The sequence below is a fragment of the Ascaphus truei genome, chromosome 1, assembly GCF_040206685.1.
Source record: "Ascaphus truei isolate aAscTru1 chromosome 1, aAscTru1.hap1, whole genome shotgun sequence".
Classification (NCBI taxonomy): Eukaryota; Metazoa; Chordata; class Amphibia; order Anura; family Ascaphidae; genus Ascaphus; species Ascaphus truei.
Window position 1 is genome coordinate 126813249 of NC_134483.1, and position 128025 is coordinate 126941273.

General features: G+C 43.6%; 1 protein-coding gene across 5 annotated transcripts; it reads right to left on the reverse strand.

Annotated features, from left to right (window-relative positions):
- Positions 1-27860: 27860 nt before the first annotated feature.
- On the reverse strand, positions 27861-111288 carry FSD1L (fibronectin type III and SPRY domain containing 1 like). Of its 5 annotated transcripts, none has more exons than XM_075594591.1 (14): positions 111097-111288; positions 83593-83688; positions 82797-82928; positions 76188-76289; positions 70548-70570; positions 62397-62518; positions 54465-54674; positions 50872-50970; positions 47811-47940; positions 40639-40671; positions 36813-36910; positions 34802-35053; positions 32705-32793; positions 27861-30150 (listed from the first exon to the last, which is right to left on the reverse strand). In XM_075594591.1, the coding sequence occupies exons 1-14, from the start codon at positions 111109-111111 to the stop codon at positions 30028-30030; spliced, it is 1524 nt and encodes a 507-aa protein (XP_075450706.1). In that variant the 5' UTR covers positions 111112-111288; the 3' UTR covers positions 27861-30027. The 5 variants fall into 5 exon arrangements, with proteins under 5 accessions (XP_075450706.1, XP_075450741.1, XP_075450722.1 ...); XM_075594626.1 differs by having other exon boundaries at positions 36813-36913; positions 111097-111279; XM_075594607.1 differs by lacking the exon at positions 40639-40671.
- Between the last annotated feature and the right edge of the window lie 16737 nt (positions 111289-128025).

Sequence of the window (128025 nt, forward strand, 5' to 3'; positions counted from 1 at the left end):
TCTCAGGCTCTAACTCCAACCCCCTGGATATCACATGTGGTGTCCCGCAAGGCTCTGTTCTGGGGCCCCTACTCTTCTCAGTGTTCATTAATGATCTTCCCACAGCTTGTAAGGAAGCCTCAATACACATGTATGCAGATGACACAATCCTATATGCACACAGCCATAGCCTCTCTGACCTTCAGCACATACTTCAGTCTGACTTTTTGAGATTCGAAAATTGGATTTCCCAAAACAAACTGTTTTAAAACACTGACAAGGCTGTAACAATGGTATTTGGGACCAAGACTAAATTTGTAAAGCTTCCAGTGACTGAGCTCCTGATTAGAACCAACGCTAACACCACCCTAACCCCTGTCACTAGTTTTAAATACCTGGGCTTATGGTTTGACTCCCACTTAACATTCGGGATGCACATTGATACCCTGACAACCAAGACCTATGCCAAACTAGGGGTACTTTACAGGAACAAATCCTCCCTAAGTCTCCTGGTCAGAAAGCGTATTGCACAGCAGATGCTAATGCCAATTATTGACTATGGAGACATAGTATATGGCTCGGCTCCTCAAACCCACCTTGGCAAACTTGACACCCTCTACAATTCAATTTGTCGTTTTGTTCTCCAATGCAACAACTACACACCTCACTGCGAAATGCTCAAAGAACTAGATTGGTCATCACTAGAGTCTAGGCGCAAAGTTCACCTTTCCTGTCTCACCCTCAAATACTTTCTGGGCAAGCTACCCAGCTACCTGAACAAGCTCCTCACCCCTACCACATGCAGCACCTATCACCTGAGATCAGACTCCAAAAGACTATTCATGGTCCCAAGGCTCAACAAAGTATCCGGACGTTCCTCCTTCTCCTTCCGTGCACCCCAAAACTGGAACAACCTACCAGAGACTCTCATATCCACCACCAGCTTAAGTTCTTTCAAATCTAAGGCTGTCTCACACTTTAATCTGGTCTGTAACTGTTTCATACGCTCATAATATATATTTTCTTTAACTGTGCACGCAATGTCTTGTATATAATGTATACCTTGTTCATTTATGTAACTGTACTTGTAACCATGTATTATTTGTTTTACTCTGTGCCCAGGACATACTTGAAAACGAGAGTTAACCCTCAATGTATTACTTCCTGGTAAAATATTTTATAAATAAATAAAATAAACTAGGATCCATTCTAAGAAGACTGATAAAAACACACTCCTAGAAGCAACCAGCCATCATCCTTCACCCTTGAAAAGGGGATTTCCTTTCTCACAGATTCTGAGAGTGAGAAGAATCACCAGCAACCCTGTGGAACTTGAGGATGGGCTCCAGAAAATGGCAGAGCGCTTCCGAGAAAGGGGCTATGACCACAAGGAGATAGAGGAGGCACTTATTAAGGCCAGGTTGCCCACAAGGGAGGAACTCCTCGTATCTGCAATTAAAATACCAGACAGCAATCGCTTTCACGCGATTTCTACTTACAGCACGGCCTCTGGATATATTCAGCGATGCATTCGCAGAAACTGGCAGATCCTGGCCAACGAGAGAAGAATTGGCAAACATTTTGCTTTCCCCCCCCCTCTTCTGTTACCGAAGGGGTCGGAGCTTGGGGGATCCTCTCACCAATTCGGATCCGGTGGAGAAATATGCCACCAAACCTACCCGGCTCACCAAGGCTCCAGGTGTCCACAAGTGCAAAGGCGGCGTCAATTGTCAATTCCTTATGCTTGGTTCTTCTTTCACTCATCCACAAAATGGCAATCCCATTAAAATAGTTGACTTTTTGAATTGCCAGTCAAGATTCGTTGTCTACATTATTAAATGTCCATGTGGTCTGTACTATGTAGGGAAAACTTCAAGGATGTTGAAAGAAAGAATCGCGATACACAGATCCACCATCCGTAAGGCCCTCATGCATTCCACCAATAAGGATGATTTGCAACATCTCCCAGTGTATATAAAAAAACCCTCCCAAATAAATATTTTTTTAAAAGCCCAACCCCCCAAATATATTTATTTTCCAAGGCAAGTGTTTGGATATTCATGGCTGCGTCTGTGTGTGTGTGTATATATATACACATATATACACACATACACAGACAGATGCAGCCATGAGTATCCAAACACTTGCCTTAGAAAATATATGTACATACATATACTGTATATGTTTATATACACAGATGGGCCACCTGTGACTTCTAATTCTTATTCCATACTTACTACAGTGGTGATCCCACTCTGGATTATCAAGTACATCTTTGAAGTCTTCTCATAGAGACTCTTGTGGATAAATGTATTTGGGGGGTGTTTTTTTTTTTGTATGAGAAGACTTCAAAGATGTACTTGATAATCCAAATGTATTTGGGGGGTTGGGCTTTTAAAAAAATATTTATTTGGGAGGGGTTTTTTTTATATATGTTTTGGGGGGGGGTTGTACTGTATGTATTGGGGTGGGGGATTCTTTTATATGTAGTCGGTGGTTTGGGGCATGAGTCCCAATCACAGTGCTCAATCCAAATCTGAACCTTTAGACAATAATGAGTATGAGTCCACATATCATGGTAACAGGAAACTGTATCGGCCAGCAGGTAGAGTAATGAGACCCAGTGCTTTATAAATGCAGCAAAAAGACACTTAGTATAATGGCAATAGTCCATGTGTCATAATGAAATAAAGGTTAACATACCGTTGTTGTATGGAACTCGGCCATACCAAACCCTTATGCTGCAGCGCTATTCCAGGTCATCCAGTATCCCTGTGAGGGAGAAATATACTCACAGCAGGCTTGTTCCAATGTAGCGTGCAGCACGCTCACTATCCACATAGAAGTTGAAATCCAAAGATTCCTGCGGTGCACAGCAAAATAGGGTAGAGGACCAGCAAGGTGTAGTTTAAAAATATACTTTATTGAAACAGCATGGTACAGGGGACACACACTCTGACGCGTTTCGGACTGGTATAGTCCTTAGTCATAGAGCTGATCCGCGCCATTCATCCCCACTGATTTAAAGGGCTAAGCCCGCCCCCCTACGTCATCGCGCTCCCCGTTTTTGGCGCGAAAATCGCTGATATGTGATCTATTGGCTTGGACTCCCAGCGCATAGAATGACTACCTGCCGTATATATGTTTAAAGGGGAGTGATGTACATCCCCCTGCGTCATCGCGCTACTCATTTTGGCGCGAAAATCGCCACACTATAGCCTCATTGGCTGAGACTCCCAGCCAATAGGAACGCTGACTGCCCTAGGTATGCCTGAGGATAAGGGGAATGACGCGCATCTAGCTTCAGCGCCCAGACCCCTCTGCCGACACGTAACGCGTCGTTGCTAGGCAACGACTATAAACAATAACAAAAAAATCCTCAATCCTCTCAGAGCGATACCAGGCTATATTGTACTAATGGGGTTCCCAGGGAGGCGAGGAAGGAGAGGAGGGGAGGGGAAGGGGGGGGGAGGTGAAGGGGAAGGGAAGTGAGGGGGAGGGAAAGGGAAAGGAAGGGGGAAGGGGGGAAAGGAAGGGGGAAGGGGGGAAAGGGGAAGGGGGGGAAAGGGGAAGGGGGGGGGTAGACTTACAAGAAAATCATGTGGGGATGAACTAAACAGGTTAAAACTAACATAGTAAAAACATATTAAATCAAGTACAACAAAACATGAATAACATACAAATACATAATGTAGCGAATCTACAATCTGAAATGGAGGTTACATGTATAGATTGAGGAGAAAAGTTGTTCAACAATATTTATCATATTAATGTATTCAATTAATGTTATTGTTGATAATTAACTTTTAGTAATGCATAAGTTTTGATCTATGAATAAACATATGTAATAAAAACATATACAATATAATAAAGTATCCATTTGAGACAGTTATTTTTTAGCTGTGTAAACAATAGACCTGGTTTCTAACGCAAGGCGAGCAAAATTGTTATATGAGAATACAGTGGATATTAGATATTCATATTACATGTTATCCAATACATTTGAATAAACGAAAGCTACTCTAATTTTTGTGTTTTTATAAATTTTTGACCAAAAACTAGGGCAATTCAGTTAATAGAATGGGCTCATACATCCCTTTGAATCAAGTTAAAAAATGTTTGAGCTCCCAATCTTGGTTCATGCCCCTGGGTGCCAATGTCCCAAGGGCATAAATCCAGAACATCTCCCTGCGGTTTAGTGATGCTTCTCTATGTCCACCTCTAGGGTGTATAGAGATGTTCTCAATGGCACTATATGTAAGAGTTTTTATTGATCCTGAGGGACACGTGTTAAAATGACGTGCTACCGGGAAGCGTTCATCGCTGTTCTTTATACTCCGGATGTGTTCTGTAATTCTTACTTTCAAAGCCCTAATGGTCCTGCCTATATAGCCACTTCCACATGCACATTTAAGTAAGTAAATTACAAAGTTGGTGTTGCATGTCATAAATGACTACAACCGGTAAACTTGCCCTGTATGGACATCCCTTACTGATTTTAATGGTTCAGCATATCTGCAAAGATTACATAGGCCACATTTAAAGAACCCCTTAGGTAGAGGTTTTGTATTTTTAGCTTTTGACTCAAACAGACTAGGAGATACATAGTTGCCGATGGTCTTGGCTTTCTTGAATACCATTCTAGGTTTTTGTGTGGTATATGGATCCAGATCTGTATCTAATTTTAAGATTCCCCAATGTTTTTGGAGTATGTGTCTAATCTGTTCTGCTTGTTTTGAGAACGTGGTTATGAACAGTGGGCACTGGTTGTTAATATCATTATGTGATGTCTTTTTGGGGTTCCTCTTTTTTATGAGGTACTCCCGATCAGTTTCTAGGGCATACTTGTATGCACTCTCCAGATCTCTCTCTACATAACCACGATCTCTGAATCTTTTCTTTAGATCCTCTGCCTGTACCAAAAAGGATTCTCTTGTGGAACATAGGCGTCTTAACCTCAGAAATTGCCCTTTTGGTATTCCCTTTATGAGCGGTCTTGGGTGAGCACTATTTGATCTGAGCAGGGAATTTTTTGAGTTAGTCTTCCTGAAGATGTTAGTCTGTATTTTCTGACCAACATCAATGTACAAATGTAGGTCTAAAAAGTCAATCTGTGAGTCACTATAACAGTGTGTGAATCTTAAATTATACGTATTGGCCTCAAGATATTCAAAGAAAGCGTGTAAAGTGTCATCATCCCCATTCCAGATAAATAATAGGTCGTCAATAAAACGACGATAGAAAATAATATTATCTCTAAAAGGGTTAGTATCACCAAAAATGTAGATAGACTCCCAAAATCCCATATACAGATTTGCATATGATGGTTCAAATGACGTGCCCATTGCTGTGCCTTGTGACTGTAAATAAAATTGTGAATCAAACATAAAGTAATTGTGTTGTAACAGAAACATCACCGAATCTAACAAAAAAGTGTTTTGTGCCAAATTTAAATTAGAATAATTAAGAAAGTGACTGATTGCTCTCGTGCCCAAAGTGTGATCAATAATCGTGTATAAAGAGGTTACATCGAGTGTAACCCAAGTGTAACCATTAAGCCATTGAATTCTCTGAATATCCTGAAGCAAATCCGCAGAGTCCCTTAGATAAGCGGGTAATGTTTTTACCAGAGTTTGTAAAAAATAATCAACGTACCTAGATAGACCATCTCCCAAAGATCCAATACTAGATATAATTGGTCTGCCAGGAGGACAGACTAAGGTTTTGTGGATCTTTGGGAGATGGTGAAAAATAGGTACAGTTGGGAATGGATTATACAAGTAGGTTGACTCACGACTATTGAGTACTCCCAACTCCCTGCCCAGATCAAACAATTCGCGGATCTCTACTAGGTATGACCGTGTGGGATCTTTATCCAACTTACAATATGCCTGTGTGTTAGACAGCTGTCTCATGGCCTCTGTACGGTATGCTTCCGTATGCATAATAACCACTGCTCCCCCTTTGTCCGCATTTTTAATTATAATGTCAGACCTCTTTTTTAATGAATTCAGATTTATTCTATCTTCTTTGGATAAGTTGTCAAAGGAAGGGGCAGTGAATATATAGCCCTTGGCAAGATCCTGTAGATCCTTCTCCACTAGCCTCTCATAGGTCTGTAAATGAGGACCCTTGGAGAATGATGGACAGAAAATGGACTTACTCCTAAATTGTGTGTGTTTGGTACCACTCAGAAATGAAAACTGCTCCTCAGTACTCATGGAATCTGAAATATTGTCATCTCTTTCAAGATCTAACATGTCCTGAAGTACCCCATACTCTTTGAAAGAAAATCTCTCCACTTGAAGCCCATCGACTGTCTGAGAGGGGTCTATAAGATCCCTGTCAACCAGCGGAGGAGGTTCAGAGAGAGATTTATCTTTAGATGCAAAGCATTTTTTTAAAGACAATTTGCGGACATATTTTTGTAGGTCAATAACCGTGTTGAACAAGTTGAAGTCGTTCATAGGGGCGAAGTTAAGGCCCTTGTTCAACACGGCTATTTCACCCTCTGGAATGGTTATCCCTGAAATATTAATGACGTTATGGTCTTCCATCAAGGGTCGATTTTTCTTTTCTTTTGTGCCCCGTCTTTTGTTCGAGCGCCTTGTCCCTTTGTGGAGTTTTTTGACGCCTTTTGACTCCTCAAGTCATATGATGTGGATGCCTCGCCATGTTTTGTATTCCGGGTTTCATAATCAGTACTCTCGCCGTATCTATCTGTATCTTCATCCGTGGAGAAGGATACTGTATGTTGACGGCTTTCTCCAACCGAGATGTCCGATATGCTAGATGTTTCCGCAGATTTTTTTAGGATAGACCTTTTTGGTGTGGATCTTCTGGATCTATCTTTTTTGTTATTATTCTGGACTCCTTTTTGTCCAAATTCCTGGCGTGCAGTATTTCTTGATGGTGGAGGTCTCTGCCAAACGTAGACTTGGTGACGCTCGTAATCAATACGATCTCTTTCAAATTTTTGCTGTTTTTTTAGCATAATTTCACCTTCCACTTTCTCCACATTTTTTGACAACTTTTTATCCAAAGCTTGGAAATCTTCCATTTCTTTAAATGTGTTGAGTTTCTGCTGTAGATCTTTTATGTTCTTCTTCACAATTATTCTTTCTTGGATTTTTATTTTAATAATCAAGTCCATTAATTTCATGGAGCATTCGTCTAATGTACTAGTCCATTCTTGTTCGAAATCTTTAGATGGAAATCCAAAAGACGGCGTCTTTTTGACGCGAAGACCTCTGGGAATCCTTTTCGTAAGGACATAATTATCAAGTGTGGGGATGTCCCACCAGAGTCTTATGTTGGTTAACAGTGTTTTTTCCAATTTAGTGAAGTAAAGTTCCAAGTCAGCATTATCTTCAACCATATCAAGGGGGACATTATCAAATAAATATGCTGCCCTGCGCCTTCTCCCTGAGTTGTCCGCACATTTGTGTACAAAGGTCTCATTCACAGATCCCTCTGATTCAGAACCTTCCATGTTATCTTCCATTCACAGAACAAGTCACCCAAGTACCAATATTAAAAATAGAAAAATGAAAAATATACACCGTCAATTGACTTAAGCTGGTCCCTACATATATATGCTTATATAATTGCTTGTTGTCATCCTCAGATAAGCGACTGTGTAAGTAACGTAGTCGGTGGTTTGGGGCATGAGTCCCAATCACAGTGCTCAATCCAAATCTGAACCTTTAGACAATAATGAGTATGAGTCCACATATCATGGTAACAGGAAACTGTATCGGCCAGCAGGTAGAGTAATGAGACCCAGTGCTTTATAAATGCAGCAAAAAGACACTTAGTATAATGGCAATAGTCCATGTGTCATAATGAAATAAAGGTTAACATACCGTTGTTGTATGGAACTCGGCCATACCAAACCCTTATGCTGCAGCACTATTCCAGGTCATCCAGTATCCCTGTGAGGGAGAAATATACTCACAGCAGGCTTGTTCCAATGTAGCGTGCAGCACGCTCACTATCCACATAGAAGTTGAAATCCAAAGATTCCTGCGGTGCACAGCAAAATAGGGTAGAGGACCAGCAAGGTGTAGTTTAAAAATATACTTTATTGAAACAGCATGGTACAGGGGACACACACATCCTTTTTGGTACAGGCAGAGGATCTAAAGAAAAGGTTCAGAGATCGTGGTTATGTAGAGAGAGATCTGGAGAGTGCATACAAGTATGCCCTAGAAACTGATCGGGAGTACCTCATAAAAAAGAGGAACCCCAAAAAGACATCACATAATGATATTAACAACCAGTGCCCACTGTTCATAACCACGTTCTCAAAACAAGCAGAACAGATTAGACACATACTCCAAAAACATTGGGGAATCTTAAAATTAGATACAGATCTGGATCCATATACCACACAAAAACCTAGAATGGTATTCAAGAAAGCCAAGACCATCGGCAACTATGTATCTCCTAGTCTGTTTGAGTCAAAAGCTAAAAATACAAAACCTCTACCTAAGGGGTTCTTTAAATGTGGCCTATGTAATCTTTGCAGATATGCTGAACCATTAAAATCAGTAAGGGATGTCCATACAGGGCAAGTTTACCGGTTGGAGTCATTTATGACATGCAACACCAACTTTGTAATTTACTTACTTAAATGTGCATGTGGAAGTGGCTATATAGGCAGGACCATTAGGGCTTTGAAAGTAAGAATTACAGAACACATCCGGAGTATAAAGAACAGCGATGAACGCTTCCCGGTAGCACGTCATTTTAACACGTGTCCCTCAGGATCAATAAAAACTCTTACATATAGTGCCATTGAGAACATCTCTATACACCCTAGAGGTGGACATAGAGAAGCATCACTAAACCACAGGGAGATGTTCTGGATTTATGCCCTTGGGACATTGGCACCCAGGGGCATGAACCAAGATTGGGAGCTCAAACATTTTTTAACTTGATTCAAAGGGATGTATGAGCCCATTCTATTAACTGAATTGCCCTAGTTTTTGGTCAAAAATTTATAAAAACACAAAAATTAGAGTAGCTTTCGTTTATTCAAATGTATTGGATAACATGTAATATGAATATCTAATATCCACTGTATTCTCATATAACAATTTTGCTCGCCTTGCGTTAGAAACCAGGTCTATTGTTTACACAGCTAAAAAATAACTGTCTCAAATGGATACTTTATTATATTGTATATGTTTTTATTACATATGTTTATTCATAGATCAAAACTTATGCATTACTAAAAGTTAATTATCAACAATAACATTAATTGAATACATTAATATGATAAATATTGTTGAACAACTTTTCTCCTCAATCTATACATGTAACCTCCATTTCAGATTTTAGATTCGCTACATTATGTATTTGTATGTTATTCATGTTTTGTTGTACTTGATTTAATATGTTTTTACTATGTTAGTTTTAACCTGTTTAGTTCATCCCCACATGATTTTCTTGTAAGTCTACCCCCCCCTTCCCCTTTCCCCCCTTCCCCCCCTTCCCCCCCTTCCCCCTTCCTTTCCCCCCTTCCCCCTTCCTTTCCCCCCTTCCCCCTTCCTTTCCCTTTCCCTCCCCCTCACTTCCCTTCCCCTTCACCTCCCCCCCCTTCCCCTCCCCTCCTCTCCTTCCTCGCCTCCCTGGGTACCCCATTAGTACCATATAGCCTGGTATCGCTCTGAGAGGATTGAGGATTTTTTTGTTATTGTTTATAGTCGTTGCCTAGCAACGACGCGTTACGTGTCGGCAGAGGGGTCTGGGCGCTGAAGCTAGATGCGCGTCATTCCCCTTATCCTCAGGCATACCTAGGGCAGTCAGCGTTCCTATTGGCTGGGAGTCTCAGCCAATGAGGCTATAGTGTGGCGATTTTCGAGCCAAAATGAGTAGCGCGATGACGCAGGGGGATGTACATCACTCCCCTTTAAACATATATACGGCAGGTAGTCATTCTATGCGCTGGGAGTCCAAGCCAATAGATCACATATCAGCGATTTTCGCGCCAAAAACGGGGAGCGCGATGACGTAGGGGGGCGGGCTTAGCCCTTTAAATCAGTGGGGATGAATGGCGCGGATCAGCTCTATGACTAAGGACTATACCAGTCCGAAACGCGTCAGAGTGTGTGTCCCCTGTACCATGCTGTTTCAATAAAGTATATTTTTAAACTACACCTTGCTGGTCCTCTACCCTATTTTGCTGTGCACCGCAGGAATCTTTGGATTTCAACTTCTTTTATATGTATTTGGGGGGTGAGGGTTATTTTATATGTACTGTATTTCGGAGCTGGGGGGTGTCGTGGACAAAAACTCAGTCCACACTTATTTTTAGGCAAAAACAATCTGTTGAAAAACATTATTGCAGCGGCTGTTTAAAAAGTGCATTATATGTAAATCAAAACATGTCTGTCTTACTTAACACAAAGGCACTGGACTATAGGCTCTAAGTAAACTATCTTATACCAGAAGAAGGGAAAGGCATACTGTACGTAATTTTGCAATGTCTGTCCATATAACTTCATCGGGCATCCTACTTTTCTTTATCTTGTTTTTCTTGGAAGTTACTTGGCTATACATTTTACAATATATTTTAGCAGATTAAGCAAAAAGAAAATTCAGGTCCTAAACTAACTCATCCTTCTGAAGGCTGACAGGTGGTACATCTCTGACACTAAAAGGGGACGTTAGTAGATAAGACGAGGTGCCCAGCTAAACAATGAACTTACCGTTTACCGTAGGAAAGTTCGAAGGAAACATTTGTTTTACACACACACGCACACGCACACGCACACGCACACGCACACGCACACGCACACACTTTTTCACTTAACCCATAACACAATGAAATGCAAAACATGGCTCCTCTTATAGCTATGAAAAACAAAAACCTGGTTATAGCTATGCATAGGAATAATGTGAAAATATTATTCTTCCATAGGGGGGTTATATGTATTTGGGGATGGGGGGTTCTTTTATATTTGTTTTGTGGGGGGATTGTCTGTGTCGGGGGAGGAGGGAATGAGTGAGAGGAGGGGGGATTGAGTGAGAGTGGGGTATTGGAGGGGGGTTAGCGTGAGGAAAAGAGAGAGTAAGTATGAGATGGAGGGGAGAGAAATACATGCGGGGGGAAGGGATTGAGTGAGAGTGGGGCAATTGATGAAGTGAGTGGAATGAAAGGAGGGGTTGAGTGAGGGAGAGGGAGTGAGACGGAGGGGATAAAAATATATGGGAAGAGGGGGGGGGGAGAAATAGAGGTGGCTAGTGAGGTGTGAAATGGGGGGGCTTGCACGACCTTTGACATGGGGGGATGGGGGGGGGGAAACCCGTCGTAACTCTAGTCCTGGGCCCCAGGAAATCTGTCTGTGGCCCTGACAATAGGTCCACTCTAGTTCCTCTGTGGGATACAGGAGTTTTATGTAAAGAAGATTTCACCAATTCAGCACTCTGCTTCCCCAGAGTATTTTTGCCACAATTCTGGAAAAGGATGGAGCTGCGGACAACTGCGGGGGAGGAGAAATCTTCCCTACTGGCCACTCAGCTTTATTCAATGCTGCATGGGTTGTCATAGTCACACTTCCTACAGGTCTCCCTGGCATTTTTTGCAATCGCCCACTTCGTTGCTTATTGAAGAATTAAATATTTATAAATACAAGCAGTTTTATACATTTTTATCCATTTCCTTTTCTAATTTTCAATATTTTGCATTGTGTTTATATTTAAATTTTCATTGTTTTATTATTTCTATTTTACTATCATTTTTCAATTACGTGTGTGTGTGTGTGTATATATATATATATATGTATATATATATATATATATGGGAAGGGAAAAACATCGGCGCAAAGCTGCTAACTACACAATAAAAATTGAGCATAAATAGACTGAGGATAATTGGGAATTGCTGGTTGTTCTGAAATGAAACAAAATATAGTGAAGTACGTTTTAGTAAAAGAATATGCGCAAAGGTAGATCGCTACTTACAAAGTAGCAGATTTTAACAAGCATATAGGATATAATAATCCTCTCCGTCCTGCTGCCTGGAGTCACGATGTCTTTGCTGCCTGAAGTCACACTCTGTTTGTCCTCCACGTGGAACGCTGAGATCCTCCGTAGTGGCTCTCCTCCGGCTGCAGCTATTCTCCTGAGCTTCCTGGTTGTTCCTCCGATCTCGCGAGACTAGCCCGCTGACGTCACTCAACCGGGATAACGGCCGCAACTCGAGTGTACTGTCCAGGAGTGCTCGGGAGTTTTTGCTGAATGTAGAAACTGGATAGGGGAGCTAAGAATTGTCTTAGATAGAGCCTCCACCCTACGCGTTTCGTCCTGTAACTAGGACTTAATCTGGGGATGAAGTAGGGTGGAGTCTCTAAGACAATTCTTAGCTCCCCTATCCAGTTTCTATATTCAGCAAAAACTCCCGAGCACTCCTGGACAGTACACTCGAGTTGCGGACGTTATCCCGGTTGAGTGACGTAAGCGGGCTAGTATATATATATAAAAATTTACTCCCTATCGAGTACACTCTTTAGACATGGGTTTATTATATTTGATTGATATTTTTTTACCTCCTATAATCATTTTTACCAGTTACCAGGTTTATACCATATTGCTCAGTTTGCCCTCATAGCTCATGCCGCTCATTTTCATTCCACATACTCTCTTAACAACCAGAAGTCTTATACATGCAATAAACAACAGTTTAAAGGCTATGTCTAATCTCATCCCTTCTAGTTAACGATATAGTTGATTGATCATGTCAAACATGTCAAGATGATAGGTATGCAGTTACAGGTCTATAAATCTTAGCTCTGCTCCCATGAGCTTTTGTGTTGTATGACAAATCATGTAATATCTGTATATACAGTCATTTGTTTCAACAGCGGCTAGGAAGCCATGGCAAGTTCACAGAGATTGCACTTTAGTTCAGGCATTCCACACCACTGCCTTCCACACTAAACAGGGTTTTTTTTTTGTAATGTAGAAGCGTGATTTTTGAAGACAACAGTATACAGGCGGTCCTCGGTTATCCAACGGAATCTGTTCCACCAACTGCCATCGGATAGCAAAATTTGGGATTGTGAATCCAATGTTAATCTGTGGCAGTGAGCATCGGATAATCTGTTCCGACGTCATATGCAGATGCAGCGGGCGTTATTGAAACACTTTACGCGTTCTATACCTCGGAATACCCATGTGATGGCGCGCAATTTCTTCCAACCGTACCGCCTTTCGCCGCGAGTGCAGAAAATGGCATTTTAGTGTTCTGGCTTTTTAACACCTGAAATTGACACAGTAGCACAGTACTGTACACATTACAATTCATTCATTTCCTTACATTTAATTGCACACAATCCATGAAATTCAAACAAAGTAACCACGATAAAAACGACGCCATGATTTGTTCAAATAATGGCCACTGCATCTGTAATGTGTTCTGCGGAAATTCATTATGACGCGTCTGATAACCCGTTGAACGGATAACGGAACGACTGATAGTTAGGACCACCTGTATAGCAAATTCTGTAACCAAAGCAGCCAAGTCCCCCCCACATTGGCCAACCAGACGCACCTGCAAATCTTCTGACTCTTGGACATATCTTTTTCCTTCTCTATTGATTTGCTGTGTGCAGAGTGGTTCATTTTTTCTGCTTTCATTCTTGATGACAAAATCTAAAAGCAGGAGAAGACCTGGGAAAACAGGTTTTACTGTATCTTAATGTAGATTGAGCTACTGAAATGATGGAGTCCACTATGCCTGCACCCTAGGAAAGCCAATTAAGCCTTGTTGTCCTCTGCTCTATACTTTTTCTCAGAGAAGGGCTGAATGCAGCGAGCCAGCAATGTACCAATTACTTTGACCATATGAGTTTGAGTTGGTGGAAAGATCTCGGTTAACAATACTTGAATAACTCTGGCTAGAACAGCAGACCTGCTATGCTAACCATTCATTTAGCTCTTTGAGTGCACCATGATGTATCCTGAATGCCGGCTCTCTATGGGCCCAATCACGTACACTCGCGCTCTTCAACTGGTTGCCCACAGGCCAAATCCGGCCCACGGAGGGCCTTGATGTGGCCCTTTGATGCTGTCTCTGGTCATTTTATGACAGTTGCTTAAGCATGTAAGGGAAGTTTTTCCACACAAACGCCCTTTCAGAGAAGGTCATGCAAATGTATATGGTATAAATGCTTGCAAAATATTTTAATATAATCAGTTTGAATGCATCACAAATTAAATGACAATAACTTTGGGGCCCTTCTGCTCCAGCCCCTTTGGAATACTAGTTGAAGAGTCCTGACTTTCATGGTACTTCATGCTATAGATGCTCATTTTGTATGCTGAGATCACGTTTAAGGCTCCAATAGAGCTTCTACCGTGATGGGAACAGAAGTGCTGTATCCAGCACTTCCATTCACGTCCTCGGGGGGCCTTCCTACAACCACATGATTGCTACACCAAGCAATCTCATAGTTGAGATCTTGAAGATCGCTGGCACTCTGTAGCCGCTACACTCTACAGGGGTTCTATCTTCCAGAGGCTGTCCCTCCTAGGACCAGAGTGAACAAATGGCAGAAGCATGTTCAATAAGTAAAATGTAGATGATGGAAGCAAGTTTTTATTTTTTTTAATTTTTCATATATAAGGATTTTTGTTTTTAGACTTTTAATGTCTCCACAGGAACCAAACATCGGTGTTTTTATTTTCTTCTTCTGATGAGGCTGTTTGCAAGGTGCTATAAACACAGGGAGGTTGTTTCCTTTTGGTTCCTGTTTTCTTTGGCTAAAGATGGCAGCATAATTAGTTTAAAGATATCATGGGAAATAACAATTGCCAGATAACATTCAATTAAACGGATCTAAAGAAAATAGGAACCGACACATTTTTACACAGGAAGCAGATAAGTAAACATTTTACCTTGGATGGGATTGAATCTAAAAAGGACAATTACAAGAAGTTATTTATTTTGTGTGTGGGACTGGCCCTTTAACATGGAAGCCATTGCTTGCGTACGTAGTCTCTCCAGTGGCTATAGTGTGTGCTATTTGGGAATCAACCAAGGGACAGACTGTGTAGTCGCTGCCATTGGTATAAAAGGGGAGGGGGAATCACTAGGTAGCCCGAGCATTCCCCCTCTGTTTTTTTGAAGCAGTTGAGCCCCTCACCCTCCCATTTGTCTTTGTTGTTTCTTTTATATGAATTCAGTGAAGTATACTACTGGGTTAAGTATTTATGTATGCTAATTCTATACGACCAAATAAATAATATATTAAAAATCAATTGCAGCATTACATTTCAAGGGTACTGTACGTGCGGTTAATTCTGTATAATTGGTTAAAGGTAATTTGGGGTAATTGCTATAATCTTGGCTGGGAAGCAGGGTTTAGTGGTTTATAGGTATTTTATCTTGAATTATCCCTTAAGGCTGGGAGGCAAGGGATATTGTTGTGATTAAATGTAAGTTTGTTACGTTTTGTTTAGAGGATTTAATAAAATAACGATGTTTTGTGTGTCTCTTTATTTAAGCTAAAAAGGTGAAAAGGGCAAATGTTTCTCCAGTTGGACATAAACAGTGACAAAACTCACAATGCAATAAATTGTCCAAATTAGCCTTTATTGTTATAGATTTGTGGAGAAACACAATTTAAAATAACAAAAAATAAACAGTTTAAGAAAAATACATGATTAGCAGACCTGACTGTACCCTGTATAATGTAGAAGAGGCTATTGGGTTAAGTATTTGTGTATGCTAATTCTATATGACCAAATAAAATCTGAAAAATGGAATAAAAATCTGGTTTATTCCGGAGTTCCTTTTGATGTATATGTCAAACAATATGCTTTAAGCTCATTCCTTCACTGGTGGAGGAGCCAGCAAAGCATTGCTCTGCAGATGGTTAAATGGACTTCGTATGGCGATTATTTGGACATATACAGTATATATGGTTAGATCATACAACTGTAGCTCCTAAGACCGTGTTTTTCAACCAGGGTTCCTAGGAACCCTAGGGATCCCGGACATCCCTAGAGGGTTCCCTGCAATTTTCTGGTCATTTGAAAATTGTATCAAATACAGAAACATTTACAATGTATCCGATCTCAGACACGCTATTAGAGAGGGTTGAGGTTCCTTACAATGCACCTGGTCTCAGATGCGCTATTAGAGAGGGTTGGTGTGCCTTACAATGCATCTGATCTCAGGCGCTATTAGAGAGGGTTGGGATTCCTGAAGAAGCAAAGTTTGTGAAACGCATAGAATCTCATCAGCATCCTGTTCGAGCACTGCAGAGTGATCCATGCTTCGGTGAGAGCGTGTCTCCGCCCTACTCTGCCCAGAAACGAGTAGTCACCGGAAGTGACAGAGGAACCTGGAAGCGAGACACGCGCCCCTGATGAATATTCTCTGCATTCGTACCATGTCTGGTTCTTGTGTCTAAAATGTGAGTGCACCAATACTGTTATACTGCAATCTCTAATATATTAGTGGACATACTATACTATTGTGAGTTTTCCTTCCTTTATATTACAGAGAGAAAAATATCCTTTACCCTATACCTGACATCCTGGGGTAAATCGCCATTGAGGTTTTGGAAATACTGATATCCTGCTATCTGTCCTACCATAGCTCCAGTTAGAGAGAACGTGTCTCTAACCTGCCTTAATTTTAAGGAAGAATATGTGAGTGGATTATCATCAGACTTTCTTTGATACCCAAGATACTTTACCATACATGTCGCACTATGTTTGTTTAATTTCTATTTTCCATATATGCTTTGAACCATCTGCGCTCCCCTCACATGGAAGAAAGAAAAAACTGACAGATCTTGGAACGATCTAGAGAGGGTTAAAACAGAGCTGCTTTTATTTTTTTTATCACATGTATATTTGCACAATACTGAGGTGGTGATTTGGCATTTATACTGTATTTTGATGTGGGATTTTTGCACACGCACTTAAACACTGTTTAAATAAGAGTTCACAAATTAATTTGCACTTAGTAGTTTATATATATATTTTTTTATTCCTCACATCACCATTTTAGGAGTGCCCGATTACACTTTTGTGGATTATTGCACTATTAAAGAGGGTTGGGGTTCCTTACAATGCATCTGATCTCAGACGTGCTATTAGAGAGGGTTGGGGGTTCCTCAGTGTTTCAGTTAGGGTTCCTTAACCAAAAAAAGGTTGGAAACCACTGTCCTAAGATATCAAGGCACAAGTTGAACACAAAAGCACTTCCATTCACAAATCTTTTTTTTCCAGCAGGGGTGCCTCATTTTAGACACTAACAAACAAGGATAACCATATATATGAATATAATACCAAACAAAAGACTTAAGTGGACATGCATCAAGTGTTGCAAACTTGAGCAGTTCCCAAAACAGCTTGAAATGGTGTCATTTTAACGCTCTGCCAATGTACTGTAACAAGGTCTTTTGCTCCATTTTCACATCTGCGCTAAATGTAAGATGCGCTCTGAACTGCGGTAATTTCAGCGCCGGCATACTTACTGGAGAAGCTCATGCCAGTATCTCCTCATGTTTAAAGGTCCTGCGGCTTCCATGTCGCAGGAGATTGGAGCCGCCATATTGCGTGCCCAGCTTGGGCTGCTACTGGCACGAGCTATGGAGGCAAGTATCTGAGGAAACAGGGAGTCTCACGGGCTGAAATTAACGGCGTTCAGCTCCCGGCTCCTCCTGCTTCCCACGTAATAACAATAATTTAAAAAAAGTGGAACTGCACCTTTAAGTGCTACATACAAGTTGCTGGCGTAAATTAATGTAGATATAAACGTAAGCTGTGCTTTTGAGCAAATGTAAACATGTTGATACATACGGTATACCACAATCTGTGTTTTTGCTTTCAAAAAGTGACCACAAGAGGGCGACAAATGGCTAAAATAAAAATTTCTGCCAATCCAAGTATGGAGTTGGACCTTTTTAATTTTGCTGAAATTGTAGACCAGTTATAGAGGCACAAAAACAAACCTCTGCATTACCCACATTGCCGTCTCTACTCCTGTATACTGTAGTTTGTTAATAGTCATGGTTTTAACAAACTGTATACTTCAGCATGTTCAAATATATATATATGTAGAGGTATCAGTACCGTGTTAGCCGCGCTTCAATAATCAAAAAATAGATGATACCGTTTTCTGTGGCTAACGAAATGCTTTTATTTGTGCGAGCTTTCGAGATACACTGATCTCTTCTTCCGGCGATGTTACAATGAAAGAATGAAGCAAGCAAAGGCTATACTATAAACAGTGTCTCTTGGAATGTTATCTGTGCTTGTCCTTCCCCAGTGTGGATGTGTTTTATGGCTGGAGGTGTCAAAAGGTTCCTGAAAGCAAGTGATGAAAGAGTGTGTATGTGTATCAGTGTGAATTAACATGAATGGAGAGCCCACAGTATATACAGTGCTTTACAAAAGGTGTGTGTGGAGTGGGAGCGGATATAAATGGTGTGGGTATATATATATATATGAGAAAAAAGAGAAAAAGCGCCCGATCCATGTGTAAAATCCAATGACAAGATTTTAATAAAAGATATCAAGACAAATGCACACTCACAATTTGTCAATGCAAACAAGCATTGTATGGGTAAACCCATGCGCCAACATGTATCTGCTCGCGATTTTTGCATTGACAAATTGTGAGTGTGCATTTGTCTTGATATCTTTTATTAAAATTTTGTCATTGGATATTACACATGGATCGGGCGCTTTTTCTCTTTTTTCTCCAATAGAATTTGCTGGGACGTTGCTGACCCCAAAGAAGAAGCTGCCCGGACATTGTAATGTCCATACAAAATCATCTATCATCTATGTGAAAGAACTCTTATTTTTATTTTTTCATTTTTATATATACCATTCTACACATTTTTGTTTTTTTATAGATTTATAATTTTCATATATTTTATTAATATTACTTTTGTGTTTTTTTCACATATACAATATTTTTCATATGGTTATTTTTATTATTTTTATTATTTTGTACTTTTTTTCCACACTCACCATTGTTTTACAACTACCATCTGAGTTCCCATTTTAATTTTTGTATAATTGTATTCATACAGGTCATCTGTGCTAATTATTTCTGGCGGTCTGTGTGTTATCAGGAGTCTACTGTGGGGCTGATACACATCCAGGCGCTGTCAAATTTTACATTATATATATATATATATATATATATATATATATATATATATATATATATATATAAGACACACAGATGAAAAGAACATAGACAATCCCCTTAGTAGCACTCTAAATTACACCTAAACTAATCTATAAGATAAAGATGGTTAAAAAGAAACAGATGCTCCGCCAATTCAGAAAAAATGAACAAGATTTTATTAATTAAACAACAAGACACACTAACTTAAAAACATAAAAATACTAAAGACAGCCTATGAAAATATATATGTATCAAAAATATAAAGAGAGGACTACTAATCAAACACTTTCAGTATTACAAAGAGAAAAAAGAAAAACTAAAATGTGTCTAAATAAAGTTTAAATAATGACAACAAAGTAGTTTAGTCTAACATAATAGGCAATACAAAATATATTCCCACTGACATATGCATGAAAGAATAATAAATCATTGCGTTGGAAAAAGTATATAGTCAATGACCCAGTATATAGCCAGGAAAAATTAGTATGTATACCAAAAACAGAAGGGGGAAAAAGAAATAAAGCAACCAGGGAAAAATAATATAACAATAATAATAGTTATACCCTGAACAGCATTTCCCCAAAATGAAATCAATGAGAACTGATGCAGCAAATAAAGAAAAATATGACTAATAAAGACATATTAGCAAACAGAGTCATACATATTGAAAACACCACAAAGTGCACTGCACTGCAAGGACAGGTAATGCCCAAACAGTAAGAGGAGGGTAATACTCAGCTGCAGCTAGATTGTGTAGAGTTTGTGTCCATATTGATTGTACAGGATGTGTTTCCAAAGTCTGCTTATAACAGGAACAAAAAATAAAGTCCAAAATGCTGCATCAGATCCATCAAAAGTCCCTCAAAATAGAAGATATAAAACACTGCACGCCTTCACTTTAAATTTTACCACTCCAGGAAGAAGCCCACTCAGGGTGAAACATGTTGAGTGTTTACTTTACTACAGCCTTTATGTAATCTTCTATTTTGAGGGACTTTTGATGGATCTGATGCAGCATTTTGGACAATCTAGCTGCAGCTGAGTATTACCCTCCTCTTACTGTTTGGGCATTACCTGTCCTTGCAGTGCAGTGCACTTTGTGGTGTTTTCAATATGTATGACTCTGTTTGCTAATATGTCTTTATTAGTCATATTTTTCTTTATTTGCTGCATCAGTTCTCATTGATTTCATTTTGGGGAAATGCTGTTCAGGGTATAACTATTATTATTGTTATATTATTTTTCCCTGGTTGCTTTATTTCTTTTTCCCCCTTCTGTTTTTGGTATACATACTAATTTTTCCTGGCTATATACTGGGTCATTGACTATATACTTTTCCAACACAATGATTTATTATTCTTTCATGCATATGTCAGTGGGAATATATTTTGAATTGCCTATTATGTTAGACTAAACTACTTTGTTGTCATTATTTAAACTTTATTTAGACACATTTTAGTTTTTCTTTTTTCTCTTTGTAATACTGAAAGTGTTTGATTAGTAGTCCTCTCTTTATATTTTTGATACATATATATTTTCATAGGCTGTCTTTAGTATTTTTATGTTTTTAAGTTAGTGTGTCTTGTTGTTTAATTAATAAAATCTTGTTCATTTTTTCTGAATTGGCGGAGCATCTGTTTCTTTTTAACCATCTTTATCTTATAGATTAGTTTAGGTGTAATTTAGAGTGCTACTAAGGGGATTGTCTATGTTCTTTTCATCTGTGTGTCTTATATAGTTTTCACTATCCCCTAGCACCATCAGGTCCTATTTAATTTATATACTGACTTTAATTGGGGTATATATTTTATTTTACCCTTATAGTTAGTTTTATTAAAGGGCTTGAGTTAACCTTATATATTATGTGTTGAGCAACTTCTCCTTTTGTGTGTTCTATATATATATATATATATATATATATATATATATATATATATACATACATACACACATACACACATACACACACACACACACACACACACACACACACACACACACACACACACACACACACAGGGCACGACAAACTAGGGAAAAACCCACTCGTCCTCCCCCAAAAATCTCCCCCACACATCCCCCCCCCTTCACCCTCACGACTCTTACCTGCAGCGGGGTCCGGCGATCTGTCTTCTCCCCTGCAAATTGTACTCCTGCAGGTCCTGAAAAAATGGGTGCGCGGCGTCAAATGATGCTGCGTTGCCATAGCAATAGAATGATGTGTTGTCACAGCGTCACGCAACATGACCATGATGTCACGTAGCATCCTGTTGCCATGGCAACGCAGCGTCATTTGAAGCACGGGGGCTCCGGAGCTGACGCAAGTTAAGTTCATCTCCGGTGACCCCCTGCTTCCAGAGATACCATTTACGGTGTGTTTAATCTAATGGTGGCTTTAAATGGGAGAAGACGGAGATCGCCGCACCACACCGCAGGTAAGCACTCAACAGCGGCCAAAATGCACTCGCCCGTGGCGCGCGCACACACAACAAAATGACTCTCTGCAGCTGTACTTGCACAGATGGGAGATTCACCTAGTCTCCCGAGTCTCTGGGAGACTTGCTAATTCTGGACCTTGATGGTCTACCTCTAACCAGGTAACCAGTAATTATATTTATATGTATCAGAAAAATCAGCGCTAAATCAAGAATTATTGTAAATATAAAATGTGAATAATCCATATATTGCCCAGATAACCAGACACAAATATAAAAAGGATATAATAGATGGAGTGGGAAAGATCTCAGGGTTCTTGGCTGCTTCAGATGGAATGACCAGTTCCAGGAAGACTCTAAAAGACAAAAAAACAGAAGCACATGCTCCAGAGCGTAATTCAAGCGGTTTTGGAGAAAACCATAAAAATGCAATCTCACAAGTGTAGTAGTTTAAAATGCAGTTTGTATAACCTGATACAGGTGAAGATCAGCACAGCACGCCGGTAGCAGTCTCTGTGTGTGTGTGTGTGTGTAGCTGGAGCAGAGATGGAAAAATTTCTATAGCAAACACACCACAGGTGCACGGCTGACAGTTGCAGTGTGATCTGTAGGTCCACCTCCACAGCACTTCCTGGTACAGGATCTCCTACAGCGCTGAGCTCCGTATTCGCATGTGGGGGGTGGGGGGGTGGGGCTAGTCACAGCTGCAGCACAAAGTTCAATAGAAAACAACCCTACACATTTTGTCGTGCTGTCGACAAATTCCTCAGGGGCATATGATCTCCACCTGTATACAAAGTGCGTTTTAAACTACTACACTTGTGAATGTGCATTTTTATGGTTTTCTTGAAAATCACTATTGTATTAAATTGAATTACACTATGGGGCATGCGCTTCACACACACACACACACACACACACACACACACACACACACACACACACACACACACACACACACACACACACACACACACACACACACACACACACACAATATTTTGGAACAATCATGGCTTCACAATGTTTTTTATGGTTGAGTTATGGTACTGTAGTATATAACAATGTAATGTTTATTTCTATGTTGTAGACTTACAAGTACAGTATGTACTTAAAAAAAAACCATACCACCGGTCCCAACCAATTTTGCAGTAAGAATGTTAAGCATTGTTTTCTGTAGAGAAAGTTACATTTCAAAAAGCATTTTCCCCAATCTGTGTATTTGTTTCAATTTCCACACATACTGTACACAAAGAGCCAGACTGTCCTCAAAACTGTTTTCAGAATCATATAATATGTCAAATTCACAAGCTTTTAAACAGAAAAGTATTGATATGATTTCCAATGTATTGATACAACACAAAATATACAGGATTATAGACCCATATCTCATCACCCTTTATTTTCTTTAGTATAGAATGACATATACTATCTAAAGCAGCAAAGTTAGCTTTTCTAAATAATAATAATAATAATATAGATATAAATATATATATATATATATATATATATATATATAGTGTTCGACAATCCTATACATTTACACAACCGGGGCGGGTGAATTTAACCTCCGGGCGAGTAAATATTGGCCCACGCAGCACACGTGTTTGTTTTTTTACATTTCCCTGCTCGTGCTCAAATTTCCCAGCTCGCGCTGAAAAAAAAAAAAAAACTCCCCCTGCCTGACAGCTGATTGGCGCGCGCTCCCAGGCTTTGTGGGCGCGGGGCCAGGCTCTATATGAGCCCGCCCCCAACGAGCGACCATTTTTTTCCCAAGGAGGACACAGTAAGTACTATCTGTGCCTTCCCCCTGTCCCCGCTTCCCCGTGTCAGCCCGCGGGGCCAGGAGATTGGAGCGGGGATGTCCCCTCAGGTCCCCGCTTCACCCCTATCCCCGTGTCAGCCCACGGGGCCGGGAGATTGGAGGGGGGGGGGGGGGAGCGGGGTGGTGGTGCTGGTCGCGGCCTTTCCTCTCTTCCGGCCCCCCCCCGTGTGTGTATGTATATATGGGAGTGTGTGTGTGTGTATATATGGGGGAGTGTGTGTGTGTATGGGGGTGTGTGTATATGGGAGTGTGTGTGTGTATATGGGGGAGTATGTGTGTATATGGGGGAGTGTGTGTGTGTATATGGGGGTGTGTGTGTGTATATGGGGGAGTGTGTGTGTATATGGGGGAGTGTGTGTGTATATGTGTGTGTGTAGGACACCAGATCAGTCACCCCCCCCACCTAGTCAGTCACCATCTCCCCACCCAGTTCCCCCCCATCAGTCAGTCCCCCCTATCTCCTCCTTGTCTTTCCCCCCACCCTGTCTCTCCCCCACCCTCTCACTCTGTCTCTCCCCCACCCTCTCACTCTGTCTCTCCCCCACCCTCTCACTCTGTCTCTCCCCCACCCTCTCACTCTGTCTCTCCCCCACCCTCTCACTCTGTCTCTCCCCCACCCTCTCACTCTGTTTCTCCCCCACCCTCTCACTCTGTCTCTCCCCCACCCTCTCACTCTGTCTCTCCCCCACCCTCTCACTCTGTCTCTCCCCCACCCTCTCACTCTGTCTCTCCCCCACCCTCTCTCTCCCCCACCCTGTCTCTCACCCACTCTATCTCTCACCCACCCACCCTCTCTCACCCACCCACCCTCTCTCACCCACCCACTCTCTCTGACCCACCCACTCTCTCTGACCCACTCTGTCTCTCACCCACCCACTCTGTCTCTCACCCACTCTGTCTCTCTGTCTCTCACCCACTCTGTCTCTCTCTGTCTCTCACCCACTCACTCTCTCTGTCTCTCACCCACTCACTCTCTCTGTCTCTCACCCACTCACTCTCTCTGTCTCTCACCCACTCACTCTCTCTGTCTCTCACCCACTCACTCTCTCTGTCTCTCACCCACTCTCTCTCTCACCCACTCTCTCTCTCTCACCCACTCTCTCTCTCTCTCACCCACTCTCTCTCTCTCACCCACTCTCTCTCTCTCACCCACTCTCTCTCTCTCTCACCCACTCTCTCTCTCTCACCCACTCTCTCTCTCTCTCCCACTCTCTCTCTCACCCACCCACTCTCTCTCACCCACCCACTCTCTCTCTCACCCACTCTCTCTCTCTCTCACCCACTCTCTCTCTCTCTCTGTCTCTCACCCACACTCTCGATCTGGATATCTTATTTACCCTGTATATCTTAACTGCCCTATACTACACCGACATAATTTATACTGCTTTCTTCCAGATCTGACTCAAGCTTCACATGGAAGACATCAGAACCTCCCCTTAACCCAGAAGACAGGTAGGGAATACCTCCCCTCCAATGTATAACATTGCGGGAATGAGGGTACCTGGACATTGAGGGACTGCGGATCAGGTAAGATCCCAGGCGGGATTGCTGCTTTAGATATTGTGAAGCGGGGACGTCCAGACACTGGTTAAGGGGTTCAGGAAACTAGTCACTCACATCTGGCTTTTATTTCTAGATCCAACACACACACACACACACACACACACACACACGTAACAAGGACTAATTGTAGTATAATGTAATACAATAAATACATTTGTCAAAAACGAATGTTCTGACTAGGAATTTATTAAATGTATTTTATTTATATATTTTATGTTAAAGCGGGGTTGGGGGCGGGACTAGGGTTGGGGGGCGGGACTAGGTGGCGAGTAGATTTTTTGGTTGGGCTAGTAGATTTTTGGGTGATTTGTCAAACACTGTGTATATATATATATATATATATATATATATATATATAATATTACAGGATTGAAGCACGGGGGCTCAGGAGCTGAACCAAGTTAAGTTCAGCTCCGGTGACCCCCTGCTTCCAGAGATACTATCTACGCTGTGTTTAATCTAATGGTGGCTTTACATGTCCCATGTCATGCCGACCAATAGGAAGCCATGATGTCATCCGGTGCGGCTTCCTATTGGCCCGCGTGACATGGGGCTTTAATCTCCGCAGAGATACCGGCACCACCTACAGAGGAAAGTATCTCTCAAAGCAGGGGGTCCGCAGAGCTGAAATGAATGGGGTTCTGTCCCAGAGACCCCCTGCTTAAAGCCTGTAAGAAAAAATATAAAACGTATTTTTTTTTAATGCTAAGCTGTATTGCTGTTTTAATTCTGTTTGATGAAATGTTTGACACTTTGGGAAACCACGCAGGTTGCAAAGCAGAGTAAAAGGGGGACTCCAGCTCACAAAGGGATGAGCAAAATAAAATGTTTCATTGAATCATGACACATTACGTTTAATTTCTGTAACATAAATGTATTACGAGAACTGGTCTTTTTCTATTTTGGTTTATTTTATTGTGTGTATCTGGTGATTTAAACGAAAAGCTTACGTGTGCAGCGATTCATTTTCAGTTCCTCTGGTTTCTGCTTTTATTGGAATAGCAGAGATCTGTCCTCTATTGCTGCCAGGGTTGCCAGGTGTCCGGTATTGAACTGGACTGTCCTGTATTTGCATACTCTGTCCAGTAAAAAATGAGAGGTACTGTAATACCGGACATGTATGTGTCCAATATTGTCCTCCCTGGACATAGTGACCTGACGCACCTTTCACCATTGAGTTCAGTATTTTTGGAGAAGCCACCTGGCAACCCTAATTGCTGCTGCAGTTTAAAGCCGCAGTCTTTGCCGCGATGCTTTTTTTAATGTACAGTACGTTTTGAAGCAGTGAGTCTCAGCAGCTGAACCACGTCGATTTTAGCTCCAGGGACCCCGTCAGATTCCCGAGATAATTACCTCTGTATGGGGTGACAGTAGGTGCCATGACTGGGGTCACAATATGTCAATTTAAAAGTCCTGTATCACACAGGCCAATAAGAAGCCGCAACGTCATCCCTTGTGTCTACCTATTGGCCCGAGTGACTGGGACATTGAAACTTAAAGAGATACCGGCAGCACTTTTGGAGAGGAGTATCTCTGGAAGCAGGGGGCCCCAGGAGCTCAAATTAACACAGTTCAGCTCCGGAAACCCCCTGCTTCAAACCTATTTAAGAAAAAAAGAGTGCAACTGCGACTGCTCTTTTAAAACACGAACTAAATAAAGTGAAAGAGGACAGGTGTGCACTTTTATTCATGAGCCTGTCCTATTTATATTGGAAGAGGGTAGTGGATAACCAATTTTGTGTCCATGAAAGGATAATTTAAGGATATGTACATTTCTAGCAAAAGAAAATAACAATTTCTCCTCTACAGTACCTTGAAAATAGCAGCAATGTTCTGTTCTGTTCACCTGTAAAAGCTGCGAAAATATGTCAAATAACAGAACAGTCTATTTTAAGTGATGTTTTGACCAGAACCAGAACGGACCCAAGTAAGGTTGAACTGAAGTTTTAGTTTTTATTCTCCCCCTTCCCCCCCCCCCCTCTCCCTCCAGGGGTAAATTGAACTAATTTGTTTATGTTAAATCCATAACAAAAAAATTATCTTCTTAACTCTGGGAATGAGGGGAATATAACCCAAAAAAGGATGCAAGTCTTCACTATTTGATCAGTTCATTCAGGAGCCCTGTAAAAACTGTCAACGTACTGTAGCATTATGACACCGACATTAGGATATGAACAGCTTTGTGCTGGAGGAGTCAGAGTCAAAGGGGTTAAAATTCCATGTGGATTGCAGTTTAGGTGGTTTAGGATGGGCTTCCCTATCTTTTGTTAGGTGGGTCCAGAGCAAGAACATCTGGGTATTGTGAGTAGTTTTACTTGTGCAGAACAAATATATCGGTACATCCACCCTCCTGGTATTAAAGACGCAATACAATATCACAACAGAAAGAACTACTGCACAAGCAATAAAACCAAAGCGCAGATACTGTCATCAGGGGGATGCATGTGGCGACCAATAGCCAAATTGGTACCAGTGTAAGGAATGGCTACACCGATCCATTACTCACGTTGCTGGTCCCTCTGGTAGGAAAGGCGTTAAAAGGGAATGACTCTTTTCAGTCATCAATTACCATAAGTCCCATGGGGCGCCAGAACGCTTTAACCATGACAGTCCAACACTTTCTTTGTTCAACTTGCCATTCTCCAGTAGCTGTTTAGTTCAGAGAAACATGCCGAGACTGTTAAATATGGCCAATATTGTTAATTTCTGAGAGGTTATTTTAAAGAGGCTTTAAAACTCAGTGCTGATTAACGTTGGCATTTCTAGGTATGAGACAACAGTCATGAATCGTGAATGGGTAAAATTGCAGCGGTCCCATGTTTTCTGTTCAAATATGGAGTGAAAAAGATTAAGCATTTTAAAGGGGTAGTCAACCAGAAACCTTTTTTAAAAAAAATGTAATAAAATAGAATGGTCTTTAAATAAATGTAGCCATGCTTAAATGAAAATGTGGCTGCTTTTGTTTCTTTAGGAAGTGAGCATCAATCCCTTCTCATTTGGGGCGGTTTGTCAAGAGGCCCTGTAGGTGAGGGGGTGGAGGTTTTGCCTTTATAAACTCTAATGATATTACACATAAAAGGGAGTCACCAGAGGAAATCAAACATCTCAAAGTCTGTGCTCACTAGGTTTATAAACTAACTTTTGCAATTTTTTTAAAATACTAACAGGTGACACATCTTGGTTAAAAAAAAACCCTGCAACATTTACTCAAGTATAACCCCATAACGTAAGGCTGCGGTTATGCTGCCGCAGAACACGCTCATGCTCGAGAGCGGTGACGTCACCACCTTTCCAAGCATGAGTGCTCGGCTGCCCTTCACAAATTGGAGAGCAGGAGCGGGGGGGCATGGCATGTTAAGGGAGGGGGCGTCATTGGCTGGATCGGGGCTGTGTGTCTGTGTGTGTGTGTGTGTCTCTCTGTATGTGTGTGCCTCTCTCTCCCTCCATTCTCTCCTTCCCTCCTCTCTCCCCCCATTCTTTCAATCTCTCCGCCCATCTGATACTGTCTCTCTCCCCATTCTGAGTCTGTCTCCCCATTCTGTCCCCACTGTGATTGGATGGCTCAGGCTCCTGTGTGATTGGTGCTCTTTCATTGGTCAGACAAGGGTAATTTGAGCATTCTCAGCGCTTGGAAATCAAATGTCCTTGTCTTTCCAAGCACTGAGCTTTGGAGAGTGCACGAGCGCGCCATGTGAGTGTGGCCGTACTAATTGAGATTTACTGAAGTAAACACGCCAAGTGCGGTCAGCGGCAGCGTGGACGCAGCCTAACTGCCATGAAAACACTTGGGTCCTTGGAGGGACTGCATCAGTAATGGTGTGTACTGAAACTTGTTTGCTATGTGGAACGAAAGCCCCGAGGGCACATAGCAAAGGGGCAACATGGAGCCTGTGGATGCCCCCCGATGACCACAAAGATGCTGTTACTGGGGCAGGTGTTGGGCACTGGGTAGTTTTCTGGTAGATTGGTGGGAGAGGTCAGTGGCTGGGGATTAGCTAGGAAGGTGTTGGTGTGCAGGAAAGTGCTATGTGGGGATGGGTTCAGACAGGGCAGCGCGAGGCAGATGGATGTTTGGGCAGGAAAACTCCAACTATAAATATGGGTGTTGTGAGGGAGGTAATGTGGTCCCACCTGACGCCATGGCGAAGTAATTAGTTAAACCCACCCTCTCCTCCCCATCATATGTTTTAAATAACTTTATTGTTGATGCAAAGTATATTTAAAAAAAACAGTCCCTGTACAAACTGGATCTTCTCACTATATGCAAAGTTGTAACCTAATTATTTCTCCATGTTATGTTTAATTCCCCCTAAACTTTTTTTGCTTTTTATATTGTAACTTTTTTTTAAGGGAGGTGGGGGGAGCATCCTATTTTTCCCATGTGCAGTTAAGGCTTTTTTTTTTATTTTTATATATATATACACACTAGGAGACACCCGAGCTATTTCTAGTAACATGAGCATTGGATGGTCTACCAGATCACTCGACATCAGGTGATGGGTCCAACCATGACTGAACAAAAATCTGCAGTTGAAACAGACCTAAACTTCCCATGTGCAATCTCCTCATACTTACAAGTACTAAGAGGATCCTTTTAAAAACAAAACAAACCTGCCCAATTAAGGCTATTTCTCTTCAAAACACTTGAGAGCAGAAGGCGCCCGCTAAAAAGTATGTATCAGAAATTGAGTCATTTAATATGCCTCTAATAAGTTAAACAGAGGTAACAGTTTGCAAGAGCACCCTGTACAAAAAAAAAAAGCAACCTAAAAGAATGGCATACGGCTCATTTTACGTGTCTATTCCCTAGTTTCCCAGTCTCTTGTTCCATCACTTGCTGTGGGTTCTCGCAGTTGATCTGACCAGCACAGACGCAGGACACCGTGGGAGAGGCAAGTCCCAGAGCAGCAGTGGGCAAATAACCCAAATGATCCATTGGCTCATCTTTTCGGTGAACGGCAACCATCACGTACGTTAAATGAATATCAAAAGAAAATCACTAAAAATCCACTCAAGTCAAGAGCAAACGTCGATCCGTCTAATCTGTTAGCCGCATCATGCTATTGAGCAACGTTGTTTAGGCTGTTGGATGAGCCGCTCATTCCGTTTTCAGACCTCTGAAGTGTTTTCACAGCACTCGGAACCTGCAGTCCTGTGTACAACGTGATCCCGCCACACCACACCTAAGAGCAAGAACATCATACAGCTTGAGGTCTTTACTGATAACCACAGTTATTCAATGGTCTGTTTAAGTAAATAAACACACTACAATACTGAGAGTAGCTCAATGGTAATGTCACTACTTTTGATGCTGGTGAAACTTGTTTCAATCCCAGTGTTAGCTCTCCATGTAACCTGGGCAAATGAGTCTCACTGACTCAGGCGCTAAAATTGGATTGCAAGCTCTACAGGGCAAAGACCTACGCTCAGTGTCATACAAGGAAAACATTATATTATCAAAGACATGCATCTCTTTAACTGAAACTATTTGTACCTTCCTGATGTCAATTTCAGAGAAGTCTTATTTTTTCTATATAAAAGTGATATATACATATGTATCCGACCACTTGACTTGGAAAATCTGGTGCTCTCTCACAGCAACATTTCTGTGAGATTTCTGCAGCCAGACTAATGGCCCATCGGATTATCACAGTGGGTGTCCCTGAAGGTCCCATTCAAACTGAATGGAACTGCAGGGATCCCCGCTGTGTTAATCCGACCATGTGCTCTGAAAGATTCACTTTCAGTTCACAGTTGCACCCCACTCATTATGATTTTCACTGATTACTTTACATATTTTTATGGATTCTAGTTGATCACTTCCTATCCCCAATCCTTTTTGTCCTTTACTGTGAGATAGCAACAATATTTTCCCAGACAAGTGGTGGGATACTGGTGGCTGCAGCTGTAGCTACTTGGGTCCAGAGCGCTTTGTTTTCCCCCTCCTTTTTTTTTGTTTTTTTTTTGCCGTTACAGTATACAGTACCCAGCAGCAATACTACTAGTATTTAAAATATTGAACTATTTAAAAGTTATTGAATACGTTGGGTGAACTTGCCATAAAGTTTATGTGGCTGCCTTGTTGGTTTAAGATCCAGTCCAACCCGCAGGGCATAAAACACAGACCTTTTCAGTGAGGCATTCATGAATGAAAAAGTCACCCATCACAGTAAAGATTAAAATGTACATTATAGGACCTGTGTAAATGGGGTTTAGTTTGGTAATGTGGAAGACTTCATAATCTTAATATTATAATACTGTTATGCACTGTCCAAGGAATGACAAGAAACAAGGCCATACATAATTTTTTTTACTCTTATTAATGAATAATTACATCTTATGAACCCTACTGCTCACTCTTTGGACTACATGCCAACAGACAGTCCTATACTTGACAAAAGAGTTTCCGGTTGGTTTTTATTGTGGCTTAATAATCTATTCCATGTCGGAGAATTAATAGAACCAGAGCTCCAGTCATGTGATCGTTTGTGTAGTGATAACATGACCACCTCCGCAACCTCTGACATCAGGGATGAGACAGAACATTCTCCTCTTTCACTGCATTGGAGACAAAGGCTCCGTGAGGGCAAAATCATCCTGGGACACAAGTCAATATTGCTTGAGGGAAAGTCGCAAGGGCCATCAACATGCCGGCTCTTGTGACAATCGTTACAGGTCATTGGAGAACTAGAGCAATTAATTAAAGACCAGTGGTTACAGACATTGCACAAAATTAGCTTTGCGTACCTCACAAAGGCCTGTGTGTTGAGATTAAGCAATGTTTTCTACAAGGACAGTGGTATTTTATTAGGTGGAAAAGTATAATACACAGTATTGTTACAGGGCATAGCCTGTTTATTTCCAAGAAGGGGAGTCAAACGTTCGTTATCACCACAAACGAATGCCTTACTATGGAGTTCATACAGTACAAGATTAGCCTTCACCTGCCTTAAATACCTGGAATTGCAAGATGCTGTATGTAGCCTGTACTGCCCTTAGATATGGGGATTCCTTATACCCAATCATGTTACATTACATTATTGAGAACCAGAGACAGAACATAAAACACAGATAAAGCTCAGTTTTAGCACATCTAGTGAAAATCATACACGGTACAGTGCCTAAATATATATGTATAAATATCTATTAAGTAAAATGGTCTTTTAGTTTGACATTTTTGGCCAAAATTGTTGTAAGCCCCTGAGCCAACTTCACGGCAGACCATTTTACTTAATAGATATTTATACATATATATTTAGGCACTGTACCGTGTATGATTTTCACTAGATGTGCTAAAACTGAGCTTTGTCTGTGTTTTATGTTCTGTCTCTGGTTTTAAATATATATTGCCATGCTCAGTAGCACTCCTCTGTGACACTCATATGCTTATATATATGTTGTGGTTATTTTGGGGGTTCAATAGGAGCTTGTTAGGTGTCCAGTATATTACATTATTGAGGACAGTTGCCAAGTGGATTTTAACTACAATGCTATATGCAAAAATAATAATAATAATAATGATGATAAAACACAAGAAGGGTTTGAAAATGCATTGACTTTACAATAATTCCTGTATTCAATGTCAAAGTAGGCCCTGAAGTCTTCAGATTAAAACATATAATTGTCCATACTCAGATGATGATTGTAACACCCCAGAAGCAAGCTGTCCCATTGCTTTCCTCCTCCCCACTAAGCAACAGAACACGGCGAAAAAATAACGGCTTCATTTATACCAACCATAAATCCAGGGACAACCGGCTGTGTAAATTTTGTTTTAAAGCTATATAGTAACTGCTTTGTGTTTGCATTATAAAACGAGAGCTGACCTGAAAAAGAAAGAAAAAGATGATAAAATAACAGCATCCAATATTTACATGGTAAATTATAAAGAGCTGGGGGTGACGATTTTAAAGGATTGACAATAAAGGGAGGGACAAGGAAAAAAAAAAAGAGCACACGAGGCGAGACAACATTTTGAACACCGTCGTCACTTTAGGTCAGGGGTAGCAAACTCCAGTCCTCAAGAGCTACCAACAGGTCAGGTTTTCCGGATATCCCTGCTTCAGCAGTTTAGATATTACTGGGATTGTGTGTTTATTCATTTTAATTTTCAACTGGTATCAGTTGTTTGGAGGTTAGTGACCCCCCTCTCAGGGTTTAAGCTCACCCCACCCCACTTTTTAAGAAGCAGGTTTTTTTCATGTTCCTGTGCAGGACAGACCCATGTTCCTGTGCAGGACAGACCCATGTTCCTGTGCAGGACAGACCCATGTTCCTGTGCAGGACAGACCCACTGAGGTAATTCTCCCTCCAGCAGAGGTAACTGAGACTTTTTACAGGTAGTGTTAGGACCTGCATACTGGTCATGCCTTGGCATGGCTTGCAGGCTTATATTGCTTTGGCCAAAGGGTTTAACTAAATGACCCTTACTCATGAGAATACTAGCATTGAACTATTTAACTATGCATTTTGTCATATTGGCTGTAGCATTGGGTATTTTTGTCTTGTGTTGTATACATTTGGCCACGCTCAGTAGCACTCCTTTAACATAATGAAAGAAATATATATATGTATATATGTGGTTAAGATTACATGTATCCCTGCTTCAGCCACTGCGTCACCTGTGCTGAAGCAGGGATATCCTAAAACCTGACCTGTTGGTAGCTCTTAAGGACTGGAGTTGGCCACCCCTGCTTTAGGTCAATTCTAAATACAAATAGAATTAAGGAGACATCATTGTCTCCGAACTGCAAAGCTGGTGCAAAAAAGACCAATTCTAATCTACCAAAGACAATAAACTTCCCATTAAAAGCCATGTTTTTTTTTTCTCTTCTTCTTCATTAAGTCTGGTGCATCTTTAATTGTAATGACTTTTGCAGAAGTATTGTGGCCGGTTTGAAACATAACTCAGATGGTGTGCTATGTTTATGATGTGAACAGAAACCGGAACTTAAAAAAACAAATGCGCTCACCTGTTTGCCAGGAACGTCTTAAGTCGCGTGAAACGCACAATGTAAAAACTTAAAAGTATGAATCTCAAATTGAAATTCAATGTACACTACAACTCTATGGTATTAGGTAACACAATTAATTAAAATACCATGCAAGAAAAGTCCATGTGTGTACTGTAGCTGAAGAGAAGCTCAATGAAGGTGTGATACCCAGAAAACATACTGGCCACATGCCCATTTCTTGAATGGTTTATTATTTCATTAAATATGTTTAAAATTACTAAAACAACTTTAACAAGGTATCTGAAATGTTTTACATAACAGGCATCTCTGAAATATGACGGAATTATCCCTACTGGTCCATAATAATAATAAGAATATTAATATTATAAACATTGAGAATAAGAAACAATAGGTAATTGCTGTTTTCAGTGTATTTATACCAGTGCATTCAAACTACTGGTACATGGACAAACATCACTTGCTGAACTGTTCTGCCCCAGTCCCTGAATAGTTCGCTTCTCTTATACTGTTCCCTATATCTGGTGTCAATGAATGCTGGGAGTTGCAATTCTGCAGATGACACTACGGAAATCCAATTAGGGACAGCGCTGTGCTGTTTTTTCATTGGTCAGTCTTGTGTCTAGGTAAAGGGTTGTGTGTGTGTGTGTGTGTGTGTGTGTGTATTGGTCAGGGTTTTCAAGCTTCATGCCAAAACAAATGTTTAATAAGCATTAATATAAAAGGTACTGGTGTCCATGAAGGAGAATGAGAAAACTATGTTAGTCCAGGTTACAACACAAATTGCAATCACCAGTCCCCGAGCTATAGTTATAGCCCTAGGGTGCATCAATACCCAGTATTATTTAGTGGAAATCATTACCTCCATCAAAATCACAGTATACCCCTATCCTGTCTGGAACGGTCATCTCCAGGGCTTTGGCCTTGTTGTTATGCTTTGCAGCAAATGTTGTTTGTAGCCAGTTGTTGACGTACAAGCACCAGCTGGTGTTGGTCTTTCCTAGCTGGTCAAACTTGCCAAGTGTTTTATATGCGATTCCCACACTGTAGGACTTGCAGTCTTTCTGAGCTTTCACCTCCCAGTAATGCTGTCCACCTTCAACTGTTATGTCACCTGCATGTAACAAAGAAGGTCTCAGTTCCACAGACATACATCAGAAAGTAAGAAATCTTTCAGGCATTAATCAATGGTAATCAATGGGAAATGACATACAAAAATTGTATATCGTTATTTCTGTCTCAAATATTTTTGTGGTTTGGAGGCATTGTCTTAGGTATAATTCTAAAGGTATAAAGTTGCCCTGTAAAACGTACAATGTAAATAGATATACAAGGCTCGTGATCTTAAGACCTATAACCACAGGATCCTTATTTCACACTGTGAAATCCCCAGTGACCAGTCTCGTATAATCCCAATATTGTCTATTATAGGCTAAAGCAGTAAAACCCTGCTCTCTGATTGGATACTGCCCGGAAGTTTAACCAATCAGTAATGCCCGGAATTTAAGCAGCTTGCAATGTGTAATTTTCAATGTGATTATTTCCAGCCAATCAGCTTTCAGAAAAGCCGAGACAGGGCAGGGGATTGGTCAGAATGAAGTAACAGCTCTGAGACAGGGCAGGGGATTGGTCAGGAAGTATCAGCCATGGGTTGACTCCTCCCCCTCCCGAGCCGACAGATTTTCTGAGCAGATTCAGTTGAATTGGGGGGGGAGAGTCTGCAAAGTTTAGTAAGTGGCTGCATTTTTGATTGTGGCGGCAGTGTGTGTGTGTGTGTGTGTGTGTGTCAGTAGCAGTGTCTATGGGTATAGCTGTAGCAGTGTGTGTGTTATGTTGTTGTATCTGTGTGTCGAGCGGCTCTGTTGTGTTTGTAGAGCTGATGTGTGTGTGTATAGAGCTCCAGCATGTGTTTGTCAGTGTCAGCAGCAGTGTTTATGGGTGTAGCATGTGTGTGTAGCAGCAGAGTTTGTGTGTAGAGCTGCTGTGTTGTGTGTGTGTAGAGCTGCTGTGTTGTGTGTGTGTGTGTGTGTGTGTAGAGCTGCTGTATTCTGTGTGTGTGTGTAGAGCTGCTGTGTTGTGTGTGTGTGTGTGTGTGTGTGTGTACAGCTGCTGTGTTGTGTGTGTGTGTGTAGAGTTGCCTGGGTGTGTGTGTGTGTGCAGAGCTGCTGTGTTGTGTGTGTGTGTGTGTGTGTGTAGAGCTACTGTGTGTGTCTGTGTGTGTGTGTGTGTGTGTGTGTGTGTGTGTAGAGCTGCTGTGTTGTGTGTGTGTGTAGAGCTGCTGTGTTGTGTGTGTAGAGCTCGAGTGTGTGTGTGGTGGGCTTGTGTGTGTAGAGGTGTTGTGTTGTGTGCTGATGTGTGTGTGTAGCAGCAGTTTGTGTGGTGTAGATCTGCTGTGTTGTGTGTAGAGGTGATGTGTTGTGTGTGTACACAGAGGGGGCGGCAGTGTGTGGATATAGATATCTGCAGTGTAAGCGTATATAGAGGTGGTTTCATGTACTTACCATTTTATTTTAATAAACAAATCTATATAACTATACAAAAGTGTCTATTACTTATGAAAAAAAAGTCTACATTTAGCCTATAATAGTAATAATCCCCTCAGAGCAGGGCATTATTGGCCAGTAATGCCCTGTTCTGCAGGGATTACTACTTAATGCCCAAATCAGGACAACAAAAATGGCAGAATCCAAGAACTCCAGTCCACTTCGCTTCTTCCTACTAAGCTCAAAACACACCAGGTGGGAAGAGGATAAGCACGTGCTATAAATGTATGTTGAATGCAATTCTGAATATTAATTGAGAAGCACTGGTGACACTATAAAGACTGAGGTGACAAGTTAGAGCAGAAACAAATCGCTGAGCAGGAACCTTACCCAATACTGTGTAAGACTCTCCTGTAAAGCGGTCTCTGCTGCCCCTCACAACAGCTGGTCTAGAAGTGACTGAAGTTCTTTTCGGAGATGGGGTGCCACTTCTGTAAGGCAGAAACAACAAGTGAGCAATGTCACCTTTCTCAATGCAGGAGGAGATCCAAGCTCTATTACAAATAGAAGTACCACTTACAGTATATAAAAAACAAGTAGCAAGCGGTAGAGGGGCCTGCATACTCATCCAACAACATAAAAAAAGGTTAAAAGACATTGGTTCTAGTCAGACACTCCGAAATAGGCCTTTTAAAAGGGGAGGAGATAAAAGGGCAATAATGCCGTAAAAAAAACACTACGTTATTTAAGTTGTAACTAAAACTGGCATTACTCCCATCCAGACATTAAAATATGGCCTTTGACTATTGCTTGTGGCCTATTTCAGTGTCTGAATGCGTGGGATACTAGGTTTAGGAATGACTTAAACTGTAACATTATTTCCCTGTGTTAACCTTAACAGAGCTAAAATTGGATGCATATAATTTACATCTAATTTTTTACTAATGTACTTTATTTCTCATGCTATGTTTGTAACATTACATTAACCTCAGTTAACATCATGTTTCTTTCGGGATTACAGCTTTACCCCCCATGTGATGTTAACGTCATGTTAATTGGTTTAAGGGATCTTAATAAAATCGAGGCTACAGAAGGTCATTCATTTTTAAAAGGCAAGAATAACCTGTTCTGTTTTTTTAATACTCTGGATTCAATCTGATTAATGCTTTGCAAAAACTCTTGTTTTTTTTTTTCTTTAGGTGAACACTTCTAATAAATTATTAGTGTGCAAGGCTACATGGGAAATTATTAGTGTGCAAGGCTACATGGGAAATTATTAGTGTGCAAGGCTACATGGGAAATTATTAGTGTGCAAGGCTACATGGGAAATTATTAGTGTGCAAGGCTACATGGGAAATTATTAGTTTGCAAGTCTACATGGGTTTTCCAAATAGCTTCCTAAAATTGCCAAATATTTTTTTATTTTTATTATTACAGTATTTACTTTTGATGGATATTTCTTTTCTTTACACATTAAATGAAATGACTGCACATTGAGTGCATCAAACAATCACTTTTAACATGGATATATTGCATTTATTTTATATGCACACTAAATATTTCAGCTGGAGCCAACAAGAGGCTTGTGCTAAAGGTGTCTCTGCTATAAATAAAATGAGGATAAAACGTCACTTAGAAATCACCACTACCTCTACTTGCCATGTTCAGAAGCGGCTGAAATCCCAATAAATTTGTGCTAGGAGTTTATAAAAACGCATGGGTTGACAGCAATGTCAAATATTCTCAGATAAACTAAACAAGTATGTCCAGAGACTATTTCTTTTTGAGTATCATTTTGAGATGATGCTGTATACAAAATGGCTACAATTGTAGTAAATTACAGCAATGATTTAGGACAGAATAACCAGGGGCCAATTTAACTTATGGTCTTGTGCTATGGTTCTGACACGGTAAGACTGGCATTAAAAGGAGGTCATGCACGAAGCAGCAGTGAAGGAAAACCACACGCAGCCACTTAGCAAACGGTTCAAACTTAGCCAAGTGCTTCAGAACTCGGATGCAGTGTTTTCTACGGAGCATTGGAATATAAAAAATAGGCAAACGTTTACTTACCAACATAAAGGGTTGCATATGAAAGCATGGAAAGAAAATAAAGATACAAGCCAAACTAAGAACAAAAGCTTTTTTTTTTTTTTTTTTAAAGAAATACTGGAGGAATTAAAAAAAATATACTGTATATATATTTTTAACAAGGTCTTCAATGAAGTCCAAGAGCAGTCTCAGAGAACTGCCCATATGGAACAAGAGGAAATATGGTCATTCATGGACATGGGGAGTTCCTTCAGAACATATCAGAAAGGAGCAGCAATACACATTTTCTGGCTTTTTTAATTTATTTCTTTTCTATAGAGAGGTGGCAGAATTTGTACATTTTAGACTTAATGTAAAAACATTGTTTTTGTTGTTGTTTTTTTTTTTTTTTTTAGAAATAATGTGTGTCCATAAATGACCAATCCATACAGCAGAAATTTGTTAACGTTTTTCAGCAAACAAAATCCAACAGCCTGCAGGAGGTAACAGAAAGCATCTTTGTGTTTTGTTTTGTTTTTAATTAGGGAATTAGGGTATGTGGAGTTGGCGAGTCCTACTGTACTTATGTGCTTATAAAAAGAAGCTGCAACTAAGCTCTGTACATGCTTAGAATATTACCCCCAATGACCAGAATAAAATCACTTCGTAAACGTTTTAAGCCCTTTGGTTTTGTCACATGACCTTCTGTCTAATTAGGATTACATTAACTTGCAACATATGCAGAGAAATCAGCGGGTGAACAAGAGAGATTACAAAATACAGCCCGGAGAAGGGGTTTAAAATAAAAGTTTTACCGAGGTTCTCTGTGGGGTGTGATATTTTATTATGGCTACTCAATATGAAATGACCTTATGGTGTCGTACCTCATAAGAACATTAAGGATGTATAGTCATCCTGTCAATGATTGAAGCTGGGTTTAAATGTGCTTTTAGTGTTCAATTTGGGGCAGCAAAGTTATCTTTATATTAGCAACCACTTGCAAAAAGGTTGGCGATAGATACAAGGTAATAAAGAACTCCCACACATTCAGCATCCCGTATTACAGACATAGCTAACGTGATTGCTGCCGCTATTGCCCAAAAACACATTTACGCTGGTGCGAGTTTCAACACGTTAATATACAATTTAGCATCTTGCCGCATAACGGGTGCAATAACTTTGGTTATATGTGTACCTTTTTCAATATCTGGTTATAATATATATAGCTTTGGGCACCTTTGTTGTATACATTTAGCCACGCCCACTAGCACGCCTTTAATATATATATATATATATATATATATATATATATATATATATATAGTGGCAATGTTTGGGGTTTCTCAGAGCTTGTTGGGCATCTGTGTGTTTATTAACTATGTGCAGCTGGTCTCAGCTGTTTCTGAGAGGTTGGTGGCCCCTCCCCCAAGGTTTAAGCTCGCCCCTCCCCACTTTCCAAGTTGGCAGGTCAGTTTCATTTTGCTGGGTTACAACAGATCCAATGCTGATCATTCTTCCCCTAATTATAGAGGTAAATAAGAATTTTAACTCAGGGAGTGTTAGGACCTGCTAACGGTCATGCCTTGAATTGGCAGAATGCTTAAAACGCTTTGGCCAAAGGGTTAAACTAAATGACCCTTTTTCAAGAGAATATATAGATATTGCACGGTCTATTTTTGTCACATTGGAAGTAGATTTGGGCATCTTTGTTTATATATAACTATATATATCTATATATATATATATATAGATATATATATATATATAGTTATTAATTATTATTAAGCATCAAACTAATTTCATAGTAGAGGACATGGCAGCCACTTTATAAATCCCCAAGCAACCTACAAAAAAATACAAGCACTGTGTTGGAGCATAAAAATAAATATTTTAATACAACATAAAAAGTTGATATAACCCAAAAATATTTTTACTGCAAATGGCTGCTTTGAGTCCTCCTCAAACGTGTTGTGCCAATACAGACAGCGATAGAGTAAGTTACTGTATACTAAGGTCAAAAACAAATGGATGCTTTCTGGGATCCCAAAGAAAGGCCTGTTAGATTGGTTTGCATGTAGTATTAACATAAACAGATTTAGCTAGTGTTAAGAATAGGTGTATTCTAGAGTAACCAGGCAAGTCAGAGGAGAGGTCCTAATACTACTTATATCTACGTGATCTTCACCTGGTATTGTTCTTCAGTAACGTAACATGGCCACTGTCAGACAACAGAAATAAGCAAAACTGTAAGTCAATTTGTAAGTAACAGATAAGCAACAGGATTGAATTTGCATTAGATCGGCGCAATAGCAGTTTATAGAGTATGGGCCATGGGGCGATATCCCAGTAGCTACACCAAGTGGCTTTCCAATGGTAAATGCTCAGTGGCTGACAGCTGTTTAGCAATACTTTAAATTTAAGGCCATACAATCGGAGCAAACTGCTAGCCGTATTAAAATGTGCCATTTGTAACTCTAGCTGTACTTAGACTGCATAAACTCAGAACAGTCTTAAAAACAATTGACAAAAATAGATGTGAATTTTGCTTTGGTTGTGTTGTCATCTGAAAATAATGATATTAGAGGCAATTTTCCTCGCTCTTCCAAAGGGCAAAACAGACTTTCATAACAGGTGTTAACTAACAAAATGGATATCCCTATCCTATCAGGTAATTTAAATTGTGTGAGTACAACATGTAGAAAAAGCCAAATTTCACATGATGCAAAACATCAGTACCCCACTGATAAGTTGTATTTTTATTAGTCTACGTGCTATATTGATTAAATAGTGCTAACCGTTACTCAAAATGATCCTCTGTACCCTCATTCCAACTGTGGAATGTTGGCGCTTTACAAATAAACGATAATAATAACAAACGTGAACATTAATGGCTCATAAGGCACATTTGCACAGTTTATCAAATATGACCCTTTCTCCAAGGTTGTGGATCTATGTGGTGATCACCGCTCTCCTCTGTCCCTGACGCTTTCATATGTGATAAATATACACCCTAATATCAACAGCATTTCATTTGACACCGTACAAGTTAAATGATGTGTCTTCCCTTACTTCCTCCAAGAATGTGGCCTTTTTTTGGTGTATAAATGCAAAAGAACCCAGAGAACGTCAAACAAACAGTGAAGTGTTTACAATGCAGCACAACTGTGAAGGAAAGCAGAATAGTGAGGATCAAATTCATTTTTGTCTTAAGTATATCAAGCACATGTAAAATACTTACATCTGCTGTATCCCGATTGTCTAGTATTCCTATAACCAGTGGTTGACAAATCACCAAAAAATCTACTCGCCACACAAAAAAATCTACTCGCCACCTAGTACCAAACGTGTGCTGCTTGGGCCAATATTTACTCGCCCGGGGGTTAAATCCACTCGCCCGGGGGTTAAATCCACTCGCCCGGGGCGAGCAAATGTATAGGTTTGTCGAACACTGCCTATAACCATATATTAAACAATTTAGTGACCTACATAGGTGCAAGATATCAACTCTTGTATTACAGCACAATTCAGCAAAACGTTATTTTCTCGCTGTTACTGTAAAGCGGCTCCCTAGCCATCGGCGGGAGGGTCACCTGACCGGGGGGGCTGGCCTCTCCCTCTCTGGCCCGCCCCCACTCTTCCCTCCCCTACCCAGGGGAGGGCTGTTCCGAGGGCCTACTTAAGGCCCTGCTGACTGGCAATACGGCCTGTTCGCTGCCCACCACACAATTAAAAGGAAGGTTCCTGGTACTATTTTGTTTCACCCCCCCCACTGGCCCCTGTTCCCTGCGGCTGCTGCCTGGGGCGGGAGGTGGGGGGAGCAGGATTGACGGGCGGGTGCATTTTAGCGCTGCCCGTCGGGCCCTCGATCTCTGTGGCTGCTGCCCAAGGCGGGTGGTGGGCTCAGGGGGAGTAAGGTCTGGCGGGCGGGTGCAGTCCCCCGGTCCTCCATGGCTGCTTCACGGGGCATGTGGTAAGCATTAGATACAATGCTAATGTTTGCGGTCTGCTGTCTATGCTTTATTGGGTGTTAGATGCTTTATTGTGTATTATAGTCATTTTATGGCTTAAAGTCCGGCTTAGAGGGGTGAAAGGGTGTGTTTTACTCAACACCATGCAGCCGGTGCCCATTGTGGGAAACCAGGAAGGGGCGAAGCCTATAGCACATGGCAACCACACCCTCCCCCCACCCGCATGCATCAAGGTAAGGTTTACACTTTTAATAGAGTATGTCAAGTAAACGTTATGCTCACATGGGTGGCAGTCAGCTCAAGGTTAGCTGTGTAACGTTGGGGGCATTGGATTTGTTAATTGTGTGCCTGAATTCTCCTTGCAGATGGCTGGGGAAGGCCCGAGCAACATTACTAAAGCATGATCACCGGAGCTATGAGGTTAGAAATGCTCTGACGATAACTGTCGCATGTCTCTTGTTTATTTCAGCTGGGATTTCTGTTTTTCCCCTCTTCAGGATTCGTGGCATCCTGTGTGGCTCGCTTAGCATTCAGGCGCATTTACACTCCCGTAGCTCTATATTTAGACCAGTCTTGCTCCTCCAAGCACGCACAGCAGCGTAGTTATAGAAACACACGCACATCCCAGTTAGCCTTCTTCCCACACCAGCAATGGCGCCAGCGATAGCCGAGCAGTTTAGTCTGCTTCAAGCCGAGGCGGTGAACCATGATGAAGGATGGTTAGACCGACGGCTGAACGCATTGTTTACGAACAGGCGAGGCCATAGTAGCGGACAAGGCCGTTGGATCCCTGAAGCTTCGTGCGCTAGACATACTTCAGGCACGAAGCCCGCCCCCGCCTCCGAGCTGTTGAGGGCCCGACCGCGTAGGGCGACATCCTGCGGCCATTGAGAGCCGCGAGGCAGGGCGTCACGGTATGCAGAACGGCCGCCCACAGCCGTCGCGGGGCGGTGTAGCGGCAAGATTCCTGCACACCACATCGGCAGGTACAAAGAGTGCAGGACGGCCACCCGCGTCCGCGGATGGCAGTGCAGTTCAGCCGACTGCAGCAGTTGCAAGCGGTGTGAGATCAACATGGCTGCCCGCAGCAGTCGTGGGCAGTGGACAAACAATACGGCCGCTTGCAGCAATCGCAGATGGTTCCGGGGTATGGGTGAGGACTTGGCGTGGTTTGACAACGTGGAACTGGTGATGGACGAGGCGCGGCACGGCTCGCTGCCCAGGTCACAGCCCACTGCGACGCCAAGAATGGGTAAGAAACCTGCAGTGGTAAAAAGGGGTCGGTTGCTTAACAGGTTAAGCACTTTTAAGAAGTGGATAGGATCACAGGAGAATCGCGCACCGCGCAAACCAGCGCAGAAAGGCGGCGGCAGGGGGAGGAATCCCAGGAGGCGCAGTGCATTCACAGCCAGCAGCGCCAGAGTTGGCACAAGCCCTGGATCCAGCGGCATACAGGGCAGCATAAAAAGCGGGTTTCATTTCTGCGTTAGTAGGTATGCTGAGGGCATTCGAGCCCCAAGCGTCGGTCTCATTTGCAACCCCCATTGGAAAGGCAGCAGGGATGGGAACCAGTGGTGCAGTGTTAGGGGGTTGCGGTGGCATGGGGGGCGCACCCTCCCAGATGGGGCCGAGGCCAAGCATGCAAAGCACATCCAGTTGTACCATGGCAGCAGCGCCGGAACATACCTCAGATCTTGCAGTCATCAGCCCCCCCTCTGAAGACCCCACCCCCCCTGCGACCACCAGCCTTACCCTGGTGATTTTCAACCCAGCCACTTCAACCACGGCCGGGGTCGCTGGTGTGGTGGCCCCCCCATCCTTGGCTGGGGGCAGAGGGTTCTTGTATGGGCCTTTTAAGATGCCAATTTATGTATTGTTAGGCCCGCATTTGACTAAAGAGGAGAGGGACAAGATTTGGGCTGGGGATTACATAGAGCTCCTATCGGGGCTCCTAGATTACAGGAAAGCGCTGGCGCGATCATCAAAAAAAAAAGGGGACACAGGGAAATACGGTGTTTGAGAAACATCTCTTCCCGCGCACATTTGAAAATTGGTTCCGCGCTTTCAGAATCCTGGCCGGGGTGATCGGGGAGAAGTCTCCCCAATCATGTTCAGCCATGTTCAAATACATGGATATGATTGGTCATGCCCACCATCGGCACAGCGGGATGGGCTGGTGGAAAATGGCATTGCACAAAGGTAAGATGTCATGGGACATGAAAGATGTAGACTTATGGATTGATGTGGCTGACAAGCCGGTGCCCTTTCAAGGGGGTCCAGGGGAGGATGCCAGGCGGGCAGCTCAGGCAGTCAGGGAGGGAGTCAGGCAGGTGTTTGCTGGGCCTGTGAGAAACCTCACCGCGTCAATTCCAATTTCTGTTGGGCCACCTTGTTTTCGCTGCGCGGATCATGCCGGCGGATCGGCGGCTACAGCAGGGATCAGGCATCCTAGTCACTTCATCCGGGTCACTGTCGAGATCCACAAGGACTTGGGAGTCTGGCTGGACTTCCTGGGGAAGTAAAATGGTCGGACCCTATGGTGCGAGCATCCACTTCGGAACGCTGAGCTACAGCTATTCACGGACGCTGCTGGTCGGTGGGATTTGGGGCTTACTTCAGCAGCGCATGATGTGGAGCGCTGGCTGGCGCATTGGCGTGAGTCTCAGCTCATCAGGAACTTAACGTTCCTTGAACTTTTCCCGTTGCTGGTCGCAGTGCGGCTTTGGGGACATTTGTTTGCGAACAGGGAAGTGATCTTCTGGACTGACATGGGGGTCGTGGAAGCGGTCAATAATTTTGGTTCACATTCCCCGCCAGTTTTGAATCTGTTGCGCAGCTTCGTGCTCTCATGCCTGCGATTGAACTTCTTTCTAAGCGCGGCATGTGCCGGGGATTTTAAATAACATTGCCCATTCTTTATCCCAGTTGCAGATGGCAGAGTTTCGGATGTGGGCGCCAGAGGAGGGCCAGGTCGGCTTACCTTACCTGGTAGATTTATGGGCGCTGGGGACCTCGCAGTGACAAATTTAGTGCGAGGTTCCGTGGCTCTGGGTACGGGGGAGGCTTATGCAGCAGCTTGGCGCGAGTGCTCTGACTTTGGCCAGTGGTGCAGGTCATATAGTCGGACATTGTCTGTAAACAAGAGACCACTGAGTCTCCACTAGTGCTCTTAAACCACTTATAATAAACAACACAGACTATGCATATAAAGTCATGTGTTATTGATCCAGAGACAAGATGGTCGGGCATTGTCTACAGGCAGTCTTGGCGGGTGCGAGGGTGCCGCGCGCGGTAGACAGGGCACGGAACAAGGTGAATAGGACAGTAGGCAAGTGGCGCAGTGAGGTATCTGGGAGATTAGACACCCGGATTTCGATTCTAGTGCAGGGAGGGGGTTTACTCAGGGCGGCCGGGGTCCAGGCAGCCTCCCTGATCAAGCGGCCCCCTAGCCATCGGCGGGAGGGTTCCCTGTCCATGGGGCTGGCCTCCCCCTCTCTGGCTCGCCCCTCACACTTCCCTCTCCTACCCATGGGAGGGGTATTCTGGGGCCTACTTAAGGCCCTGCTGGCGGGTAGCACGGCCTGTTCGCTGCCCACCAGACGTTTCCCACCCACCCATCCCTTTGAGTGTAGTGCAGGGCAATCATATTACCAATCAGCAGCGAAATGTTAGCAGTGCCATTGTATTCCCTGTCATGTGTACAAGTTTTATGGTATGTGTTATTAATGTTTCTTTGCTCTGTTACTGTGTGAAGTGTGATTACTCTGTTGAAAATGAAAGGAACGAAGGTCCAAGCAGGAGGTGTCGTTGACCAGTTTGCCTTTGCCGCGGCGGCTCTTGGGGGGTAGGTGCTTGTTCTTGCCAGACTGGGAGCTGGGCGGTTTGAGCCCGGATGGAGTACGAGTGGGCGGGGTCATTTAATCATGACTTCGAGAGCCCATTCGTGAAGGGAACAGAGGTTAGCGGTTCAAGGGCCGGCTGACCGTCCCCTCCCCCTCCTGTCAAAGGATCACTCTGGCAGGGAGTGGCATTTACTCCCTGTTAAGTTTTTGTATAAACAAATAGCCGCTGCCTTTTATACCTCCAATTCTGGTTTCCTGTTCTCATTTGTACGTACGGGACGGGAGGAAGGGGAACCTCCTGGCAGCCGCCCTGGTCATGCAGGTTTAGGGAAAAGTCTTGAATAATTAGTTAGATGGTAGTTGAGGTTTAAAAAAGACCATAGAGTTCAACCTATGTTAAATGTAGACAGATACTTAATAATAATAATAATAATAGCATGTTCTTGTATAGCGCTGCTAATTGTACGCAGCGCTTTACAGAGACATTTTGCAGGCACAGGTCCCTGCCCCGTAGAGCTTACAATCTATGTTTTTTGGTGCCTGAGGCACAGGGAGATAAAGTGACTTGCCCAAGGTCACAAGGAGCCGACACCGGGAATTGAACCAGGCTCCCCTGCAGCAATCTCAGTGTCAGTCAGTGTCTTTACTCACTGAGCCACTCCTTCTCCTATATTTGTATATACAGTATTTTGATCCAGAAGGCAAACAAAACCTCCCAGTGAAACATTATCTAATACATTTATTAGGAATCAATTGATTGTATGAGAGAATGTGGCTTTACTGGGCCATCTTGTTCTCCACAAACACTGCAAGTGAAAGGTGATACTATATCAACAGGACTGGGCACTGATCGCTGAATGTGTAGTCCACAATAATCAACAGGTTCTTCATCACTTGAAGAGCACGTTGTTGCATAAACCACATGGGTGAGCATCATAAAGGGTCTTCAGTAATAGGCTACAATGTGAAGGGGTTACAAATACGGAACACAACTATTTTGTTTTTATCCATAAACCTCTAGTTTCTAACAGAAATAAAAAAGCTCAAAAGAACCCATTTAAAAATAGTATCCTTATCCATAATAATAGCATTAAGATTTTCAGGGGCAGATCTGGAGAGATTAGTTTTTCTGCCTGTATTTAAGCACAGCGCTTTTTTCAATGTGCATAAAGCAATGCTTGCAGAACTTGAGAATAGCTGGTGACATACTGTCAACTGTAGTTTCACTGATGTATAGAAACTCAAAGTGGCACATACTCTGGGGAACAATTTGGCATGTTATTATAATAAAACGGGTGAGTGGCTTTTCTCCTTAGAGGAAATTATTATTATACGCTGAAAAGTTCTGTCTGGGAACACGGTGTGCTTTTATCCTGTCATACACACCATTTCAAATACAGGTAAAGGTTTTTGTGTGCTATATATTCACATTGTACTAAAAACACAACCAATTTTTTTTTGTTGCAGAAATTTGCACCACCAAGCAAAGCTTTTAGACTAATGACAGTAGCATTTTGACAATCGGGGTATTTACAAGATCTCCTTACCTGCCCTTGTTCTCTTTCCCTTTGACTTTGTTTTCTTGACTTTTACCTCCCATGGAGTCCCATTCAACATACAAATCTTCCACCTTCAGGTTAAGATGTGACGATGTGTTGTCAAGGGCAAAGGTCAGGGCTGCGTCAGAAAAGTTTCCATACAAATATATAAAAACATTTAAAATTTTTTACTGTCAATCCTCCCTATTCTTTCATCTTTCTTACAGACAAACAGGCCCCACTCTGAAGCAAAAAGTGACAGTGTTTATGGTATTGCTCAGCTCACACACATTGGAAGGAGGTAGAAATAGAAGGAAACCGAAGGAAAGAGAATGCTAGTAAAAAAACAAAAAACAAACAGAAGTTCTGTTTCTCCTCTCCCAGGGCCTAAAGCACTCACCAATACTTGGCTCCAGTGTCAGCTTTGGTTGCACTGATGTGAAGTGACTCAGGGTGGTATGGACGCTTGGGAACAATTTGACATGATATTGCCCATTATTTCTCTCTATCACAACCGAATGACTACGGATGAATTTCCTACGGGTAAACTATTTTCTACCGGAGATGTGAAGTTTGGATGTAACTTCCCCAAGTCAGAACCTGCAGAACGCCAATGTTATCTCAAGACCTTGCGCTTAATATCTATGACTGATCTTGCTTACTGTCTTCTGAATACTGTTAAATATTGTATTTACAATCCTCCATGAGTCGCACGTGGTGCACACCAATAAATATTACAAATAAAAAAAACTGTAGTTGTGTAGTTGAACAAGAACAACACAATTACCTGCCAATGTATTCAACAAGAAGTTATTTCCCGTGCTCATCATACTGCAATATCTTTTATTTTGCACAAACCAAAAAATTGCACAGGTTTAAAAATGATTATTGTATTCACTTAAAATATGTAATGGTTCTGCTTTGTGTGTCAATACCAATAAGTTTGCAAACAGCGGCTTTAATGATCTCATATTTGGCAGGAAGAGAGATAATGGCCCTTATTTAGCGAGATTTGCCAGTGCATAAGACACTCTACTGACACAAGATACCTTACAGCCCATTCAACGCAGTCTTCTTGCATCTTGTTTTATGGAATAGCACAGCTTAGTAAACAGGGGACAATACTTGTTATGGCTAGCCTACAAAATAGGACTCTTTGTGCTAACAGAGCATAATGTCCCTTTGTCTACACTCCCAAAAAGTGGTAAACAAAATGGGTATAAATGTGGCACCACCTAGTAAATGTATTTATATTTGTACAGGGTGTGGTGATGTTCAAAGCAGAACCAAAGATGTCGGTGTGAGCTGAAACAATCTTCTACATAATTTTGTAAAGGAAGCGTTTATTACATTCATAAAAATACATCACATCTAGCAGTATAATGTTTACTCAAATAGGCTTGGGAGACAAAAATTAAAAATTAATTACCAACCTGCAGGATTTTGGCAGCATTGCTTTAATTATGACAAATTATGCAAAACGCTACACGCCAGACAAAAAAAGGGACTATACCCCCCACCCCCCCACCCCTTTTTGTTTTTAATGGCAGTGTACAATAACGAAAACGCAACTGAGCATGCACTGCCTTTCTCATCCTCCTCATCCCCTCTCACCGCCTTCACTTTCCTCTTCCTCTCTCACCCCCCTCATTCTCCTCTCACTTACCTGGCTTCGGTGGAGCAGGGCAGCAGAGGAGGACGACGGTGGACGGTGGCAGAAGGAGGAATGAAGACCACAGAAGCGTAACAGGGCGGCACAGACGGGAGATAGCTGGTGGCAGCAGGAGGACTGAGACCATGTGAGCAGAGCAAGGTGGCACAGGAGAACAGCCAGGGAGGAACTGCGCTGTAGCAGCTGCAGACACCTGACGTAGGTATAGACTTCCAGGTTGGACCACTGGGGTGCGCTCCTCCCTGGCCGTCGTCCTGTGCCACCCTGCTCCGCTCACATGGTCTCAGTGCTCTTTTCCTGCTTCCGCCGCCCGCTGTCTTCCTCCTGTGCCGCTCCTCTCCCGGAGTCTTCAGTCCTCCTCTTCCGCCACCGCTGTCCTCCTCGCCAGCTGCTAATATCAACTCACCACGGGCAAGCAAGCAAGCGTATTTGTTGAGCCGTGATTATGATCTTAAACAACAGTCTGCTTTTTATTTGATTTTTTACCTACTTTAAGAGAGAGATTGCTTATTGACCTTTTCCACAATGTTTTTATCTGAAAAAATATTAAGTTTCAGGGAGGTTAAAATGGAGCTCTCCCCAGAGTCCAGTGTAGTTACCATGGTAATCTCAGAAACCAGAGCGTTAAGAAAATTATGATTTTTTTTAACACCATATTACAGTATATATATAAAAAAAAAACAATCTTTACACTCGTAAGCGTGGAGCAGGGGGGTATTTTGCCGCTTGAAAAGGTGTGTAAGGTGCATAGAAATATTATTCTTCGAGTTTACGGTTTGATTAGAATGAAAAAAAAAATATATTAATTCAAGGAAAAAGTAGAACAGAATCAGGAAAAGTGATGGGAATGAGTTGTGAAGGCTTGTTTTAGCAAAGTGGAAATAAATGTACATTCTTCGCTTGGGGCAGCCTGTGAGTGAGTGCAATTTGTTTAACAAGTCACCAGCGCAGCTTAAGGGATTGCCTGACCGATGTTCAGTCCTGTATGTTACATGGCTTGACCAAGAGAAATTACTAGGCAACTCAGAAGGATATTTGTACATTTTGCACTCTATCAAGTAAAAAAAAAAATGTGGTGTCCACATTTATTTCCCCACCTAATTAAAGAAACAAGCAACTCGTATACACCAGCATTGCAATTTTAATGACCTTATACTTATTCTTTATTCCAGCTACAGTACTAAGTTAAGTATTTAGATGTTGGATATGTACATCCTTCTTTCAGATGGGTTTTTAATTATGCTTTGAAGATGTGGCCTTTGATACTTTTTTTTTTTTAGCTCATCATTATTAATCTCCGATATTGTTAATGCAAAATCTCCTGAAAATGGCATTCCACAGTTCTGCCCACATGCATTACACTTGCTGTATTTCCCAGCAACAAAGACAAGACAATACCTTTGGTTTCCAATGTTACCGGATCTGAATATTCCCCAGCCACAGCCTTGTTGCAAGCTCTTACTCTACAGTTCATATACATGGAGTCAAACTTTAAACCTGCAAGTGAAAAAAAAAAAAAAGAACAAAAAGTTACTAAAAACAAACTGAAATAAGCAACAAAAATCAAATGTCGCACATACAGTATATGCCACCATTTTCACTATAATGTCCTTTGCCGACTATATGATTTCTTACTTTGTACATCGTGTAAACTCTGTTTCAGAGTTAAAAAGGTTACCGTGCTGGCGTGCGTCAGCGGGCGCATTAACACGTTAGCCCTGACCCTTTTTTTGCACTGCGATTTCAAACACAATGATGTCTATTCTCACTGGCAAGTTGTGTCCCCCCCAATAAAACACATCTGTGGAAGTTATGACGCCTGCTACATCTGTGTATCTACAGTAAAGAAAGAAGCCCCAATTCACGTCCAATATGACACATTATTTCATTTACTGTATATAAGCATTTTCTTCATTTAGGTATGGGTCATTTATTTCAAATTTTTGGCCATAACATGCTAAGCCTGAAACCACGTCACGGTAAACCCTTTCAGCAGTTACCTACACTTCTAATTTTATACTGTACGGTGTGCTTTGTATTTCCTCCACTGCATAAAGAAAAGTGGAAACAAAGCAATGATATAGTCAATAGCATAGGAAACGCATCATGTATGTGGTGCCTAACAAGTTAAAGTTTAGAAGCACTATGTGTGTTGTGTGTGAGCTACAGTGCAGTTACAACTGGTTAAAAACAGAAGTCCCTAAGAAATAGTAAAGGTTGGTAAGAAGGAGTTGGATATTAGAGGTATGCCAGATAGGCTTCCTTGAAAAGGTGAGTTTTCAGGGTGTTTCTAAATGTCTGAAAGTGGGGGAAGAGTCTGACGGTGCGTGGTAGAGAACTCCAGAGAGAGGGGGCAGTACGGGAGAAGTCTTGTAAGCGGGAGTGAGAGGACGTAATAAGGCAGGAGGAAAAATGGATGTCGTGGGCAGAACGTAGGGGGTGTTTAAGTATATATTTGGGGTTGAGGACCGAAACTTAGGAGGTGGCGGCAGCATCATTGAGAGCTTTGTAAATCAGAGTTAGGATTTTGAATTTAATTCTGGAGGATATGGGAAGCCAGAGTAGGGATTTGCATAATGGAGCAGGAGAAGTGGGGCGGTGAGTGACAGAGGAGTCTGGTAGCAGCATTTTGCATGGATTGGAATTGGGAGAATAGGGGAATGCCAGCTAGGAGAAGGTTGCAGTAGTCAAGGTGGGACTAGATGAGTGAGTGAAATAGGATTTTAGATTCACCATGAGTCAAAAAAGGGAGTATCCTGCCAATATTTTGGAGGTGGAGACTGCAGGACTTTGTGAGCTTCTGAATGTGAGACATGAGAGATCAAATATGAGCTCTAGATAGCGGGCTTGAGGTGTTAATGCGATTGTGGTGTTATTGACAGTGAGGGATAGTTTTGGTGTATGAGTGGCTGTGGAAAGGGGATAGAGTATTAGTTATGTTTTGGACATGTTAAGCTTCAGGTGGGATATCAAGGAGGAGATTGCAGAGAGACTGTTGGTGACATGGGACAGGAGAGGGAGAGAGGTAAAGGGAGGAGAGGTACATTTGGGTGTCGACAGAGATGATACTGAAAGCCAAAAGATTGTATTAGTTCACCAAGAGAGGAGGTGTAGAGTGAGAAGAGCAAAAGGTCAAGAAACAGATCCTTGTGGGACCCCGACAGAAAGAGGGATTGAAGAGTGGGAGACTCCAGAGAAGGAAACACTGAAGGAGCGGTTGGATAGGTAGGACGTGAACTATGGAGGAAACTGCGCCACAGAGACCAATCGACTTTGGTTAGTGCTGTCTTATTGAAGTCTAGCGGACAAAAAACAGGCTGCAAAGAGTCAGTCAGGGAGTTGGGGGAGAGAAAGGGTGTCAAGCGGTTGCATACAAGTGGTTCAAGCACCTTTGAGTCAAAGGGAAGAAGAGAGATGGTGTGGTAGTTAGAGAGGGTGGCTGGGTCAAGAGAGGGTTTCTTTAGAATGGGAGCGTGATGAGTGCATCTTTAAAATAAGATGGGGATGTGCTGTATGTGAGTAAGAGGTTAAAAAAAGGTGAGTTAGTGTGGGGCTTAGAGAGGGAACAGAGGAGATGTATGGGAACAGGATCAAGGGGCAGGTTGTAGAATAAGATGATGAGAAGAGCGGGGAGACCTCATCCTCAGTCACAGGAAAATAAGCAGAGGCTGGATATAGGTGTGCAAAGGGAGGTAGATGTTATGTGTGGAGCTTGACATGAAGAGATTTCATGTTTAATTTACTTAATCTTGTCTCAACTATGTGGGGAAGGTCTCGAGCTGCGAGTGCGGAATGAGATGCCATTAAAGTTGGGCAGATAAGGGATTTAAAGGTGGCAAATAGGTGTTGAGAGTTAGAGGACTGAGTTTGTATGAGAGAAGAAAAGTAGGTTTGCTTGGCATGGTAAAGAGTAGTGTTATAGTTCGAGAGTATGAATTTATAGTGAAAGAAGTCTGCTTTAAAGCGGGATTTCCTCCAGTAACGTGCAGTGCGTGAGCAAATAACTACTCTCATGACCCCTTGACTGCTGGTAATGTATGCAGTAGGTTTTCTGTCCAACTACATTTTATATGACCCCCATGTACTGTATGTAATTTGGTAAACCTTATTCTGTAACAAGAATTGTACGCCTGTTTTAAGTAAACGGAGATTGAACCTATTACCTTTGAAGGTATGGACACATTATGGACACATTAAATGGGTATATTTTTGTGTTACAAATGAGGACAGAGTACCGCTTTGGTTTAAGTTTACTTTAATTAACCTTGGTGAAGGTAGCGTAATTAGGTTGGTGTGCGGCGGTTTTTCAGGGGGGGGGGGTGAAAATGTATTTATAATGCCATGCGGGGAGATGCGCAAGACAACTGGACAACCAGTTGTTGCCAACCCCTTTCACACATACAAATGCACACAGGTAAGCTTGTACGTGACAATGCTGATTCTCAGAAATAACAATTAGCAAAACATTCATTACGGATGATGACTCTCTCCTAAATATTTTCTTTGCCTCTGTGACTGATCCCTTTTCTCCCCCATCTCTCACGGTTCCTTAAAGCAGCTATTCCCCCCCCCCTCCTCCCTCACTTTTCTTACTCCCTAATTTGTTTACTGAAAACTGCACTATTTTCTTTAGCTCTGGGGGACCCCTTTGATCCCCGAGACACTTTCCGGTCAAGTTACAGGGTTTAAGTATCCCTCTCAACATCTTCTAAAATATCTCTCCACCACCCGCCCCGCCCTCCTGTCCCGAGATCTGAATATGTGCCAACCACCACTACCTGAGTGACCCTAAATCATCTAAAACTAAAATATGTACGACGCTTACTAAACTAATTCCGCTCTCTAACTTTCAAACTCTAAAAGTCTTTTTGTTGGATACTTTAATTTCCTCGGTTTCCATATTGCACTCTCACAGTTTTAACCTTCATTCACAAATTCTGAAGTACACACACACACACACACACACACACACACTAAGAATGTTGTCTTACCAGACAGTGTGTATTCTGTGCCCTTAATGTAATCGATCAGTTCCCAACACCTCTCATCTTTGACTCTTGGAAGCCCATCATAGTTTGTTTTCCTATATTCCAGAACATAGTGGTCAATTTTGTTATCTTCTTCTGGCATTCTCCATGCTACAGTCACACAATTGTCAGCCACAATACAGTCTGCTGGATCAATCTCTGGTGCTTTGGGGACTGCAAAGAATAACAAACGGAATTGGAAGAGTTAGAGCTTTCTAGAACATGAAATTCAAGCATTTCTTCCTAGCCTCTGCGAACGGCCCTAGATGTTTATGTTGGAGAAGGATCTACCCTATAGGATTCTTGCATACGCTACAGAGGAGACCACTCCCAAATTCATAAAACAAAAATGTTTCACAACAGGAGGAAACAGCACATAATCTTACTACTATTGGCATTCGTTCCTTACGTTACTGAATATTATGAACCTGATTTTACCTTAATAGGAAGAAATATTGGCCTAATAGCGGTTCAATGAAACGGGACAATTGCCTTGGAGGAGCAAACTTTTTTTTTGTTTTAAGTGGATATACTGTAGAAACAGCGGCTCTGATGTGATGTGGTCTCAAATGTGACATTTAAAAAAAAAAGCCACTATTTGTGAATTGCAACATGTAAAACAGTCACTCAAACTTAATGTTTAGTTAACATTCCCCCCGCATAAGAATGTGTGCTCCTGAGAAATGATTTCTCATCCTATACATTATGTCAGGTGTCAAATGTTTTCTAGTCATTTACAATTAGTAAATACATGTCAATACATTTTAAAAGCACAAGATGGTTTTGTGGAAAAAGATCATCCACCCTCCCCCTCAAAAAAAATTTCAAAATAGTAAAACGAATATTGTCCTAGTTGTAATTGAATTGCTTAATCCCAGAAGTTTTGGTACAGATTGTAATAAAATATTACACTTACAAGTAAAAAGTCCAGAAATGGAAAATGTTGCACCAGATTCAAAATAGTTTTCTTAAGATGAAGAACACAGTCATTTATTTTCTAGTCATATGGTCACATTACTCAAATGAAGGGTAAAAACAAAAGTGTGAAACACTACTAAAGGAACGTACTACATTTTGTGAAATGAAATTGGCTTAGTAGCAAAATATTTTGTTTCAGACCACACTTAAATTTAAAAGTCTCCAAATGTCATCCATTGAAAGACATACTGTACACAGCATGTTCTTAATACCCGAATTGAATGTGCTCTTGACAATTACACATAACACACGTTTATTTGGTTTCTGAATCCAGTTTTGTGAGCCCTCAAAATGTTATTGTGTTTCACATTTTATGCCCATTCTGAAATAGGTTCAGGAATGCCATCAGGTATCAGAATAACTGTATAGTACGAAGAGACACGACAAAACCTATGATTGTTAACTTTTTACCCAATAGTGACAAACCAAGGTGTGTTTTTTTTAAGGGTTGCATAAAATAAATAAATAAATAAAGGCACTATTATCCAATACAACAGAAAAGATTTATTATAAAGCCCCCCATAAGATTTCACATGTTTTGCTGCTTTAAAACAATGCTTTTTTTGTGTCCCTACTCTTTTAGCACTATGCTTATGTGTCGAAAGCTTTTTCGTCTTTTCCCTTTTTTATTTTTTCTTAGATTGTACGTAAAAGTAAAAACGTATTTTCCATGTTTTCTCTTTTTTTGCTTCCTTTGGAAAAAAGTGTAGAGATTTTCGCGACACTTATGCACGGGTTGTGAGACACCAGCGTGTCATGACATCCTGAATGAGATTCACTGGATTACTGCCTCCCTTCTACAAGTGATAACATAGCAGCTAAACGGATACACTGTTTTACAAAAGGTGATTCATCAATAAAAGTCTTGGCTTTTCACATGCTGGTAAGTAATACTTTTAAAAGCTGCGAAAATCTCTCAGGGTAAAGTGTTTTTGTTTTGTTTTTTAAATCTCACATAAAAGTGATGAATGTTTCTATGTCCTTGATCCTTTCTACTGCTATTGCTTCTCAACTTTCTCTTAAGATACATGGAGGTCAGGAGAGAAGGACAATAGCCTCTCACAGAAACCTTGGGTAATCAGAAAGAAGATCTCACTTATACTCAAGAGCAGGGCCCCACTTAGTTAGGGTAGCAGAAATAGTCTTTGTTCAGTTTGCAGTAAGTGAAAATTCATGGTGTGCCTATCCCTTTTTTATTTTTGGACAGTACCTTATAGGTACTCTGATAGTAGCACCCTCCCAGTAGTCTGGTGTATTAAGTGCATGTCCCAATCCCTTCACAAACATATATATAATGGGTGTAAGTGCAAAACAAATATACACTAAATACCGGCACTAACAAAATTTGTAAAAAGAATCAAGAGGTGTTCATTTATTCCATGAAACACCAAGTATCCCCAGAGCGGGCACTCACATCTCCCCTTGCATTTACAAGTCTACCTTGCACAGTGGCAAGCCTCCAAAGGCAGAAAGCACACCTTGCAAACTAAAGCATACTGGCGAATGTACCGAGAGGTTTCGAAAAATTGGACATTTTGTACAAAATGCTTTTGTCCATTTATTTCTGATATGCTGGGTCACTTTCTCCGAATGATTGGGTCTGGGTGAAGCATGATATATATCATATTATATAATAATAATAATAATATATAGATAAATATATACACACACGTCAAGAAACCTCCACCGTATACCATATAGTCAATAAAAATATCACTTGTGAGCACATTCAGATGTCTTAGACAGGTCTGCAACCCTGCATCTCACAATTATCACCTAGCATAAAGTGCTTCCACTGCAGCAAAAGATTCTGGGAAATGACATGCAAATGCACCGTGTTTGCCTGAAATTCCTTTGTACATGGAACCCTTATAAGCTAATGCTCGCTGTTAAAACCGCTTTTAAGCCCAGCATGGGAATCAGATGCAAAGCCAGAGAAACCACTCACAGACATGTTTCGACCTTAATGGGTCTCATCAGTGTGAGGTTGGTTGTACAGTACTGGCTTTGCCATTTTCAAGGCTGTAGGATTTACCACACACATTTTAAGTTATGGTGGGTCAAAAAGGTGACAAGAAACCTCCTCTGTATAGCATAAAGCAAATAAAAATATCACTTGTGAGCACATTCACGTCTTAGACAGGTCTGCAACCCAGCCTTTCACCAGCGAGCATTAGCTTATAAAAGGTTCCATGTAAAAATGGATTTCAGGCAAAAGGTGACATGGTGTGCTCATTTGCATGTCATTTCCCAGAATCCCTTGCTGCAGTGGAAGCACTGTATGCTAGGTGATAATGGTGAAAGCTTGTATAGGTAACTACTCCCAGTTCCAAAAATAGTGATACAGAGACTCTGAGAAATGATCTGAGAGACCCAAAAATTAAAAGTATATGACATATATGAAGTCCAAAAGATGGTTCTAAATCCGCAGCAAATCCGGTTATAAGTTCTTGGGCAAATAACATCGCCAATAGTGTACAATGAAGGACTGAACTGACAGAGAAAGATGGACCCAATAAGAGAGTAGCTAGAGAAACTAGAGCCAGCCTTGAACCGAACCCTTAGTAACTCATTAGCATAAATATCTCGGTCCTAGCTTCTGCATCCCTTAATGTCCAAAGATATTGAGGTAAATACCGGTGTCCTTATGATAAAGCCTTGTAGGATCCCGCGTGCTGAAGCTATGGTGATGCCGAAGCCTCAGACCGTCCGGGAAAAACTTCAGGCTACTCACATGGAGGTGCTCGTCTCCTCTCGGCGTTCTCCCATGAGGCGTAGCAAATTGCCGGAACCTGCGCTGCGGAAGTGCGTCACTCCAATCGTTGGGCAGTAGGGTTGAAAAAATTGGTGGAACAGCAGGAACCAGGTTCATGTGGTGCCACCACTTTTTTCAACGATAATGGTGAAAGGCAGGGTTGCCGACCTAAGACATGTGAATGTGCTCACAAGTGAAATTCTGTGTCTGTGTGTTTGTGTGTAACCAGATGCTTTGGAGTATTTATACAACCTGTTTTGTGATAACATTGAAAACGGTTGCATATACAAAGGCGCTTATCCATCCAGAATATTTCCCCTTTAATGTTTTATTTGACAAATTTATGGAAGCATAATGTGTTTAAAAAGATAAAGAGAGAAGAACAATTTTGTGGCCCCCGATAGTAGAAAATGACTCAAGAAGATAGAACCAGTAATTATCTGGCCAGTAGCAGTAAATGACTGGATCTTCTCACTAAGAACTATGCTGTTCTAATTACTGCTGGAGTATGACAAATCTGAAGCTTCATGCTTGTGGTGTTACACTGAAAGATACTAATCAAATAAAGGCCCACATATTACATATAACTGCCCACTGTTGTTCCAATGCAATATACCTCGTAATTCGGAGTGCAGAATGAATTCAACAAAAGTCAGTAATACCTGATGCTTGTAATGTATAAATTAATTTACAGCTCGCTGTTACAGAAACATGAGCTACAGTAGATATCATGTTGAGGTAGACTTGGAAAGTATCTTTTTCATGGTGTTAATGATACAACAGTAGTGGAAACCAAAGATGACTGTAAAATGGGACACTGTTTTGATAAAGAAATTGTACACCGGTCCGAATTTGGCAACGGTTATAAAACATTAAGTAGATATTCACGTTAGTTTCTCCTGTAACATGTGCATCCTGATTTTAATGTATAATTGCCAAGTGTCTGGAATGAAAACATTACGCAATTGGAAAATCTTTTGAAAATATCATAGTACATACAGTCCTGCGAAAAAGAAAGTACACCCTCTTTGAATTCTATGGTTTTACATATCAGGACATAATAACAATCATCTGTTCCTTAGCAGGTCTAAAAATTAGGTAAATACAACCTCAGATGAACAAAAACCCATGACATATTACACCGTGTCATGATTTATTTAACAAAAATAAAGCCACAATGGAAAAGCCATGTGTGAAAAACTAAGTACTGTACACCTTATGATTCAATAGTTTGTAGAACCACCTTTCGCAGCAATAACTTGAAGTAATCGTTTTCTGTATGACTTTATCAGTCTCTCACATCGTTGTGGAGGAATTGTAGCCCACTCTTCTTTACAACGTTGCTTCAGTTCATTGAGGTTTGCGGGCATTTGTTTATGCACAGCTCTCTTAAGGTCCAGCCACAGCATTTCAATCGGGTTGAGGTCTGGACCTTGACTGGGCCATTGCAACACCTTGATTATTTTCTTTTTCAGCCATTCTGTTGTAGATTTGCTGGTGTGCTTGGGATCACTGTCCTGTTGCATGACCCAATTTCAGCCAAGCTTTAGCTGTCGGACAGATGGCCTCACATTTGACTCTAGAATACTTTGGTATACAGAGGAGTTGACTCAATGACTGCAAGGTTCCCAGGTCCTGTGGCTGCAAAACAAGCCCAAATCATCAGCCCATCACCACCGTGCTTGACAGTTGGTATGAGGTGTTTGTGCTGATATGCTGTGTTTGGTTTTCGTCAAACGTGGCGCTGTGCATTATGGCCAAACATCTCCACTTTGGTCTTGTCTGTCCAAAGGACATTGTTCCAGAAGTCTTGTGGTTTATTCAGATGCAACTTTGCAAACCTAAGCCGTGCTGCCATGTTCTTTTTAGAGAGAAGAGGCTTTCTCCTGGCAACCTGTCCAAACAAACCATACGTGTTTAGTCTTTTTCTAATTGTACTGTCATGAACTTTAACATTTAACATGCCATCTGAGGCCTGTAGATGTAACTCTTGTTTTTTTTGCAATTTCTCTGAGCATTGCACGGTCTGACCTTGGGGTGAATTTGCTGGGACGTCCACTATTGGGAAGATTGGCAATTGTCTTGAATGTTTTCAACTTTTGAATAATCTCACTGTAGAATGATGGACTTTAAATTGTTTGGCAATGGCCTTATAACCCTTCCCAGATTGATGGACAGCAACAATTGCTTCTCTAAGATCATTGCTGATGTCTTTCCTCCTTGGCATTGTGTTAACACACACCTGAATGCTCCAGACCAGCAAACTGCTAAAACTTTGGCTTTTATAGAGGTGGTCACACTTGCTGATGATCAATTAATCAAGGGCATTTGATTAGCAGCACCTGTCTGCTACTTAGCATCTTAATTCCTATGGAAGCAGTAAGGGGGTACTTTGTGTTTCACACATAGATTCTCCATTTTGGCTTTATTTTTGTTAAATAAATCATGATACAGTGTAATATGTCATGTGTTGTTCATCTGAGGTTGTATTTACCTAATTTTAAGACCTGCAAAGGAACAGATGATTGTTATTATGTCCTGATATGTAAAACCATACAATTCAAATAGGGTGTAATTTCTTTTTCACACGACTGTAGGCGGCTTTCTTCAACTTGCGGGCCATGAAGAGCTTTGGACTGGCCCTCAGACTGTGATCCTAATTGCCGTTGTTGAGACAGAGGAGTACAATTATTCACACTAACTCACTTTCAAGCTAGGTAATGAGATAGATAGGATACAGATGGTATACATGCTTGCAAAATGCAAGCATATTTTTTTCTTTTTAAATGCATCTTAAATTACACTACTATACACTCCTGTGGACCAGCTTTTCCCAATCCTGCCCCTTTGGAAACCCAGTTTGGGTAGAAGGAAATTACATGTAATGCAAGTAGATAGGAGGCAAAACAGAAAGTCTCCCGCAGATCCCTTTTATCACTGCACAGACAGGCTAGTATATAGAGTAACAAGGATACAGTGCTCCTTGAAATAGATCAGAATAGGATGTAGGGGAGACCCTGGTAACCGCACCCAGTGCTAGGAGTGAACAATTACCTAAAACGGCCAAATAGGCAAAACAATAAACTTTTATTTAACATCTATACATACAATACAATGACGCAAGATCAGTAGGTAATAAAAACATCTAAAACTCAGGTATGGGTGTATACAGGAGGCGAAATGGTAGGTATATAGTGATAAATCTAGTTCTAAAATAGAACCCTCCTGATAGGCTGCTCAAAATACTCAAAATATACCGTTTTAGGTAATTGTTCACTCCTAGCACTGGGTGCGGTTACCAGGGTCTCCCCTACAGCCTATTCTGATTTATATCAAGGAGCACTATATCCTTGTTACTCTATATACTAGACTGTCTGTGCAGTGGTAAAAGGGATCTGCGGGAGACTTTCTGTTTTGCCTCCTATCTACTTCCATTGCCAGTACTATCCCTTTGCACCGGCTATAATATTTGTTATCAGGCTAGCGGTATACTATCAGTTATTTTTGGAAATTACATGTACTCAGCACAGAGATTCTAGAAAGTGGTATTTCAGCTCTAAGTTTCACTTTTTCAGCTCTGGGCAAAAAACTAGTCAGATGTTGTACTAGATTTTTTTCCCCCTATGGTGTACATATTTTGAAGGAGTATGGTTATTCCAAAGGGGAGTATGACATTATGTAGATCGCTCTTCCTCAACTGGTGTAGAGATCGGTGCGGCAGAAGCCCCACTATGCAAGGCATTGTAGCGCACAATGGCAAACAGAGCGCTAATTAACAGCACTGTCTCAAAAGCAGTTCTTCTGCAGTACTACTGTAGTCTTTCCAGCACTCTCCAGGGTGGAGCTGAGCTGGGTATAATGTGAGCAATTACAGTGCTTAAGCGAGTAAGAACACTGCAATGTATTAAAAAGTATGAGGCTACACTCATTTCTGACACTGAAAGGGACTATATAGATTTCATTAGCAGTATTATTAATTTTAACATTTTGTGACTAGAAACAATCTAATAATTCCTCAGGGGTAAAAGTCGTCATAACAACGCCTTGAGTTCCAGTTGAAGTTATTGCATAAATGACATATATTGCTGTAAGAGTCACATTCTGTCCTATATGAATACTGATCACAATACTTTACAAAAATGTTCTTCTCTTGTCCACCATACCTGGTAAGAACTTCAAAGTCTGGATCATCTGCCGTTCCTGGGAGAAATCCACCATTAAGTGTGTCATGTTGTCGCTAACCTTTGGTTTCAATGAGAGGCGAAAAGCTGCAGCCATAGTGACCCTAAAGCCATAATGTAACATGAAAAGAGTTAACAGCACGAAGCATGCATATGCGGCTCTTCAATATTAGAAATGAACAGAACTGACCTAATAACGTACAATTAGCGCTTAACGTAAAACACTCCTGTAAGGAATAAGTACCTGATGTACTACTGACATTGACACTAGCAGGGTAAAAATACTATAATACATAATCCCTGAATGCAATGGTTGAGTGCATGATGGTATACCTAAATAAAGTTAATTTCCACTTTTAGCCTACTTGATATCAATAATAATATAACCAAATGGGAATTGGAAATATTAAAAATACTCTGGTGAAGATGTAAATCCAACTATAACCACAGACGTATGGCAGCCTGGGTATCAAGACAGACAAGTCTTCAAAAACTTGTCATAAGAAGAATTTCATAACAGATCAAGTCCCTGGCGCAAGGGAAACAGTCCCTTGGAATGTGATAGGAGAAAAAAAAGGTAGTCCTGTTTCTTCCCCTTTGCAACATGATGATTCTTCTAATTGCGGTTTTCTATAGGGAAAATACAAAAGAGAAACACCATAGTCCATCACTTCAACTCTGAGCACACGTTGTCACAACAATAGCCTACTTACAACAGTGATATAGGTCGTAAGCAGGGAAAACTACATTTCTTTGCTCTACTCCTCTATGGTTGAAGTTGTCGATCTGCTGCTGCATCTGGTCTTCAGACTCCCCCGCACTCGTCAATGATAGAGCACTACCCAAAGTGAATTAAAAAAGTACATGGTATAGTACTATTTAAAAAACTTTATTGCTTCCACACATCTAATCCACTTACAATGTGGATCGTGATGATGTGTGGCTAAAACTGCCGTCCGCGACTTTGAGCTCTTTCAGCAGACGCTCTGCGGCTGGGGTTGGCGGCAACGCCTCTGCTCGGCTGCGATTTTCTCCGCTTCCCCCGATAGTCTCACTGCGTTGCGTCCTGCTGCTGGATGCTTCGATTATGCATTACTAAACTCCGCCCTATGCGTTTAGTGACTGGCTAAGTCACTTCATTAGGGGTATTGGAGCTTGACTTACTTACTGAGGCTTTTAGAGAGCCTGGCCGAAAGTCCATTTAGCCCATGAATGTCCATTTTAATGTCCAATAAGGTTACTAAATTTGAATTGGTTAAGTGTCAATGTGCAACATGACAGTGGAATGACATAATTTAGTACTTTTAAATTCCAGATTTGCTGAATGGAAGCAAATCAACAATTATGGTAACCCTTCAGATACTGAAGCCACATTACATTTTTCTCCCTGATGGAACCAGAGGGCAAGCCCGTTGGTAGACAATTTGGGGTTTGGTTGGCAGTAAAGTTCTATGCGATTTGTCACCTAGCATGATGTTCCAATGTTTGTTAATAATATGGTTGATTTTAGGTGCCATTGCATTATACTTGCTAACAAATGGCATACACTGTGTATTTTTTCTTATTCCCAGTAAGGAGTTCATCCCTGTTCACCCTACTGGCAGATTCAAATGCCATTGTAACATCTCTCTTGCAATATTGCCTTCCAAGGAATTTATTTTTTAAATCATCTGATTGCTCTTCGAAAACCTGTTTCTGAGAGCAATTGCGCCTCACTCTCAGAAACTGCCCCTTAGGGATATTCGTAATCCATCTGGGATTGTGGTGGCTGGATGCCTCAAGATAAGTGTTTGCATCTACTGTTTTGTAAAAGGTTTTGGTCTCAATTTTTTCCTTTTTCAATGAACAGTGATAGATCTAAAAAAACATCTATATTGGTCTTGCTATTGTTAAAGGTGAATTCCAAGTTCCATAAATTTGTATTTAGATAAAGTTTGAAGCTTTACAATGCTTCCTCAGTCCCCTTCCAGACACACAGCACATCGTCAATGTAACGCCTCCAGAGCACCAGGTTCGCATCTTGTGGGTTGTCACACCAAATATGATCTTCTTCCCACGAAAATATTGGCATAACTTGGTACGAACCTGGTTCAGTTTTGTCGTGTAACTTTTGGAATGCCCGTGCGAGCTACAATACGTGGGCCGCACGGGAAGACCACTCAAGCGCTGTTTGGCCGAACATGTTTATAACATCAAAAAGAGGTTTACTGACACAGTGTTTCTAACCACTTCAAAATCAAGTTAGATATACACTCTAAAACCTTTATCTCCAGAGAACAGGAACATAGATTTTGATTTGGCTTCATTTTTTAGGGGGTAGTAGCTGCAGCATCCGGTCAGTTTTCAGATCTTCCATTATTTTAGTCAGTGGTTTATCAGTGTGTTTTATGCTATTTTAGAAAATATTTTTTATTGTTGTTTTTTTATATTTGTTTTATCAATGTATTTTATTATGGGTTGAGTGTTGTATGGTATCATATGTATTTGGTTTGATTCCATTCAGCAAATCTGGAATTTATAAGTACCAAATTATGTCATTCCACGGGCATGTTGCACATTGACACTTAACCAATTCAAATTTAGTAACCTTATTGGACAGTGAAGGGCTAAATGGACGTTTGGCAAGGCTCTATAAAAGCCTCAGTAAGTCAAATTCCAATACCCCTAATGAAGTGACATAGCCAGTCACGAAACACGTAGGGCGGGGCCTAGTGAACGTGGATTCAGAGTATCCAGCAGCAGGACACAATGCGGTGAGACAATCAGGGGAGGAGGAGAAAATCGCGGCCGCGAGAGGAAGGAAGGAGTTGTCGCCAACCCCAGTCGTAGAGCAAAGGGCTCAAAGTCGCGGACTGTAGTTTTAGCCACACATCACGATCCACATTGTAAGTGTGTTTCCTGGTGTGTGGAAGCAATAACGTTTTTTAAATAGTACTGTACTTTGTGTACTTCTCTATCATTGACTTCAACCATAGAGGAGTAGAGAACTATAGAAAGGGACCTCGCTCAGACCCCTAGAAGGTAGAGGCGTGCTGCCTGGGGATGGGCTAGATAGATAATAAATGTGTATCGAGAGTGATACACCAAAGAATCCCCTTTGGATAGGCGCACTGCAGACCTGAAAATAAAGACGGTCAGGGGTAGGATTGGTGTGTATAAATAAAAAACTTTATTAAATATTTGTGTATAAATAAAAACTTTATTGAATATTAGTGTAATAGTGTACACAAAACAGTATATAGTGCTGTACTATACACTGACTAATAATAGACTGCTGTTGGTCTATGTCAACCTCCGTCAAGCGTCTCACTGTGCTCCCATTAGTTCTGTCTCCCTTGAGGTGTGAAAATCTTGGCAGATGCTCTAAATGTCAATAATCTAGATGGGTTATTGTAACCCTATGACATATTGGTAGGTATAGGCTCTACCGAGACTAACAGAGAAGTTCACGCAGCACATCAACGTAATGTGCACACTGCGCATGCGTCATGTAAGTTAAAACAGTAGAGTCTGTTTATATGCGAGTTGCGCATGCGCCGGGGCAGTGCGTGAAGTAAATGTTTGGACGGCCCGTATAAGGTTGGTAACGGGTAAAGGGAGTACTGGGTATCGAGGAAATGTTCAATAGTGATTACACATAGTGACACACAGAGCGTAGTGCCTATGGATCACTATAGATCGTAGTTTGATATGAACCCAGTATATATGCGTATTCTTTGTACATTGGTGCGTTCATGTGTCAAAGTTTGTGCTGTATCTGGTATAGTGTGCGTCTCAAACGGGCGTAGGTACGAGGATGCTGTGCACCTTTAGTAGCAGGAGTAGTGAAAAATAGTAAACGCAGGTCTGGGCTGCTTGGTAATATTTTCAACGGGGTTTTTTGGTGCCCATGTGACCGCAGAGCTGCTCACTCGTAAACTGCTGCAATTGAGAAAATGGTATAGCACACGAGACCTAGGTAGTCAGAGCAGCTGTGTCTATACAGGGCTGCATGGAAAAAACATGCACGGTAGTATTTAAAGCAGGCAGGCTATTATGATAGTGAATAGCAAGTGCTGACCTGTAGCAGCACTAACACCTCTTTAAATGGGTGTATCAAATGAAAGTAAGACACAGGTCAGCGCACTAGAGGAGCTAGTAGAGATAGCTGGCGTGGTAAGGTATGAATCATACAGCTAAAGACCCGACATGCTGCATGTTTCGTCACTTCCTGTGACTTCATCCGGGGTGGGCGTTGCTTGGTTCCCGGTCGCTTCTTTATACCCTGTAGTTGCCATAGCGATCATGGGACGCCAAATGCTGTAAGGTGGTGATGCATGAGTACTACATCCTAAACTGACCTAAGTTATTGTATGTAATACAAGTAAGAATTAACTTTGCTGGATTTCAAAAAATTGGGTTGGTGGTGACAACACTAAAATGAGTTGAAATGTGACTGTGATCTGACATAGGTTCATAGGAAAGAACCGCGGCCGCGAGAGGAAGGAAGGAGTTGTCGCCAACCCCAGTCGTAGAGCAAAGGGCTCAAAGTCGCGGACTGTAGTTTTAGCCACACATCACGATCCACATTGTAAGTGTGTTTCCTGGTGTGTGGAAGCAATAACGTTTTTTAAATAGTACTGTACTTTGTGTACTTCTCTATCATTGACTTCAACCATAGAGGAGTAGAGCAAAGAAATTTCGTTTTCCCTGATTATGACCTATCACACTGTTGTGCTGTAAGTGGGCTATTGTTGTGACAACGTGTGCTCAGAGTTGAAGTGCTGCACAATGGTGTTTTTCTTTTGTATTTCCCTATAGAAAACAGCAATTAGAAGAATCATCATCACGTTTCAATATTAGAAATGACTGAGTTCCTGCAATTTCTGGATTTTAATTCAATACAACTCTTCTATCGTTATCCATTACAGCCACAGACCTCATCATCGGCCATGTTCTTATATTACAACACATGCTTTTACTAAAGAATAGTGTGTGTTTAAGCGTTTAAGTGCTTAATCTAGTGGCTGCAATGCAAGTTACAGCAAAGACGCATATACCATTAAGCAAAGCATGTAGTTCCACCAGCGTACATTAATGCTGTCCCTTTTTCATGTCACACAGCTATTCTGAACCTATTCATATACACTGTAACATAGTGGTAGAAGGTTGGCATTTATATGAAAAAGAAGCATATTTCACTTAAAGGGGCAGTCCCTCCTAGGACAAAAATCAAGTACAGTGGCATACTCAATAGGTTACACATACAGTACAGTAACACGTTCATTTAAAATGAAAACACAAGTATTTTTATATAATGGCTTACACTTTACTTTTCCATGCAAAACAAAATGGGGTGTGTTACAATCTTCATCTGTCTATTGGTGATAAGACTGCTTGTCAGTCCTCAAAAACAAGAGGTGAATTACTATTTCTGTTTTGTCCATTTGCATAGTATTTATGAAGCAGCCTTTAGACAAACAGATAAACAGTAGATGACATTCTTGAATTCAGGATCACTTGTAGAAAAAGGATACACATTCACAGCAAGATGTGCATTAGTAACACTTTTACATTAACTGTGATACTATTTCTAAGGAAGCCAAGTACACAGCTGAGCGAATAAAAATGTTTTCATTGCCCTGCTACATACATGAGACTGCCCATTTATGGTTACCAAGATTTAAACAAGAGAAATAGGAAAATCTTGTTATGGTTAATGTCCTACCTGAGTACTACCTAGTGCTTGCATTACCATTGAGCTGCCATTTTATTAGAGATGTGCAGAGGACTTCAATTTAGTAATGTCTCCAGTTGTTTTTATACCCACTCAAACCTCCCTCCAAATAACTTTAATAAGGGAGAGACGCATGCACTTAAAAAAGGAGCACACCTGAGGTACGCTGTGAGATATGTTAATGGTTATGCAAAGACTATTTTAACGAGTCACCTTGCACACTTCAGGTGTGCACCTTTTTCAGCACAAGCATCTCTCCCCAAGTTATTTGCAAACGAAATTGGACATTTTGAAACTGTAGATTTCACCAGAGAAGAATCTACCTTCAAATATTGTTTTTTTTCTGGAGAGGAGAGAATGACTAGGCAGGGGGAGAGAGGGGAGCGATGTGAAGAGAGGGGAGCGATGTGGAGAGAGGGGAGCGATGTGAAGAGAGGGGAGCGATGTGAAGAGAGGGGAGCGATGTGAAGAGAGGGGAGCGATGCGAAGAGAGGGGAGCGATGCGAAGAGAGGGGAGCGATGCGAAGAGAGGGGAGCGATGCGAAGAGAGGGGAGCGATGTGGAGAGAGGGGAGCGATGTGGAGAGAGGGGAGCGATAGAGGGGGAGCGATGTGGAGAGAGGGGAGCGAGAGAGGGGGAGCGATGTGGAGAGAGGGGAGCGAGAGAGTGGGAGAGGAGCGACAGAGGGGAGCGAGAGGGAAAGAAAGGTGGGGGTGAGACAGTAGCATCACTGTAAACGCTAAGAAACCTCTGAGGCCTTGAAAGCTCTGTACAAGTATAAATTAATCTATGAAGAAATCTACTGCTGGTCCACTAAAAGGTGCTACAACTTTCATCGAATTTCCATACATTCTAAGAATGCGTCTTTGACACAACTTACATTGCAGCTACATCAACAAAAGTTCATCCTGCATCCATAATATGAAAAAGCACGTACATGTATGTAAATATACTACACACACACACACAAATACATGTGTATGCAAATGTTCTGTCCACCATATTATTTTGCACAGAATATGTTATTGGTACTGGTAGTATAAAAAAAATAAAAAAAAAAAAAAAAAAAAAATGAAGGCAAATTTACACTTTAGGGGTTATTCATTAAACTGTGAAAAAATCCCATAGAAGTCAATGAATGTTTCTGTGAGATACATCCTTAATAGGTTATTTTACAGTTTCATGAATAACACCCAATTGTACCTTTTTTCAGAAAAATTCCAAACACGAATTATGGAGTGAAAATGACATACAAAGATTCCCTAATGCGTGGTACATTGATTAGGTGATGGCATTGTCAGGGAATTGAGATGGAAAAGCCCAGCAACTTGCACATACACTGTACATACAGATGGGCCAACATTAAATATAATGCAATTTTAAATATATAAATACACAGTATATATTACTTTAATTTAGCTTCAACTTTTGTAATTCTGCTTGTGTACCGTAATTTCCGGTCTATAAGCCGCTACTTTTTCCCCACGCATTGAACCCCGCATATTCAGGTGCGGCTTATATGTGAATTTTCCCCGCTTTCTGCTCTCCCCCTCCCTCCCTCCCTCCCTCCCTCCCTAGTAGCAGCACGCTCTAGCATTGAGGCACTTCCTGCCTGCTGCTTGCTGGAGCGAGCGCGTGCACTCCTGCTTGGACGGCAGGTATTTACTGTGTAATGTGACGTGCTGGGGGGTTAATGTTAGGTGCTGGGGGCTTGATGTGTGGTGCAGGGGGGGTTGATGTGTGGTGCAGGGGGGGTTAATGTGATGTGCTGGGGGGTTAATGTGTGGTGCAGGGGGGGTTAATGTGAGGTGCTGGGGGGTTGTGTGGTGCAGGGGGGGTTAATGTGAGGTGCGGCTTATAATCAGGTGCGGCTTATATTCAGGTGCGGCTTATATATGGTCAAAATAAAAAAAAATCTAAAATTCAATGGGTGCGGCTTATATACAGGTGCGGCTTATAGTCCGGAATTTACAGTTAAGTGGAACACAGGAATTCAACTTGAATTCAATTTTTCTGTGGTGCCTTATTTTTGTACAGCATAGAATACGGAGGGACATATTAAATCTTTGGTACAAAAACAAGTCCACCTGCACCTTGATTTTCATTTCATAGGTTGTGGAGTAAAGTAGGCGAGTTTTCTGGTATACTTGGGTCCTTTGGGAATCGGTACCACAATAACTAAGAGGACACCATGTAGATCACAGCTGAACAGGACATAATCTGCACAAACATAGTAAGTTCTAAGCATATAATGTGATACAAAGCATGAAGGTAAAAGGTGAACACACAGATAGTTCTAAAACAGACAATAGGCCTCTGTTAAAAAAGTCACAGTGAAGTCTCAAATGACCTTTCCAGACAAAAGGACAGAAACAAAAATCAACCAAATAGAAAGAAAGTGGATTTTGGTACTGTACCTATCTTTGATCTGTCTGGCAGCCTTGGCGCAAGTCAGGAGGAAGAAAGAAGGCAGAGTTAGTGTTTCCATGCAAGTCTGGAGGACAGTAAACTGCATGCAAGACAAGTTAGCATTAACATTCCAAACAGCCAGCCCTTCTAGCACACACAGGCCAACTCACAATACAAGTGCATGCTTAACAGAGTCAACATTTTCAGGTGTTAATCAAGCTGTTAGGATTGCAAGATTTTATCAGGCATCAAGATATAACATATACCATATTCAATTATTTGTTTCTAAAGGCAATACACCCCTGTTTTGTGGTAATAAAAGAAAAACATTAAGACTGACCTCAGGATCCTCCCTATCCTATTTATTATTATTTTGTCACTTTATGGCATGCGTTTAGTGGAATAGCATAGTACATACCGAGATTGGCATTGAAAGTGTGTAAAGAGTAAGAGTTCTTAAGGGCTCAATGATACCAAATGCTGCAAGGCGGCAGCGCTATTCTGTGATGTCACCCAGCGCTGGTGCCGAGCAGCATAGTGATACCAGGGAGCCGGTGGAGAGCAGGCAATGAGGCGTGGCCGTGAGCGGTTCGCCCTCATTGGCTGGAACCGCTCACGTGACGCAGCAGTCGCCAGGCAACAACAAATCTGCAGATCGCGCCAGGAGACAGCCGCCCTGTAGCTCCACGCGGTGCACATGCCGCAGCAGGAATAGCGCTGCTATTGTATTTCATCACGTTTTCCTGTATAATCACGGCCTAAGTTGTTCACACAGTACCTCTATATTACCTCTATATTAAGCATGATTCTATATTTATAATGTGAAACAATGCATGATCTATTAGTTAATTATGGAAACAAGAATACCTTTTTCCCCTCTTTAATTTCCCATGTCAGTTAAAGTGGCATCTAATCTAAAGTGCTGATTGTTACTGTACCTCCCCCCAACTTGTATTTGCCTTGTGATGTTTACAGGTGACTGTGCCTCACTCCTTCCCAATGCCACAGACTTTTTTTGTTTGAAATATGCTGCTCTAAGTACTGAAGGGATTAAACTATAATATGTATATTGCATTTAACAGCAAGGGTACCTTAAAGCAACAATCTCAACTGCTTTTTTTGTTGGACGTATGAGATCATAGAGAAAATATGAGAGCCTGCTTACATGTTTTCCCTGCTGAAGTTTGAAGTCCATCATTTATTTTTTTACTTTTTTTCCCACTCATTTCATTTTAATTCTCTTTAATCATGTGAAGATTGGTTGTGCTTAAATTGTTGGTGTACACACACACGCGAGAATTTTTTTTATGAACCGCAATAATAATTATGGAAATTTCAAAGTTTTTCCATGATAACCTTCTTGAATCAAAACCAAATCTTTTCTTAAATATCCAATAGGGTTTAAATTAACCAATTCTATGACTTTTGAAACAAAATGATGTATGAATTAGACAAACAATAAGTAATTAAGAGGCAGGGTAAATGCAAAAGTAAGTAAAACCCTGGTTTTAATGGCTAAATTAGAATCAGGTGTTTAAATAATTAGTTAGATCTTCAGAGGCGAGGTTGGGAGGCCCCACCCTAAATAAAAAGGATCAGAAACTTTGTGAGTTTGGTCTTTAGCATACATGCCTGTGGAAACATGATGAAACGATGAAAAAAATCTCTGAGTACCTCAACTAAAGTAGTTATTGAAGCTCATCAGTCTAGAAAGGGTTACAAAATAATTTCTACGGATTTGGGGCTCCAATAATCCATTGTCAGACAGATAGTCTACAAATGGAGAAACTTCAAGACAATTTCACAGTCACTCTACCAATGAGCGGTCGCCCTACCAAAACTCTCCAAGAACAAACTGGTAAATCATCCAGGAAGTCACAAAGAAGCCCAGATTAACATCCAAGAATCTGCAGACCACACTCGCCTTGGCTAATATGAGTGTTGATGACTCAACTATCAGAAAAAGACTGAACAAGAATGGTGGTCATGGAAGGATAGCCAGGAGAAAACCACTATTCTCTAAAAAAAAACATTGCTGCCCGTCTGAAGTTTGCCAAAGAGCACATAGATGATCCACAAGACTTCTGGAACAATGTTCTCTGGACAGACGAGTCAAAGGTAGAACTTTTTGGCCTCAATGATAAACCTTGTTTGGCGAAAACCAAACACTGCATTCGAACAGAAGAACCTAATTCCAACCATCAATCATGGTGATGAGAGTGTGATGGTTTGGGGCTGCTTTGCTGCTCAGGACCTGGATGGCTTGCCATCATTGACACAACCATGACTTCTGCATTGTATCAGAAGATTTTAGAGGAGAATGTCAGGTCATCCGTCCATGAGCTGAAGCTGAACCGAAAGTGGGTCATGCAGCAAAACACGGATCCTAAACATACAAGCAGATATACAAAAGAATGGTTGCAGAAGAAGAAAGTCCACATTTTAGAATGGCCTAGTCAAAGTCTGGACCTAAACCCTGCCGAAATGTTGTGGCAGGACCTGAAGCGAGCCGTCAATGCAAGTAAGACCTCAAATGTCACTGAGTGTATATGTATGTATGTATGTATGTGTGCGAGTGTGCGCGTATATGTATTTTTATAAACACATATCCCTGAAATTTGTGCAGAATATTTCCCACAACCCCTTGACCAGGTTCCAGCATTTGCTATGGTGAACCCCCCTCATGTCAAATGTAATGCATATGTATTTATATGGAGGAGGGGGTGGGGGGGGTTGTGGGCTGGGAAGCACTCCCCCTTTCCATATAAAAAGGAAAATGCATATCCTCTTCATCGCAATTTATTTAGTAGTTCAAGGTCATACTAATCTCATCGATCACAGAGCATTCCCTCTCTCCACTGTACGAAGAGGGGTTGCATCATTGTCACACTCTGCAAAGGTCATGAAGATGATATTACCAAGGGGACCCTAAAAATCAATAGGGGTTTTCCCCCTGTAAGTTACTTGAGTAGACCCTTTTTTATCACACCCTCCTTACTGCATTAACCTTGCTACTGTATGTGATATTGGAGGGTACTCCCTTATTAAACCTTTGTGATGATCAAAAGTTCCAAGTTAAGAGCAACCCTAAAGATTTTGAGGGGGAAACGCCTCCTCTTCACTTTCCTGGAGTTGTGCGTGTTACTTGCTGTAATATTTTGCAAACACACACACACATGCCAGTTCAAAATAATATATTTTTATATTTTAGTGTTGTAGGGCTCAGGCTCACAATGGCTCACAGACACAATTTTATTCCTACAAATATATTGGCAACATTGACAGTTGACACAGGACCCAATCAATCATGGATACTTCCATATTTGTGGAAGTAAAATTGCTTCGGGGGGGTGGGTCTTAAAAAAAAAATAAAATCAACTCCTTAAACACGTTACATAAATATTTGCATTCAAACTGTATTTGAACACATTTCACAAGACCCCACGTGCACAGTTCTATTCTGGTGTCACCCCTAATTGACTTTGATAATAGCCCTGTCATTTATGGGTACCCCAATATTTGGAAGAATACAATTCTTCTTGGGGTGTGAAAATTCACCCCCACCATGGTGGAAAACATTCAAACCAAATTTTAATCGGTCAAAAAAAAAAAAAGGGACAATCTACATGGTCAGCGTTTGTTTTATAGTTCAAAGTGACCAATCCCAAAATTCCTCTAAATCAGAGAATATAAAGTCTGTCAGTTTAGTTACCACAGTTACATGAAAAAAATACTTTTATATCAAATCTGTGTAATGCTACTTTGGGAACCACCACCCTTTTCTCAAGAATTAACATTAACTAAACAAAAAGGAAATGTATTCATGTAATATGCGGTGTGTAACATGGCTCATCCGGATACAATTTTCATTTAACATACGTTGAAGAGTGTTTTATTGTGATTATTGTGCCTACTAATTTGACAGGTGAGGCCACATGACCAACAATGGACACGGAAACACCACCAACTTAAAATGCCACGTTTTAATGAAAGAAATGATACCTGGTGTGCTAGGGTACACCACAACACCGACACACAAATCGAGGTTTGAACTTTCTATTGCGAAGAAAAAAAAAAATGTTATAGAACTTCTGTGATCACGCAGCTGGCAACTACCTGTGGCAGTGAAAGGGTTAATCACAAACACCAGCCAGGCAAAGGAAACCTTTCACAGTGTCCAAGACTTTTATGCCTGGGCAGAGTATTGGAGGAAATGCTGTGGTCTTAAATACATGTGGATTGTACCCTTTAATATTATGGGTGTCCTAAATTCTACACGGTTTCACTGAAGCTGCTGTAAAATAGCAGAGAGGGTAGTTAATGAAGGTAACCATAATAAGTCTTGCAAGTGCCACTTTAAAGTGTGATGGACAACCGGTCAATAATGGGTCAGTCTGAGAGCCCTTTATATTCCAATTACATTTTTACAGATGTTTTAAGGCTGTTTCTTTAGCATTTAAAACGTTTCGTGTTACAATTTTGGGGGATCTTTTTTATTTACATTTTGCATTTCTGCTGTGGCTCAGGTGAATGGCCACAGATAGCTCTCTAGGGCGTCCCATATTAGGCTGATCATAAGAACATGTTGAATATATAGCGCACTCTGGCAAACTCATGAAAAGATGGGTACCCTAAAGACTACCAAATGGTCTTCTCTGGGCCCAATATTTAATATGTAATCAGCACAAGTCAGTTCTTTTATAGGCTTTTTTTATCAGCTTTATTACTCAAATAAAACATATACAAGAACAGAAGCTTTGTTGCCTGTGAAGTGATGGTGCTTCAAAAAGTGCCAGCATTGTTTGATGTTGCTCAAGAACTTTTTCCCTGCATCTTATATAAAAATAACTATAAACTGTGAGACTCTCTATAACAACACTGAAGTGATAATCTCTGAAGAACAGGGAACATGCTGGCCAATAATGCCAAGGGTGGAGGAGTTGAATGCCTGCCCTCCCACACCCCCTTCGGATCCCCATTTCTACTCCAGCAACAGCCCAGTCGGACCCCCCAACTCCAGCAACGGGGTGGGTGTTAGTGTAACGTTGTTGCTACCGATTGATGAGGCGACAACAAATTCTGGGTACTACGTTCCACGAACGTCCACTATTGTGATCAATCAGAATGCAGCATTTCAATAATATCCGCCCTTTAGCCTGTAATATTTGACCTTTTACAGCCCTGCATACACCAGCAGCACAATTAAAAACAAATTAATATTTAGCCCTTCTATACAATAGGCTGGGTGCAGACCTGTTTCCCCGTTCTGAAAAATCAGTTCAACTCCATTCAAATGAATAGAGCAAACTCCATTTATGTTCCCTCATGTGGAAAACATCTGGGCAGAATTTGGAATATGGACCAAGAGGCTGACATCTCGGGCTACAGTTTTTCTTCTGAGTAGTCAGGCAATTATTTACACTTTCTGTGGAACTACCGAAGTATGGTAAATAAATAAACAAACAAATAGGAGAAATAAGGCAAGAACTATTATTGTACACCCTAAATTATGGCAACAGTCAAATTAATCATTCTTTGTTCATGCTCTTCTAAGTAGCCAATGCGGATTGTGCATGTAAATGGGTGTTAACACAAACAAAATAAAACATACTTCTGCCAGGCTTCTCTTCAAACTGACTTTTTTGTACCTTGGTGAATTCCTCAGGCTCCTTTATATCCAGAGTCCGGGAAGCAAATTCTAATAGCTCCTCTGAGCTCTCCAGAGCATTTGTAGACTGGGTCATCTGATTCTACGACAAAAAAAACCAGGCAATTTTAGTAATGGACTGCATCTGTAAGCTTTAAACACTGTTCTGCCACCGAATATATGTGCCACCTCTAACAAACATCCACAAGCTTAAAAGCCATCAATGTTTTTCATCTACTAGTTCAAAGCTGCAATAACCATATTGGTCGTGGAAATTGTTGATTCATGCAGTCTGTGATAACTTTTTTAACTCAATTTTTATTGATTTTTTTAAAATAAGTACAATGATGGGAGGGATAGGGATGGGAACAGAACAGAGGGGAAGAGGGGGGATGAGTACAGGAGATTCAAAATAAAATAATACAATGATACACGGCTGGTAGTTCCAATATCACAGAACATGTTTTGGGGAAGGTAGCCCCTCATGGGAGCAGGCACAACTTGACCACGCCAAGAGTCACGAGCGGGGTCCTGCGACTGCTCCAGAGACGCTGAGAAGATATGCAGATTTAACTTGTTAAACAAGACCGGAGGAGGCAATGGGTACCAAAGCAGGGTTGAAGAGCCATTCAAGGAAGGGGCCAATGAGCCTTGCATACGGCTATAAATCAGCCAAGGCCGTCAGACCTTTTGAAACCAGAGCAGGAGTCCCTAAGAGAGCTCGTCACCCTCTCCATTTGGAGACCAAACCTTTTTTTTTATACATGGTGGGGGGGATTGGTTTCAGCCAGTGGGAGTCTACGGCACATCATGCAGTGGTCATGAAATTCGAATTCAGATGGTTTATTGAGGAGACAGGACCAGGGGTCCAGCCTCCACATAAAGCCCAATACATTGTGTTAACCTTTGTACTTTGGCTCAAAGAAAAGACACTTTTGGTTAAGCCCAGCACATGTTTAAAAAGTCAGCCTGTTGCCACACCCCATAGGACAAATGGGAGAGTACCCTGTATACATCCTCGAGATGTACTACTTGTGATAGGTTAATATTCAAGGCCTCCGATTTATTATTTATTTTAAAGCTGGAGAGATTAACTAATTCCTCCAAATCGCGAATTAGGTTAGAGAGAGTAGTGAACAGCCTTACAAGAGAGAGAAGAATATAATCTGCATATAGAGAGATTTTGAACATGCTATCGCCTACCTGGACACCCATAATGTCAGCGTTGGATGGTACATGGGAGGCTAGGGGCTTCAGGGAGATGGCAAAAAGGAGGGGGAACAAAGGGCATCCCTGTCTAGTTCCGCCTTTAAATCGGGATGGGCTCCAATGAGGTTCCAGTACATATTACTTTCACAGAGGGAAACTTACCATGGAATCCAAATTTTCTAAGGGTCACCGTCATGTAACCCCAGTTGACCCTGTCGAACGCTTTTTCAACGTCTAGAGAGAGGAGAAGGGCAGGTAGTTTTGATTTTTTTTGCCAGGGCAATCACATCTAATCGCCCTCTTAGTGTTATCTGCTGCCTGTCAACCGGGCTTAAAGTCAACTTGGTCTGGGTGGACTAGAGTTGAGAGATGTTCGTTTAGTCTTGTGGCCAGAATCTTGGAGAAAAAGGTTATGTCCACATTAAATCAGAGAGATTGGCCTGTAGCATGAACATTGGCAAGTATCCTGACGCTACTTCAGGATGAGAGATGGGGGCCTGTAATTTTTGAGGGGAACTCACACTCCTAGGATAGCATTACATAATTTCAGAAGATGAGGGACTAACAGATGGGCACTTTGTTTGTAATAGAGAAGCACTGTATGCTGGTGATAATGGTGAAAGGCAGGGTTGCAGACCTGCCTAAACATGTGAATGTGCTCACAGGTGATTTTTTATTTGCTATATGCAATATGGTGGAGGTTTCTTGTTGCCTTTTTCACCCACCATAATTTAAAACGGGATGGTAAATCCTACAGCCTTGAAAATTGCAAAGCCAGCGGTACAACCAACTTCACACTGATGATACCCATTAAGGTTGAAACATGTCTGTGAATGGTTTCTCTGGCTTTGCATCCGATTCCCATGCTGTGCTTTAAAGCTGTGTTAACAGCCAGCATTAGCTTATATGGACTCCATGTAACAATGGTTTTTCAGACAAACGCGACACGTGTGCTCATTTGCATGTAATTTCCCAGAATCCCTTGCTGCAGTGGAAGCACTGCATGCTGGGGATAATGGTGAAAGGCAGGGTTGCAGACTTGCCTAAGACATGTGAATGTGCACACAAGTGATCTTTTTATTTGCTATATGCAATACGGTGGAAGTTTCTTGTTGCCTGTTTCACCCACCATAACTTAAAACGTGATGGTAAACCTCAAGGAGAGGAGCAAGGAAGGGAGGAGAAAGAAAGCAAGGAGGGAGGAGGAGGAAGGAATGGAGAGCAGTGTGCATATGGGGCAGGAGGGAATGCAACGAGAGGGAAAGAGAGACAGCAAGCTGAGTTGGAGGAAACAGAGAGACAGCAAGGAGACAGATGAGATAAGTAGGAGAGGAGGGAGTGTAGTATGCACAGAGAGGAGAAGACAGTAATGCAGGGAGTGCAAAGAAAGGGAAGGAGGGAGTGCAAAGAGGAGCAGGGCATAATGGAGGAGAGTAAGTTTGGGAAGAGGGAACAAGAGACAGCAAGTCATTACAGGGAGGGTGAAAACAAAGAATAATCTAATTAATAAACCTTTAAGATTTGCTAGATTGGCATATGTTACACTGGTACAGCAAGTTATATTTCATTTTTATATTTTATTCAATTCTCCCTTCCTTCCCAAGAGAGCCAACCGACACTTCGCCCACGTAAACCTCCTATAAGATGGATGGATCAAGCTCTCTGAGCTATATGCCCCAAATGCCACCTGTGAAGCTCACCAGAACGGAGACAGTGAGGACCAAGGGAGAAGGGATGAAAACCAAATGGAACCAATACCTATAATCTGTACGGAGTCAGAGTATCTTAGAAATTGCCTCTAGAAAACAGAACTATAAATGGATGGAGGGGATGAGTGAGGGTGAGGCAGTGTGTAGTAGTGTTATGATTTGGGACAGTCAGTATACCCTTTTATCCTTCAGGATACATTGATACTCTTCTAAAAACTTTTGTAACTTCCTAAACACTCCTCACCTCAATGACCTAGGTGGGTAGGCATTTGCCATGAGACAGCACCTACTCTAGTCTGTTTTTTGTTAAATAGAGAAAGAGCCTCACTATATACATATAACATTGACATTAAACAGAGGCAAACTCAATCTCTAAGGCCTATAACTAAACTTAACACCAGCAATAATGCCAAAGGATAAGTACTGTGGGCTGAGGAGTCGCTGCTGACTGTATCCCTGCTGTAATCAATCCTGCCTCTGACCACCCAGAAGGCCAGTGTGGACAAGACAACCAGCACCACAGAAGTGGAAACAAAGCCGCAATCAGGCCACACCTCGTGTGAGCACAGTAAGGTTTCAGGTAGAGTGAACACGCATGAAGTCCCCACAGAACCCGGAGCCCAGCAGATGAGAAAGACGCCCTGGCTCAGCCTGACGAAAGCCAGCGTCTCAGGTGGGTAACTACTCACAAAAAAGTTCAGAACAGGGGGGCGCCGACCTCAGGCATGTGGTGGGCTGGGCCAACCAACGACTCCTCTGCTGTATACAGGCCATATCAGACCCCTTAAGTTATATTTTGCCTCGGGTTGGGGTTGCAGGGTATGATTTTGCTGAATTTCGAGGGTATGCTTGTGTCTGGGTGGAGTGTGGCAGGTGGCATATCCCCAGCTCCCCTTGGAATGGCCTCTCCACCTTTGATGGATTTGAGAAATATCTGCAGGCCATTGTGGTAAATCTGGAGCTTAAAGGGGAAGTGTCACGGGAGACCAGGCAATTACACCTTTAAACCGGGATCACTCATTGAGCAAAACCAAGGAGTAAAACAAATTGTCATTTATTCCATTGAAACAGACGTACACACAGTGGATTACAATTATACAGAGGAAAACACTTACTGGGGAATCTGGGCTAAAAAAAACTAACCTTTCCTAGTTTAGATAGTCCTTAAAACAATGTATTTGGTTGACCGGGATGTACCCGCAAAAGTCCTGGAACTCAACTCGGCATGCGTTACCAGACACCACCGCTGCATCAGCTCCGGAGATGCCAAAATCCCTTGACCGGGAGATGGTACCAAACGTCCTGGTACTCTTTTCGGCTTGTAGTTCCAGTCGCGACCGCTACGTTCTATTCTGAGAACTTGGCCCGAAAAGTGGGACTTAGAAAATTTCTCGCCTTGAAATTTCTGAAGCCGGTTCGCGTCTATTTCTCATAGAGCATCTTTTGGTCAATTCAAATCTGCCGCTGCGGTCTTGGAGCTTAGAATCTCTTGACCTGATTGGCTGCAAGGTTTCTTATAGGAGTTTGAGTCCCATTCACAAAACGCTACAGCCAATCAGCGCGTGGGAATTTTCCTACCAGCCTATCACAGAGTTGCAGGTACTCTGAAGCCGGGCGGCCACTGATTTCCATTCTGCTAAGGGGCATGCGCCAACCTGGCAACTCTGCCACTTAGCATATTGAACCCCCCATTATGCCATACTACTCAGAGTCTGGGGCTGGGCAAATGGTTGCCGGATAGCCCTTATTTATGTCAGGATGTGGGTACTTGAGTGTAACTACAGTACTCTGCCCGCCCTAACACCATGCCATCTCTGAGACTTTCAAGTCCGGGACCAGTCCAGACACAGTGGCACCAAGCCTGGTGGCCATCTGATCTCTCGGAACCACAGACCTGGAAATTCCCCAGTTCATATACAGGGCATATACATATGCACTGTTATACACCATGTTAATAAAAAATCATACAAAATTCTTCTGTTCCCCATCCCCAGGGATCTGATGAAAAAACATACACATTCATTTTCAGAGCTCCTAGACCTATAAGAGGTTTTATTTAAAGTTGCTTCAAATAATGCGTAGGTTCATTTTCAGGGTTGCTTCAATTGTACCGAAGCTGAACTTAGAAATAATTTCACTCTCGCAAGCTTATACATAGTTGGAGATACCCCGAACCCCTATATCGGGTCCAGGGGTTTGGGTATATACCGTGGGGGACTCCCCCTAAACCAGGGACCCCTGACTATACCCGGGATACACAAATCCCTATGCCCCTTTTTACCTCTCTGGTCTGTGCTGAAGCAGGGACTCCTGGCGGTGAGCTGCAAGAACGTTTTCAGGGTAGGATTTTGACCAGAGCATTGTGCTTCAAGGTATCCGAGAATCTGAGCTGATTCCCTGAGCTTGAGAAAGCGCCCTGTGAGGCGAGAAACGCGTCAGGGGACTCCTGTGCTGATTTAATCTTTGGCTTATTATGCCCCAATAAATCATTTTTATCAACCCACATCAGCCTCATCGATTTGCAATGCCCAATTTCTTTTTTCTAACTTCTTCCATTCATACATTGGAGCACGCCTGGGGACTGTTCCTTTATGCTGCTACATCTCAACAGCCGTGGTGGATGGTGCCTGTCGGATCCCTTCATAGTCTAGCGGAGCATGCAGTGCTCAGCCAGCTAGGTGATATAGCTGTGTGCGGTGAGCCGCCGGTATAGGCGAGTCGCAGACACGTGACGTCATAGCGACACCTTCAACTGGAGCGCACGGCCGAGGAAAGTGCTCCCTGTGAGGTCGGTGCCACAGTGGGATTCCGGCGTATCGCCGACAGATGACGTCACGGCGACTTTTCCAACTAAAGCAAGCTCACCGACGTGAGGACATCGGAACGGCGCCCCTACTCTTTGTGAGCAATCAGAGGTAGATGTACATAGCATCAGAAGTCCCGTGAGTAACCAGAGAACAGAGACTCAACTCTTCTCACTATCAGGAGGCATTTACCGGTCACAGAAAAGTGTCCCCCCTCTTCCTATTCCCTTCCTTACCCCCCTCCCTTCCCCTTTCCTTCCCTCACACCTCTGTTATACACCGTGTATTTACTTTAGGACTGGTACAGAGGCTATTATCTTTATAGTACTGGGTCCAGACATGGAGAGGTTGTGCACATCATTATTTCCTAGGGGGGACACATTGTGGATTATTTTATTAGGACTGGATATCCTCCTCATGATATATTCCAGCTCATTCCACCACCCAGACTCATTGATCTCAGTCCCCTCATATTAATCCATTTTGTCCTTATTCACTATACCACCTCCACTTTATCTCTATAGAGCACACTAAGGGGAGCTCCTCTCCCCATCTCTACAATCTGGGAGTCTGAATTAGGACGGTGCCAAAGCCCCCCTTCCCCCCCCCTTAATTTATCTTATCCCATATCAGTCTCGAATTTGATTTCTATGTATAACTTGATGTAATGTTATTTTATAATATTTGAAGAGGGGGGGGGGAAGAGAGACTTAAGTGAAGTTGATGATTTTGTTCTTTTGTTTATTTTATGTTGTTTCTAAATTGTTCCTAAACAAATGTTGAAAATCCAACAAAAATTAGTTGGGGAAAAAAAAAGAAATCTGCTCACTGTCCTCTTGTGAGCTGATTGTGTGATCCATAAGATAGAGATAAGAGACACATTCTTACCTGCAGCTCTTGTGTTTTATGGGCTTGCTCTTGTTTGATACCATTAGTCATGCTCTCCTTCATCTCATCCAGTAGAGAGTATAGACCGTCAAACTCTTCATCCAGGTCTGAAAGCACTTTGGAGGAGTTTGCCTGCAAAACAACAGCGATAAATCACCTTTAAAAAGGCATGTGAAGTCTTCCAGGACATTTTTTTTTCCTGCTGGTAAAAATTGCCACTGCTTGTCACCATTAGTAGATCAGGCATACTGTACTTGTCCTTTGCATAGAAACGTGGCAAGTGGTAAGACGTGAAATTTCTACACTTGTAATGGTTGAAAATGCTTACTGTCTTTATAGGAGAATTATAAAATCAATTTTCTGGCATTTTAATAGCAAAAGTATTTATTTTGCCTTCGACTTTAGGGTCGCAAAGCTTAATCAATAAGCAAAGGATTAGCCCAGATAATGTATTTGTAGACTCAGATGTGTTGTTGAGTTTGGCCTGGGAAAGTGTCCTTAATCATAGTATGCCAGCTACCACAACTTGCAATACCACTGCCAGAGGTAGCCAGAAAACACAACGGAATATAATGGTTATCACCTGATAACTTATTTGTGGTGCCAAAATAGTTAACAAATATTTTTGGCGAATGGGATGGTGAATGAAGGAGTCACTCAGTGGGAATACAATACAACAAAAATGGTTTAACGAATCCAAGTGTTAGCTCTCCTTGTGACCTTGGAAAAGTCTGCCGAGTAGGGACTCATTTTAGGTACAGCTCTTGCCAATAAATCTTTGATAAACAAGACATACCTGTACACCTTTTAATCTGTGGTTTAGCATGTCGATAAAGTTCTGAATTTCATCATTTTTGCTGGCGAGAGTTGTGATGATCCTCTGCAGAGCTTCCTAAACGGGAATAGAGATGAAAAGAAAGGCCATACTAGGCATAAGAAACCATCCAAAAGCTATTATATATATTACCAAAAAACTTCTATACAGAAAAGATGCAACAGAAAAACTGCACACAGCAAATCCATCTTATTCGCTGTTTATGTGGTGATACAAGTGTTCAACTATGGGAGGGGTGGAAAACTCCAGTCCTCAAGCGCCACTAACAGGTCAGGTTATCAGGATATCCCTGCTTCGAAGACAGCCACCTGTGCTGAAGCAGGGATATTCTGAAAACCTGACCTGTTGGTGGCCCTTGAGGACTGGAGTTGCCCACCTCTAAGCTAAGAGTATGCACGGCGACATGCGTGTACAGCACCCTGTGATCATGCGTAGCACCTTTTCTTCAGAGCAAAACCAGTACACAAAGACACTCAACTTGTACCCGTTTGTGCCCTCAGTACCAGGTAACAATTTGGAGAGTATGTTACTCAGTGCACGTATCATAATGAAATAGATAAAATTATCCATCTATGTTACTCCATTTTTTCTCTTCTCTATGTAAAAAAAATCGGCCAAGTCTGTGGTGGTGTAAAACTGCATGGTTAATAATCTGAGGCAGATATAAGAATTTACTAACAAGCTTCTTACATACTGTATGGCACAACAAAGAAAATTGTGCACTTGACACACTCTCTTTCCATTGATGCATCTAACCATAAGGTCCCTATATTAACAGTGTTGGTCAAAAGAGATTTGATCGGAAAGGTAACCCTCTATATAGCACTCTAAACCTATATAGTATTTAATTATGGACATAAAGGGTTGTCCAACAATTAGTGCTGTCAGAATCACCGTAGATGTCAAAAATAATAAAATTTTATTACGTCTTAATTAACTTTAAAAACATAGATGCAGTATTAAAAATCCCCATATGAACGTGGCTATAGTGGATATTGATACCAAATAAATATTGGAAATCAAGCTATATTTTGCAATATCCAATTTTGAATATTGGATATTGCAAAATATAGCTTGATTTCCAATATTTATTTGGTATCAATAACCACTATAGCCACGTTCATATGGGGATTTTTGATACTGCATCTGTGTTTTTAAAGTCAATTAAGACGTAATAAAATTTTATTATTTTTGACTTCTACGGTGATTCTGACAGCACTAATTGTTGGACAACCCTTTATGTCCATAATTAAATACTATATAGGTTTAGAGTGCTATATAGAGGGTTACCTTTCTGATCAAATCTCTTTTGATCAACACTGTTAATATCATACATTAACCCTTTAAGCACCAGCTATATATTTCCATTTTTCTGACATTTATTTTGGTGATTGCGGTTTCAGTTACATATTCATAAGGTCCCTATGTAAGAATTAAGCCGCGATTCCAGGCACACATTTATTTTTCCTACCGAATCTCAACCCAGGCATTCCTTGGAGCTGAGCAGCGCTATATTAATCACATATACCGTTCCCCCTCACCCCTGGTTCCTGAGAAATGTATGTGCATGTGTTCCTCGTCTCTTTCAGGAATCAATATGGCTGCCATCTAAGCCTCACTCTCACAGGCCAATCAGAAGCTTCAATGCCATCAGAGCATAAAACTGCAGCTTGCTACTGGACGACTCCAACCGTCATCTTCTTTTTGGGGGGGGGAGGGGGCAGGGGGGTGGATGAAATTAAATCAGAGTAAATATCTTGTGATCCAAGGGTCACAACAGCAAAAAAAAAACTGTGTGTGCTGTGCACGCGCATAGTAAGTGAAACTTCTTTGACTTTTGTCACAGAAATTGTATTTGTATTGGTGATGTTTTAATTAAAAATCAAAATACAATTTCATTGACAAAACGCAAATAAATTTGACTTAGAACATGCGTACACATCCCTTGTATTTGCACTAAGCGTGAATTCCTCGTGTGTGCGTGACTGTGTGTGTGTGCGTGACTGTGTGTGTGTGCGTGTGACTGTGTGTGTGCGTGTGACTGTGTGACTGTGCGTGTGACTGTGCGACTGTGCGTGTGACTGTGCGACTGTGCGTGTGACTGCGTGTTACTGTGTGACTGTGTGTGACTGTGCGCGTGACAGTGCGTGTACGCGTGACAGTGCACGTGACAGTGCGTGTGCACGCGACTGACTGTGCGCGCGACTGACTGTGCGTGTGACTGTGTGTGTGTGCGTGTGACTGTGTGTGTGTGCGTGACCATGTGCGTGTGTGTGCGTGACCATGTGCGTGCGTGTGACCGTGTGACGTATGCGCAGCCCCCCTGCACCTCACACATCCCCCTAACCTATTCACAGTCAGTGTGTGTATGTCAGTCAGTGTGTGTGTATGTGTCAGTGTGTGTGCATGTGTGTCAGTGTGTGTGCATGTGTGTCAGTCAGTGTATGTATATATGTATGTGTGTGTGTCTGTCACTGTATGTGTGTCTCTCTTTCTGTGTCCTGCCCCCTCTCTCCTGACTCCTCCCCCCCCCCCTCACAGACAGGCAGAGCTGCGGACTCGCGGCGGCTCTGCCTGAGACTCTCCTCCCTCCCCCCCCCCCCTCACAGACAGGCAGAGCTGCGGACTCGCGGCGGCTCTGCCTGAGACTCTCCTCCCTCCCCCCCCCCCCCCCCCCTCACAGACAGGCAGAGCTGCGGACCAGCGGCGGCTCTGCCTGAGACTCTCCTCCCTCCCCCCCCCCCCTCACAGACAGGCAGAGCTGCGGACCCGCGGCGGCTCTGCCTGAGACTCTCCTCCCCCCCCCCCCCCCTCACAGACAGGCAGAGCTGCGGACCCGCGGCGGCTCTGCCTGAGACTCCTACTCCCCTCACAGACAGGCAGAGCTGCGGACCCGCGGCGGCTCTGCCTGAGACTCCTACTCCCCTCACAGACAGGCAGAGCTGCGGACCCGCGGCGGCTCTGCCTGAGACTCCTACTCCCCTCACAGACAGGCAGAGCTGCGGACCCGCGGCGGCTCTGCCTGAGACTCCTACTCCCCTCACAGACAGGCAGAGCTGCGGACCCGCGGCGGCTCTGCCTGAGTCTCTCCTCGCCCCCCCCCCCACCTCCACCCCCCCCCCCCCCACCCCCACCCCACCCCACCCCCCGGCGAGACGCGGCCGCACCGGGCACCGGGCAGATACCTAATAAAGGCCCCCCCCCCCTCCGGAAGTGCTGCGTGGGCAGAGGCAGTGTCGGCGGGGAAGGGGGGCAGCGTGTCATCGTCAGCGGGAGCTGGCTTGGTGCTGTGGTGAACGCAGCTCACTCTACCCCCCCCCCCCCCCCCCGTTCCATGCCTCGGCCGAGGGAGGTCAGCAGGAGTCAGGAGTGGCGGCAATTAAATTTTGAGGGCTGCCGCCGCCGCCGCATGTCAGCGGGTGGGGGGAGCAGAGCTCGTTATGAGCTGCGGCGGCGGATACCCTCCATGAGCCCTGGTGTGTGGGGGGTGTGGGGCTGGGTGGGGTGTGGGGGGTGATTAGGAGCGGCGCCGGCGGCTATCGCCGCCGCCGCCGCATCTGATTTGTGGAGCGGGTGTGATGTCAGTGTTGGGGTCGGGCTGAGCCAGAACACAGCCCGGCCTCAACTGCCAGCACTGACGTCACATCCGTTTCATTTCTGTCTCCACAATTCTTTTTTGCCCCATCACGAATGAGGTGCCACTAAGGAAGTTTCACTTCAAAAACAAACAAAAAAAGAGTCAAGTCCCTAGTCTGTAAAAATGTAAAACAAAAAAACAGAAGGACTGTTCCTTTAATGTGATGTGGCAAATCCATGGCATGTTACATACGTACTAAAAAAGTGTACCGAGTTGGTGGGTGTGGGGGGGGGGGGGGGAGTAGAAGGGGGCTAGGACTGCAGAGATCATTTTATTTTAACGTGTAAAAAAAGTATGTAATTTAAAAGGTGCTACAAATTAAGTAAAAAAATAAATAATTCCTTCAAGCCAACAACACATTTGAAATTCGAGGGGGATGCTACACAACACACAAGTGTTAGGATGATGTGAAATCACAGATTACTGAGATCATCTGATTTTGCAGTTCAGTAACATTCTTAATACTATTAAATGAGAACGCTCTCAACATTAAGCTTACCATTTCTTATTATTCAACATAAGAGGACTTGATAGGGGGGTCCCATCATTATCAAAGTTTTTATTCCTGGCATGTTTCAATAAATGGGATCTTTGGCCGCACAAATTGTGCTTATATATACGGATGATCTGAATTAGAGATTGTGAACAAAAACAAATGGCAGAGACACATAAGGAGGAATGACATGGATTTAATCATGCTGGCTTTGTGACAATGTGCATCCGCCCAAAAAACAAATGTTGTTGTATTTGCATTGCTGTAAATGCGCAGCACAGATGGTGGGAAACAGTATAATCCTGACAAAAGCCACAAGCGTGTTGTCCTTGCACTTCCTCCAACTTTTCTTAATAAAATGTTCAACTGGGAACACTTCACTATGCACTGCCCACAGCACAGAGCAAAAGCAGGGGGTGGGGAACGGGGCACGGACAGTGATGAAAGAGTAAGTGAGAAAGCGTTGCGGACACAATAACAAGCGAAGGACCAAGATCAGGTTATAGTAAAATATATATATTTAAAAAAAAAAACACTTGTTTTTTCACGGAGCTGCAACACTTTCCTGTGGTCAGATGTTATCACACAGCTTGGGAGAAAGCTTATACTGGTGTACTCCTGTACTTGTGGAGGGAGAAGCAAACAAGTGCTGGGGCTGAGATCACTCTCAGTAGCAGCGACTCTCCTACCCCTGCGGTGAAGCCTCTATGCCTATACTGCTTTCCTGCAGAAGCACAGGAAAGGGGCCTCTCAAAATCCTTACAATATACCCAGATGAATACCCTCAGTTTGTACTACCTCAGAATACACATGTAGCCAGGACTGGTTCTTGGCTACCAGACTGCCCTCACTGGCAGTAAGCCCTGGTAAGAGCAGGCCTGCCAGTAGTTAATATTGGTTTTCCCCAGTCCCTGCAATGCTCTTGAGTGACAGGGGAGGAGGTGGAACCAGGCCTGGGTTGCCCAATCCTGGGTCAGACCTGGTGCCCTTCTCCTTGCTGTACTTAAGGGGATTGTCGCCCAAATTTAGTTAGTGCCTCTCCCCACATGAGAGAGGCAGGTCACACAACAGGTTGCCTGAACATTGGGCCTTCTCTGTTCCTCTTCCCCTCGGGGGAGAGTGAGGGTGTACCTTTCCCCTGCCTCTACTAGAGGGGCAGGGAAGAGCTAGGACTGCTGCGGGGGCCCTTGACCCATAGTGCAGGCCCATGGACCATCCTACAGCTGGATATCCAAGCCAGACACTACATTGGGCAGACACCTGCCATGCCTGTGAGCGCTGACCGAATAAACCGTTCCTGTTTTTTATATACTTCCGGCCTGGTGTGAGATCTCATTGGGGGGAGAGGTATCCATTTCTATCGTAGGAGATCGCCGCCACACACCTGGAGCCTGCGACAGATGGAGGCGCTGCACTGCTAGAGAATTAAGCTGGGTATGTACCCCAGAAACCTGTCCTGTGTCCCCAGAACCATCGGCGGACGACTCAGCCCTCCTGCTTATCAACAGGTAGCATGCACCACACACGCTGTAATGGCAGAATCTCCCATTGGGTGGGGGAAACACCGTTACACACAAACACAAAGGCAGAATTTGGTGTTGCTCTTTGGCATAGGGCAATGGATCACTTGTAGTATAAAAACATCACTTCTTACTCCATGTCATGCTTCATTCAGAGATCCCAGAAACCCAGCATGTTGGCCTATATTTACTACCTGCTGCTATTCTATAAGTTACGTTCTAATGCAGATAGACACGTTACAGCTCATTCCAGTGAACAGGCCAGAAGGGACCTTCAGCACCAGAAGGTGTTTATGGAAGAACATCCCTTAGTATATCTTCTGTAAAAGGCTGAGCACATTTACTAGTTGTTGATGTGCAAATTGAAGACAAACATTTAACGCAGCTGTCCGTGCTGATCATCTTTTTATATTGTTAGATTTAAAAAGATCTCTTCTTCCACTTTCAAGGGGTGCTTCTGTTTTTTTATTATGATACTTTTGTTCAGGAGACATTAAAGCAGCAGTCCAAGCTGCCGTTTCTTTATTTTTATTTATTTTTATTCCCCTTTAATATCTGCATCAATACAATCCATACAATGATAAGCAATTGCTAAATTGCCAATCGATCTGTTCTCCTGTGATCAATCGGCGAAGATTCAGCTCAGAAGTTCACTAAATGGCTGTCAGTTGAGCAGAGGAGGACCAAAGATGCAAAGTTCTGTGGGGAAGATCATGTGACCAGGCAGTCACTAGATACAATTGGTGCACTGCTAGAGAGGGCAGGGCTGAAAAGGGGGGGTGTCAGAGACTGTTTCAGAAGAGAAACGGGATGTGACTTTGTAAATGGTTGCTATAGAAACAAAAAATGCTTGTTACATTATAATACATTAAACATGTCAGAGCTGAATTTAAAAAAAATGCTACAAGTATTTTCTCATAGTGCAGGCATACCTCGCATTTACGTACGCAATGGGATCAGAGCATGTATGTATAGCGAAAATGTACTTAAAGTGAAGCACTACCTTTTTCCACTTATCGATGCATGTACTGTACTGCAATCGTCATATACGTGCACAACTGATGTAAATAACGCACTTGTAACAGGCTCTATAGTCTCCCCGCTTGCGCACAGCTTCGGTACAGGTAGGGAGCCGGTATTGCTGTTCAGGACATGCTGACAGGCGCATGAGCGAGCTGCCGTTTGCCTATTGGGCGATATGTCCTTACTCGCGCGTGTACTTAAAGTGAGTGTCCTTAAAGCGGGGTATGTCTGTACAGAACTGATTTATTTAAAGAAACAAAAAACACATGTAGAATATTGCTCGGTCTGCAGCTTTAAGTCAAAATGAGGCTCTCCCCTAAGCCCAGTGCAATCTAAAAGGTTACCTCAGAAGCTAGAAATTAAGAAAACCATGATTAATACTTAAAAAGCCATTTTTGTTGTTGTTGAAAGAGCAGTGATATTAGCTTGATATGACTTAGAATCATAAACTCCAAGGTGCTAGAGAGTGGGGCTATTTTTAATGGTGTAAAATATGTATAAAATGGGGCATTTGGTGTACCATTGCACAAGTTTGATTTACCCAACCAATTATGTATACAGGCGGGTCCCGCTAATATGGCGGGTTCCGTTCTATGGCCCTTCTGCAAAGTGAAAATCGCCGGAAAACAGAACCGACGATTTTCGGCGTCTCCTGCAGGTATGCGCAGACCTGCAATCCCCCCTTATGCGTATGCGCGACCTCGGCATCCCCCGTTCTGCGCATGCAGACATGGCAGCCCCTTCTCTGTACCGCCACATGAGCGGAACTCCTCAGGCGCTTCAAAGAGTCAGTATAATGGCTGTGTCTTGGTAATAAATACATGAATATGATCATGGCTAATCTCCATATTATAAACCTATGAGTGTAGACCTCTCACTATAAACAATTAGCTCTCCATAGAGCACCAGAAGGGTTATATGTGGGGACTCACGGTTTAAAGGAGCAGTAGAAGCCAGTAGCAAAGGTGATAGTTCATACAGTCTGCAGATCGCCTGGAGTCCTCTCCGTGTAGACGTGGGGAACATCCCCCGCAGCAACTGCACAGGCAGGAGAGACAGCCATCCGGCGTGCAACCGGGAACAGACAACAGCAGTGGACACACCTCCTCCAGGAGGCAGAAACGGTGCACAGCCGTGAAAGAAGCCGCATGCAGGCAGTGGTGGTGAAAAAAAGCGTTTATTGGAACATCAGGTAAAAAGTCTGTCGGATCCTCTGACGCGTTTCAGCCCATGGGCCTTTGTCGCGGCTTCTTTCACGGCTGTGCACCGTTTCTGCCTCCTGGAGGAGGTGTGTCCACTGCTGGTGAAATTAAACTATGCTGTGCTGTATGTAGTGTATAACAAATTCCGATGAATAACACATTCATCTGGTGTTTCACATTATCACACAGTAGCATACAATATAAAGTGGCAGCGATTTCAGAGCTGCAATAATTTAGAATGAATTACAAATCTATTTTAGTAAATTAGTGACGCGCAGTATTTCTCCAGACTAGAAAACTAGGGTAACATTTCACAATGGAAAAGGGTCAAAAAGGGACAAAGTCAATCAAGACATAAATTAGCAAACGCCTGAAATCATAGATCTAAGTTATGAAACTGTAACCGTTTCTATGAAAATGTGCGCCTTATGAGTTAAATCAGTGATCGAGGCAGCTCCCTTTTCATTTATATACCGCTGCAGCTTGTGCTGCTATGGGAAAGCCAGACATTTAATATGAGATTCAACTCAAGCGCACTGCTTTATGTATGTTTAATGCCCTTGGCTTATGCTTGTTAAGTTTCCAGGATGACAAAATGCTTTGAGATTGTACATTTCTATCAGTCACACCCTAGAGTTGAAAAAGAAGCATCGATAATACAGTATGTCCAAAAGTTAGTTTTGTTTCTTCCCGTGACACTTAGGTTTCTGTTTACTACTGTACATTCAGCTTCTATTCTCAACTTAGACTGTCTCACAACTGAAATGAACAAAACTGCTATGAAATATGATGCGATTGTGTTTTATCTCTAGTAGTCACGTGTAAGATGATTTGAATCCAGAATGTTTTTCAACTCTCGATTAGAAACAACATTTTACTGGCACAAAACCGGCTGCAGTGTGTTTGCTTTGTGCATATAAAAGCTCATCTCTCTCATGCAGTGATGGTGCTAATGTTTTGAAGTCCTACCACCTATTTATTCCACGTTCCTGATTAGTTTTGATCAGCATGATAATCAGCTCAGGCTGTACCCACAATGAATACATGGAATCATTGTGACATCAATGTCTAACAATTGATAGACTCCTCTCTGATCTTGACAGGGCTCTGAGCATGTTGCTTAGTTAATTTAAAGGTCGCCTGACTCATCTAATTGTGCCGCTTGTGTTGATGGGATCAAACGTTTAGTAGTTTCTACATAACTCCAAGGAAAATAGTTGTTGCAGCTTAGAAAATACTGAAAAAAACAGTCAATATGATAAGATTGCGGTCGGAGAAAATAGTCGACATGTCAAATGACAGATATGAGATCTTGAATGTGCTACACTGTGGATACAGGTTCCAGGCACTTTGAGTGCTGGAGGGGCCGCTGCACCTGAAAGGGGAATTTCTCACCGTGACCATGTGATCGCTTGGGGTAGCAATCAAGTGTCAAAAAGGAACTTTTAGCCAATGTGGGAAGGTTGTCCGTTTCTGCCCTGAGGTAGGTGCTTAGCGTTAGGATTAGGGGTTAAGCTTTTTAGGTCAAGGAGTTAAGATTTTTGGACTTAGGGGGTTAACGTAAGGGTGTTTAGGGTAAGGGGTTAGGGCAGTGATTCCCAACCTTTTTTGTTTGGAGGAACACTTGAAGTATTTCGAAAAATCTCGGGGAACCCCTATCTGGCGGACACATATTAGGTTCGACAGGGGTCAGTCACAAAATGTCACACCTCACGAGCCACCTCTATTTCCCACAATCTATCCATGTATTTCTCTCCAATCCATCTCACCAACTCTCTCTCCCCCCTCCCGCCTCGCATGTATTTATCCCTTGTGTCTCACTCTTACTCCCTCTTTTCCTCACTCACTCCCTCCTGCCCCCTTCTCTTCTCTCACTCGCCCCTACCTTCCGTCAATTACCCCCCTCTCACTCAATCCACCCTACAAAATAATATCAAAAAAAACCACCCCCAGTGGGGGAGGGTGGGGGGTATGTGGTCCGTAGGAGGAACCCCTGAGACTGCTTCAAGGAGTCCACGGAACCCTGTTTGGGAATCACTGGGTTAACCGTTAGGGGATTCATTACCTGTGGCGGCAAACTGTCCCCCGGGAATGACACGCCCAATGCTAAATGGTAAATGGTTGCGGCTAATTGTCCTGGACTGATCAAGTAGTTCTGAGCAGGTCCACCAGGAAGTGGAGGGGGCTCAGTTGAGATGACGTTCACCCCAAGGGAAGCCAACATTTATGACATACCCTGTTAGTCATAGGGCCCTATGATGTTCAGGGTATGTTATGAGGCAGTTAAAGGGTTAAAGACAGACCTGCTAGTATTCCCTCTGACTGCTGAAGTGCCCTATTGACAGAAATCCTGCCGTGCACTTTTCTTCAACTCATCTCCTTTGCTATTAATAGATACACCACTCACATGTAGGCTGGGCCAAATGCTTTCTTTCTGATGCTGGGAATGGGAACCGGGCTCATCTCAGCGCATTTTGTCATCCTGGAGACTGGGGTGCATCTGTGTCCATGCACAATGTAGGTTTGAAGAATTAACGAGCATTAGCCAAGGTCAAAGGCATTTAACATACATAAAGTAGTGCGCTTGAGTTGCATCTCATTCACGTCTGCTTTTCTACAGCAGCACAAGCTGCAACGGTATCATATAAATGAAAAGGGAGCCGTCCTGGTCACTGATTTAACTCACAAGGCGCACATTTTCATAGAAAGGGCACTTAGAACTATGAATTCAGGCATTTGCTAATTTATGGTTTAATTGACTGTCCCTTTTTCACCCTTTCCCAGCTGACCTTAGGGTAAGACGAGCATGGCGATAGCCTTGGGCCCCGCGCCTTCGGAAGCCCGTGCTTCTTACTCTCCCTCCTGTTGGAGGCGGGATCCAACTTTCACCCAACCGGAGGGGGGAGCGCGGAGTCCCCCTATTCCAGCTCCCCTCTCCGGTTGGAAGTTGGATCCCTGCGCCAACAGGAGGGGGGGAGAGGAGGAAGCGCGGGGCCCCTGGACCGGCAGAGAGAGGCGTGTGTGTACCTTCTCTGGAGCGGGTCACCTCCTGCAGCGTCGCGTTGCCATGACACCACCAGAAGAGGGCAGCTTGTCTAGGCAAACCCCCCCCCCCCTTTTTTTTTTACTGGGGGGCCCTGCTGCCAGCTTGCCACCTTGGGCACCGTAAAGCACAAGGCCGGCCAGACTATTTTACTATTCTGGAGAAATACTGCACATCACTTATTTACTAAAACAGTTTTCTAATTTAATCTAAAATATTGCAGCTCTGAAATCACTGCCGCTTCATATTGTATGCTGTAAGTATGCTATTGTGTGATATTGTGAAACACCAGATGAATGTGTTATTTATCTCACTTTGTTGTACACTGCAACACAGCAGTTTGATTTCACCCTTGGTTCACATAGTAAAACAGTGTGTATACATAATTGGCTGGGTAAATCAAAAACTTGTGCAATTGTACACCAAATGCCCCATTTTATACACATTTTACACCATTAAAAATAGCAGCCCCCCTCCATAGCACCTTGACGTTTATGATTCATTAAACTCATATCCTGCTCTTTCCAAAAAAAAATAAAAAAAAATAATGGCTTTTTAAGTGTTAAATCATGGTTTTCTTCATTTTTAGCTTTCGAGGTTACGTAACCTTTCAGCACTGTGGCACGCGCGCCCGGCGGGGGGGGGGGGGCCCGCGCATGCACAGCACTGCACCGCGATCTGCGGGAAGGTTTGCGACAAGAGGGGGCGTGGCTGTGGGTTTGCGGGGGCGTGGCCATGACGTCCCGCGGCTGGTTCGCCCTCATTGGCTGAGCCGCCGGCGGGGGCGTGGCCACGCCTCCGTCGCGAATACCAAACTCAAATTCCCCTGCCTGCCTGAAAACCTGTCGCGCACCGCTGAGGAAAGGTGCGCGACAAGGTAGGAACTGGGACCGGAGTAATTGGGGGGCGGGGCTTGATCATACAGCGCACGCCTCGGTAGTAGTTAGTGGGACCGCAGCCTTAGACTGCACTGGCTTTAGGGGGAGAGCTCCATTTTGACCTAATCTCTCCAGAACAAAAGTATCAGAATAAAAAACAAACAGAAACATCCCCTGAAAGTGCAAGACGATATCTTTTTAAATATCATATTATAAAAAGATGATATCATCATCCTGCTGCTGCTTTAAATGTTTGTCTGTCCAAAAGATGCAACTACTGTGAAGCTGCTTTCTAACACATTCAATAGGGGCCATGGTATCAAAAAAGTGTATTCAGTAACACAAGGCCGCCAACGTTTCGGTACTCCCAACGGGACCTTCCTCAGGGCAGTGCCCTGAGGAAGGTCCCGTTGGGAGGACCGAAACGTTGGCCCTGAGGAAGGTCCCGTTGGGAGGACCGAAACGTTGGCGGCCTTGTGTTACTGAATACACTTTTTTGATACCATACCTGCAGTGTGCTGTCTCTTTTTGGCTATCAGGATCCCCTGGTCTCCATATGTCTACATACTCTCTATGGGACAAGCATCTGCCTCCTGCAACAAAACCGTGAGTGCTAATCTCCATACCTGATATATATATATATATATATATATACACATTCACATAAACAACGTTGCAAAGCGTCGTAAGAGCGTATATATATAATATTATACTATATAATATTATATTATACTATATAATATATTATTTATTATGTTATATTATATATAATACAGTATATACACTATATAATTTATGTGTGTGCTGCATATCTTATTGCCTGCATAAAATATTTGGTGTATTTTAGTGTTAAAAATGCCTTCAGGAACGGAACCTTTCATTTAAACAGTGTTCCTATGGGAAAATGTGTTTCACTTTACAACGTTTCGCTTTACGCCATTTTGAGTAACGTATTGTGTTGGATAACCGAGGACTGCCTGTATGTATTGATCTGTGGTTGAAGTATGATAGGACTCAATGGTACTCAGTACCTCAAATACAAAAATCTTGTTTTGTTTAATAGAAGATTCTTTTAACCCTTTGAATGCCAGAGGGCCTGTGACACCGCAGTGCTCCAGAACCTCCGGCAAGTCACTATCATGTGACCACCCCTCAGCGATCACATGATCGTATTGTCACTGCAGTGATGCGAATCGTTCAGAACCGGTATCTACAAACTCCTCTGTAAAGCGAGCATGGCGTATGCGTGCCACAGCCCCTCTCCCACATTGCGATCCCACCTTGGGAGCACCGTCACTGATAACGGGAGCAAGAGAGGAGGAGTGTCTTCTGTTCTTGGTCCGGACAGATTCAGCGAATAATATGACCCGCCCTAGAGAACTAGCAAGCAGCCCATGACGTAGCGGACGCCTGGACTTCAAATCCTCATTCAACTTAACGGGCCAAAAAATAAATGTTTCAGTGTCATAGTTTCACAACTTATCAGTGTAATTAGCTTCCTTACAAAGATTTATTTGATCTCCCCACTCAACAACCCTGGGGCCAAGGTTAAGACTTCAGTCCTGGGACCAAGGGAACCCATTGGCGGACCTGCTTATCACCAAGACAAATTAGATAAAAACCCTCCAAAACATTTCTTTACCAACATGCTACAGCCCATTGGTTCACTGCCCCTTTAATAGATGTGGTTTGAACATAATCCCTTCTTCAGAATTTCTTGCAGTATAAATGTAGCATGATTTTGTGATGGAATGTGGTTTAAAATAAAGTCTGTTCGCCAGAGCTGGTCTCATGCTGTAAACTATGTAAAACTTATTTTCAAAGGGCATTTTATTGAATGGTGTTGAATATATATTTGCCATTTTTTGCGGATAACCCAATGTTTATATAATCTCTCCAACAGCTGCTTCAATATCAAACCTGTCAGTCGCTCTAATTTGCAGTCAGTCAATCTAGCTGATTTTTTTTTTATAAGTGGCCTCATAGATTTCAATGAAGTCTCACTGATAAAGAAAAATAAGGGTTTTCTAAGGGAAAATACAATGTTGTGAGAAAACCAAAATCTCACGGTTTTCAGTCCCTCAAAGTTGACATATATGCTATATGGTTCATCCATATCTCTTATAGAGGTAGTTCATATTAATTTGGAAACTGCAGGTGTCTGAAAGTGAGACTGGTTAGAGGTTCCCTGGTATACTGTACTTCCAACCAAGCCTTAATCCACTCAAACCCCAGACTCCGCTGCCAGACCTGCCATGCTTATTTTCTGTAGTGCCCACATGGAAAAGCCTCTATGCAGAAACAGTTTCTCTACTTGTGTGATACAATGTTTTAGGCGTCTAAAGAGAGGAAACTTTCCATTTTTGGAAATGAGAAGACATTTAGTGTTGTATTTTTTATTTCACCATATTTGTGTCCTGGGTTTGGAGACCTAAAAGTGAAACTGTATTTTAAAGCAACAGTTCAGGCAATATCCTGCATGTGTGTTTTTTTTTAATAAATCAGTTCTGTAGTAAGAAAAAATACTTTTAGCATTTTCTGTTTTAAAAAACAACAACTTTGAAAGACCAATTTTCTTGTATTCTATTTTAACAACCATTTACTAAGGCACTGCCCCTTCATGTCCTGTCACAAGCACACCCCTTTGTCAGCCCTGCCCTCCCTCTAGCACATGTCAGTGCAGGAGTGCTCATGAATATTCATGAGCTTCCACTGAGTGACAGAAGCAGAGGAAAAACATATCCCATATCTAAAGATTTCGCCAATCAATACATGGAGAACGAATTGACTGGCAGCTATACAGTTATTTAGGTAATTAGAGATTGCCCACATGAAACTATTGAATTTAAAAAAAACTAAAAAAAAAAAAAAAACTGAACTGCAGCTTTAACTAGTGCTCGAAGTGGCTTAAAAGGTAGCAGTAATGTGCCCGATTTACCCCCTTCAGTGTCCTATAGACGTACAGCATATGGCAGGGGTGAGCAAACTGGGCGGTGCAAGATTTTCTAGGGGGGGAGGGGCGCAGCGGTTACAGAGGCCCTGCGCTTCCCCGAAGGCATTTAAATTAAATGCGATAGCGTGAGGCCTCTGTAACTTTACCTACCTTAACTTCCCAGCGATGTGTCGCCATGGCAAATGTGACATCACACGACCCCGCTGCGTCATTTGATGACGGAGCTGAGCAGGGGGAGGGGGGACGCGAGCAGGCAGTGGGGCGCAGGGAGAAGAGTTTGCGCACCCCTGGCATACGGCATGAAGAGTGCCCACCTGGGGGCCCTTATGATGTCTCTTCAACTGCCGGTCATGTCATAGTAGGTGCTTAGGCAGCTACTGTAAGTGCAATTGTCTCACACAAACTCTATTAGAAGTTAAGGTAGTGTAAATATATATGGTACAGATGTTATACATGCTGGCAATATGTTGAAATGTAATAATAATAATAATTTTCAGATATGCATCTAAAATGACACTGCAATGGTCTTGTGGCTACTTTGGAGACCTAGTTGTAGAGCCCTGTACTGTTTCACAGGTCTTGCTTTTTGTTTAGGGGACTTTCACAATCAGCACTGCCCAGGATCACTAGCTGATTCTCCCCTACAGTTTATATGTATGACGTGATTAGAAAGCGATCACATCGCTAGTGCTTGGTGGGTCCTAGGTCACGGAGGTGGCAAGACCTTCCGGCACTGAGGGGTTAACAAAGATCTGTTACCATTAAACATTGTTGCAAAGCCCCTCTTTTCACTGTATTTTAGAGGAAAAAGAAATGTATGTAATGAAGGTACTGTGGAAATGGAGGGAAAAAATACAAAAAAAAAAAATTATATACATATTATAAAAGTGACTAACAACAGCTGAAAGGTATAGATATATTAGTGTCCAGACCTATCAACTAGATGCTCATTTACAGATGCACTCCTAGGCAAATAAAACTTAGCGTATATTTAACATTCTTAAAATAAGTTCTCAACATGAAGTAAGTAATAACAACATATAATGTACTAATGGCGGGAGAGAATGGAATAGTGGTAGGTGGGCCAAGGTATGTAATACAGTATTCTTTGCCTGTATACAACAACACTTGTCTCTTCTATATACACTTAGCTGCGCTTTGCACACCCATAGAAGAGACAAGTGTTGTTGTATACAGGCCCTATACTATAGGTATATTTTCTCTTTGCTGTTCTATTTTAGGCAAAGAATACTGTATTACATACCTTGGCCCACCTACCACTATTCCATTCTCTCCCGCCATTAGTACATTATATGTTGTTATTATTACTTACTTCATGTTGAGAACTTATTTTAAGAATGTTAAATAAACGCTAAGTTTTATTTGCCTAGGAGTGCATCTGTAAATGAGCATCTAGTTGATAGGTCTGGACACTAATATATCTATACCTTTCAGCTGTTGTTAGTTACTGTTACTTATAGCTCATAGCTGCACCCACCGCCACACTAGGCGTTAAGGCACCCCCATATTTCACCTTTATTACAACCAAAATAGTGAGCATTATATTTTCTTTTGTGGTATATTATAAAAGTGTAATAGTACGGTTCTAAACAAAAAATTATAATAAAACTGTTCCTCTGAGTGTAAAACAAACAAAAACCACAGGAGTGCTTTTCCCTATCCCCTAGTTTCATCAGACTTTGACCATGTAATGCTAATGTAATGACAATGGCCCCTCCAACGTTAAAAACACATATAGCCCAGTGAGGCGAGCACCTAATCTAATGAAGGCTGGATTAAAACGGATTTGTGCTTTATGGCTGATGAGCATCCTAATTGAATTACACCAAGCTTCCCTCACATCTCCACCAACGATGACTAATGTGCTGGCCTTAGCAGGTCTACTTTAGGGTCTGTTGCCGTTTGCCAATTGGCTGCTTCTGACACTGCTTGTAGAGACTTATAAGACCAAGGCCTCTATTTAATATGTAAAGTCATCTTCATTTTGCTCTGGAAGCTTTCAACTCCATTCAAATTGTACAGAGTAAAAAACCTTCCTAAGACTGGAGAAAGCGGCTTCCCAATGTACATGCTTTAAATAAAATCTAAGAATCCCGTACCGCCAACCCCATCGCTGTTCAGCAATCATTCCCCAACAGATGACGATGCACTAATGACAATAATGACAAGCATTACCTATAACTAGTATTAAGGCATTTTTTGTACAAACAAGCAAATGTGACACCCCTTACACCCCCCATCCAGGGGTCTGGGACCCATTCTCCACTATGATGCAAATGCTGTGATACCACCTGCAGTGGCTGCACCAATAAAGATCCTTTTTATATACTTCTGCCTGAGCAGTGGTCTATTAGGCAGAGGTATGGTAGAAAAGACATGGCAGGGACTGCCTCCAGTTGGAGGCGCTGCTGTGATGCAGCAACAGGGCAGGCTTTTAAGGAAAGTGCAGCTGGCAGTAAAAGAAGGCTGGGGCCAGACCCCTGCTGCTCCACCAGGGACCCTGGGCACCCATCTGCCTTAAAGAAGGGGGGGACCTCTCTCTGAGGCGACCCCAGGGAGGGGGTTACCTAGACCCTTACCGAAAGAAAGACTGTGTTGGGGCGTACCCTGAAGGCATGTTACCAGGGAACATGAAGACCCTTCATCATATTCGAAATAGGGACAGGGCCCTTTCAGTTGTTGCTGGGTACCTGGAAATGTGCTTATGGGGGCGCACCCTGTGGGAAATAATCCAGGAAGTGTGAACCCCGCATTTCGCTCAAGATAGGGATGAGCCCCTTTCAGTTGGAGCTGGGGGACCCTGTGTACCTAATTCTATGGACTGTGCTGTTCTACAAATTACAATGTGAGGAACGGGCCCGTAAGGCGTCTCCAGGGACCCTGTATAGTTTTTGTGCAATGGACTTTACTGTGTACTCTAAAATGGAGTTCAGTGCGGGTGCTGGACAAACAAAATGGCGTTCCCGCCGAAACCACGGGGCCGCATGGGTTTGCAAAAGCAAGCTACAAGTATTGCAAAACAATTGCATGCAGTCGGCGGAAAAAGCTGACACCACCCATCGCTGTGACTGCCCCTACTCTGTGTTCCACCTAGAGGAGGGGCCACACTCTAACCAATCCAGGACTCTGTCTTTGCATGGGAGGAGTTCACCACACCCTACTGGACTGGAGTTCTGCGGAGCTGTGAGAGAGAGAAGAGCTGCCTTGCTTAGCTACTATTCTACCTCATCTCAAGAAATGTCGGAGCTAGAGCTGACAAATTATTATCTGCCAGGAGGCTACCTGGTAGTTACCACCTATGGGCAACACACTTGCGGTGTGTGTGTGTCCCAACTGCCAGCTTCCAGGGGGTGACACCAGCCCTACCGCACGGTGCCAGCACTGTGGGGCCCTGTACTTGAGCCCTGTACCACCTTCAGCTGTGGCCGGTGTGGCCCCTGCGGTCTGTCCTACACTTGTGTCTCTTCCAGCCTACGACCGGGCTCCACAGTTATGGGATGGGACCTGTGCCAACTTATACCTTGCAGGGCCACATGTGGGCCCGTGTGCCCCATTACCTGCTCAACCAGGACCCAGCGTTCCTGTGCCCGAGACGACTCCCGTAGTCCAAGTCCCGACGGTTCCAGGACCGGAACCGGTGTCGGTGCACAGGGAGGGTGAGTCGACTGCCCCGGGGATGTTGGGTGCGCTTCTCCTGGTGGCGCCGGAGCAGGCCTACTCCGTGCCAATTGCTGCTCGGGGGTGCGAGGTACCCAGACATCGCGGCCCGGAGGAGGTGTCCTTACTCTCCTCTTCTGACAGAGAAGCAACCTGCCAGACAACTGCAAGAGAAAGATCTTCACCTACCTGTGTCCTGCGGCAGAGTCCAGATTCAGCGATGTCCGTCCTGAAGGCCGTGGTGCTGCCGGAGCCCGACGCCCAAGGAAGATGTCGGTGCTGCTAAAGCCTCGCCCGCCAAGGAACCAGATGACATCTCCTACCTTCAGCTGGTTGAGACTCCATCATCATCCATCCAACAGGAGTCCGCTGCGGTCTTACCAGACGAGGAGCCAGGGATAGCCCTGTTTGGTGTGCCGCGGGGTGATGCACTTCCGGCACAGCCGGATGTGATGTCATCGCTGCCGCCGAACTTGTGCCTGCCTGAGGCTCTCGCGAGGATGGCCATCCAAGATGACGTCAACAAGATGGCCGTCGCTTCAGATGCGGAACCGGAGTCAGAACTTCCTGGGGTGAATCCTGGACAGCTTACCACTGCCCCTGCCCCTGCCCCACCACAGACCCCGCTCTGAGGAAGAGGTCGTTGGACTCACGGATCCCTTAACACTGCTCCTGTACCATCCCCTAAGAGTCGTGGCCGACCTAAGCTTGATAATACTGGACTGGTCATGGACATCGATGGGCCCAGTTCACCGGCCCCAGTTGCCCATGCCCTGTCACCAGCCGTGTCACATATGGGCCTTCTCTTTGGCAGCTACAAGCTGAGGCGAGCCAGGCCTAGTTGGGATCTATGGGGGTCTCTGGCCAAGGTCAGGGGCCACTGGCACCTTGAACACATCCTTGTCCGACTGGCGTGGTCCCCTCCGCGCGCGCCAAATGTATCCATCTCCCTTACTCCTGCCTCTGCAGCCCTATTGGCTGTACTTGCCCATGTGGTAGGCATCTCCAGTGGCTGCTGGGCTTGTAGTCCCGTGTGGAGCCTGCCTAATGGCCGCTGCACTCATGCGCGTCGGCTCTATCGCGAATGCGTGAAGGTCCTAAGATGGAGGCCCCCGCTTGCCGGGTATGCCGCGGAGCCCTCTCCACACCTAGCCGGGTCCGCCTGCAGCTCCCGAATCAGTCACTCTCCCGGCAGCTTCCCGGCTACATCTGGATTACATATTATTTAAGGCTGAGAAAGCAGAACCAATCATCAACAATAGCACCCTAAAAATGTTTCAGCTCCTAGTAAAAAAGTAGGCCTTAAATATGCCATGCACTGCAATCCCTATCATTTAGGTTGCTTCATCATTGAAAAATCGTCAGTTTTTAAAATTTCTGTCCGAAGGCCTAATTCTCCTTCTCAATGTTCCCACGCTGCTATTCGTAGGGGTCATTTATGGAATTGTGCTCTACTGTGCAAACAATACAGCTATAATTCAAAGATGCAGTGATCAGGACTCAAAGCAGTTTTTAGATGATCAAATGGAGTACAGTAGATACGAATATGCATGATACGGTGGGTGGAGAAGGAGGGGTAGGGGGAGAGAGATTGGGGGTGACGTGAGCAACTAAACAGAGGTTGCTGCAGAAGGTCTTTGGAAGCAGAACTGTCAATAACCGCTATGCTTCCAAAAGTCACGGCCTACAATGCGTTGCATAGCCCTTGCAGCAGCAGTTCTATGCACTGTGACTATGCTATACTGCAGAAGGAAGGATTAACCGGACAAAATGAAGATGTAAACGGTAAAAAGACGGCTGGAGGGGACAAGTGACTCCATGGCTAACTCGGTAGTGAGATGGGGAGAATCCCTTTCCTCATATAACATGCCTGGGTAAAGAATTAGAATGTTTACAATACCACATAAAACTTCAATTTCAATGTATGCTGTTACATGTCCCATTAACAGTGCTGTCTGATACAGCCAAAGTGAACAGAGCTCCACGTATACAGGAGAGGCCTTTAGGCCACAATTCAATATGCAGGGGAGTTGCAAACACCTTGTTAGCAAAGTATTTACTTTCACTTACATGACGGCATGTTAACACTTTGCAAAGGATGCATTAACAAATTTGCAGCATACTCAAAAGGGGCCTTAAGACAGTCCGCATTGTTTTCCCTTTACAAATTGCCACTCTTGTAAAATCTTGCACAGGTTTTCATGTTTGAGAAAATACCTGAACCACAAAATCCAGATCACTGGATTACACTGAAGGTAAACATCAGGGTTTGGATCAGTCACAGGCTTAAGGCCGCGGTCCCAGTCTGCACTGTAGCATGCACGCCCGGCGGGGTGGCGGCGCGTACACCGTGCTTCACCGCGATCTGTGGAGAGAAGCAGAGATTGCGACGGAGGGGGGAGGGGAGGCACGGGCGGGGGTTTTACAGGGGCGTGACCATGACCTCAGATGGCTGGTTCACCCTCATTGGCTGAACCACCGGGGTGCGTGGTCACGCTCCGTTGCAAGTTGCAAATAAAATTTTGTTGTATTTGGAAAAACCGTCGCAGAGCGCGGCTGCCAAATGCGCGCCAAGGTACCTAGTGGGCCCAGCCCCATTGAGGGGCGGTACTTGTTCGTACAGCGCACGCCGAGCCGTACGCTGTAGAACGCACTGGGACCGCAGCCTTACAGTTACAAAATGAAAAATATATATGCGAGTAAACCAATGATCTCCAGCTGAATGAGAACACAGAAGGAAATGAGTCATGTGTGATATAATGACCACTGAGAAGGTGGATGGGTTTCTGATGTTATAAAAATCTTTGCTGACAGACTTTTTCTGCTCTGCAGTGCACCACAGGCCCTTTGGCATTGGAGGGGTTAAACTACAAACTTGTCAGTTGTATTATAAAAGTGCTCATAATACACAATTTGCCAGACATCTCCTGGAATTACTGGCGGAAAACATTAACTGCAATGTTACAGCACAGTAACAATGTACACTGCAGGATATACTCTTTCAAGCAAATGTCAAACAACGTCCATCCTCCTCCATGGTGACATCGCAGCTGTAGAAGGTCACACAGTACACACTTTCCGCGCTGTCTTGCAACACACAGTTTATTTACTTTAAGACAATGCATCAAATTTTGTAAAAACACACTTACTCCAAAAGTGTTGTGTCACATTAAAGGTTATTAGTAGTGTACACACAATGGGTTAAATCCACAAAACTTTGTTACCTATATCACCTATAGTAAAAAGGTGACACACTGCACTCAGTTGAATGTCATTACCCAGAATCCCAGCTGCAGTGGAAGCACTGTATACTAAGGTAACAGGAAAAAGCAGGGCTGTCAATCTGTCTGATACTGTACATGTGAATGTGCTCGCCAGTCATATCTGTACTTGCCGTTACCTATATCAGCAATGGCTGTTATGTTTCCTTAAGGTTAATGCATGTCATTAAAGCCAATTACATGCAAAAAGCACAACCGTACTACATTTCATTTGCATGGGCTTAATGTCACGTTATTGTAGCATAACGTTGAGTTATCTTCCAATAACGTGATGTTTAGTCTGTCTTATCGTTAGTCCCATCAACCCCAAAATAGGTCTTTAACTCAGGTTGAGAAAGAGAGAAGGAAATAACCCTACGTTAGTTAAATCATACTGAACTGTGCCATTACACCCATCTAAACATTGCAAAAGCTGTTTCTCAAGGTATCAAGGTAGCAACATGATGTTTAGGTATGAACTAACATACATAACAATTGGTCCCTGCGTTAACCTTAACGGACTGCATATAATTTGCTTCTCATCACCAACAGCCATTATAGTTAAAGCTATGTTCTTTAGAGGAGAAAACATGACATAACCTCATATTATTGTCCTTTGACGATGCACGGTTTGTGTTAAAGTGAGGTTAAGTTAGGTTAGTTAGGTTGACATCACGTTAAGTGACTTAACAAAGCTTTGTGGTTCTGGGTACACGTCTCAAGCTTGTCTCTGAAACATCAGATACTTACAAAAGTTAACAAGCAATGCATTCATTGGCCACTTTTGCAGGGAACAAACTGTACAAAATATAGGGGCCTATTTACTAAACTCTCTCACCTGCAAAACAGTGGCGAAACTAACAGAACCATACAGTAGTTAATCAAACAACAGGAATCCCATTGAAAGCAATTGGGGTTTTTCCTTTAATAAACTTTTGCACTTATTTTGCAGCCAGGAGACTTTACGAAATAAACCCCACAGTCTGGCTCAGTAAATAGAAGCACCACTACTTTTTTTATGGAAATGCATATAAACACACATTGGTGCACTTTTTGGCTTCTTCCCTTTTTCAGCGCTATCCCTAAAGCTTTTTGCGCACGCATTACACAGCTTCTATAGCCAAACCACGGTTGGGGAAGTGCAGAACCAACAGCGCATTCTTATATACTGTAGTATATGCATGTTAATGTTGTTTGGTTGGTTGGTTATTTTACCATTAATCATCGATTACTCAGAAACTGTTAAAAAGATCAAATAATTTTCAACTGTAATTCTATGTAGAGAGCGACATACATTGTGATCACTATGTTGTTTGATTTGTCTGTGCATAAACCTGTGAGGATTGGACCTCGGTCCCGCCCCCGTGACGCGTTGGGTGACACCCCTCGCGCAAGCACCGCAGTACTCCTACCACGATCGGACAGACTCCGCCCCCGCACCGCGTCCCAACGGAGGACATCACTGTTCACACTTCACGTCTCCGCCGCAATACCAGGGCCACTAGAGGGGTTAATTCCATCTACAATTATCCTTCTCCTGCACTTCTCCCCACCCCTGTCTATCAGTGGACTGAATATGCACAATGGGGCGGGTTTCATTCGTTACCCTGCAGCTGTCTGCCATGTTACCATTGGCTGCCTGTTCCTTAAATGCTCAGCCAGCCCTGCTGCCAAACTGGCTGAGCATAAACCCAGTGTTTGTTTCGTGTGCTTGCCCCAAGCATCCTGCTGTTGCTTTGCATTCTGCCTCGTCTTTGTTCACCTCTGACCACAGCTTGTACCCGAACCACTACTTTCTCTGACCCCTGGACCTCGGCTACGCACAAGGACCATTCTGACCTCTCTACTTTTGGACCCCGGCTACACACAACGTCCATCCGACTTCTATCATAGACCACGGCAAGTATTACGGCTATTCTGACCTCTCCTACCCTGACCGGGCTACACGACTCTGCAATCCGGACACGGTTGCGCGGCTGTTGGTCGGTGTATTCTAACATCCCCACCTCAGCCCTGAGGTCCCGTCCTGTTTGTGGTGAGCACTCGTTACAAAACCAAACTTTAAAGTCATCACATAAATCAGCACAATATAAACTAACAAGTTGCTTTTCATTTTTTCAAAAACGTTGTTGCTTTTGCTGGATTTTAACCAGTTAATTTGCATCAGCTATGACGCCGGCACCCTCCATTGTATGTGAATGGCAGTGGCCATTTAAATTTCCCGGGGAAGCTCATTTACACCACACGATTTTCAGAATGCAATGACAGAATTTGAAGGCGGCAAAAAACTCTGCACCATGAAAAAAAAGAAAAGTGGAGTTACTGCTTTAACTAGATCCGTGTAATCAATGAAAATACATTATTTCGAAACTGGAGTTATGTTGCACTGCAATAAATCTGAATGGTAACTTAAAGAGGAAACCCAAGCTTGCAAATGTATTTTGTTTTTATATAAATAACAGGATTGAAGCCGAGGGGGTCTCCAGAGCTCAACCCCCATTAATTTCTTCCGGAGATAATTACCTCCGTAGGGGGTGCCCGTCGCCGCTCCGACTCAGCTAGTAGGGATCATATTATGGTTATGCGGGCTGATAGGAAGCCGTGACATAATCTGGTGTGGTTTCCTATTGGCCCACACAACGCTTGGGGCTTTGAAAAGCAGAGAGATACCGGTACACCCTACAGGAGCCAAGTATCTCTGGAAGCAGGGGGTACCGGAAATTAAATTAATGGGTTCATCACCAGAGACCCCCTGCTTCAATCCTATGTTAAAATAAAAGACAATTTGCCTGCTTGGATTGCTTCCTTAATGACTCCATACACTCACCGTACTCAGACAAGCAGAAGGAAGTGTTCCCTGGGCAGTGCATTGCGTGGAAAAAAGATTTCTCGCCTAAAATTACATATGTTGTTGCGTATTACGCATGTTCTTACATTTGGTGCATGTTTCCTTATTCTTTGCACGGTGAGCGTTAAGTTCATACATGTGAATGCATTAGGAATTGTTTGTATCTATTTGTATTTCTCTTTTATGCCAAGAAAAAGTTGATGGACAAATATGGTGCATTTATGGTGCACACTTGGGGTAATATTACATATCATTTACATGCATGTGCCACGGACAACATCGAAACTACAACGCCCATTGTCATTTTTTCTTTATGACATCTGTTACTGCACAACAGATAAAATGCCTAATTACATTGGCACATGGAGAGTTGGAGACTCAATTTCTATTCTTTTGTGAGTGTTTTATGCATACTCCCCCAAATGTGATGGTACTAGGGCATACCATGCACCACTACTGTTTTTATTTTATAACCAAGAGCACCACTTTATTATATATATACACATATATATACACATATATATATATATACATATACATATATATATATACATATACATATATATATATTTTTTTTTTCCAACTTACAATTTTACTTTTGTTTTCCCTTTTTAAAGAAATCAATATATCTTGATCTCCTTCCTATTTTGACAGCATAAACATGGCTTTAATCATCTTTCTAAAATGCAATCCCAAGAGCTTTACCCAAATGTAGATCCTCTTTAAAATCAGACATTACCCCACTATTTTTTTAGAATAACACCACCACTGTCTAGAGCAGCCACCACCTCCTTGGGACACAAAACAACAGTTTAACAAGCAGAGTCTGGCTTTAATATCCACAGCTTGGTTGCCAAATGTGAGTTTGTTTGTTTTTATAGCCGACTAAGGGTTGCATATTATCCTGCAATGGACTGTGAGGATGAACACAAAGCTTCTGGATGCTCTTGTTAAATTATTGAACTGCTTTACAAAACTCCACCTGCTCCACAATGTGATCCATCCTGGGCAAAGGGGGTGGGAGTGACACAGTTGTAAGGAGCTAGAGTCAGACTGGTTCAAACTAAATACACCCAGATCTACTCAACAAGACCAAGGATGACACAGACAGAAGTGATTTTTTCCGGTATCATTGAAAGGCGTTTTACTCAACTCCGCTCTCAAATTACACTGTGATGTATATGAAACGGGAAATTATTTAACCCCCACCAGTGCCTTAGAGTAGCGGTTCGCAAACTGGGGGATGCGCCCCCCCAGGGGGGGCGGGAGAATTTGTAGGGGGGGGGGCACGGCGGTTACAGAGGCCCCACGCTCTTCCTCACGGCATTTAAATTAAATGCCGGGGGAGGCGCGAGGCCTATGTAACTCACTTACCTGCTGCCAGCCTGGTCTTTAGCAACGCGGCGTCATTTGACGGTGCGGGATCATGTGAAGTCACATGTCGCCATGGCAACGCGCGTCAAATGGCGCGCTGGTCACACGTGATGTGACATGACCCACAACATCATTTGACGCTGAGCTGGGTGATGGGGGAGCGAACGCTGCGGCTCCCGGCAAGGGGGCTGCAGCTCAAGAAGTTTGCGCACCCCTGCCTCAGAGGCTTGTAATAGCAAGCCTCAATGGCAGTGGTGCGCCAACTTTTTATTCTGCGCCCCCCCTGCCTACTTTCTCACCCCCCCTTACCTGATAGCTGGCATTTCCTGACATCTTGTGACCCAGCGGCGTCATTTGCGTTGCCGTGGTCGCCAGAAGCCGCCGGAGACCAGGTGAGTTACAGCGACCTCATACGCGCGATCCCCTGGCATTTAATTAAAATGCTTTGGGGATGAGCGCAGGTCCTCTGTAAGCGCCGAGCCACCCCCTGAAAATCTTGCACCCCCTTGCTCTATGGCACTGACGAAGTTACAACTGAAATAATTCTGAAGGAAGATTATAAAACCTGTCACCAGATCCAGTTTTTGATGCCATCTACAAAGGACCAAAACTGCTCAGTCCTACTTAGATCTATCCACTTAGATTGTAAGCTCTTTGAGGCATGGTCTCCTCTTCCCTTATGTTGTCATTCACATTTTTCACGTATTCCCATTTATTTACCTTCTATTGTAATTGTTGTAAAGCATCGTTATATTGTTGGCGCTATAGAAATAAAATTATGCATTCTCGTTTAACACAATCCACCTGCTCCAGCACACAATGGGATGTGCCACCCCTCACACAACCCCCAAACCTCTAAAAGTGAGAAGCGTTGTCCAGCATAAAGGCTATTAAAAGCACAGATTGCGGGTATGGTTACAAGGTGATCATTACATGATGGGTAGGAAGCACACACATTGGGTAGTATTGCGACATGGGAGCATATGTATCAAGGCAAAATTGGTGCATTTCTGGGGCAAACCATTGCTCCACATGCAAGAAGAAAAATCCACTGAAATCAAAAGGATTTTTTTATTTGGATGATGTGGTGCAATTGTTTTGCCACAGAAGCACCCCTTTTGCCTTGACATATGCCCCATGAGGAGCACAGATACATTATAATCATACGCATCCGCCCCACGCCCATAATGATCCAGCACACATCCATCCCTAATAGGAACAAACTGTCACTACACACCAATCTGGCTTCCTCACCCCCTTCAGTGACAATACACTGCATGATGCCCCTTTGGCACTGAAGTGGTTAACCCCTACTGTGCTATTTTGGCCAGCACTGAAGGCCTCCCCATCACCCAATGACTTGAAACCCTTTGGCCAAGTAGCACAGGGAGCGCAGCAATGAATGAAAAGGCTGGTGTGCTATTTATGTGCACAGAAACACATGCACAGAGCTGCACATTGCAAGAGTGTGTGTACAAAGGGAAATGGGTGTGGGTGGAAGGGGAGGTGTGTGGTGGCAAGTATACAAGATTGAACTCCTTTTTACAATCTCTTACTTTTTGTGTGTCCATGGCCAGGTCGGTGCTCCTCAAGTCTTTTGTGGAAGAGGATGCGTTGAAGTGGATTTGGGCGACCTGACTTGTCTTAGTGAGCAGCCCCAGCTCCTCCTCCTTCCCTTCAGCTGCTGCAGCTCCCAGCAAGTGCAGGACCAGAGAGCCAGCAGGCCGACCACAGAGACTACACGGAGGGCGGCGCTAGAGCGTCCTCTGCCTGTACCATAGAGGAGTCAGAGAGTGTCACTGACGTGGAACCAGTGTTTGGGCATGAAGCAACTGGCGGCCATCTTAGCTGAGGGCAAGCTTTTCTTCTCTCCTGCTGGGAAGGGAAATGTGTAAAAACAGGGATACAAGGTGCACTACCAAATGACAGTAAAGGTGAAAGGTACACTCACAAATATTATAGCAGAGGTGAAAAGTGTACTCACACATATGATATCAATAGCAACATGCATACATTTAGCAAGAGTTGACAGTTCTGTAGTAGAAATGTGCAAAATGCAATGCAGTCGCAAAATATTTCACATTTTTCACCCCTATTTAGTTTCCTTGCGAAATGTTTAGCGGAACAACATTTTGCAAAGATCACAAAATTCACCGTTTTGCTAATACTAACAATAATCATACCACAAGTATGTAATAACGGCTTTACTGAACACATATCTTATACCTATACCACACAGTATATAGGACTCCCAACCCCAATACACCAAATGAGTGTCCCCACAGTACAAAGGGTATTTGGCACCAATACCCTGAGCATAGGATGAGGAGGGGGTGAGAGGATGTGGAGGGGGGGGGGTGAGAGGATGTGGAGGGGGGGGGGGTGAGAGGATGTGGAGGGGGGGGGGTGAGAGGATGTGGAGGGGGGGGGTGAGAGGATGTGGGGGGAGGGGTGAGAGGATGTGGGGGGGGGGGGGTGAGAGGATGGGGGGGGGGGGGGGTGAGAGGATGTGGAGGGGGGGGTGAGAGGATGTGGAGGGGGGGGTGAGAGGATGTGGAGGGGGAGGGGGGCGGAGTATGCTGATGACTATGATCACCTGAAAGAGCTGCTGTTATTTCAATACGGGTTTACCCCTGAAGCCTATCGGGGTAAATTCCGGCTGGAAGAGAGACAGCCCCTGGAGTCCTATGTTACCTACGTGACCTGCATGGCTTTGTACGGGATCCGATGGGTGGAGGGCTATGAGGCACAGACTTACCATCGCCTGCTGGACCTCATCTTTCAGGAGCAGCTCATGCAGCAGTGCCCACCGGCAGTGAGGGCTTGGGTGTATGACAAAAAGCCCAAGACTTACCATGATGCGGCGAGGCTCGCAGACGATTATGTGGCCAGCCGAGCCCTGATGCCTGCCAAGGCGGCAGCCCCGGCCAAAAAGTCTGCCAGTGCCCCCCAATGGACTCAGGAGCCGCCTGCGGGCAGCAGTCCACCGAAGGCGGGGGAGCTCCGGCACAGCGCCGGTACTACAACTGTAACCGCACTGGTCACATTAGACCAGATTGCCCGGAACCCCTGCATTCCGGCGGACCCCATCAGGGGCAATGCGCCCCAGCTGTGAAGCCGGTAGCCCGCGTGCGGGTGGCTTCCACCAAACTCCCATCGAGACGTCCCATGCAAGGCCTGTCCCGGTTTCATCGGTGCCTACAGCCAGGAGCGGAGGACATCTCAGCACAGACCAGCATCAGACAGATGGCCAGAGCGGACATCTCATCCCCGGTCACAGTCGGTGACCGGCAAGCAGTCGGCTTGATGGATTCAGGGGCTGCAGTGACCCTGGTCTGACCTGATATGGTCCGGCCAGAGGAATTGCTCCCAGGACCTGGGATGCAGATCACTGTGGCCGACAGAGAGCCATGTTTCCTGCAAGTTGCCAGGATCTTTTTGGATTGGGGGGAGGGACAGTGTGTGCGGGAGGTGGGGGTTTTGCCCGGTTTGGATGCTGAGGTTCTTCTTGGCAACAATCTGGGACCGATGACCTGCACCTATGACCGGGTGCCCAGACTCGCTGCGGTGGCGGCGGTTACCCGGAGCCAGACAGCGGCAATGGTGGCAGCGCCAGTCCCCCTGCCTTTGGGACCAACGATAGCGGAGGGCGCTGAGGAGCCCGGGGAGGTAAGCCAGGATCAGTTGCAACCACAGACTGACTTACTGTTCCCCCTCACCCTTCCCCATTCTCCAGACAATGACATGACTGGGGGGTGGCCAGAATTAGGGGCCCAGTTTAGGGAGGCAGTAAAGGCAGACTCTACCCTGGCCGGCGTGAGACTTCGGGCGTCCGAGTCTCAGGCAGGGGAGGGCACTGAGCACTGCCTATGTCATAAGGGACTCCTGTATAGAGAAGCAGGGACCCGGGTATAGAGGAGGGATTGACCGGTAAGTGACAGCTAGTAGTACCCCAGGGGTACCGACAGCAACTGTTACGGGTAGCTCACTCTATTCCGTTAGCGGGGCATCAGGGGGTCAACAGGACACGAGCCCGGTTATTACAGCGTTACTACTGGCCGGGGCATCCCAGGATGTGGGCACTTTCTGCCGTTCCTGTGACGCCTGCCAGCGGGTAGGTAAGGTGGGCGGCCATGTGAAGGCACCCCCGAAACCCCTACCGGTAATAGGGGAACCCTTCCAGAAGGTAGCGATGGACCTTGTAGGACCCCTTATGATTCTTAGCAGGTCAGGGAAGTGCTACATCCTCACGGTGGTGGATTTTGCCACCCGGTACCACCATAGATGCCAAGGCAGTAGCAGCAGCATTGCTGAACATTTTTTCTAGGGTAGGTTTCCCTAGTGAGATCCTAACCGATCAAGGGTCGCAGTTCATGAGTGAACTGTTACATTGTCTCTGGGATGCATGCGGTGTACAGCACCGGCGCACTACCCCTTACCATCCCCAGACAAACGGATTATGTGAGAGGTTCAACGGTACCCTGAAGCAGATGCTTCGGACCTTTATAGAGGCGGAGAGGAAAGACTGGGAGATTCATTTACAGCACTTGCTGTTTGCCTACTGAGAGGTACCGAAGGAATCTACAGGCTTCTCCCCCTTCGAGCTACTATATGGCCGCAGGGTACGTGGACCTCTGGACCTATTCCATGAGGGATGGGAGGGGGAGGCTACTGCTACTGATGCTTCAGTGATCCAGTATGTAGTAGATCTCCAAGACCAGTTAGAGATGCTCATGGGGGTGGCCCAGGACCACCTCAGGGCCACTCAGACCAAGCAGAAGCAATGGTATGACCGGAATGCCCATAGCAGGGAATTCATCCCAGGACAGCTGGTGCTTGTTCTCAAACCCACTCGGGAGAACAAGTTGATGGCTGCCTGGTTGGGACCGTACCCGGTTATCCGAAAGGTGAATGAGTACAATTATGTTGTACAGGTAGAGCCAGAGAGGCACAAGACATATCACATTAATATGTTAAAAGAGTACAGAGCACCGAGTATGGGAGCAGTAATGGCCATTTGTAGCCCACTGCTGGAGGATCCGGCGAGCAATGCTCTGCCTGATCTCCTAGGGGAGGCTAGGCAGGGAAACACTGTGGAACAGGTGGAGATAGGGGCACCGTTAAGTGCTAGGCAGAAGGGAGAAGCCAGGGACATGCTAGCTAAGTATAGGACCCTCTTCACTGACATGCCAGGGAACACACATCTCACAAAACACCCAGTGCACACAGGGGACCTGCAACCTCTGCATAAGCATGCTTATAGAGTGTCAGCAGAGGTCAAGACCAGTATAGAGAGGGAGATAGAGGAGATGCTGACCCTAGGGGTAATTACCCTGTCCCAGAGCCCTTGGGCTAGTTAGTCCATTAGTCCTAGTCCCCAAGAAGGACAAGACCACCCGGTTTTGTGTGGACTACCGCTTGCTCAATGCTGGGACGCTGTCAGATGCCTACCCCATGCGCCGCATGGATTAGTTACTGGATGAACTCGCGGGGGCAAAGTACTGTATCTGACCACCATGGATTTGAGCAAAGGCTATTGGCAAATCCCACTGACCCTGGAGGCTAGGGAGAAGTCAGCATTCATCACTCCAAGTGGCCTCTATGAGTTTTTAATGATGCCATTTGGGATGAAGAATGCCCCGGCTATCTTCCAACGCCTGGTCAATCGGTTACTGGAAGGGATGCAGAGCTACAGTATGCCAGGGCTTACTTAGATGACATTGCTATCTTTAGTAATTCCTGGGAATCCCACCTAGGACATGTAGCTGTGGTGCTGGATAGGATTAGGGAGGCTGGGCTGACCTTGAAACCTCCAAAATGTATGGTAGGGATGGCAGAGGTCCTGTACTTAGGGCACAGGGTGGGTGGAGGACACCTCAAACCAGAGCCAGCCAAGGTAGAAGCCATAGTTCAGTGGCCTGTTCCAAAAACCAAGAAACAGGTCATGGCATTTTTGGGCACCGCAGGGTACTATAGGAAGTTTGTCCCACAGTACAGCGCCGTGGCCAAACCCCTGACTGATTTCACCAGAAAGCAACTGCCTGTGCTTATCACCTGGACTCCTGCCTGTGAAACTGCGTTTCAGGCACTGAAAACTGCGCTTGCTGGGGCCCCCATACTGGCTGCCCCGGACTATACCAAACATTTTCTTATCCAGACTGATGCCTCAGACTTTGGCGTTGGGGCTGTGTTGAGCCAGGTGGGGGAAGACGGCAGAGAGCATCCTGTGGTGTACCTCAGCCGCAAACTACTCCCAAGGGAGGTGGCATATGCCACAATTGAGAAGGAGTGCTTGGCCATTGTGTGGGCACTCAAGAAGCTCCAACCCTATGTGTATGTGTTCACCATTGAAAGTCTATGGCGGTGGAGCCCGTTGTTTTCAATGGGGAATAAGTGAAAAGCTGAGATTTATTCTACAGCGGAGAAATTTGTACAGTATTATAAGAATAAGCAGTTTATTTTGTATTTGTGTATCTCCAGTTCTGTAGGTCGCAGCGGGTTGAAATTTGGCCACTATGGTGAGTCAGTTCTGGCATTAAGAACTGGGCCATTTCGACCCGCTGGACCCAACCGAACCGGATATTTTAATATGGTTGTATATTAAGAACCATACTGTATTTCAGAGCGGGAACAAAAGCCTGCGAAGATTCCTGCAAACTAAGGAATGCAAATGGTCAGGGGGGCGACCCAATGTGTAAGAACCAGGCCCTGATCAAAAGACTCAGCCACTCTAACTGTTTACATAAGGGCGGAGAAGCGTGAAGCTGGAGTGGTTTGTAAGTGCTATAACTCACACCTACAAACAAAGGATATCCTGCCAGATACCCCATCTGGCAGACTGCCCGGCGCCCCTGATTTGGGTGTGGGGCTACAGAAATGAGAACCTCAGGGTCCCAGTACGCATGTGCCATCTAGCTGGGGGGCGTGGGTTAATAATGTTCCCACGTTTGAGATTGGGTGCCGATAATTGTTCTCCAATAGTCTGCACTCAATAATAAGAATAGGGTTGCAAAGATATATAAACTGTTGTCAACCCTACAGTCTTTGTCTTCTTGATACATCTTGATTGTTACCTGATTGCTGGAGAATTGCTATGTGACTACTTCTTCATTCCAACCCCTAAGTAAGTGTTACCTTCTTGTCTGTTAATTGTACTATATTGCTGTGTTCACCTATCTAAGGAATAAATATACTTTATTATATCTAAGCCTCGTTCAGTTCAACCCAGTTATTTGGTGTATATTAGATCTTGTCATAAGTTACGGTGACAGGGGTGAGGTAGGATGAGGAGGGGGTGAGGTAGGATGAAGAGGGAGTGAGGTAGGATGAGGAGGGGGTGAGGTAGGATGAGGAGGGGTGAGGTAGGATGAGGAGGGGTGAGGTAGGATGAGGAGGGGGTGAGGTAGGATGAGGAGGAGGTGAGGTAGGATGAGGAGGGGGTGAGGCAGGATGAGGAGGGGTTGAGGTAGGATGAGGGGGTGAGGTAGGATGAGGAGGGGGTGAGGTAAGATGAGGAGGGGGTGAGGTAGGGTGAGGAGGGGTGAGGTAGGATGAGGAGGGAGGTGAGATGATGAGGAGGGAGGTGAGATGATGAGGAGGGAGGTAAGATGATGATGATGAAGAGGAGGGAGGTGAGAGAGAGGCTGAGGAGTGAGGGTGAGAGAATGAGGAGGGGGTGAGGGAGGATGCGGAGGGGGATGAGGGAGGATGAGGAAGGGGTGAGGGAGGATGAGGAGGGGGGGTGAGAGAAGATGAGGTGGGGGGGTGAGAGAGGATGAGGAGGGGTGAGGGAGGATAAGGAGGGGGTGAGAGGATTAAGAGGGGTGAGAGGATGAGGAGGGCGGGGTGAGAGGATGAGGAGAGAGTGAGGGAGAATAAGGAGGGGGTGAGGGAGGATGAGGAGGGGATGAAAGGATTAAGAGGGGTGAGAGGATGAGGAGGGATGAGAGGATGAGGAGGGGTGAGAGGATGAGAAGGGGTGAGAGGATGAGGAGGGGGGTGAGAAAATGAGCAGGGGTGAGAAAATGAGGAGGGGGTGAGAGGGTGAGGAGGGGGGTAAGATGATGAGGAGGGGGGTAAGATGATGAGGCAGGTGAGAGAGATGAGGAGGGTGAGGTGAGGAGGGGGTGAGAGAGGATGAGGATGGGGGTGAGAGAGGATGAGAAGGAAGAGTGAGAGTGGATGAGGAGGGGGAGTGAGAGGATGAGAAGTGGGGTGAGAGAATGAGGAGAGGGTGAGAGAGAAGATGAGGAGAGGCTGAGAGAAGATGAGGAGGGAGGGCGAGAGAAATAAATTGCTGTCAGTATTATCTTTGACTACAACACTGATTCATTTAAAGAAACCTGTTGAGAGGATGAGTAGGGCAGTGAGAGGATGAGGAGGGGGATTAGAGAGGATGAGGAGAGGGGTGAGGGAGGATGTGGTGGAGGGGTCTGAGGTTGATGAGGGGTTGGGAGGATGAGGAGGGGGTGAGGAAGGAGGATGAGAAGGGGTGAGGGAGGATTAGTAGGGTGTGAGAGGATTAGGAAGGGGTTCTATTGTATGTCTTTATTTATATAGCGCCATTAATGTACATAGCGCTTCACAGTAGTAATACATGTGGTAATCAAATAAATAACAGATAATATAAATAACAGATCATGGGAATAAGTGCTTCAGACATAAAAGTAACATTAAGGAAGAGGAGTCCCTGCTCCGAGGAGCTTACAGTCTAATTGGTAGGTAGGGAGAACGTACAGAGACAGTAGGAGGGAGTTCTGGTAAGTGCGTCTGCAGGGGGCCAAGCTTTATGTATCATGTGTTCAGAATATCCACAGTGCTATTCATATGCTTCTTTAAGCAAGTGTGTCTTAAGGTGAGTTTTAAAGGTGGATAGAGAGGGTGCTAGTCGGGTGCTGAGGGGAAGGGCGACAGGTGAGAGGCAGGAAGGCCGGACAGCAGGAGGTTACAGTAATCAAGACGGGAGAGAATGAGGGCCTTAGTCAGAGTTTTAGCAGTCGAGCAACAGAGGAAAGGGCGTATCTTTGTTATATTGCGGAGGAAAAAGCAACAGGTTTTAGAAATGTTTTGAATGTGAGGGGCAAATGTGAGAGAGGAGTCAAGTGTGACCCCTAGGCAGCGTGCTTGGGCTACTCGGTGAATGATCATAGTTCCAACAGTAATGTGGAAGAAGGTAGTAGGGCCAGGTTTGGGAGGAAGTATGAGGAGCTCTGTTTTAGCCATATTGAGTTTAAGGCGGCGGAGGGCCATCCAGGATGATATAGCAGAGAGACATTCAGAAACTTTGGTTTGTACAGCAGGTGTAAGGTCAGGTGTTGAAAAGTATATTTGTGTGTCGTCAGCATAGAGGTGATAATTAAACCCAAAAGATGTTATTAGGTCACCTAGAGAGAGTGTGTACAGAGAAAAGAGAAGAGGTCCCAGGACAGAGCCCTGGGGTACCCCCACAGAGAGATCAATAGAGGAGGAGGAGGTGTTAGCAGAAGAGACACTGAAAGTACGATGGGAGAGGTAGGATGAGATCCAGGATAGAGCTTTGTTCCGAATACCAAGAGTATGGAGAATGTGAAGGAGAAGAGGGTGGTCCACGGTGTCAAATGCTGCAGAGAGGTCGAGTAATATGAGCAGAGTTTAATGACCTCTGTCTTTGGCAGCATGGAGGTCGTCAGTTATTTTAGTGAGGGCTGTTTCCGTGGAGTGAGCAGTGCGGAAGCCAGATTGTAGAGGGTCTAGGAGAGAATAGGTGTTGAGAAAATGGAGCAAGCGAGAGAATACAAGACGTTCAAGGAGTTTAGAGGCAAAAGGCAGGAGGGAGATAGGACGATAGTTAGTAAGACAGGTAGGGTCAAGCTTGCTTTTTTTGACTAATGGTATGACTGTTGCATGTTTGAAGGAGGATGGAAAGGTTCCAGAGCAGAGGGAGGAGTTAAAAATGTGTGTGAGCGTAGGGATTATAGTAGGAGCAAGAGGTTTTAGGAGATGGAAGGGAATGGGGTCAAGAGGGCAAGTGGTAGAGGGAGAAGAGGCGATCAACAGCGACACATCCTCCTCTGAGACAGTGGAAAAAGAGTCAAGGAAGGCAGGAGGAGAGTTAGGAAGAGGTGTAGGATGGGAGGAAGAAACACAGGGTATGTTCTGCCGTATGGATTCCACCTTTTCCTTAAGATAGTCAGCAAAGTACTGAGCGAAGATGGAGGAAGGAAAGACAGCTGAGGGTGGTTTGAGTAGAGTATCAAAGACAGAGAACAGTCGGCGTGGGTTAGACTTGTGCATGTTGATTAGTGAAGAAAAGTAGGCTTGTTTAGCTTGCGAGAGGGCAGAGTTGAAACAGGATAGCATAAATTTGTAGTGGAGAAAGTCTGCGAGAGTATGAGATTTCCTCCAGAGGCGTTCAGAGGAACGAGTGGAGGAACGCAGCATGCGCGTGTGGGAATTTAGCCAGGGTCTAGGGTTAGAAGGGCGAGGGCGGCAGAGAGAAAGCGGGGCATGTAGATCAAGAGAGGAGGACAAGGCAGAGTTGTAGTTCCTGACCAGGTTGTCAGGGTCTGTAGCAGAGCTGAGAGAGGAGAGGGAGGAGCGTAAAGTGGACTCAAAGTCAGGTAAGTGAATAGAGCGCAGGTTTCTGCAGAACCGGGGGGTAGACGGAGGTGGAGAAGGGAGAAGCGAGATAGAGAGAATGAGATGAGGTGATGGTCAGAGAGAGGAAAAGGGGAAATGGAGAAATCGGAGTGAGAGAAGTTTTTAGTGAAAACCAGGTCTAAGTAGTGGCCATCCTTGTGGGTGCTGGCTGCAGTCCACTGTTGTAGGCCAAAAAAAGAGGTTAGAGAAAGAAAGCGGGAAGCCCAAGGGAGAGAGGGGTCATCAATGTGGCAATTGAAGTCCCCAAGGAGAGTCTGAGGAGAGAAAGAAAGAGAGCCAGGATTCAAAGTGAGAGAGAAAGGCAGAAGGGGGATGAGTAGAGGTAGGTGGGCGATAGATGACCACCACATGGACTGGAAAAGGAGAGAAAATCTGGACAGTGTGAGCCTCAAAGGAGGGAAAAGCAAGAAATGGAGGAATAGGAAGGGTTCGGTAGCGGCAGAGAGAGGAGAGTAGGAGCCCCACGCCTCCACCCCTGCCATCAGTGCGCGGAGTGTGGGAGAAGGAAAGGCCACCATAGGAGAGGGCAGCTTCCAGAGCAGAGTCAGACTGAGTGAGCCAGGTCTCAGTTATAGCAAATAGGAGCAGAGAATGAGAGAGAAAAAAGTAATGTACAGAGAGGAACTTGTTAGAAAGGGAGCGAGCATTCCAAAGGGCACAGGAGAAAGGGAGAGAGGAGGGATGGTGGCAGGGGATGGGTATGAGGTTGGAGGGGTTGACATCAGAGGGAGTAGAGTTTGCAATTGGCAGGCGAGGACGAGCGCATGTAGGAATAAGGCAGGGACCAGGATTGGGAGAGATATCCCCAGAAGCAAGGAGGAGAAGCATGGATAGAAAGAGGATGTGCGAGGATGATTTGTAGGGGTGTTTTTTAGTGCAGGGGATATAGCTGTGTGGTGTCAGAGGACGCACGTAAGAAAGGAGTTCATTTGAACAGAGAAGTGGTAAAGGAAGGAGTCATGGAGATATATGAATAGAGTTAGGGACATACTGAGGCTGGTAAAAAGAAGTGCATAATTTGAGAAGTGAAGTCACAGCAAATATAAATGGTAAAGGCAGCATCACAGCAGTAATGATGCAGTCTGGTATTGATGATCTCCCCTATCCAGCGTAGTACAAATGCAGGAATCAGGGCCAGATGGTGTGTCCACTTCCTCACTTCTTTTGAACTTCCTTTTAAACTTGAGTTGTTCAGTAGTCCGGCCACTTGGATATGGGCTGCAGGCAGCATAAGGCTTTTCTATCTGGGGTTATATAGGCCTAAAAAGTCACCTGACAGTGTAGTTCCGTCTGCTTAATTAGCACATCTGAGGGACATTCAAACAGATGATTTTCTACACGGGGTGTTCCCTGCCTAGGTGTAAACGCTTCATTTGATTAGGGGTAGACAGAAAACAGCATTCAAATATGGATTTTACCTAACATTGTATCACTTGCATATACTATAATACAGCAAAGGCTTCAATGAGAGGATTTAGAGATGGTTCTGACCTGAGGAGAGAAGAAGGATAAGATCCATTAGGGTAAGAGTTCCTTCCTTTTAAACTTGAGTTGTTCAGTAGTCCTGCCACTTATAATGGGCCACTTGAATATGGGCTACAGAGGATGAGGAGGGGGGTGAGAAGATGAGAAGTGGGGGCACTCTGCGCGTCACGGCCGTCTCAGCCTTTTTTGATGCTTTGAGGCCACTGTACCCAATCTCCTGAGAAGCCCTGATTGGAAGGAGACTGCAGAGACGGCCGTGACGCGGCGGAGTGCCCCTACTGCGGGTGAGAGATGCTGGCAGAGGCAATCGCGGTCTGTTCCTGACTGAGAAGTGGAGCGGTCGCATCGGGTGCTGTTATCTAAGGAGAAGGGTTGAAGTGCGCCCGAAGTCACTTCTTGTTTACTTACCAGCGGGGAGAGTGTGAATGTGTTACCATCCCCTTGTCAGGAATCGGCGTTCTCCACGCTCCCCACACAGAGCACTCACTTCCCTCAGCGATTCCTCTGCTCAGCGCCGGGCGCATCCACGCCCTCCCGCACGCACACCTGCACCATCCACTGGCTCGGTCCACACGCGTACACGAGTTACGGAGCACGCTCAGTCTGCACACTCTTCTTCCCGTCCCCCGGACCTCAGGCTCTGCCCCCGCAAGCCGCAAGGGCATACTCAGGTTACCAACAAGTCTCACCTGGCCTGTTATGCCTGCACCAATCTGCAGTGTCTCCCTGTAGCTCTTCCTGTCCCGCCTCCATTCTTAATTGGACCTTCCTGCTTTATCTAGCTCCTCTCTGCTCTCAGTCTTTGCTCGACATAGTCTCTGCATGGAAGTACTTCAGGATTCTCTTAGTGTTTTCACAGGTTTTGACACGGCTCGTACGACTACCCCCTCTGGCTCTCGATCTCGGCACTCCTTGGACAACGCTCTCTCTGATACCCCTCGAAACCGGCTTGGACTACAACCTATCTCCGCTCTCCACTCCTTGACCTCGGAAAGGCATTCTTCACTCTATCTCTACAACCGGTACCGGCAAGTATTGTCTACATTACTATACCTGGCCTGGCAACACTTTATACCACACTCCGGACACGCTCCCTTTGCTGCAGGTGCGTGTATTACCACTTCCCCCTTCAGCTCAGGGGACGGGTCTGGTCTGCGGGCAGTACCGGTGTAACACCCCTCTGTGTTGTCTGTCATCTTAAAGTAAATGTTAATGCACTCTATCCTTGCATTTGTGTTTCTTCATATGAGGGTCTACAAAGAGTCTGCAGACCTGGAGAATCTTCTACGTGGAGTTACAGTATTATGTGTTTTTCAGTGCTAACTAACTCTGGGTTCATTTGCACATATTAACTGTTTTATCACTTTGCGCCATGAACACTTTTTTGTTTAGGTTTTTTTAATTTGCGGTTTCGGGGAAAACCGCTGGTGTTTAGGCTGCAGCTTGAGTATATCACATTATTTGTTGCGCTTTATTATAGTTTTTTCAGTTGTTCAAGCAGGGCTGCTGCTGGGTAATAGAATATTTGGTAGATTTATCCAAATCAGTGAGAGTCACAGAAAATGTGTGAGATTTACCAAAAATCTGCAAAGTTGTTTATGCCTTAGCACTGATTAGTAAATATGGCCTGAAATCCCTGATATCAAAACAAGGATAATAGATGCAGACTCTGCTAATGTTAATGTCATCCTTAACTATAATATTTCAAGCTCTGTAAGTCACTTTTTTTTTTTTTTTATGATTTGTTCTGCAACATTTAAATGACATGTTACATTCTGTAGGTTTTTCGTTTTTCTTCTTACAGTAACTTTAAATATCAAATTAATGTGAAATCGCAATCATCAAATATATATTTAAAAAGGGGGGCTAGAGAAGAAAAGCATAGAGTGGGGTAATAACTACACAAAAGTACATAAACAGTTTCTCACAGATTAGTTTTAGAACTCAAACCTAGTTTGATTGGTACGAGCGCTCTCGCCTTGATCATTGTGTGCATTCTATAGGATGTAGTGAGCGGTCTGATAAAGTAGGTTATTATCCTCCAGACTCTGAAAGGACCTCAGACTTTTTATTTATTGTGATACGCAACTCAAGGAGCTTATGTACCTAATGTACCTATGAACCTGAATTAGGTGTGTAATGTTCTCCATTGCATACTGTATATATCCGGCACCCAAGTCTACCAATCCACAGTCTTAAGGATAATTGCTTGTTTCCAATATATAGGGATGGAACAATGGATGGAATGGCAGCGTTCAACAAGTGTAGTTTTAACGATATTTTTAATTTATACCCCAGGATCATATCTCTATTTAGGAGGGTCAACCAAGGGTCACCAGGGAAATCAGTACCTGTAATATGAACAACAAAAAAACTAATAAAACATACAAAAAGCTATTCACCTAAAATATTAAACCTCTAAGGGGAGAGTACCTAATGTACTCGTGCAAACAACAGTGATTAGTCTAAATAGACCACCTCTGTGTATGTAAACTCATAATGTGATATATCAATGCTGAAGTAGAACACAGGATTATCAGTGTACCTTCAATTGTGACCATCACCCTACTTAAAGGAATGTTGTCACATTTCCAATTGGAGGAGTGTTGAATCAATCCTGGAATGGAAATTGGCAGCCTAAGGCAAAAGGACGACAAGTCTTTCCAAACTTGTCAAAACAGATACAAGACAAAGATATTGAAGTCCCTGGTGCAATTACCCCTGAGCAAGTGACAAAGCACGTCACAAAACGCATAGGGTGGAGCTATCACGGTCAGTTTGGCCAGGTCCCAGCTGGCTACTGCAGCGCCCGCTGGGCGGACTCTGCAGGGACAAGAGCCGCCCCACCATGGGGCCGGGCCCGCTGCGAGCGGGGGGGTGCTGCGCTGCGCCGACAGAAACTCCTGCTCTCAAGAAAATTGAGATCAGGAGTGCTAGGCCACGCCCCCCAGCGGTTCAGCCAATGAGAACGAACCTGCCGGGTGACGTCACGGCCGCAACCCCGTCACCCCCCCATCACGCACCACCCTGTCTTTCCCCCTGCAGCTGACTGCAGACCAGGGGACTCGGCAGCACGCGGCGCCTTCCTCGCAGATGTGCGTGCAGGGCAGACAGCGGGGCCGTAGCCTTAGCGTGGGCAGAGCCGACGGCATAGCAGTGACGTCATCAGGGGAGGTGTTGAGTTGCGGCCGCAAAATCAGGAGAGGAGGGACACCAATCCCGGCTGCTAGACGCCATGCTCTGAGGACTGAAGCTGCGGACGGCATTCTTTTACTGTGCAACAAGACCTGACTGTCAGGGTTCTGCTCGCCACAAACCAGGGTCGGACCGCGAGGCTGAGGTGGGGTTGTAAAAGCACCGACCTGAGACCACGCAGGCTGATCCGGATTGCGCAGTTCGTTGTCAAACGTAGCAGGATCAGGAAAGGAGAAGACAGCGTCGTCGTTGTACAAACCAGGGTCAGGACAGGAGATATCAGGATAAACATTGTTCAGGCAAGAGTTCGGCAACAGGTAGTCAGGAGAGCCCCGCTTCAGCTTAGGAGCGCGGGGTTGGCTTCTGCGCGGGCGACGACCATGGCCCATGGTACTGGTCACAGGAGATGGTAGGCAGACCAGAATAGCACACCGCTTTGCTGCACGGGTGCACCAGTGCTACAGCGCAAGAGTCCTGAGCGGCTGGGGAATCCTCTGTAAAAGCGCAGGAACCAGGACACGGCCTCTCTAGATTAGGGGAAGAGTAGGCCCCAGGAACCAGGATGCTGAAGATCCACAGGGAAACCTCCGCTACAGTGCAGGAATCAGGAGACTGAAGGGCGCGGGGGATACCTTTGCCTCAGTGCAGGAAAGCAGGAAGCTGAAGACATAGGGGATACCTTTGCTTCAGCGCAGGAGAACAAGCGGGAGCTTGAAGGAACCTGAGGGACGCAGGGCGGAACCTCCGTATCAGCATAGGAGAACAAGCGGCTTGAAGGGAGCTGAAGGACGCAGGGCGGAACCTGGTATCAGCATAGGAGAACAAGCGGCTTGAAGGAAGCTGAAGGACGCAGGGCGGAACCTGGTATCAGCATAGGAGAACAAGCGAGGGCTTGTGGCAAAACAGTAGACATCCAGTTAGGACTATGCTCGGCAGGGAGCATTATGGGAAGACAATACTTAAAGGCCAGCGGGCCAATCCCCAGAGGGGGGTGTGAAGGTACTGCTCCAATGAATGAATGCAAGTCTAGGTTGCAGTGATAGGGTGCACAGCTGCAGTAGATACCAGAGGGAGTGTGTATAGCTTTGGTGAGTGAATCCAGGCTGCAGCAAACATCAGGAGAGGTGCTCCAGGACTGCACAGGTCTGCAAGGTAAGGCAACCAGTAAACTGCGGAGCGGATTCCTTACACTGACACACTAAGTGTAACGTTGGTCTATGCACTGAATAAATGTTTTAAATTGTACTACATACTTGTTGGAGATCGTGAGGATCCAGCTGCTTGGCGAATACAGTCAGGAGAGGAATTTAAAGAAACAACCCCCTGCTTTTGACTTACACACGTTGTAAGTAGGCGTTTGTATTGTGCAGCGTGTTATATTGGGGAGGAGTACTGCGCAATGATCTGTTTCTTTTGAATTTTCCACAGAACTACCGTCATTTGGATCAAGCTTCTGGATTTCCCTTAGACAAATAGGACAGTTTTTTTCGCCATACATTGGGACTGGTATCGTTAATGTTTAGATTGCGCCAGGTACTTGAAAATCTTTGTCTAGTACTTGCAATATGCATGATTTTGCTTATTACTTGTTTCCAGAATAATTTGATTTTAGGGATTTTTTTTTTTGAATGACTTAGCTCTTCAAAGTTTTTCAGCGTTGAGAAAAATCAACATTATTTTTCCTATTTAATATAGTGTTTATAATGCATTTTAAATAGGATGCAGGTGTGTTTTTAAAGTTAGCAGTAAGCCAATCTGCAGTAAGAACAATTGAAATACGTTGCATTTCTGTGTAATATTTGAATACATCACTCTCGTCTTTACCGTGTTATGCCAAATGGCAAATCGTGAGTTCACAGCCCAACTTATTAAAGCTGCAGTTCAGGCAATATCCTGCATGTGTGTTTTTTTTTAATAAATCAGTTCTGTAGTAAGAAAAAATACTTTTAGCATTTTCTGTTTTAAAAAAAACAACTTTGAAAGACCAATTTTCTTGTATTCTATTTTAACAAGCATGCTAGTTCCTATAGCAACGATTTACATTCCCCATATTTATATATAGACGGAGAACGAATTGACCGGCAGCTATGCAGTTCTTTAGGTAATTAGAGATTGCCCACATGAAACTATTGAAGTAAAAAAATGAATTAAAATAAATAAATAAATAAAAGACTGAACTGCAGCTTTAAGAGACTAAATGTTAGCTATCTGTCATCTTGGTGTCTCAGGCGTTACATTATTTGATCAGCAAGTGAGTAAATAGAGGAGTATGTATTTGTAACAAACAAACAAAAAACTACTGTATTATGCAGAAAATGTACTTAAGTGACTGACTTGTGTGAAATAGTTATTGTAGCACATGTAATCTTGAAATAGGAAATTTTCAGAAATGACCATTGTCACGGTAGCTAGTGATAGGTTATAATAATACACACCAAAATATCTGGGATGAATTGAACACGACTTAGATATAATAAATATAGTTTATTCCTTAAAGAAGGTGAACACAAGATATACAAATAACAGGCAAAATATAGACACTTACTTAAGGGGTTGGACAAGAAAGCAATCAGGATACAGGATTGGTAATTCCTTCCACAATACAGGTTCAGATGAAGACATCACGAAAAGACATGAAGACAACTGAGTATAGGACTGACACTGGTTTATATATAATTCTCTCTATAAATCTCACACAATGGTGAAAGGAGCGACATGCTCGAGACACACACACACACCCCTCTCTGCTCCATGCTGTTTCCTCCTCTCCTTGGCCCCACCCCCAGACTCCTGACACCTCCTTCTGATTGTCTGCATTACACAGTAGCAGATAATCAGGATGGTGGAAGCTGCCCAGCCCCCGAGCAACAGCCCCGCTCGGGAAAATCCCGCAGCCCTATAAGCCGGTCAGATTACTATGTTACCTATGTTACACATACATGTCCAGTATTACTTCTAATTTTTACTGGACAGTGCCCAAATACAGGACAGTCGGATTCAATACTCGACACCTGACAACCCTAATTCCACCTGTGAACTGTTGTTGGTAAGGGGCCTAGCCTCCCAACCCAGAGATAGGGTGCTCCCTATGAGAGTTAGCCCAGTTTCGTTTGTTTTCTTTTAACCCTGTTTTTGCTGAACAATAACCTGTGTTTTTGTTGTTTAAC

Bases quoted from the DNA above. Each gene is read 5' to 3' on its own strand.
- FSD1L (XM_075594626.1), bottom strand. The intron at 54,675-62,396 runs GTATGGTGGACA...TATTCTTTGCAG, and splicing joins GACTTTGAAGTTCTTACCAG to TCCCCAAAGCACCAGAGATT. The intron at 35,054-36,812 runs GTAAGGTTCCTG...TGTTACATGCAG, and splicing joins AGAGTCTTACACAGTATTGG to GTGACATAACAGTTGAAGGT.